Source organism: Pelobates fuscus, chromosome 8 (assembly GCF_036172605.1).
Source record: "Pelobates fuscus isolate aPelFus1 chromosome 8, aPelFus1.pri, whole genome shotgun sequence".
Lineage (NCBI taxonomy): Eukaryota > Metazoa > Chordata > Amphibia > Anura > Pelobatidae > Pelobates > Pelobates fuscus.
The window spans coordinates 63,689,695-63,833,873 of NC_086324.1; the positions used below are offsets into that span (position 1 = coordinate 63,689,695).

General features: G+C 39.9%; 1 protein-coding gene across 7 annotated transcripts; it reads right to left on the reverse strand.

Annotated features, from left to right (window-relative positions):
• Positions 1–30,003: 30,003 nt before the first annotated feature.
• Positions 30,004–91,402, reverse strand: IKZF2 (IKAROS family zinc finger 2). Of its 7 annotated transcripts, none has more exons than XM_063429957.1 (9): positions 91,162–91,402; positions 84,481–84,674; positions 84,342–84,390; positions 80,757–80,861; positions 48,035–48,298; positions 43,367–43,534; positions 37,199–37,333; positions 36,248–36,391; positions 30,004–34,528 (listed from the first exon to the last, which is right to left on the reverse strand). In XM_063429957.1, exons 2-9 carry the CDS (start codon positions 84,640–84,642, stop codon positions 33,804–33,806), a joined length of 1,752 nt encoding a protein of 583 aa, XP_063286027.1. In that variant the 5' UTR covers positions 84,643–84,674; positions 91,162–91,402; the 3' UTR covers positions 30,004–33,803. The 7 variants fall into 7 exon arrangements, with proteins under 7 accessions (XP_063286027.1, XP_063286029.1, XP_063286026.1 ...); XM_063429959.1 differs by lacking the exon at positions 91,162–91,402 and adding an exon at positions 88,167–88,503 and having other exon boundaries at positions 48,113–48,298; XM_063429956.1 differs by lacking the exon at positions 91,162–91,402 and adding an exon at positions 88,167–88,503.
• Between the last annotated feature and the right edge of the window lie 52,777 nt (positions 91,403–144,179).

Genomic DNA, 144,179 nt, shown 5'->3' on the forward strand with positions numbered 1-144,179 from the left:
GAGAATTGTAACATCTCTGATAAGAAGCCAGGCAGTTAGAAAGAAAAAAAATGTTTATCTCGAAGGGAAATTGTGTCTCTCATTTCCATCGTGATAAAATCAGACTGGACAGTCTCTGTGAAAACAGAAAGGATACTCACGCATGCCAAGCTTTAAATATAGCATATGGTCACAAGGTGGGATTTATTACAGGACAATAATCGGCGTAATGCACCATAATTGGTTTGGACCAAATGTGCCGTATCATATGCTGAATGGACCATGCACAAATCCCTGTTGGCATGATGGACTTCCAAACAGTAATTTAGGAAATGGAATCTCAATATGTATATAAATGTTTGTTCTGTTACAATTAATTCATTAACTGAAAGAGTAAATCCAAGATGAACTTAATATCATGTTTTAGACACCACATCCATAAAATGATTTCACATTGCCTTCTTCTTCCTTTACCTTTTCCCTTGAAAACTGTTCCTCCAAAGTTTCTCTTTTACATCATTTTCCCCGCTTCACTAATGCCTAATGCAAATATTGCCTGGTCTGACTTGTGAATGTAGCTAGAAGGCTCAGCCCCACATGTTAAGTATACAGATTAAATGATTCTTCTATCCTCTGGAAGACATCTAACATATAGCTTTACTTTATTCTCCTGGACTGATTGTGGACTAACAAGAGCCTTTTGACTCTCTCGCATAAGTTACATAACCCAACATACCCCACCTATTAACCTTCTCCCTTCTATTCATAGTTCACCCCTCATTCTCTGTTTTTTTTTTTTACCAGTTATACATTGCTTCTCTCTTCCTACTTTTTTGTCATTCTCCTTTTTTAGTCATCATGTGTTTTAGCTCCATCATAGTATGATGTTCAGTTGCTCCTACACCTCCATGGGCCAAAAACTAAAAAAAGACACTGACCAATTCCAGTCTAGTTTTATAATTTTTGTCTAATGTTGAGGTATTATTCTCATCTGGTGATTTATTGTAGGCAATATTTTGCCGGTTGCTTTCCTCTTTCTGTCCAGTGCAATCTGGATATAATTGCTGTCTATGTTTCCACAGATTGCAATGACAGTTCTCCCTGTAGTACTCTGTATGTGAATACCATGATATCCCATCCTACTTTCAACAGTCCATTTCCTGTTGGAGAAGAATGCTAAGGACCTGCCAAACTTTTTGTTTTCTTGAGAACTTATTTTGGCCAGCATTTTTGTCATGTGACTTTACATTTTATGCAAAAATACGCAGGCCTGTCTGATAAAACCTGTAGGGAACAGGAATGATTCATAGATCCTTCCAGTTTTGAGCAAGGGAGATTCTTTAACTGTACACACGTTAAGCGTGGGGGGCACCCTCCTTTCTCCCACATAGAGAACCCACTAGCCTGGAATATATGTATTACCATGAGGGTGTCTTTCACGTACTAGGAATGGTCTACGATATTAACCCACCAAAGCACTCCATGTGACAAGTATTAAGAGAGACAAGTATTAAGACGGGAGGGAATGGATCACCAGCAGGATATCCACAACCTGATGACCAGCATAACAATCCAAAGTCACTCCAGTGGGCCTAAAGCCTCCACTTCACCCGCACCACAACGCATTTGAGGCAACACCAACTTCATAGAAATCCCACAACCTTAACTCATAGCCACAAACCTCAACAAAGGGACAACAACAACCCCCCTCCGCCCCCCCCATCCACCCTACAAACACGCACCAGCACACCTAGCGGGGTGGATGTGAAAAGCGGCCTATTCCTGCACACGCTTTACACCACTTCTTTTTCTCATCTCTCTTACCAACCTCTTTAAACTCCTATAACACCTTAAGGACAAGACATGAGAGGACCTAGAATACGGGATCAACTTGAGTCTCCCGCCCACCCATAACTGGCCAGACAGATAAGCCCAGTTTCACTTCTACCCCCTCTATCCCTACCCAAGACTAACTGGTTGCTGGGCTCCCCTCCCCCCTACTCATAACCCACTGCGCCACCTTTACGGGGTATAAAATAAATCTCTCAAAATCCGAACTGATGCCACTAACTATAGACGACACACAACTGTGTCATCAGAGTCACTTTCCCACTTATAATCACACAGAAGATATTATAATCATCAGGTGGTCCATGGGTCAGCGGGTGGGCCCCCAAAGCATGCTGGCCCCGGTGCAGCCAGCGCTAATTCCGCCACTGCTATTCTTATTGTTTTGGTAAAAATTCATTAATACTATAATGTTCTTTATCTTAATTGATTGACCTAACGTTACTATGTTGGTACCTGTGCAAGTCATGAATCCTTTTTCTGATTGCCTAACTCGATATTGTAACTTGGAGAAGTGTGTATTGTGATATTCCTCGCAAATCTTAAATAAAGATTGTCAAAAAAAGAACAGATCTACTTATAATTCTGAGGGGGAACTGCCTCCGAGCTGCTGTGCTTTATCTGTATCTGCTGGGTTTCTCAGTTCTCGAAATTATGTCACCAGTACATTTTTGAACGTATATTTTAATACAGTGTGGTGACCAGGGCTCGAGTCCTGCAGGAACGCATGGGAACGGCGTTCCTGCACTTTTTCCAAAGCAGGAACGCCGTTCCCAGTCCTGCAGGACCTGCCCGCTGCCCTGCTAACTGAACACATGGACCATCACACGCGGCGTTCTTCTCCAGCTCTAACTCTCGCGAGACCCGCGGCTGTGAGAGCGTTGCCACGGGTTACCATGGCAACGCTCCGCACAGGCGAGTCTCGCGAGAGTTGAAGCTGAGAGAGCTGGAGAAGAACGCCGCGTGTGATGGCCCCTGTATGCAGCGGCTGCTACCCTCCACCGGACCACCAGGCGATCTCCCCCCTCCCTGACAAGGTAAGAAGCAGGGAGGGGGGAGAGTAAAGTAAAAAAAAAACATAAAAACAAAGGTTAAAAAGCAAATGCATCCCCTCCCCATCATCCAGCACACACACACACATAATCCAGCACACACACACATAATTCAGCACACACACACATAATCCAGCACACACACACACACACACATAATCCAGCACACACACACATAATCCAGCACACACACACATAATCCAGCACACACACACATAATCCAGTACACACACACACACACATAATCCAGCACACACACACATAATCCAGCACACACACACATAATCCAGCACACACACACACACACACACATAATCCAGCACACACACACATAATCCAGCACACACACACATAATCCAGCACACACACACATAATCCAGTACACACACACATAATCCAGCACACACACACATAATCCAGCACACACACACATAATCCAGTACACACACACATAATCCAGCACACACACACACATAATCCAGTACACACACACATAATCCAGCACACACACACACATAATCCAGCACACACACACAATCCAGCACACACACACACACAATCCAGCACACACACACACACACACACAATCCAGCACACACACACACAATCAAGCACACACACACACAATCCAGCACACACACACACACATAATCCAGCGCACACACACACACACATAATCCAGCACACACACACACACACATAATCCAGCACACACACACACACACAATCCAGCACACACACACACACACATAATCCAGCACACACACACACACATAATCCAGCACACACACACACATAATCCAGCACACACACACATAATCCAGCACACACACACATAATCCAGCACACACACACACACATAATCCAGCACACACACACACACATAATCCAGCACACACACACACACATAATCCAGCACACACACACACATAATCCAGCACACACACACATAATCCAGCACACACACGCATCATCCAGCACACACACGCATCATCCAGCACACACACACATCATCCAGCACACACACACACACATAATCCAGCACACACATAATCCAGCACACACACACACACAATCCAGCACACACATAATCCAGCACACACACACATAATCCAGCACACACATAATCCAGCACACACACACACACACACACACACACATAATCCAGCACACACACACACACACATAATCCAGCACACACACACACTGCACTTACTACAAACACACTACATTCATTATACACACTCTACACTCATTACAAACACACTAAATTCACTGTACACACTGCACTCACTACACACACTACATTCACTATACACACTCTGCATTCATTATACACACTCTGCATTCACCACACACACACTACATACACTGCATTCATTATACACACTCTGCACTCACTACAAACACACTACATTCACTATACACACTCTGCATTCATTATATAGACTCTGCATTCATTATACACACTCTGCACTCACTGCACACTACATTCACTATACACACTCTGCATTCGCTACAAACAAACTACATACACTGCATTCACTATACACACTCTGCATTCACTACACACTACATTCACTATACACACTCTGCATTCACTATACACACTCTGCATTCACTACAAACACACTACATACACTGCATTCATTATACGCACTCTGCACTCACTACAAACACACTGCATTCATTATACACACTCTGCACTCACTACAAACACACTACATTCACTATACACACTCTGCACTCACTACAAACACACTACATTCATTATACACACTCTGCACTCACTACAAACACACTACATTCACTATACACACTCTGCACTCACTACAAACACACTACATTCATTATACACACTCTGCACTCACTACAAACACACTACATTCATTATACACACTCTGCACTCACTACAAACACACTACATTCACTATACACACTTTGCACTCACTACAAACACACTACATTCACTATACACACTTTGCACTCACTACACACTACATTCATTATACACACTGCATTCACAACACACACTACATTCATTATACACACTCTGCACTCACTACAAACACACTAGATTTATTATTCACACTGCAATCACTAAAAAAACACTCTACACTCACTACAAACACACTACATTCATTATACACACTCTACACTTACTACAAACACACTACATTCATTATACACACTCTACACTTACTACAAACACACTACATTCATTATACACACTCTACACTTACTACAAACACACTACATTCATTATACACACACTGCACTCACAAAAAACACATTACATTCATTATACACACTCTGCACTCACTACAAACACACTAAATTTATTATACACACTGCACTCACTACAAACACACTACATTCATTATACACACTGCACTGAATACAAACACACTACATTCATTATCCATACTCTGCATTCACTACAAACACACTACATTCATTATACACACTGCACTGACTACAAACACACTACATTCATTATCCATACTCTGCATTCACTACAAACACACTACATTAATAATACACATCCTGCACTGCACTATATGCATAGGAGTGTAATTTTTTTTTTTTTAGGGGGGGGGGGGGGGAGGCGGAATCTTGGGTGAGTTCCCACACTTTTTTCCCCAGGACTTGACCCCTGGTGGTGACCTTTTGAACATGAGACATCTGATGTCCAAGGGATCTTTTAAAAATATGTTCATGTGTGTATGTAGAGATACCATTATCAACTATTGCACATCACGCAAGAAAATGTCTATGAAGGCTGACCAGCAAAATCATTTGGTTTATCTTCCTTTGCTTTTTTAACAGCTGTGCATTGTAATAGTTAGATGTAATTGAAAATCAATTAGTATAAGTGTGAAATTCCAGCATACATAATAAGCAGTTTTAGTTAATATTTTGTTTTAAGTAAAATCTCAAACTTAACAGAAATGCGGAGGATTTTGCAGCCTCGTAACATCTTCTGTAGACCTTGATTTATTATTAAATGTATGAATGTGTACTGTGTGTGAGAATCGTACAGTTTTATATTGTGTAGTTGCGTATATCAGGGGGGAAAAAAAGTTCAAATATGTGTATTTGGGCTAGACTGATTTTTTTATATACTACACTTGGAGACGTTTGTTAGAAAACAGATGGGAATCGTAATTTTGTCTGCAAAGCCAAATTTCCTCATGCATGCCAAACAGCTTTGATATAATGATTCAGAACATTGTTAAACATAGAACAGGGTTCTGTACTTAATACAGTAGTTAACAAATACAAACGTGTAGGCACCCAGATCACTTCAGCTCAATATAGTTGTAGCCCTAGAACTGAAAACATTGCAGTTTTGCAGGAACAGAGATGTTTTCATTGCAAGGTTAGCATGTCATGATGACAACCCCTAACAGCACTTGTGCCCCAATAGCCTAGTTAAACTCGCTATTTCAATCAGATGGTCTCATGGCTCAGTAGCACCAGTATTCGACTCTACAGTTGTCATTTTTGACCCACTATAAGCTCCTGGATGTCACAGGCTTTATGGCGAAAATACTGTACATTGCAGCTGATGCCATGGCTTGGGGTGTCTCCCTGGATCCTTCTTGTATTTGTGAACGGTAATTCTGCCTGCTGGGTAATGCCAATGCCGCCCTTTGCATGGAGTGATGGAGAGCAGTGCTCCTGAGGATTGATTCTAAGTAATTTAACCTGGTCACTAAGGAACTTAAACTCACGGCTAAGGGACTTCTGTTTGATGGAACACCTTCCCCTTCCAAAACATTCAATTAAGAGGCTGAGTTTCAAGCTGCAGAGGTAGAGCTTGCTTCCCAACAGGTGAGTTACATTATTTCAGATTGTTCTTGTTCTTCCACCACTGGCAGACTTGCCCTTTTCCTGCAAGAATGTATGTCTTTCACGTCCGTTGCTTTGGACCTACAGAAAGTCCAAGGCTACTTGATTAAATCCCGCTCAGATCCAGTGTAGGATGCCTCGCCACCTCCTATCGTGGTATCCACAGAACACAAGACTTGAAGATCCATGCACATTTTAGAGCAAAAGGCTTTTGTTGTTTAATTTACTTGGATGACCTAAGCACTTGTGCAATGCTGCCTCACACTTGCGATTGCAAACGTGGTAAATTATTTGTTTGTTTCTGGGATTTTTAGTCAATTGCGACAAGTCAGCTATGTCTCCCACTTGGGCCATTAATTTTCTAGGGTTTGCAATTGACGCAATAAATTATGTTCTTTGATTATCTCATTCCAAGATCAAGTCGATCAGGAAGGAGCTCAGGAGGACCATTCAATTGGTTCCCATTCCCTTTTGTCATTTGGCACGCCTTGTCAGTCTACTATCATCTTCCATTCAGATGATCTACTCCGGACCTTTACATTATCGAGCCATGCAACAATTGAAGGACAGTTTTCTCTGACAATGTTTCTCTTACGAATCGATCAGATGATTGTGCTCATTCATGGAGGTTGATGTGTGCCTGGAAGTTTGGGAATATGATCCTTCGTTCCTGTGATTTATTGGATGGATTGTTCATTTCCAGTTGTTCGCTGTTTCAGTTTATTGTATTGTCTATACTGTTTTCACACTAAAGAAAAGGGAAGGTGCTTTTGTGATTATGCCCTTATATTATCTCCTACGTGTTTTTGATGGATTGGTGCTTTTCTCTCTGATTTGTGTTGTATATATTTCATCATAGAACTACAAAAGCTAAAAGCAGAAGTTGGTCTATACAGAGGAAAATTGTAGATTGTACTAGCTTTAGTGTAACTATAATCTTAATTTTATTAATGACAGGAGGCGAATATTTTGCTTAAGTCTCTCTTTACTAGAACTCCACAGCAGCACATTAACATAGAGAGATAAACACCAAAGACAAAAACATAAGGTATCTATATAAGGCTCCTCCTAAGCCACCATTTCCTCTTTCACGCTGCGACAAAGTAACGTACACAACAATAACTAACTAAAGAAAGAAAAAATTTTAACATAACAATGAATGCCATCTGGAAAAACTTCGGATAATAGATGAACTTGATCTTCATCCCGCCAAACAGCTGATTCTATGAACTGAAGTCGAACCATTAAACTGAAACGAAACAAACAGAGTCGAAAAACACTGATTAGTGAACGAAATGTACTGAGAAAACATAAATCCCACGATCCAGTACTGATAGAATAAATACATGAAATCCATCACTAATGACCGTCAATACAATATAACATGCACTTCCCACAACATCACCCCAGACTACCAAACCTAGCCCAGATAATCAGACAAATCAACAGGAATACAATCAATGCAATCCATCCAAAACAAGGGGGGGGAAAAACCAAACTGGGTGGGAAATATTCGCCTCCTGTCATTAATAAAATTAAGATTATAGTTACACTAAAGCTAGTATAATCTACAATTTTATAGCATGACAGGAGGCTTCATATTTGCTGTTTTAACGCTCTGACAGCAAAGCAAAATAAACATAGTCCGACGGTCCAAAATAAACTGGCGCAAAAACTCCTCACGGGACCGGACCGCCACATACAAAAACGTCCCGAGGAGAAACGCCCATCAAGGAAAACTCGGAAACAGTAGCGCAGCTAACAGAATGCACTCCAAGAGTCGCATTCACCCCTGCCAGTGTCAATAACCATCTCATCCATCGAGATTGGACAGGACGAAGGATCGGACATCAGAAACACGTCTGAACGAAACCAGACACAACCAGGGGGCAAACGCAGAAGAAAACTGGCGAAGGGAAAAAACAAGAAACTCCGGCCGAAACCCGAAGAAAAATGCTAGAACCATACTTACCTCCCAGAGGGAAGAGAATTTAGGCGCCGGAGGATGTGCCAGCCTCATCCCACGTAGAAATCTGCAGACCATCGGGTCCTGACCGATGGGAAAAAACCTCCAAACGGAACAAATGACTAATCACAAGAACCAGACAGCACAACCGTCCCAAATCATCGAGGAGGGACAAGACACTCAGCAAGTTGGTCACGGGCCGGAAAAAGGGTTCAGCACCCTGTCCTAAACACCAACAACACTATGAATCCATGCTGAGAGGTAAACATCACCTCGTCCCGGGAGCTCAGGGATCCCAGAGAAGGTCCCTGGCCGATAGTGACGACGCCTCGACATACCAGGCACTCCCGAAAGAATCCAAGAGGAGTATTCGAGAGGACGGTAAGAGAAGAGGATCCCGACAGGAAAATCCAGAAGCTCTGTGAACCCAACCGATCTCGTCATAGCGGAGTCGACGACACTAAGGACACACGCCGACCACAACTAGAAGTAACACCCGGGGAATAAAGGCGAACGGAGGAAACACCTATGCTTCCTGAGAAAACAACCGCACCTGTCGAAACGCGACCACCAACGCGCACGTAGGATCCGGGAGCCAACCAAAGCATGTCCGAATCCGACGGTCGTCCCGGAGGCGAATAGACCCACCATGAACAAAACCTTAGCGACGCACGAGTGCGATGAAGATGGGTCGAAAGAGTTCCCAGTCGCTGGCATCCTTCCAAATTCAGGAGAACGAATCCGGCATCAGGTTCGACTCACACGGTAGATACTCTGCCTGTAATGCGATGTAGCGCTGGAAGCATAAGCCGTAAATCTCCTTCGTCACCTCCAGTGTGCGAGACCGAGCGCCTCCCAAGCGGTCGGTATATTGTACCGCTGAGACCTCGACTCTCCGGAGGAGGGCGCAACAGCCTGACAGGTGACCTGCCAGGCTCCGAACTGCCAACGAACCCGCAATCAATCCAGGCAGTTGACGTGGATCTCCGATTCCCTGTCCGACCACGGGCCACCCGCGGACCCGGATGTGTACGTGGCATCCCAACCCCAAGGCTTGCAGTCGGTTCCAGAACGAAATCCGGTGTCGGCCTGAATATTGCCTTGCCGTTCCATGCGGACGTGTGCGGAAGCCACCAGCTCAGACCGGCCTTCACACCCGGGAACAGGGAAACCATCCAGTCTGAAGAGGGCCACCTGCGTAGAACAGGGGTCTTCAGCCGTTGCATGGTCCCGTGGTGTAGTGGGCCCGGGTATATTGCCTGTATTGAAGCTGAGAGAAGGCCCACCACGCGAGCAAACATTTGACGGAGAATCCGGACTTGCCGTAATATCCTTCTCATCACCTCCTGGGTGGATGCCATCAGTGTCAAAGGCAGACGGAGAACGCAATCCGTCGCATTGTCCAGAAATAACAGGAAACGGACGTCCTCTGGCCAGAATCGGGCGACCACTGGCGTCAGCAGCTCGGAGAAGCACTAAGGGGCCGAGCTGAGGTCAAACGGGAGGTATGTGAAATGGCGAGGGACGCCCTTCCAGGCGAAGCAAAGCAAACCGCGACCACTCATGTCCACCAGGACGGAGAGGTGAGCATCCCTCAGGTCCAGTCACATGAACAAGACTCCCGGCCGGGGAAGGTCCCGAAGGAGATGAATGCCCTCCAACTTGAAGTGGGTGCAGACAACAAAGGTGTTCCAGTCCTAAAAACTGACCACCGGGCAGAGCTCCCCCGACGTCATCTTTACTAGAAACGAGCTGGGAAGGCCCTTTAAATCCGGGGCTCGTTGGATAGCGCCAGTGGTGAGCAGAGTCCGAACCTCCGAAGCTATCAAAGAACGTTGAACCCTCGCGATGAAGGAGACACTCGGAGGTCCAACCTGCGTCGGTGGGGAGGGGAAGTCCATGACCTAACCCCGTACCGTCTGACGGATCCATGCATTTGAAGACCCTTCCTGCCACCTGTCTCTGCCGGGAAACAATCTGTCTGTATGTACTAGGGGTGAACTGAAAGTGGCAGGAGATGTACTCACCCGTAGGAAATCTCGCTCGTCCTCTTGCACAGTCTCAACGACCTCCACCCGCTCTTTGAGTGTAGGGAGGTCTGGGCTGGTATGGTGGGAAAAAGAGGATGGGCCACGGGATCTGTGGGGTCCGAAGACCAGCCGGGATAACAGTGAGCGAAACACCTTCTTTATAGAGGACTGCGCTTTAACCAAGGAAGCAGATACACCGATGCGCTTCTGTAGCTCCCTAATGACAGGTGCCCTGAACAGCAGGTCTTACTGTCAGAGGGGCCCAATTCTTTAGATCCTAGCTCCGATAGTTTGGCGTCCATACGGAACAGAGCCGTTTACCTGCGTATGGTGCAGAACCGCGTTAGCATCGCCTAGAAGGCACCTGGGGTGTAGTGCTCAATCCCGCATGATGGTCGGGTCCAGGTTCGTACCAACCCTGTAGATCTCGTCCGCCAGGACCAACATCCTGCACAGGGGACCCAGCATATCCCGTTGTCTATCCTGCTCTGAGCGGAGGCTTTCCTGGGGTCCCGACCCAATGGATGCAAGTACGAGGCCACCAGGGGGTCAAAATCCGGGGCCGCTGCCACCTCGTCCGGCAGGATGGGCCTGGGGTAGCTCGCTCGCAACTCTTCGCGGGCCTCCCCTTAGGGGATCTGCGGATCCAGTAGTGCACTAATTGTGCCGAGTGGGCGGACAGTGACCATTCCGAGGGTCTGTGGCGTCAGATAGACCGAGGGATAAACAGAGGCTCTCCTGTAGCGTCCAAAAGGCATCGTCCCCCAGCATCGCCGTGGGGGCCTCCGTCGCTGGCGCGTCTTCATCCTCCCAGCGCCAACCGGGACCCTCCCCACGGTCCTCATCCAAACATCTCCCTCATCCGAGGGAGACTGGTCTGCCCGCCACTCCTCCAGCAGGCCAATATAGGGGGGGTAAGGAGGCCACTTCCCCTGCGCCCGAAAGACGGCGGCGCCTGGCCGGTGAGGTTCGATAACCTCGAACCATGTCGCTTCGCCGGAGTCCTGTCCTTCCGGGAGCGTGGTTCAGGGCCTTCACCCTTCCAATAGCGCATTTGCGCACTTGCCTGCTCTCGATCCTGAGAGTCTGACTCAGCCGAGTCGTCTGCCAAGCGGGGGGATCCTCTCGCACCCCTGTCCATTCGTGGATGAGGAAGGGCCCTAGGCAGAGCTTCCTCAACAGAGGCGGCCACAGCCGCATTAATCAGTGCCTGCAAAGTCTGCTCCCGTGCAGAGGCTTCCATAACGTCTGAGATGACGGCACGTGATACCTAACTGGATAGAGAACAGGTATCACTAGCAGGCAGTAGGGGCAGCACCCCTAGTATGGCAGAGGCAAGTATTAAATGCATGCAGGCTCAACAAAACTTGGTCCAGGGTATGGAGCCACCAGGTCAATAGCATGCGTAATATGGCACAGACAAAGCAGGCCAATCATGGGGCACTGACAAAGCAGGCCAATCATAAGGGCACAGACAAAGCAGGCTAGTATATGGGCACGGGTAGGACCGTCCCAGTGGTATATGAGGCAGGAACGTAGGTCCTTATGGTAGATATGCAGGTATTACTTGACATATTGTGCGTGCAGGGTAGAGGTGTAGTCAGGCCTCCAGACCAGTCTCGGTCAATGATAGTGCGGTGATGTTAAGCGGGTCCTACGCAGGAGGCATGCAGTAGAATGCCTAGAGCCACCTAGAGCCCTAGGGAACATGCAATAATGGCATCCACAGAAGAAGCCTGTAAAGCCATACAACACATGCACTGAGAACAAACTGTGGGCAGAGGTAGAGAAAACCCCCAAAACATGCCCAGAGAAACACAGCACATGTGTAGTAATGACCCCCTACACAGAGGGAACTAAGCAGCCAGACAAGCAGCCAGTACAATAAAAACGGACACTGCGCCTTTAAGAAATAAACGGTGTGCACGGCAGTAGACAGAAAAAGAGCCGTGCACCCTGCAAAGATTAAACCCTTTATTCAGTGAAAATATGGAAAAGAATAAACATAGCTGAAATGACTTGGCGGCTAACTCCCACTAATCTCGGACAGGCCGAGACATAGTGGTTTCAGGCCTGCGCCAGATAGGTGGGTCCTGTGTGACACCAAGAGGTCACCTCGTACAGAAACAGGATCCGAAACCCGACAGGACCAAATCTACACTGCCTTCTGTCCCCCACAGTCCGGCCACGTGGACGTGGGGGGAAAGGCAGTCAGGAGCGGAGGCTCCTACGGCAAGCAATCCAGCACCCTGCTCCGTCCCCACGCCGCTCGGGAAGCAGCCGGCAAGCAACCGGGGGCGCGGGCAGGGAGGCAATGAGAGGATTCCCGCTCGGCGGACGAAGCCGGCGGGCGGGAATCAATACAAGGGACACGTGGGACCGCTGGAGTCGTTCTCCGCGGTCCCGACGGTCGGCACGGGAAGCGGTCGGAAGACCGCTTCTCGGCGACCGCAACAGAGAAATAGACCAGCACAAAATAAAAGCAAAGTAATCAAAACAATAAAGACAAGGAGAAAGAAACAACGGAAAACGAAACCCCCTGCAAAGGGAAGGGACAAGGGGCAATATAATAGATTAGAAAAGCAAAGCCCAAATCCCAGGACAGCCACTGAAAAAAATGCAGCAATACCATAAACCCAAGACATGAGCATAAAACCATAAAATACACATAATAGACACACAGCCACCCATATAACACAGGAGGCAGTGGTACTCTGACCTGTACTGTTCTGCGGAGCAGCAAAGAAAGAGGAAATGGTGGCTTAGGAGGAGCCTTATATAGATACCTTATGTTTTTGTCTTTGGTGTTTATCTCTCTATGTTAATGTGCTGCTGTGGAGTTCTAGTAAAGAGAGACTTAAGCAAAATATGAAGCCTCCTGTCATGCTATAAAATTGTGCTATTAAAGAAATAAAGAGAACTTGATCAATATATCCAAAAACGTATGGTCTTCAGGGTAGCAGAGGTCATGCAAGAGGATGTACAGATTAATATCTCATTGGGCCATAAGCATAAGTCAAACACCACGCTTAAATTGTAAGATGGTGTTAGTAATATTAGTTTGCTTGGCATAAGGTATGAGCAAGTCTGAGCAAAGCATGAAGCAGCATTGTATGAACCTTCACTACCACAAGCTTCAGAGAGCCATAGGCTGCATATCTACTATTTGAGGTAGCTAACTCTTATTTAATCCACTGTTGAAAATAATCTAATTGCTACTTGACTTGGTTGAAGGGGGTTCAAAACCTAGGATGATATAAGTCGAAAAGATAAGTTAAACATTAAATACAACCAGTAAATGATGTAGTCCTTGTACACAATTAAATTCATTAAATAAATACATACGTGCAGTACTTAAAAAATGTGCCCCCCTATACATACAGTATCTCGCAAAAGTAAGTACACCCCTCACATTTTTGTAAATATGTTATTATATTTTTTCATGTTGCAACAGTGAAGAAATGACACTCTGCTACAATGTAAAGTAGTAAGTGTACAGCCTGTATAACAGTGTAAATTTGATGTGTACAGCATGTATAACATGTAGAGCAATGTGGAGTTGTTTTGAGGGGACAGCAAATCTACACTGTTATACATGCTGTACACTTACTACTTTACATTGTAGCAGAGTGTCATTTATTCAGTTTTGTCACATGAAAAGATATAATAAAATATTTACAAAAATGTGAGGGGTGTACTCACCTTTGTGAGATACTGTAAAAAAAAAAAACCTCAATAAACAAAATGAGTGCGCACCAATATGATAATTTCTAAAACAGACACACCATACAATATGTTTTTTTTTTATTTTTCCAATTCCACCTTACAGGAAAATACAGGAAAATACTCTAATAAAGAAAAATCTAAAAATAAAACATAGTGTAGTATATTGTGTAAAGGATTACCAATAGGGGCACTTGGGTCAGCACCCCACCAAGGTTTACGTGGGATTTTAAAAATGAGCAGCAGTATAGTTTTTGTGAACTGTTATAAAAGCGCCTGTGAGATGCGAACACATTTTCTTCTTACACAGCCAAATGTGTCCAGCGATTCCTTTTATTATATGTCTTGCAAAGTTCTATTCCATATAGCCATACAATATTTACTCACTGTTCCTGCAGTCAATTTGGAGGGTCCTCTTCTAATTGACTTTGCACACATTAAAAATTCATAGCACTCAAAGCAGAGTTGATATAAAGGAAATAGGAAAACTATCTTTTTTATTGTTACAAAATTAAAGGGATACTATAGTGTTAGGAACACAAACATGTATTCCACTATAGTGCCCTCTGGTCCTCTTTCCCTCGCACCCTCCCTGGCATGTAAATTGCTTCGATGTCCATTGGCGCTGGGTCGGTCTTCCACCTTCTCCGATGTCATCCAACTTCAATGCTTTCCTATGGGGATTTCACTGATGCAAGATATCCTCATGCAGAGCGTGAGGACATCCAGCATCATTTAGGGAACTCAGAGGCCACTAGAATTCTGTAAGTGCCTCTAGTGGCTGTCTGATTGACAGCCACTAGAGGCAGTCCTAGTCCTGCAAGTTAATTATTGCAGTTTCTCTACAACTGCAATGATTTACATTGCAGGACTAAGTGGAACACGGACAATGCACCAGACCATTTTTAATAAGATAAAGTAGTTTGGGTGACTATAGTGTCCCTTTAGTCTAAATAAGTTAGTTAGTAAAGTATAGTGCCACTATTACTAACCCAAGGGGGAGCATGGAGTTTAACACATGTCTGTCTCAGTAGAACACATTTCACATCTAAGTGTTGCTCTTTGAACAGCCTTTGAACTGGTAAACCAAGTTTGAATCATGGTAAGGCCATGTTATCAGTGTCCTTGGGCAAGACTCCTAACAATATAAATTTGCCTACTTTAAATTCTCATAGATTGTAAGCTTGTTTGAGCAGGGACTTCTTTGCCACTAAACATCACCTTTCTATAATTGTAAAGCGGTCTAGAATATGTTGGTTATATAAAAGCTAATAATAAATAAATAATACTAGTTTCTGAGGGGGTGAGCTAAACATATGGAGAAAGTAACCTCCTGAGGAAGTCGCACAGACGAAATGCGTTGGGCAACAGCTGGCACCCTGCAATTTGGTAGTAGCAGTCTTTTTTCCCATGTACTTTGGTTACAATTTTGTGCTGTGAAAGTACTTGACCGAGTGCTGTTTTATTTATACCAGTGATTGGGTTTTTGCCTTTTCACTTTGTTGGTTTTGCACTCTAGCATTTGCAGTTTTTAGATTCTTTATGTACCTTTGTACTATGTTATATTGAGCTGCTACACCTAAGGGTCCTATAGCCTATTGTGTTTTTTTTATATATATATATATATATATATATATTTTATCTATTGCACATATTGTGTGCTGAGACTGTTTTATATTTTCAATAAACTTTGTTATATTTATCCTACCTTTTTCCCCATTCATTGAATTACCCATATAGTGACTGTGGCGCCCTGTATTTTCTATTTTCGTTTACATGTTATAATTAGGGTTGGAGTGACCTTTTTACAGAGGCTTGCCTGCACTTGGGTCTCACTACCTTTCACCTACCTTTTTATTTCTTTTTTATGTGTGTGTGCATCTGTCAGTAAGTATGCATGTGTGTATTGTCATTGAGTGTGTTTGTGTCTGTCAGTTAGTGTATATGTGTGTATGCCTGTGAATGTGTATGTTTCAGTGAAAGTGTAAGTGTGTGTGTGTGTTAAATAGTGTGTGTGTGTGTTAAACAGTGTGTGTGCGTGTATGTCAGTGCATGCATCAGTGAAGGCGTGTGTCTGTCAGGAAGAGAAATTTGGAAAGGGGGGTGGGGGGTGCCTGAGGTTTGTCATGCCTTGGGCAGCACAAAACCAGAATACACCACTGGCTGTGACTGAGTACTGAGCTGATTCTGATAGTTTCAATATGTAACGATTTGTTGCTTCTGTTAACCATGTCAGCTACTTGCTGGCTCCATATTTCCACCAAAGATAAATTGTATTGCCAGCTGCAAAGGTAATAAGAAGTTTATTGGTATCTTGCTGCTTTAATCCTGTGCACACTGTGTGTTGAGAGCTGGGTCTGCACGAATAACTTATGATTTCACTAACTTTCTAGCAAATTCATTTCACTGATCAATCTATAGTGAAACTAGATTTAGAAGTCACTGCTATCAGTGTAGAGCAAACTCAGAGCAAAGTCACAGCACACAGTGCTCCCATGTAGGGCTGCCACCATTATGGGTGTACAGGGCCCGGACCGCCCAATAGGACTGGGCCCTATATTCCCCATGTGCATATACAGCGAGTATCACTGTATATAAACATGCATCCATGGATGCCCGGACCACTACTGGCTTGAATAGTGAAGTGAGGGCCAATTAGATTCCAGCTTCCACCGCCGGCAGGTTCTCGCACGAACACTGACACATCCCTATCCTAACAAAAAGGTAGACCTAGGTGGAAAAGAGGAAACTCCTCATCCCCACACTAAGTCGACCCAATAGGAGGCCCCTCCCTTCGGTAATGCTTCAAGATAAAACTTAACTTTTATTGTAATTAATCAAAAATAAAAAATGATGATGCAAACACAAACAAACAAATAATAAATGGTAAAAAAAGGAAGAAAAAAATATAATATAATGATGGGGAGAGCCACAAAAATAACTAGGGTGTGGACAATAATCAATAGTATAATATTTGTGGTCCTATCAAAAACACCCCCAGATAGAAGTCCAGCAAAAAAGCTCAATAGTTAGCTAGGGTGAGGTATAAGGAGGAGAGAAAAGGGGCTGAACTTAAGACCAATGAGCTGAACTTAAGACTCACAATGGAAATTGGTGGCTCTACACTTAATTTTCTAGATTGCACCTTCAATATCTCTAAAGAGTCAGGAATTGACACCACTCTGTTCAGAAAGGCCACCTCGACAAACACTATGCTGAGGTGGGAAAGTCACCACCCCATAACTTTGAAAAAAGGGATCCCGGTTGGTCAGTACCTACGCTTGAGGAGGAATTGCTCAACTATGGATGAATTTATCAATCAAGCTAAACTCCTCAGAGCTAGGTTCAAAGAGAGGGGATACCCCAATCGCTGCCTTTAAAAAAGCATACCAAAGGGCATTACTAAGTGACAGAGGAGACCTCTTAAAAGATAAAGAAGCACCCACAAAACAAGAACCCATTCGTTGTATTGCCACGTTTGACTCTGGATGGGACCAGACCAAACGAATACTAGGCAGATTCTGGCCTTTGATTTCCCAAGACCCCCAACTTAAGGGAGTGGTGACTCCTTTTGTCTCCCTCACTGCACGAAGAGGCAAAAATCCAAAGGAAGTGTTGGTTCCTCGTCATCTGTCCACAAAAAGGGGCAACACGAATTGGCTTTCTGTGCAGGGTACATACCAATGTGGTAGGTGTGTGGCCTGCCAATATATGTCGAAAGATTCAAAAGTTCTCCCAGACTTGATTGACCAGTCAACATGTCAGATTAAACAATTCTTTAATTGCAATACGAAGGGGATTATATACCTACTGATATGTGTGTGTGTGGCCTCAGATATGTGGGGAAAACCATCCGCCCCTTCAAGAGGCGCATTATGGAACACATACATTCGGTTAGGAATTTCAGAGATACCCCAGTCTCTAGACATGTTAGAAATGAACACCAAGGTGACACGCGAGGGATCAAGTTTGCGGGCATTGAGAAGGTGCAGTTGGGTCGCAGAGGTGGCGACCTAGACCGAACTCTTCTCAAGAGAGAATGCTATTGGATTTACACTTTCAATACACTGGCCCCTAACGGATTAAATGAAGGGTTTACATTTACGCCCTTCATTGAAAAATAAGAATGAGTTCCACAGTAGAAAAGAATTAACACCAGTAGTAATGCCAAATTACTTAAACTGTAAATATATAAATATATATAAATTTGTGTAAATAGTTTCGTTATTTGTGTATTAAAATTAGGTTTACAATGTCCCTCGGCCCACCACATAAGTGTACAAGTGGCAAAAATATCTATACTCAAGGAAATAATGGTAAGGAGTCAATGGCACTTCCATACATACACACATATACTCATATATGTATGTATAGATTTTTCATGTCCTGCCCCTTTAAATAATCAGATCTTGTAAATATTTCATAGATAAGGAAAGAATGGATCTTTTATACACCTACCATGTAAACACACATATATCCATATGTGTAAGTATATGGATTTCTGCCCCTTTAAATAAAGGGGATGTCCTGCCCCTTTAAATAATAAAGGACTCAGATCTTGTAAATAGTTCTTTCTTTCATGTACTAGTAACATGCATATACATTGTACATTTTAGGAGATAAGGCTCTTCCAATTACAGACTGATCACTAAGGTCATGGGAAAACTTTAGTCCCCTTTGTCAACTGGATTAATTTGATCAAGGACGGACATAAACTGACACCTTGATCAACATCGTCTAAGCGTATTAGACGATACTGCACCAGGGACGTCCTTAGGACTCCTGTCAATCATCTGGTGACACACACAAGGGGGCGGCACCTACTCAGACGGCATATTTTCGGCGCAAACAGTTTGGGCACGCCCACTGTTTGCCGACCCGGTATACTAGTATAAAAGAACCGCACGAGGGACTGGCTAACACTTTACCTCTGACGAAGGCGCATTAAGACGCTGAAACGCGCGTTAGGTTAGTTTAGTCAGGAGCAGCCACTTATTATAGATTCTAGCAAGTATTAGCTTTAGAAATTTGGGGGTTGAGAAGGCGAATTTTACAGAAAGGAGCCTTGGATGATTAAACTCTCTTCTTGGGATCTGGGGGTTTGAAAGGGGCATTTCTTGAGAGAGGGACTTTGAATGGGCTAACTCTATCACTGAGCTTGTACAAGTTTGCAAAATTCAGCTCTATTGACTCTTAGCAACAACATGATTTAGTTCGACATCCCATTATACAGGGATCTAAGAGCAACTAAGTATCAATGTGCACTTGATACTATTTGTTTCTACTTTTGTAACCAAGCACACCAGGATTCTGTACCGTGTTTCCCCGAAAATAGGACCTACCCCGAAAATAAGCCCTAGCCGAATTTTCGGGGTGGGCTGCAATATAAGCCCTACCCCGAAAATAAGACCTAGGCAGGGCCGGCCCTTTAAATGCCTCAGCCGCCTGAGCGCTCTATAGAGAGCGCTCAGACGGCTGCCGCACTGCCTCACCTCCCCTTCCCTGTAGCGTCGCCGAGCTCCTCTCCGGTCCGCGACCTGCCCGGACTGACAGGAAGTGCACACTGAGTGTGCACTTCCAGGTCAGTCCGGCCGGGTCGCAGAACGGAGAGGAGCTCGGCGACGCTACGGGGAGGTGAGGAGAAGATGGAAGGGGGGGGGGGAGTATTACAGGGAGGGAGGGAGGGGGGAGAGCATTACAGGGAGGGAGGGAGGGGGGAGAATATTACAGGGAGGGGGGAGAATATTACAGGGAGGGAGGGGGTGTGTATTACAAGGAGGGGGAGTATTACAGGGGGGGAGTATTACAAGGGGGGAGAGTATTACAGGGAGGGAGGGGGGATAATATTACAGGGAGGGAGGGGGGAGAATATTACAGGGAGGGAGGGGGGAGTATTACAGGGAGGGGGTGGGGAGTATTACAGGGAGGGAGGGGGGGAGAGCATTACAGGGAGGGAGGGGGGAGAGCATTACAGGGAGGGAGGGAGGGAGGGGGGAGAGCATTACAGGGAGGGAGGGGGGATAATATTACAGGGAGGGAGGGGGAGAATATTACAGGGAGGGAGGGGGGAGTATTACAGGGAGGGAGGGGGGAGTATTACAGGGAGGGGGGTGGGGAGTATTACAGGGAGGGAGGTGGGGAGTATTACAGGGAGGGAGAGGGGAGTATTACAGGGAGGGAGGGGGGAGTATTACAAGGAGGGGGCGTATTACAGGGAGGGAGGGAGGGGAGAATATTACAGGGAGGGGGAGGTGAGGGTCTCTGGGGGGGTTACACAGCGCGGACACCGGTTAACAGACTGGCTCTAAGCCCTACCCTGAAAATAAGCCCTAGTGTGTTTTTTGTGATTAAAATTAATATAAGACCCGGTCTTATTTTCGGAGAAACACGGTACCTATTCGAGTCCCAGCATTACTTAACTCTCTCCCTTCCCCCCCCCCCCCTTTCTCTCCTCCTTATACCTCACCCTAGCTAACTATTGAGCTTTTTTGCTGGACTTCTATCTGGGGGTGTTTTTGATAGGACCACAAATATTATACTATTGATTATTGTCCACACCCTAGTTATTTTTGTGGCTCTTCCCATCATTATATTATATATTTTTTTTCTTCCTTTTTTTTACCATTTATTATTTGTTTGTTTGTGTTTGCATCATCATTTTTTATTTTTGATTAAGTACTGTAGCGGAGAGCTGATTTCTCACAGCTATTCTCCACTTTAGATCCAAGGAAGGCTCAGGAACAAGTCATTAATAAATCCACAGCAGAGTTTCCAGCAGGTAAAAAGGTACAGCAATATCCCCACAGCACTCCCAATAACTGGACGACACACAGTTTCAGGAGTAGAACTGACAATCGTTTATTCCAAGGTTTCTTATAAAGCCTGCTCCCATGCAAGGGAGGGAACTACAGTAATTATGACAGTAGCCAATACAGTGCTTGTTACCTCCCACACATCTCCTCCCCTCAGAGTGAGTCATAATCCCCTTAACTTGTACAGTACTTTACCCCAAACTTGGATGTACCCCTAAACCATCACATATCTTTAATATTAGGGTACCGCTAGGTAGCCCTGATCTGGGTGAATATAATATCCAAAATTCACCCAGATCGGATCAGTGGTTCGGTAGTTACAGGAAGGTGAAGTTTGACCGACCGCACACGAGTTGGTATCCGAAAAGGGTTCCATGAGAATGGGCCCTGCGGTCGGTCTCCGTTCGGCAGTTAAAACAGACATTTATAATTGCCATCCATACTTTAATTCACCTAGATAGTGATTCCCTCATTCGGTACTTGGTTACTACCGAACGGGGATTCGTTAGGTCTCTCCGTTCGGTAGTTACGGAGCTCTGGAGGTCTCAGCGGTGTTTGGTTGTTTGAGTGTCCGATTTGAGTTCCAGACACTCGACGACCAAACACCGCTGAGATTTTCATGCGGAAGATGGCCGCCGCCACGTGTACGCATGCCGAATGGCGGCCACCCAGATACAATGTTAATGAGCCGGTTAACTTGCGGTTTGGAAAGAATGTGAACCTTAATTGCTGGCACACTTCTCTCCGGGGTGGTCCCTCCATTCGGTAGTTTCCATAAGCATATAGTACGGATGGAAACTACCGAATAACATACAATTCACATTTTAAATAGACGAATAGCAATTCAACACAGGCAAAATTATAACGAATATAGTCACACAGGCATTTTGCAGGACAGGCTTACTGCGTTCCGCTACAAGTACAATAAAAGTTAAGTTTTATCTTGAAGCATTACCGAAGGGAGGGGCCTCCTATTGGGTCGACTTAGTGTGGGGATGAGGAGTTTCCTCTTTTCCACCTAGGTCTACCTTTTTGTCAATATTGTTTTTTCTCACGAATGTAAGGGTTACCCCCTTGTAAGGATTCCCCTGACACACTTAGAGGCTGGTTGACTTTGTCACTGGCTTCTTTTCTTCTTTTTTCACATCCCTATCCTACCCCACATATTTACACAGAAACACACAATGCATCCACTATACACTCACATGCACTGCATCTTTGTGGGTGGACTTGAGTGTGGACTCCGTGGCTGAACTTGGGGGGTGGGCCCCAGAGGCCTAGGCCTTGATCTGTGTAAGGGGCCCCAAAATTTCAGATGGCAGCCCTGATGACCTGGTTAAAGGACCACTAAAGTTGCCCAGACTACTTAATCTCAATGAAGTGGTGTGGGTGCTGCAGTGATTTAGTTTTAACCTGCAGTCTAAAACATTTCAGTTTTTTTGGTTTTTTTTAGAAATTACAATGTTTACATAGAAGGGTTAAATCTACCTCGAGTGGACAGCCACTAGAGGCGATTCAGCTGCACTGAAGTAGAAGCTGCTAGGAAAGCACTGAATTCCATGCTTTCCTATGTAAAGTATTTGGATGCATGCACATCACTTTCCAATGCTGCCCTTTAAGAAGCACTGAATTAGCTTTTTGCTTTGGAGCAGGATGCCATTGGCCATTGCAAGGGGAAGAGCGTCTAGCAGTACCGAGGGAGCCTCAGCTAAAGTAAAGGTAAGTAAAAGCCTTTTTTTTTTTTTTTTAATACTGGAAATGGGAGGGGGGGGGAGGGGGGTGCAGAGATTTAAAATAAACCAGAAAGTAGGGCACAATACAGTTAGGAATACAGATTTGTATTTCTAACACTGTAGTGTTCCTTAAAAGCAGCAGATAACGAATAGACACCTTAGAGAGAGCTAGAGAGAGCTGGAGCATTATACAGTGACATTTTAATATGTGTGTATACCTGTATTGCAGCTCTGTGTTTCCATCATTGTGACCCTGTATGTTAGGATAGTAATGGTAGCTCCTTAAAATGTCCACCTCTGTTTATTCTCTCTCTGTATTGTCCTAAGCTCTGTGTGTTGCATGGTTATCTCTGTATTGTTCTGAGCTCTGTTTCGCTGTATAATACTTATCTCATTATTGTACTGGTTTATTTGTACTCTACGGGCATCTCTATATTATACCTAGCTCTGAGTATTGTATGGGGATCACCATTAAGGGTTGAGTACATGAGATTAAGTAAATTGTGGGGGAGGAGTCTGGCACCCCACCATCTTAAACCTCCACCAGCAGCCACGGGTCAAATAAGAAAAGAATAGATTACTATTACTACTACTACAAATGTTGCTGCTTTGACTCATGGCAGTGAACGTGTTAAATAAGGATGGTTAGGCATTTTGTGAAGCCATATTAGGATTCATTTGCATTAGGGATTTTGTATGCGTTAAAAAGTAAATGTTTCTGGCATTTCAGGCAAGTTTTCTTACAAGTAAATGCTTGTTACATGGAGATAAATAGTTAGGGAGTATTGGTATTATATTGAGGTTTATTCCCTAAACTGAGAACTGTGTTATGCCATTATAGATCTGGTTAACCATGGAGGTTTTTTAGTACAGCTATCTTACAGCCCTAAAATTAGCAATTTCAGTTTTCGAGAATTCTCAATTTAGTGAATATGTTTCAACAAATCTCGAAAAAAGATTTATTTAATTTCTCACTTTTATTCAGCTGTAAAAACAACTGTTTTCCTGGAGCTTCAGACCAGCTAGTAATTGTATTTGTGACAATTACATTTTGTTTAATTGCACTACAGAATACAGAAATTAATTATTTTTTTCGACTTTATACTGGAGTTAAATAATAAATCAGACAAGCACAAAGGCAATATTTGTTCCTGAGATTCCCTATAAAAGTTTATTCCAGTAGTTGTGCAATCAAGTTATTACAACTCTCGAAATCAACACAAAGATCCCACAGCTTTAACATATAAAAACAAACAAAAACATTGAATAAATCCTCCCTTCTTCCCCATGCGTACACAAAAACATTCATACAGAGGGCCAACAGAATCCAGAGATGTAGAAACCAAACCTATTGAGTGGCAATGGAATAAGCAAGGCATTCTAATATGCCTCCATAGTTCAACAGTTTAATAGGACATTAACACCTAAGTTGCCGGTGATGTAGCTCAAGATACTGTGCCCTGAAATGTTGTTGCTAGTCCCTTTGACACTGAAAAGGTTAACATCATGCATAAGCAAATAAACTCAACCTTCCTATTTTAGTCCCCAAACATTGAGAACAGGCAGCAAAAGTGACGCACACTGGTGTTTGTATTTTAAATTGGAACAAGATTTAGCAAGGGGTTAAAACATGGTGGTTTAAATATTATGAAATGCAGATGGCAAAAAATGTTGGTAGTTGTGGATCCACAACCTGAATGAGGGTTATTGCAGGTGAGTGTGCGAATAATAATAGTGGTCAAAGACACTCAGAATTTGAATTTGATCCAAAGACTAAGACACATTGGATGTAAATTCAACATTTTGTTCCAAATTTAAAAGACAAAGGTTTTCATCTGCGCAGGAACCGAGGAATTGGTTTTAGAATTAACATTGGTACCAAGCAAACATTTTTCCATTTTTTCCCCATCAACTGCTGGAATAGGACAATATATATTTACTTAAATGTATTTAAAGCAGTTTTATTTCCTCCCCACAAAAAAAAAAAGTTAACGTATAAGAATTTCTTTCTTCTACATTAAAAGCTTCCAGTCTCTTATATAAAGATATACATTTTTTTCAGAGCAAAACCATAAAATTTACAACCAGAATTATTAACCAAAGAAAACAACAAAAAAAGGCATTTATACATTTACAGTAAGATAATTACCAGATTTTCTAATTGATGCATTACAAAGATTATGTACCTTAACATATCTAATCCCTTAAATTGTCTATACAGCATTTTTGCTTATCCTGTCCTTTTCTTAGTTTTAAATATAAAACTACAATTCAGTACAAAAATATGTAAACAGACTGTACAATGCAATGAACAAGTGGGTGATGAAACAAAATCATATTATACACTTCACCGTTAATTATCGAGATCATGTGGATTATATGCATTTAATGTTAAACATTGTATTTAGTGAATGTGTAACCCAATGGGGCATACAGCCCTTTTCATAGCAAAAAGGGGGGGAAACAACGCGTACCTAAACAGTTTACTTTAGTGCCACAAATGCTTAGCATTCACTGTTTCGTGTAATGCAAACTTTGCAGCTGTGAAATGATTAAGAGATTATTAAGGGTGTATCAAACATGTAAAGTGCATCTGTCAACAATACATATGGATAGATTACATTTTATAAATATTTGACGTTTTATTGTATTATAAGACATCCATGTAGGGATATGACCTACAACAGCTCCACATTTCCTAGTTGCATTGTGGGTAGGCACAGGAGCATGTGCAGCCCACTAAACAGACATGAATGATAAAACTTTAGGTAGGTAACTAACTCACTTACTCTATTCATTTGCTCATTAATTAGTGATTTCTTTTATTTACATTTTTCACTAGCTCAAAATAATTTTTTGAATTCAAGTTTTTTTTGTTTTAGGTACACACACACACACACACTCTCTCTCTCTCTCTCTCTCTCTCTCTCTCTCTCTCTCTCTCTCTCTCTCTCTCTGACTTATCTGAATAGAACTTTATCACACAAAGATTGTGGGATGAATAGTTCCACTATAAAACATCTAGGTCTTCATGCACACCACAAGTTAGGGATAAAGGTCATTCCCTATTCCATTCCAACTGAGATATTGACACATCCTGGAGTGTTGGTGTGCCTTGAGGACTTGGTTGGGAGTCACTGGTCAAAGCACAAGAAACAATACATATTGTTAATATATTACATTACGTGTTAGTATATGTACTGTGTGTGCAGAAAGGACAATAAATATATACATAAATACACACACATACCTCCCATCATTTGAAATGAGAAAAGGAGCATCTATTATTTTAACAGGACGTGATTGAGGGTATTCATGTGGGAACTTGCCAATACATTTTAGGAGACATCATGACCTATTGATAGTAAGTTATGTGAAAGTTTAAAAGGAAATGGTTACTTCTCCGGAATTTACATCATTGAATAAAACATTGAAAATCACCTGTAACTTTTAACTTCTTTTTTTTTTTTTTAATGCGATACTTTGTATTTATTTTAAATTCATATTAAATTTAGCAAACAATGTCATAATCCAGTTCAGACAAGGCAAATGTTGCAAATGAAAGGGAGACACAGAAACGTTGTTTCATTTCTCCTCTTCACTGGACGCTTTCCCTATGCTGACTGCCAGATGCAAAGGACAGAGCTCATAACATTCATTATATTCATTATACAATAAATAATAGAGGGCTAATATGGAGTTGCTCAGTTGCAGGAAAATATAGGTGTGGGTTTCTATATTCAGTTTTATTTCTCATGTCTCACAAATATGTATTTGTAAAAAAAAAAAAAACATGAAAAATCCAGGAGAGTGACAGGTGCCTTTTAAAGTCACACACAAACAAAAAAAATAATTAATTATGCATACAAAACAAACAACATTGCCAGGGGGTTTATGTGATACACATGCCCCAATGGTTCTGAGCACATAGAAAGAGACAGTTCTGAAGGAATGGTAGAATAATATTGTGCGCGCGCACACACACACACACACACACACACACACACTATGTACAAATATATATATAGTGGTTCTAATTTATAAACAGATGAAAGATGTCTGGGTTTTGATACACCCCTAATAGACGAGAGGTTAGAGATGCTGCTACACAAATATGACAGATAACAGTTTTGTAAAAGTCCCAGCATTGATGACCTGGAGTTAGATTGTTGATCACAGTATAAAGAAAAAAAAACAAAGTCTGTCCTTTGATTCAATGTACAGATAATGACAAATGATTCCAGTGTTGTCAGACACCAGTAAGTGCATAGCAAAGGACAAAGTGGAGCATCCTCTTCAGACACCTTGAGGTGTCACATGAGGTAATTTTGGGATTTATTGATCCAAGTCCTTTTGAAGTGCGTTTCATCTTCTGAAGGTTTGCCCCCAATGTATCAGAGATCAGGTAACACAGTAGATGAGGAATGCAGTGCCTGGCAGTGAGGGTGGGTGGACATATTTCACACCCTTAACCTTTCAGAATGATAGCAGAAACGCGTACCTTTTATTAGTCTCTGGTTTAATGTCACAGATATAAAAATAATCTTTTAATCCTCCTATATGTACAATTCACAGGTCTCCCATCAAAGATGACACAAGAGATCTGGAAGTTTGAGTAAAAGTTTGATACACCTAATTACAATGAAGTTTCACTGAGAGTGGTTTGTAAAACACGAAATAACGATCATCTGATTCTTATGTCTATCACTCATCTACTAGAATACACCCAATATCCTATGAACGTGACTTCATCACAGACCATTCGGTGCTTCATGGCCTTCTAACCCTTGGTTAAATTATGGGGGGAAAACGTAAACAGGGATAATCTAAGGGGCATTCTCTGACTGCCATAAAAAGAAATCAGCTTTTTTTAGAACTTCTTAATGACTTAATTTCCTGGTGCTTAATCTCGACAGTAGACACACTCATTGACTACATTTCCCATCATGTTACGCCAGCAGAGTATACCTGACTATCTTTTGGTAATGAAGTTCAGAGACAGTGAACAATAGTGTGCACATCACAATCCTTTCACTTCTCTGCCAGTGAAAATGCTATTTAGTTAGACAGTGATCCATGCTTTAAGAGCAGGTATTTGAGGCTTTCCTAGATCGTCGCATGTTGATGGGTTGGTGTTAAATAAAAGCAGCATTATTAGTTACTAAAGTTGGCAGAGAAAACCACACTAGATGTATCCCTAACATGCACAAACTGACATTACAACATTGATAAACACATTTATATGTAATCTAATTCAGCAGCATAACACAGCAGTGAGTGTCTTTAAGCAAGACTTTGCTAAATATAGACATGATAAACAGAATATGGGTGTAATACATGTCAATACAGGGATGAGTGAGTCAGAGATTTCAGTTTGAGAATCTTAACACCTATTAATGAAGATTTTTCTGATAGACCAACCGGCACCGACAAGGATAGGTTTCTACCACAACCTGCACTGTTTGGTTGTTTCATTACAATTACTTGTATATTTTGTTTATCGCCTTGTACGGTGTGATCATATATGTTGGCGCTTTAGAAATAAAACTAAGAATCTGGCTAGTTGCTGGTGTCTATCAAGGTGTTAAGGTAGAGTGTGTTGAAATATAGGTCTTTTCAAATTCACGTTGTACAGGGAAAGTTTGATACATACAACCGCAGCTCTATTTTAATGCTCAAAATATTGGCCCATCAGACCTTTCTAGTAATAGGGATACTGTGCGTACAGATAACATATGCAACAATGCGTGTGAGCCAATGACTCTGTGCTGTCGGCATATGAATAAATTGGGCACCAGGTCCGACAGAGACCCAATGCATTGTTTGCAGTGACACATGCAGGAAATGATGATACTCATATTGCTGTCTATTTACGAAAGCAATAAAATCAGTATTGAACTGCATACAGAAATGTGGTTTTTCATGATCTCTATGGTAAATGTTCATCTCATTCTTATTTTAATGTTTACTGGAAGCAAGACTGGATAAATCTGCATTGCTCCCTCAACTACTGTGAAAATACATATTTAGCAATCTCTATAGCAGCAATAAAAGTTAGCACACGTTGGCATCAGAACAGACACTAGGCTAGAAACCCTCCATAGTGGAACACTAGGATGACTGCATTCTTTATCACCATAAAAACAACCAAACATATATAAAGATTAAGTCAAGTTATCAGTCTCCCCTTTATTCTTCACATTGGGATGGTTAATGGGGCCAAACAAATTCATGGTTCCGGGTTCCCTGTCAAACCCCAGGGTTTCAAGGCATTGCCCAAGAACCACCTTGTGGTTAATACTACTCTGCAAATGCATGTTCTCAATACACTAACTACAATTTTTGAGACAAAAACATTAATCTGGCTAAATACCAATCAATATCCTAAGCCCATTATGTACTGCATGGATATACGAATGCATTAAGTCAGTGTGCGTATTCATACCTCCCAGGTGACCCTATTAAGGGAGGGCAGTCTCTAATCTAGTACAAATCCTCCTGCCCCTCTTTACTTAGTTTCCCTTTTTGGCTCTGTGTAAATAAAACACTTGGTACTGCTTAAATTGCATTTTCTATCTTGCTATCACTAGATAGTGAACTGAACTCAACTAAAATATAAATCCACCACTGACTATAGCCAGACCTCCTAAATAAAAGCATCCCTCTTTAGCCATTTGTAAAATTGGGAGGTATACTAAGGTGAACTCGGAAACAGTCAATCAAACACTGCTGCTGTAGCTCATATGCCCACATGTATCAAATAAAAGGTCAGTTTTAGGGAGGGGGGAACTATATCATTTTCATTGATGATAAAAATCAGGTATATGGATCCTTTGCAAGGTTATTCAATAAACTGTGAATTTTTGGGGATTCCAAGTGCATGTCAAGAAACACACTCTTAAAGACTGGTAGGGTTATTTAATAAAATCAGAATTGTTAAGAATTCAAAGTGAATTTCAAAATGAAGGCAAAAGTAGCCGGACTGGAAAAATTCTCCAATTTATCACTTTGAATTCCCCACAAATCCTATTCTAGTAAATAACCATGAATGGCTATATAGAACATATTGTTATTATCTAATTTAGTACTTTATATAATGGCTTGCTTATGCAAGATCTCAAATCACATTCCTTTTATATCAGTTTGTCTATACTGTACTGTCTATTTTCACCGACTGTAGAGCACTGCAGAGTATCTGGTCGCTTTATAAATAGCAGTAATAATAATAATAATAATTTAGGTTATATTGAAGTAATTCAATATTATTTATATGACAAAGCAAAATCAAGACAAGATTTTTAGTTCTAGTTCCAAATCAATATCTATGTATATAAATAAATAAACCAATATAGCTGAATATATAAAACCTGTTTTATTTTGCTGCTTAATGTTTTGCATTTATCCAAAATCTATATCTATAACAGTTTTTTTTTTGTTTTGTTTTTTTTATGCTTTTGGAATATAGAGGAAGAATTTTGATGAGAAAAATGGATAAGGGTAAACATTTCACTGGAGCTAGAAATTTTATCTTTTCTAAATATAAAACTATTTAGGATTCATTTTGTACATAATTATATATATAATAAAATGATTCTTACACAAATAACTGTACAAGAAATATATTCATTGCAATTGAGATTTTAGATTAACGTGGAGAAAACTGGAATAATTTAGATTTACAGTTTTGTAACAGTAATAAGATCCAAGTACGAGCTTTGTATAATAGGTTCAGTGTTGGAAGTTAAAAAAAAAATTGAAATCGAAAGGTGCTTAGCAATAGGTGTGCTTTGCTCATTTAAAGGGTTATGCCTAGAGCCTGTGTGTGCAGCGTTTCGCTGTGAAAGGCTCCAGATGCTGAGTTTAACCCCTTATCTGCTGGCGGTGTAACTCCACCCCTGGCAGCATCATGGAGTGTCATCAGCCAGCCTGGAACCAGAGTTCCGGGCTGGCTAATGTCAAGTCTGTGCAAATGTATTCCCCCAGTGTTTCATACATTGACAACGGTCAGTTGATGCGCTCAGTCAATGAATGGTGACTGTATTGGCTTCCGAGTTCTGCAGAAGCCAGAGATAAGTCATCTGGTCATTTCAGAAGGCTCGAAACCCTGTGAAAGTTAGAGGGCAAACTGTTATTAAATGATTTACACCATAACTGGGGAATTGGGCCAGGATACTCCTGGTATCATAAGCACTACATTGTGCTTTAGTGGTTATAATGCTTGGAGTAACCACGTAACATGCAGTTCAGTAGCATTGCAAATTCATCTAACAATGGATACATTCACACATTTTTGGGGACAGTTACATTTTTGGACCCCAGGCCCATCGAAACAGGTTCAGGGGCTTTTCCATTTTTCTAGGATCAGAAAAGCCTTGTCCATTTTTCTCAAAACTGATTCTGTGTAATTTCTGCCAAATATATGCACTATATAGGGGCTGCAGTAGGGACAGAAGTGGGCATGTCAGTGTGGCAATCTGGGTCACGGACACACATCCAAGATGACCCTGCCCACTTGTCCTGACAAGGTATTGGCTATCTGGTCCTAGAGCTTGCAATGCCCTTATCAATTCCCATCAATACCAGGTTTAACGACTAAAACCAATTTACAGTTGAGTGCAATAAAGTTAAGCCACCTGCAGTCTTTTGATGTTCTACACTTGATTCCTGGTACAGTTTGTGTTACAGAGTTTGAAAGATGACATAAAATGAGTGGTGTTTTGAAGTCAACAAAGTCGTGAAAAATATTCGTTCAGGAAAAGTCTGCAAACCATAACCCAGGAAAACTTTTTAAAAAAATAAGTATGTCACCTGAGAGCAGGCAGATGTATGGTGAATTTGGAGCAACTTCCAACCAATTTATGCTAGAAAATTTAACATCTGTATACCAGGTGCAAAATGTTAGGAAATATGGTTTAAACAGTTATCCACATAATAGCAAGTTTAAGTGGCCTGAAAACTACCTTGCAAATGTACACTAAATGTAAATTGATTTAGAAATAGTTTTTATTCTAAATAAAATATTTGACTCAAGATATTGTAAACTGGCTCAAAAGTCACTTGCTGCATAGCAGGGTTCTAGTCGAGTAGGTCTGAAAGGAACTCCGTTCCCTTACTATATTTACACAGGGAACAGAGTTCCCAAACGTCTTACTGTTAAAGAGTAATACTGTCTTACAGTACGGGAACATTCATCTGGAGCACTAAGAATTTTAAAAGTGCAGTGGAAATAAAAGTAAACACTGCATATATACAATTTTGGTAGTGAAGGGTCTAATAGATGAGTATTCATATTTTTTATGATTCTACAAGTAACATTTTTACTTTTTCCTTAATATTTCTGCAGTATTGCACACATTCTTAAAAAACACAAAAGGGTATTTTTAGGCTATACATTGGATTTACATGTTCCTTTATGCACATCGCACTTAAAGGAAGGGGAAGCAAAATAGAGAAAAAGATGGACAGTGTTAGGTCACAATTTGCCAATGGTTTGCCTACGATGATCAGTTTGTAGTAAGTTGAATATACTCCATTTGTTACTTATGGTTATAGTGGCAGGTGAACATATATCCTATTGTCCTAGCACAGTACTGAAATCTTTTATCCTTTCATCTCAAAATCCTTTAAGTATATACTAGGATTTGACACTTTGTAAAGGTAACAGTTTGTCTATTCTATTTGTACATTTTTTTGCTGAATAGAGTAGTCTATGTACCTTCCCTTGGGAAAAGCAAATTGGCCAAAGTTTAATAATGTGTTTTTATTTCCACAGCGCTGTGGTCCACTCACCAGTTTTATATGTATGTTGACTTACTGTATGACACATGAAACCTAAGGCTTCATGTAAAGGTCTGAATAAGTACCAATTATACATTGGGATTTATTTGCTAATCCACGAGTTCATGTTCTATTACAGTGGTTTTTCCATATCAACAATTGGAGCCTATATTTCACAAGTTGTTTGCCAATGTAGTTAAACTTCATGTCTAGTGGATGGAGAGTCACTTGAGTTTTAAAAAGGTAACAACAAAAAAAATCCCCAAGAAAGCCGTAAACAGAAAAACAGAACTCCAGATTACATTAATGAAAATTCTCAGAAACAGGGCAGTTCACTGATTTCTCATCAGAAAATATTAACTTGCAGTCTATTGTGCAACTGTATACCAAACTTCTACACTAGCAACTATGCAACTAGCAAACAACACATAGACGTACAAGATCTGCCGAGCTTCCCGATTTAATCCAAAACAGATTATTAAGCACCTTTAAATCTCTTTGAAATTTAGTCACATGCATACGAATCACTAAAAAAAAAAAAAAAAAAAAAAAAAGATAAGCATAAACTATTTTTGCATGTTATAAATTAATAATCATTTTTGAGATACTGGATAACTATGTTTCCCATGATCCCTGTATCGTCCAAGCTAACATATATGTAAGCCCTAGAATCCCTACATATCTTATGGTCGATGATTGTAAATATATTATTCTTATTACAATAATTATTATTTTATAAACCACTCACAGTGCTTTAGTAATTTGCTAATAAATCCATGGAAAGTTAATATTTTGGCTAAGCAAGTACAGCCATTTAATTCTCTTTTTTCTCATCTTTCTTGGGAGGCTAAGACAGTTTGTCGGAGAAATTAAAGAAAAATAAAAATGTTACATAAATTTGAAATTTAAAAAATTCCACCTAAAGTAAATCCTTTCAGTGTGACTAAAGTCTGAGGAAAAGTGGGAGTATTAAGTGCAGTATTTCTTCATGTGCAGTCTACTTCAAAAGAACCTTTCACGTAATTGAGCTAGTGAAATGGATGCTCCCCGCGTACAATGTGCGAAGAGAATTCATAACGGTCCTGGCTCCTGTGACCACAGATGTTGCATTCCAATGGGTCACGGTAACCATGACAGCCCATGTGGATGGTGTACATGACATGGTCTAGAAAAAGCACCCGACAGTGCTCACATTTGAAGGCTCTAATCTGCTCCCCTTCGCTGTTAAAGACTCTATAGACATCCTTGGAGGAGCCTAGGTTAGATTTTGTGGCATCAAGTGCTTTGCCATCCTCTTTAGAATACACCGGACTCTGCTTTCTCTTGGAATTTAAGGCATGGTTCCCTTGGTAGGACTGCCGGTCCTCGTGGATACTCTCTGAGTCGGTGGTGTCCAGGCAGCTGTTGCTGGGAGATGCCTCTCTCTCTTGGGGATGACTCTTTGGTCTGATAAGGGAGATAGGGCCATCCATGTTATTGTCATTGCTGTCTGATGTTTCCCTGCTGGTGGGTCTCTCCACCCTGCCTGGATGGTAGACCTGAGAGTAAACTGAGCTGATAACCGGGGGGACATCTGACATAGCTGAAGTGGAGTGGTGTATCAGGGGTCGCAATGCATCTGCTCCTAGGTAGGTGAAGGCATTGTTGATAGCCTGGTCCATCACCTGAGATTGAATTAACTCTGCTTCTTTCTTATAAGCCATATTCATGTCAAAGTGGAGGTCAGGATATCCAAATCGCATGAGTTTTTCACCTAGAATTAATAACATGCATTAAAAACTGAATACCCAAAATATTGTCTTACCATATTGCATTGTTTTACTTTTAAACAACAAATTACTGAGACCAAATGATAACAGTACAATATACTCTCAATTATACTTTTCAGCCTATTCCTTTAGTTAATGCTAGCCTTAGTATCTAAGTCTATGTTTCTATCTTTTGATCTAAACAGTCATATTTTCTAACCTAGTCTTAGATTGCTCCATACATCTCCACCCTTAAATGTGTATTGTTCTAAAACATGACCATTCACTTCCTTATAAAAATTCATTCCTGTTGACTGTCACATATCCTGTCATTTTTCTGACATTAGAGAGATCGGGAAGTATTGAAGGGTTATTTTTACAGGACAGTTTCAGGGCAAGGTTAAAAAGTTGAGCAATCATCAGCAGCAGCATTTTAGTTTCCATAGAGATTGCTCCAGATTTAGTTTTTTACATAAACCCTTCGTCAACTGGGACAATTAAAATGAATGAAAAAAATAAATAAATAGAAACTCCATTTTGCAGAGTCCTAGCAGCCATTCTGGAGAATTGTTGATAAACAAGAGATGGTTAAGATCTATCTAAAGGGTTCTGAGATTCCTTCTGCATCAGGATATAAATCGGTTAAATAAACACTGGTAACACCCAACATATTTATACTGACTTATGCCAGTTTAACACTTTGGCCTTTTAAAGATTGTTTTCCAAGACAAAATGTCCCTCTTATTTAATGACATTATGACTGTTTAAAGCAGCACATTCTATAATGCTATATAATATAATGGAACATCAAGTTAAGAATTCGCTTAGTTACGTAAATTAACCCTGCATCGTCCCAATCCAGTGCTGAAAAAAATCTGAAAAAGACATTTGGGAATGTCTGTTGATTTTTTTTTTTTTTTTTGTGCTTTTAAGAACTACCTACGGCCAATGTTTTAAATCTGTGAAGCAGTTATTTATATTCATATAGCTTTCAAATCAATATTAAGGATGGCCAGGTAGCAGAACCTCTAGTTATTGTGGAACTATAGAGTCCATGATGCCTTGACAGCCTTTTGGACATCCCTGTTCCAGAGACCAAAGGCTACAGTGAGGCCTGCACTGTCATCTTTTTCCAACTTTACATAAAGACCCAATTTTCCTAGCATGAACCATTGCAGAATGGTGCACACAGTACATATAGATGTAATGTGTGAGAAATGCTGTTTACTTTTCTGGTCTGAATTTAGATGTCTCTCTCTGTGTGTTAATGATATAGTGGAAGGAGTGATGCATATGTAAATCATATCACCATTGCTGGCAGGGACTTTCCCTTCCTGTTAAGCTGCAGAGATATGTGAATTTAACCTTTTGGAACGTGCATAGAATGGATGTCACTTCCTCTCATAGGAAACAGTGGTTTCACCTGCAAAGAATATACTGTGTCTGTATAATTTCTAAAGGAAAAAGATGAACCAAAAAAATAAAATAAAAAAAATAACAAGACTGTGTTTTGCTATTACATTTTAAGAATTATTTTGGTGAAATGGCTTAACTAGTTTGTTTTTGGCATTATTCATAGTTCTTAGCTAGTCCCCAGAGTTAACCTGCTCAATCAAGACTCTGTGTCCCCAAATATAATCAGATTCCAGACCCGTTACTAACTGTTCTACCTAATCTGTGACTATCATAACGGCACACTGTAGGAAAAGAAAGCCAATGCTTACCCACAAACTTCTGTGGGGTAGAGCTCTTACGCTTCCCCATGGTGCTGGCAAGTCTCTCTATGACAGCCGGTCTCTCAAAGGGCATCAGATACATGTTGTTTTCCATCAGGGTCTCTGGATTCTTACTCTCGTCCATAGGAGATGCTACACAGAACCAAAAAGTCACATCAGAATAGCCTGCCTGCTTGCGACATCCTATAAAGACACTACTACCATCATGTGAAAAGACCCTGCAGGGGGGGTGCTCGTGTAAACCCCAAATAAAAGGTGGCGGACACGCCAATTCTCCAAAACCTGCAGGCTACTAGAACTCTGCGGTATACTGAGGAGTAGACTACTGTAGTCTGGAACCTAAATGATTCTTGTGTTTTTGAAAAGTAAACCAACAAACTCCAGAATGCATTGCTGCACAAGCTTTGGTACATTTCATTTGGAAATGATTCAACAGCGTTGCATAGAAATAAAAAGTCTCTCAATACAGTTTATCATTGTGTTTATATTTTTGCTCTCAGATATAATATTACTTCTTAAGTACAAACCGCAAAAACTTGCAACATTGTTTATCTACTCTGACAGTTAGCAGTTAGTGCATTAGTCTGGAAGGTTGCAACAATTAATTCATAGCACATCAATGCTTTATATGTATAAGTACTTTCCTATATATCCAACAAGATTAGTGGCCAATTGTATATATTTTAAAGTAATTATTCACAAGGCTGGGCCTGATTTAGATACATTGCAAAGGTTCCGTGGTCTTCTGCTATGTTTGTAGGGACATATGACACAGCAAATTTAATGCCATTCATAATAAAGTGATAGATGGTAAAATAATGTCAATAATGTTGATTTGGAAACAATAGACTGAATCAATTGAATATGCTAATGTATGCTACATCAATATGATTTTAAAAATGAGAGGCAGGTGTTCAATTCATGGTCAAGGGCACCCACCATGTTGTCCCATGCCTTGTCCGGCTTCCAAGCCTACATTCTGCAAGTAGTTGTGACATCTTTCTTTATGTTCCTCTAGGGAGCTCCTCTGCTTGTAGCTACGACCACAGAAGTTGCACTTGTGAGGTTTTCCCACTGTAGAAAAAAAAGGAAAAAACAAGTTTTAGCAAGTCAATTGAGGTTGGCTTTTGTTCTGGTGCTTTTGTTCTGGTGCTTGAAACGTGTTGCCATGCAATGTGCGTTCTTTGATTATCAGGACTAATTATTATCCTGAAAGTGAAAATAAAATGATTAATTTTTTTCTATTATAATCTGAAACATGTTGCTATTTAATGTGCTCCTAGCTAATCTGAAAGTGAAAATGTTCTCTTCAGACTGAAGAGTGCAAATTACAATACACTTGAAAATGCAGGTAAAGTTAATCAACCCGTCAACTGTACATTAGAACTACAAAACTTGATACAGTAGAAGAATACTGTCCCACCGTCACCAGTTTAGTAAATGTGAAAGCAAATTTCCAAGTTCTCTTCAGGCTACCTGGTTAGAAGGACATGTATTATATGTAATATATGATGCAAAGATAATGCTGATGTCATATATTTTTGAGAGCAAAAGGATGGTAGAAAAACCTCTATGTACAATGTATTCCTGTAGCAATTTAAAAGTGCTATTTATTTGCCAGGTTAGTCCAAGTTTTGTGATAATAAATAAAATATCTCCTGCCAGTCTACCCCTCCCTCTTAGCTTGTGTCAGCAGATTAAACAGTATCTTGCAAGGCTATCTCTCTATCTGTCTTAGTGGTGTCTGCATTTTCTAAGAGTCAGGTTTGCTTTTTAGACAGGTGGTCAATAATGCAAATATTAACTTTTTTGGAGGGTAGATAACATATAGGAATACAAACACTACTAAGAAAAGAAAGGGGGGAAATTATTAGAAACATATACCATCAAGAGAGGTCAAACGATAGATCAGCTGTTATAGAACTACAACACCCATTAAGCTTTGCCAGCCTTTTTGCCTCTCCTGTGCCTATATTAAATAAATATAAAAATAAAAGAAATATAATGGTTGCAAGTAACTTACACCATATGGTATTATTACTGTGTGCCTAGAGCAGGGATCAGCGACTCGGAGCCTGAGGGCTTTATAAGACCTACCCCCTGCAAATTTCAAACCTGCAAAAGCCCTCAATAAAATCATGACAAGTAAGCTATTCACTTACAGTGCACTTCATGCATAGCTCCCGTTTGCCCTTTAGCCTATAGTGATGCCGGCAGGCCCCATCATCGCTGCAAGGTGCATATGGGAGCTGTGCAGGAAGGACACAGTGATCCTAACTGTAACAACAACACACCAGGGAGAACATCAACTTCAGTCCTCCCACGCACAGGCTTGTTGACTTTCCTAAAAAAAAAGTGTTTTAAATAGTTGTGTGTGAATGTGTATGTACATGTGCATGAGAATGAGTGTGCTTAATAATAATAATAATAATAATAATAATAATAATACTTCCCTAATTTGATATATTTAAATATAGCAATAATGATAGCAAATTAGGGAGTAATCTACTAAACTGCTCAGAGATCAACATTAAGGAGAGGGCTTTTCTGAATTTTGATCTTTCGGCTGCATAGTAGATAGCTTCCTAATTAGCTATCCTCAAATATAGAAATCTCATGTAAGGATACCAAATTAGGGAGCCATTTGCTACTATTATTATCATCAAAATGATTTTAGCTAGTCACTGGCCATGTGGAAAAAATGGCCATGCTAACTCCTGGCCTCAAGGTTTAAAGCAAGGCAGCCCAACTGTGATCGCATTGCCTAAAAATGGTCCAATTGTTTCATACACTCTCAGCCTGCTACACCCCAAACAGCAGTTGACTTATTCCATTTAGAGAATGTGCTGTATCATAGATAATTGTGACCGTATGTTAGACACGGTCATATAGCACTTATGTTTCAAGTCTGTTCTTATCTCACAATACAGGTGCTGCATTTACTCTAGGTATCAGGTTAACCCTGTACAGAGCTACTTGAAAAGCTCTACTCTTAGATTTGAATAATGTAACTCTTGTTTCGCAGTGTTAGTAAAGAGAAGCAGTGCGGGATCCTGGCTGGCATACAGTTACAGGAGACCCGGCGGCTTGTAACAACCGAAAACAGCAGGTTACAAGTTATGGGGTGTAACACAGTCGGCGGCTGATTGCAGGGTGTGGAGTCTTCCCTCACACCAGGAATGCTGCTGAACAAACACTCCCTTACAGGCGGGATTTTTTTTTTCCTCTCCGTTGGGTTTTAATCCCTCAGGGATATTGCTCAAACATTTTTTTATCCTTTGCAGTGGGTGAAAGAGCTGCAGAATTGCCACATTTCAAAGACAGAGCATGGATGTTGTTATAAAATATTTAAAAACGTTCAGCCTAAACAATAACCTAGAATTTTCACTGTTAATATTAAAGGACGGCTGTCATATAGAAGTTACCACTAAAGAAGCACAATTATCCACTAATTTAAAAAAAGTTACACCTTGTTTATATTGTTTTTAAGCCATGTTAAATGTTGTCCCATTCATATTTACTGTAGGCAGTTAGGAGTACAGAAGCACTTATATTATTAGGGTAGTTATAAAGTTCATGTGCAAATAGTGTATAACCTCAAAGTGTTATTTTTTGGTTAATTCATTTTAATATCATTTCAAATCCTTCAGCTTATTGAAAAAGAACAGCAGACAAAACAGTCGTCTGCATATTATGACACCATTAATTGTGGTTATAAGTAATAAAAAAAATAATATATATATATATATATATATATATATATATATATATATATCCACACACACATACTTACTACCTCTGTGGCACTTGTTTAGAGTGACTCGTTGCCCTAGGTGCTCTGCGCATGCTCAGGCACGCATTGGCATTTGCACATAAGTTCTGTACTAGTGAATATGCCCTTGGGCATTCCTTTAAAAGTGCTGTACATAGGGACTAGCCCAAACATAAGGCACTACAAGGGTTAATCCAATTAACATGTATGCCTAAGCGAACTTGTAAATAAATAAATAATTGGGGGTAGGGGGGAAAACCCATGGAGACTTTTAATAAAATAAAAGCACAACCCATAGCTAACTTTTAGCTAGTTATAGGACTGTAATAAAGTCTCAGGACTAACGATTCTTCTTTAAGATATTTAACCTGTGGCTTAGATGTGACATTTACAGTGTGTTTCTATCATGCGCACATCTAACATTGCACAAGGTCTTTTTAACCACACGGTATATTGAGACTGAAAAAGACACACTTTTCTGGCTTAATATACACAGTTATAGTTTTTCATATGTTAAAAGAAATATATATATTCTCAGTTTGTAGGTTCTTCAGTATCCTTTTTTCAATAGTGAGCAAACTACCTTAAATAGGGATTTGAACATCCATGAGCATTTACCATTATCTTACATATGAATTTAGTTTGTATAGGTCAGTGTGGTATCATAAAAATATAATTTGTTTTCAACACAGGAATATTGATTGACTGAAATATTTGAGTAACTTCTTGGTATGTAGTCTGTAGTCTTGGTATGTAGACTGCTATGTAGTCTTTCTCAGCCTGTTGTGTTCCTTGGGATAACCAGACATTCTGAGTCTATATTTTTAAATAGATCATATATGTAACGCGGAAAACAGAATGAAATTGCCTTTTATTCCAAAGGAGTACTCAGCTCTCTGTGGGTCTGCATGGAAGTGGTCCTTAATTACATCAGCAAAATAATTTTAAAAAGGCAATTTTCTAGTCTAGAACATTCATAAAAAATTACTTTTCTAGTAAATTATGTACTTTAGTTTATACAATGTGTGTAATAATAATGTAAGAAATATCTCTTTACATTGTGGAGCTGAGACAAAAAATATCAGATGTTTCCTATTAACCATTTGTTATTATTCTTTAATGAACACAGATTGAATATGTAAACAGTGTTGCTATGCTCACATACATATCTTTTAAGATACGTGAATTACACAATGGTGTATGTTTTTGCTACTGAACTTCCTCAATCTATAACAAAGTTGACAATTGACTGTGTTACTTGGGAAAAACCAGTGGAAAACAACTCTCTCACTTCTGGTAAGTCACACCAAAGTTTCCTAGCCTGGAGTAAACCCTACAAGAAGGTGGAAAAGTAAAAGCTGGGAACGATGTTGGAAAAGATTTTCAGGTTTTCAGGTAGAGTATTTAGGAATAATAAATACTTAAAATATCTATAAAAGTATATAATTTATTCCAAAAAACAGGTTAGATAAAACACAAAAGCATAATTTAAAGTCCAACACAAAAGCATAATTTTATTATTCCTAAATACTCTACCTTAAAACCTGAAAATCTTTTCCATCATCTGGAGTGGGGTTTGGATCTCCCTTAAAGGATCCTATTGATATCCAGACCAGAGCCAGGTTACTTTATGTCTCTACTTTTGTGAGTGTGCTATCTACAGATATTGGATTTACTCTATATTTAAAAATGTATCTGCACTATTGTGTTTCCCTCTGTTTCTGTTTCAGCTTTGTCAGCTGTATTTTGAAGAGAGGGAAGTATTTTACAGCTCCACCTATTTTTTGTGTATATCATTATATGTATGTGTGTAGGTGAAGGGGATACCTCACTAGGTGTTTGAGCTGTTTACACTACTCTGGGACATACTTTCTCCTATTGTTTGTTTATAAAATACTCATATAGACTCAAATGTGCCACAAGCAAATCGGTCTTCCTGATAATCAGAACAACCGATCCACAATTTTAACAACTTGGACATTGTCCCTATGTGTAACTTCTCCAGGAGCTTATGTTAAAGGGACATGCATCGCTTTGAGACAACTGTCTCATTCTAAATCTTTTGCTTTGAATGAGACAGTTGCCTCACTCTGCAGGCTGAAAATAGCAGCGGAATAGGATTTTCTTCATATTTGCCTGTTTCTTCTTCCTTATGCTTTCCACACCCCTCCCATGGGGGCACTGAACTAACTACTTAGTGTCCCATCCCCAGGGATTCTGGAAAACTGCATTGGTAGTTGGTAGATTTACACATTGGTAGTTGGAAGACCTTGCAACATCCTGACGGGGAGATGTGAACAAGAATGATCAATATAATTCATGCAGATCAGTCCCTGGTGTCATGTTTCCCTCTCCTGCTGCTGCACAATGATGCCATGTTTCTGTTAGTAGTAGACTGGTCTGAAACTGAGATGAGTGGGGAAGGGAGGAGAAAGGTGTGGTTGGCTGCCCAACAATGCAATCTGACCAAGATTATAGTAAACTTATACATTTTTATTACATACTTTTCAAAAAATGTATTGCTTTATTTTGGTTTGTATATTTGTTTGAAATGTTTACTTTCTGGTTTAAAAAAAATAATTGTCATGTGATGTATGTCCCTTTAAAGAGCAACTTTCTCTTCCCATGATTTTTAATGTTAGGTTTACTTATCCCTAGCATTTAACAAATATGCCACCTCTGTCTCCCTTTAAAAAAAAAAAAAAAGAAGGCAAATGCTGGTAAACTAAGTGGTGAACCATCGCTAGTCATTCTTTGCCGAATAGCCTTTCTGCCTGAAGAAATCAACCTGGCAGATAAACTTAATGCAATCAAATACTTCCTAACGGACAAGTAAAGCAATTGCAGCTAATTGGATGTTTCTCATAGAGACTGACTGAAAAATGCAAACATAGCAGTTTTTTATTTTTTGTTTTTTACAAATGACAATGCTTATGTCTGTCAGACAGCAGGTAGAAACATAGAAACATAGAATGTGACGGCAGATAAGAACCATTCGGCCCATCTAGTCTGCCCAGTTTTCTAAATACTTTCATTAGTCCCTGGCCTTATCTTATAGTTAGGATAGCCTTATGCCTATCCCACGCCTTATGCCTATCCCAGGTACATCGTCTACGTACTTAAAGTGTTGCTTTAATACAAATAAAAAAAAAACATAAAACATAAAAAAGGTTAACAAAAGATATAGGTTACTATCAACATTTTGAATCATGTACATTCCAGAGAAGTAAAAACTCAAAAGACTCAATGCATGAAATGTGTCCAGGAAATGACTTTACAGCGGGGGAACTGAACAAAATAAATTACTCAGACATGGATCCATAAAAGTAACTTACCAGAGTGTGTCCTAAGGTGCCCCGTAAGTGCATCTCTTCTTCGACATGCATAGCTGCAAAATGGACATTTGAAAGGTTTCTCTCCCGAGTGCAGTTTTATGTGCCGTAGAAGGTTGCCCTTCTGTGTGAAAGATGCCCCACACTGATTACAGTGGAATGGACGCTCACCTAAACAGAGACAAAAATCACAGCTCTTACACATTAGACAAGCATGAGAGAGGTTTTAATGCATACGGTAAATGTAGCCATTGCATACAATGTGACTTTGCAATTCCACCTGCTGCTGGGACCCCTTAAGATCCATAAATAAAAGTAGTGATTAACGCATTCCAGAACAGAATGGCCACAGGTTAGCTCCCCCAACTACAACTATTCCCATGATGCGCTAAATCCAGTTACATGTTATGAAAATTTAAATATTGAGTCAATCTTCTATGGATAAATTCTAATGGGTCATTGACTTGTTTTTTAGTTGTTTTTTTAAAAACACTCTTGCATTACCAGATCATTGTGATTTATTGTTCACTACTCAGCCTTTTCAAATAATAAATTTGATTCCTAAACTATATACATTCTTAAATGTCATAGTCATATAATAAATGACTGGTGACATTTAAAACAGGTGGGATTGCAAAGTAGTTTCTTTCCTTTCCAGATGGGTTGTGTGCTTCAGGCCATGTCCAGGGGAAAAAAAGTAAGATAATTAAATGAATACAAACATATGACATACACTATTATCACCTTCACACCCCAAGAAGATTAAGAATATAATTAAACCTTTCACTGACAGCTTCCACAATAATAAAGTGTAAACTGGTTAAAAAGTGAAGGGGTTAATCATCGCAATGCCAGGGCTCAGCAGTCTATGAAGAGTCTCACTAAACAGAGGCCATTACAGATTCTCTTCCTCTTAAAGGCAGAGATCTCCTGCTAACCCTTTAAGTGTTAGAAGGTTGATTATAGCCTTGAAAGGGTTAACAGGTCAGAGGCTGTTGCCAAATGTTCAACATCCCATTCATGGAGGGCATTTTAGTTTTGAGAAAAAAAAAAAAGAATCGAAAGCTACATTGACTTTGATTGAGCGCAGCAACACCTGTCCATCTTGCAGTTGAAATAAATCTGAATTTAAAGGAATCTTACAGTTCAAAATTATAATTTTTTTCTTCTTTTCTACAAATTGCCACGATTCTCTGAAAGCAAGGCTTGGTATTAATGTAGCATACTAACTTTTTTCAGTGAAATAGCACCAATGACAATTTTTCCCTTTGGCTGTAATAACGTTAGCCAAAGTCAGCCAATCAGAAATGAGAAGATTTTTGTTCAAGCTTTGGTGCAGTCAGGGCTTGGGAGTCATTTGGAATGTTCCATAAGGATGCTGCTCACTGATTAGTGCTTTAAAAAAATAACCAAAAAACAACCTTGGGTTAAAAAATAAATAAAATTAAAATGTAATATTCCTTTAAGTTCAGCGAACAGGTGTCACGTTGTATAACAAAACAGTAGTCTTAAACCAGGGAACACAAAAAAGGAGTGGGTTACCTTTTATTGGAGAAGATTGGTTGGATTTACTGCATTTACCTTGCTTGTCTTGGTAACCCAGTGCAGTAAGGGATCCTTGTAAAATCTAAATATACACTGGCCCAATAAAAGGTATCACACAGCCTCTTCGATCTCCCAGATTCCATACTACCTTAAAGAAATTGTAAATATGTCTTAATCTGCCTCCTTTTTCAAGTAAAACACAGAAGGTTGTGTATGCTGTGGGATGTTCTGCAAACACTTTTTATTACTTCTTCTTTGTCCCACCATGAATGGGGTTGTTTTTTTTTGATTGATTGCCCCACAGAGGAGTGCCTGAAGGATCCGATTATAATATTACCTGAGCTATTGCAAATATATAGACAGAATACACAGAATCATATATATTCCACTATAGAATACAAGATATTGAAGAGACTTCTTACCTAGTGCCACATCACCACAATATTGTTTTGCAATATGCTCATTTTATATTTTATCTCGCCTTCTCTTCCTGCCTGATAGGAACTTTCAACAAATATGTGTATTAAATAACAAAAGCAGCTTTCTTCAAATTGTCAAACAAGCTAAACTTTGTGCTGACTGCAGCAGTCGATGTAAGAGCAATTTTATTAACACTTCTATCAAGACATCGTGAAATGCCAAGTGTTGGCTCTGCATGTGTGTCAAACCTGATAAGGCTAGTTCATTTAATAGTTAGTATATTTAAAGGGATATACACACCAGTTCTATTTGGTTAAATTTTATTTTTTATATATTTTGCAGGAGGTTTGGTATTGATATACATGGATTCCTCACATCTGACACTAATTAAAGGGACACTGTAGGCACCCAGACCACTTCAGCTCATTGAAGTGGTCTGGGTGCAGTGTCCCTATTGCACTTAGTGCTGCAACGGTAAACATTGCAGTTCCAGAGAAAATGCAATGTTTACATTGCAGCATTATGTCTGCCTCCAGTGACTGTCACCAGATGACAGTCGCTTCTTAGATCCAAACGGACCTTTGGTCTGGTAACTGATGCTGGACGTCCTCACGCTCTGCATGTGGACATCCAGCGTCAAATTTTTCCCCATAAGAAATAATTGATTTAATGCTTTCCTATGGGGAAGTCTAATGCGTTTGCGGCATTTGCAGCGCATGCGCATTAGCACCTGCTCGTTACGGGATGTCGGAGGATGCGGAACCACGACCCAATGGCGAGGGACATCCGCGCTGGGGTAAATTAAGTTAAAAAAAAGGAGGAGGGAGGAGGCAGAGGTAGTTATAGTGCCAGGAATACAGTTTTGTATTCTTGGCTCTTATAGTATCCCTTTAAATAAAAAAAAGTAACACGTGTTTACCATTAAAGCTCCGTCACATTTAGCTGGTCTAAACACACACGTCATTTCGTCTTAGTGAAGTATTATTGGGGCATTTATGCTGCTCTCTGTAGCCTTGCAAATGAATACAGTGCCATCTCTGAGAAGCACTGGATTGTTGCCGCGCATGTGCAGTATGCTCACAATGCTTTTCTGATTTGAAAGGATAAACATTATCTTGATTATTTCAGTGAAATTGCTTTGGGTGGCAGTTTAGAGTCTTATCTTTGGGCTGGAGTGAAAGTATGTTGAATCACATCCTCGTCATGATTGAGGAAGAGACAGGACTAAATCCATTAAGTTGGGCTTGGGCTTACATTTAATGGTTGGACAGAGTGCCGTATTATTTCATGACAGCTATATTTCCCACATGTTTAGGTAACATTTTAGGTAATTGTTGACTATTTTAGCCTAACATTTGAATTCCTGACAATTCACAATTTAGTGAACAACCCTGTAGGAACAAAACTGCATAATCTTCATACCTCACTGCATTATTATTCCCAATTGCCGTATAAACCAAATTCATTAGCAATCCACGCGGAAGCCTATGGTTTTTAACTTAACATATCGACCATTCGGCAATGTAACACTATGATTCATTAATATGGGGCTCTATGAATTAAAGAAAGTATTAAAGTGTTACCAGTGATGTAAATATGTGAACTGCGGTTACACAGCACTAAGGATAGGCACTTAGAAGCATTGTGACAAAGGTTGAAGGGAAGAATTTGGTCCATCTCAACCTCTTGCAGATTTCCTTTCTGTTGTTGCCAGCTTTAATTTCAAAGTTTGAGCATAGTAAAAACTCATCATGGTGATGTACACAGATACAGTAACACCTACTATATAATGTCACATGCAGCACCCTTTTTCCAAAAGCATATAATTATTTACTTTGCATGCACAACACAACCAAGCAACAATCTGTATTCGGAATCAAACATCTGACACCAAATAGTCTGTGCTGTAGGGAAAGATCTATCAGCAATATGTCCCTAGACACGAATACAGCATAACTGATGTTACGTCACAGAAAACTAACAACCAATGATACGATTCATTGGAAATAGGAAGGACTTGTTTAAATCCTATCAATGGTTGCTCTGTAAGAAAAGTATGGTTTCATTTACTCTCGTGGCATTTGTGTCCCCAGTTACTAGAGTCCTCATAAAGCGTGGCAGTTGTGTCTGGATTTGAACAACAATGGTGCCACGATTAGCACACCATTCAGCATTTTTTAGATGCTCTTAAAGGAAATAAAGCTAATTTCTGGTGTTTGATGATGGGTGTGTAGAAATTCACCTCTAGTAATTAGAAGACCCAGCAACGATTTTTGATATATGAATAGTTGCTTAGAATTGATATACATTTTAGCCTTTTTTTTTTCATGGTGTACTGTGCACAGACTGTTTCAAAGACAGTGTACACCCTTGTAGTTAATCATGGCGAACTCTTAAAAATTACTGGGTGACATGAAATAAACTAAATTGTATATAAAACAATCAGTTTTTATATCATCGTCTGCGCAGTAACTATCTGTCTTAATAAATGTTTCTGTATTTGATAAAGCTAACCTTTTCTTTAAAACTGAACCTGGTCCCCTCTCCCCAAACAACTTTTTTTTAAAATGTTTTAACAATTTTTGCTAAGTATACCAAAGGGTGCAACCTGCCTTTAAAGGTTATGAACAGGGTGTGCCAACAAGCAATAGTATCAGGTAATATTAACATCAGATGCTACAGGCAATTTGGCTTCTGACTGCTTACCCGTGTGACTCCTCTTGTGGACCATTAGCACATTGGGGCCAATGCAAACCATGCCACAGACGTCACATTCCAGTTTACCATTCGGAAGTCGGATGCCACCGTCAAAGGACAGATCCTGTTTGATGCATGAGTCAGAGATCCCATTGGTTTCAGCCATTGACTCATCCACGCTCTCCTCTTCCTGTAGTCTCATTGGAGTGTCTCGGCGAAGGGGCTTTCTATCTCCTTCCTCTTCACTCTGCATCTCGAGCTTCACGGAGTTTGCTGAAATATCAATGAATAAAACTACATCAGTCTACAGTCATTACATTGATATAATGCACACACACTATACATAAACACTCTCTCAGCTTTATGCTTTAAAATAAGTAAGTACAGAAAATCCAAGGGAACTGCAAAGCAAAATCCCTCTGGAAGAGAGTGACAGCTATTCCAGAAGTGAACGGCAAAGTCTCTCTCTCTGTGGAAGAGCACCCGGATTTTTACAACTGAAAAGCAAGGTCCCTGTGTATGAGGGTGCCAGCTACTCCAGAACTGAAAAGCAAAGTCATTCTCTGTAAGAAAGCCAGATACTTTGGAACTCAAAGGCAAAGTCTGGCTGTATGATAGAACCAGCAATTGCAGAACTGAACGATAAAGTCGTTTTGTATGAGAGTACCAGCATCTCCAGAACTGAATGGCACAGTCCCTCAGAATTAACGTGCTTCTTCGAACCTTCCTTGAGCCTAGGAACAATGACGGCAGAAAAAGGTCTGTGGGCATGATATTTAAGAATAGTAATACACCTCCCTGACTGCCTTTCGTACTAGGTAATTACCATATAGCTTTTGGGAGAAAGGAGCATTTATCTCAATAGAAGGTTTTTAAGAAGGCAAAATATGATAGACAGTGAGACAGATTTGCCTAAATGGGATTCTGTGTACTGAGGCTAGTGAATTATAAATACAGCAAAAATACACTATTAGTGATATTAACTAAAGTGTGAAAAGTCAGAAAGATTTTAGGCCTAAATGGCCAACGGACAATACAGTTCTGTAGAGCTAACAGAAGAGGAAGAACACCATCCTGAGTGTCTAAGTGAAAGCCAGGGTTGTGTTTCTGCCCCAATTAGAAAAGTGCAAATTTCGACTTAAACTGCAACTTATCTAAAGAAAAAAAAAACACTTCAGTAAGCTGACATGCTTTGTCAGGAGTGTACTTGTAATACGCACAGAACATCTTGCAACTATTGATAACATTTTTACAAGATGAACATTATCAGGGTATTTACTAACTGTGAATTGATGGGAATTAATAGCAAATTCAAAGTGATTTTCAAGTTTCAGGACAAAAGGAAAAAAAATCTTAAAGTCAGCTTTAGTCTTCGGTTTGTTTCTCTTCGCCTAAGTTTGATATTCATTCTGAATTCACACTGAATCCCTGACACTTCATACTTTAGTGAATAAGCTTGTGCATATATTCAAAGCAAACATCCCGACAGTTTAAAGAGAAAGTGATAAATGGGTTAAACAGCGATATAAAGAAGTGCTCTGTATCGAAGGAACAAAAGAGAAAGTATCAATAAAAGGTCTAAGATTTGCAGGTGGAATGGGAGAGAATATAGGTTAACTGGGTGAGCTTGCAGTTTCTACCTTTTAACTGCTCTCCCAACGGTTTCATCTTGCTGTTCACTGGCTCTGATCCAACAGGAGAAAACAGCTGCCAGGTGTTCACTATGAGCAGTTTGCCCGTCTCCCCATTTGTGGCACCTCTGTGGAAGCCCACAAGTAAAGCTGTAGGGTCCCTTCAAGACCAGGAGTGAAAAAAAGCATCTGACCTCACACAGCCCCAAGCTCCTGATGAGCACATCTCCATCCTTCCACTTATAGATCCTGCCGTCAACGCTTGTTGTGTGCCAGTATCCTCTCCCCTTGGGATGGAACGGCGAACAGCAGAATTCCATAGAGGATACATGGTGCAAGAGGGATCTCCTCTGTTCTACACAGAAATCACCTGCATTTTGAAATCACTCCACACAACAGCTGTGGGTGTCACATTTTCAGGCAAGAGGGATTTCAGGAATATATGTGATTGCTGAAAGCTTTTGGTAAAGTTAGCAACTTGATAAACAGCGTTGATACATTTTATCGGCTAAAGTACCATATCATCAGTAAATAGATAACATTTTTGCAATCTTACAAGATCTTGCAAGACATATAGGTTAGCAGTTTACAAGTTCTTATAATCAATGTACTAACATGTCTTCATACCTGCCAAGTACCCCTATATAAGAGGAACAGTCCCTATTTTGGGCCCAAATCCCTCTTTTTCTCTTTTCTACCCTAATGCCTATTGTTGTGTTTGCATGTATAAAAGAGCTTCACAACAATAATACTCAAAGTACTGTGTTTTTAAACTACAATAAATGTGTTTATAAATCAGTATGCATAAATAAGATAAATTATAATGAGTAAGTCACCTAAAATCTCTCATACCGGACTGCAAATTCCTGTCCTAATGTGTTTTACACCCCACCTCCTATAGAATGTAAGCTCGATTGAGCAGGGTCCTCTTCTACCTATTGTTCCCGTAAGTTCTTTGTAATTGTCCTATTTCAGTTAAATCCCCCTCTCATAATATTGTAAAGCGCTACGGAATCTGTTGGCGCTATATAAATGGCAATAATAAATAAATAAATACCAACCTTGCCCCGGGCCACAACTCCACTCACACCCCTAAAGTGAAAGTGTCCCTGTTTGTCTATTTGAAATGTTGGGCAGTATGTTCTTGATCCCAGATCATTTTGGCTAAACACTTATTGGTCTCTTCTTATTGGTAGGCAGGTCAGAGGTTAAAAATGCTTGCACAGTGCAGCAGCAGCACGCATATTCAGAAACCAAACTGATTTTTTTTTTCAGTTGCCAGAGAGAAGGTACATGTATAGATTTCTATATAAAATATTCAAACAGTTTAGAAGGCAGAAGGAAACTCCTTAACTGCAATGATTACTTGGCACTGGTCAAGAACTGAGAAAGTTCTTCAGAAAAGCAGCTTGCACAATTTCAGATAGTTGTAAACGTTAAAACTATATTGTAATAGTTCAAAAACTGTGCATCTCTAACCACAAGCAGTTAAGGATTTCGGGGATTAAATAATTATGCTTGGAAATATCCCTAAATCCTGGTTCATTAGAGGCACCCAAGGGCTAGTTTGAGAATCACTGTTAAGTAAGAAGGAAAGAAGAAAAAGAACAAACAAGACTTAACCCTTGAGTGCCTAAGTTTGTAAACCAATATTTAGGAGTAAGCATTTTCATTATTATTTATTATTTTTTTTAGGAGAAAGGGAAGAGGTGTAGCCATAGACCCATATATAGTACATAATAATTACAGATTGCTCAACGTCTTGAATGGCCAAAAAAGGGGGGCACGTCTGTTTTAGGGTGAAGGTCTGGGGTGCAGATATTTTTAGACATTTTAGCTGAGTTAATGACCTATTGTTAAACATGTATATAAAGCGTAATTTAAAAACCATCAACAAAATATGTATTATGAGTATTGTAATGCTCTGTTACAGACATCATACACAACAAATGACTTAAGCTCCAACAGGAGACATTAGAATATAAAAAGGGGGCATCATGACATGGCGGATGAGGGCATGCAATCTTGGCACACGTATGGCTGGTAAACAGGGAACTCTACAAAGCAGTCCATGTGCTGCCCATGCACCGGGCACTGCTGAAGTGCTATTTGCAATTCACAGAAAGGCATTTGAACAGCAAAAGAGGCCCTTACCCAGCCTCAAGTATGTCACAAAGCCATGTGATGTTTGGCAATTTTTGTCTAGTATCCCCAGAAGCAAAACATTACAGGAAACAAAACAGGGGACAAGGAAATACTGAGAGTGGACAACAACTCAAATAGCTGGCCCTTTCGGTGGGTCCTGCTAGGTTGTCAAGCTGGTTGATGGGCTGGTTAAGCCCATCTTGTGCCATTACTGAGATAACCAAATACTGATCACACCCAAAAGGGTGGTCAAGATCCAAAATGCAGGCTGTCTCTCTCTGCATGTCAGATACAGCAACCCCAGACAATCGTTTGAGCCTCTGATACGGATACCCCTGTTACATTAAAGAGCAAACAAACTAGAACAGAGCACAAGAGAATACGGAGAAGGAACAAACTCTAATAGTTGTTTCTTTGGTGGGACCCCGTTTAGTTCTCAAGCTGGTAATTTTTAGTTTCCCAATTTCTTGGCATCAGGCGCTGATAATGAATGTGACAATCAATACATTATGAAAGCTTTCATTATCTTTATCTTCTGCCTTTTAAGCAATGTTCTCAGCAACTGTCTCTTCCTGCGTCTACATGGCTTATGATATACATTGTTTGTGCAAGGGAAAGAGCTTAATTTCCCATACATAGGGTAGAGAATGTTTTGAAATTAGAAGGGCTGTGCAGAACTCTTACCAATACATAGATCTAATTGGGTGAGAGCGGTGCCGGCGCGTCCATAAGGCGACACAAGCCCGGGGGGCGCTACGATGGAGTCACCGGCAGGAGGTGGCCGCATACGTATAAGAACATCATTGCAAGAATCCCTCTAGGGTAGATCTATTTATTTATTTTTCTCCACCATTTAACTAGGATATATTACCAGTGTGGGTGTAATAGTTTTTATACACACACATTTTATTACTTTGCGCTGATCACTGTATCTTGTGTTTTGGTGTTTTTATATCTTGTGGAATTGTCGTGATTGGCTCCACAAGTGATTACTAGCTGCATGTTTTGAGCGCCACTATATATTGCACTTTTTTCTATATTTGTACTGCCGCCTTAGGGTACACCGGCCCGGGGGGCGCTACGATGGAGTCACCGGCAGGAGGTGGCCGCATACGTATAAGAACATCATTGCAAGAATCCCTCTAGGGTAGATCTATTTATTTATTTTTCTCCACCATTTAACTAGGATATATTACCAGTGTGGGTGTAATAGTTTTTATACACACACATTTTATTACTTTGCGCTGATCACTGTATCTTGTGTTTTGGTGTTTTTATATCTTGTGGAATTGTCGTGATTGGCTCCACAAGTGATTACTAGCTGCATGTTTTGAGCGCCACTATATATTGCACTTTTTTCTATATTTGTACTAAAAATAGATTTGTCCACCAATGAGCCAGTAGATATGCTGGTCCCTTTAAAACAATCCTAGATAATAGAAAAACAATTGCTCAGCCACGCACATTACATAGCTTTAATAGATCACAGGTAAGAAAAATAGAGTGTCTACAAAGTTCATTTGGACAACAAATCAGGTATTGGCCAATAAGTGCAGGGGGCCTGTCATTTTAAATGTAATATTAAACATTACCTACAATGTGTATTTTTTTTTATTATTTTTTTTAAATTTACTTTAAAAAAATGCTTTTTTATAGTTATACTTAAAAGAAAATTAAGGGCTATAAGTTGGGTTTTTTTTTTACCGCAAGGCTCTATAAGGCTCAGCCTGGCTTTCCATTTCTTAAGCCCTTCTATTTAAGGCAGTCACGATTCATTGATGGCTGACATCATAGGTATTTTCTTGGGAAATGGTCAACAGAAGCCATTGTATGGGATAATTCCAGTGCTGCTAACTGGCTCACTGAATCGTTAATAAATAAAGTCAATTATTTTCATCCTTTGCCCATGTCTCATATGAATTTCAAATTTAAAAAAAAACGAACAAAAACTCAGATGACAGGTACACTAAACCTAATCTAAGTACCTGTGCAAGTAAAAAAAAAAAAAAATACCCGGCCAGTTAGTGAAGTATGAAATCTTTGAAGAAAGCACGATCTAACATAAAACAGGTGACGTGACATCTGCATTGTACAGCAAACCGTGGAGGACTGATGGCTATCCGTATAATCAACTTGACACTGGAGATGTGTGATAACTATGTTTCCCATGATGCGCAGTACGCTATTTTGGTCTAATTCTGCAAGCTAGCTCCTAACCCAATACACTTCGCTAGTTAGTCAAAATCCCCATGAGACTACTACTAGAATGTTAAGGTATTACTGTGTAGGTGAAGATTCTTGGTTAGTAATATGGTCCATATTTGGATGGCATTGATAGGCTGGGCCTGTAAGCGGGCATGCTCAGCCTATCACTGCCATTAAATATGGCCAACATTTATAAAGCAGAAAAGGAATAGTTTTACTCAGAAGCGGGGATGGCTCCTGCCAGATAGCATTAAAAATTCAGCAAGTAACTGCAGTGGTTATGGTGCTGAGACTGCTACTTAAAAGGTTCCTAAAGATGCTGCACTTGCAGGAGAAATGTATGCAGTCCATGAAGTTGGATCTTATCACATAAATCCTTGTCCAACTGCTAAGCTACTGTGTACAGAGACACAATGTATCATACAATAAGTGTCCCTTAAAAGACCAAATAAGTTTAGAATGTCCCTTATTGACCAATAAAGTTATGCTATTAGAATTATTTAGTTATTCTAAGTCACATGTTGCAATAAAGATTCTTCATACCTTAAAGTGTTAAAGGGACATTCCAAGCACCATAATGCCAGCCTGCTACCAGGAGGGCCATGGCACCTTGCCGTGCCATCTTATCATGGGATGGCTCCACGGCAACCCAGCACCATAACCACTACAGCAGGCACAGGTGATAAACCTAACTCACAGCTTCTGGTATTTTATTTCAATTGTGTTGTAGGTGGGATTAAAAATTAAAACACTTAAAATTCCAATAGTCCTAGAAAGCTAAAGGTTTGATGTATTTCAGGAGACAGACAGACTTTTGTGACAGGTGATGTTCCAGGGCTGTAATTATATTATAGGATTTACCTTACCCCCCTGGCCTGAAGGGATTACATATTGAGAATTAGCACCAACGAATCACAAAAAAAGTAGATATACGACATGTCTCAGAAATAAAATAATGAATGGATAATGGCAATTATTTATAGACTGTGATATCTAAGTTAGCTGCATAGCAACATAACCAGGAATTGGCAGCACACTATTCTTTAAGTTAAAATTTCAGCAAGTAACTGCAGTGGTTATGGTGCTGAGACTGCTACTTAAAAGGTTCCTAAAGATGCTGGAGAAATGTATGTGGTCCATGAAGTTGGATCTTATCACATAAATTATATAATTGAACACAGTCAGTAGGGTTTAACAATGCAAAAAAAAAAAAATACATAAAAATAAAATAAGTGATTTATTCACTAAACAGTGACACTGAGGCTGCAAACTTTAGGAGAATATTTTCTTCCATTGACTTGGATTTTTAACTTGCTTGTCAGAATGTATAAGAGCATATTAATCCCTTTACAAAGGTCAAAATATACACCATATTATATCAAGACAGTTTAGGCAAGCCATTTGCATTCATGATTAAGACAAATTTACTGAATTTGGCAGGATTAAAAATGAGTCCTAGAAACAGGTAAACATAAGAAAGCAAACACTGACAGATTTGTTCATTAAAGTGTAAATGTAATATTTTAGGAGAATGTGAAACATTCCCTAGGCCAACTCTGTGTTTAGTTTGTCTTATCTGGCCTAACATGGTTATTAAAATACATTTGGAGTTGCACGTAACTAGCACTGTACTCAGTAAGGTTCTGCAGTTTACTGGTACTAGAGGACTGAATAACTACAAATGCATTGAATAGACATAACAAGGTCCATAGGACTTCCAGGTAACCAGATAAGTGCCAAGTGGCTATTACTAATTCCTATTACCCCATTCCCCACCCACCCCCCCAAAAAAAGCAAAAGTCAAAATGACCCCACTTCCCAATAAAGAACTTATATGAAGTTTGAATACGGTAGTTTTAGTGAGGGTTCCCAACACATCCCCATAGAAATGGCAAGAAAGTACCAGAAGCCTCATTAGTAATTCAGAGGGGAGAAGAAATATCACAACATAAGAGGAGCAACAGGATATCAAAAAGCTTTGTGCGTCCTATCATAGAGACTGTGATACAGATCATGAATACATTGAGACTATGAATCATTTCCTACACCTCTAAAAACAGCCATGGGGCTAGAATGTAATTCTCTTCGTGTCCAGTGACCCGAGCTAGAATTGAACCGCTGTATGTTACTATCTCAAATGTAAAAATTCTCCTCTTTAGTACAACGGTTAAAATGAATTTATTTTTCTTGGTAGTAACTTTTCAAAAAGCTGGCATTATTTGTTTTTATGTATTTATTTATTTTCAATGAAATGTGACTTAAGGAGCTGCCTGATAATGCAAAGAAAACCAAAAATGCAAGATTTAGCGGACTGGGTAAACAGTATAATCTACACAGGATGTAGAATGAATTTATTAAGAATGATAGCAATCTTCCTCGCATCCTAGATGATCTAAATTTGAAATACAGCACTCAGAATTGTGTTGCCAGTAATAATCTTTCAAAGATCATTTGTTTCCAGTGTAAACTTTGAGTATACAAAGAGGTATGGACCGATTGGGACAATATCTTAAATACAGTGCTTCTGTAATATCACAGGATGCTTTTTTTTAGCATACACTCAACCACTTAAAGTGGCACTGTCATGGCCACATCCGTTTTTTATACGCACTCTCCTTACTACCCTACTCTTCATTGTACCCATCATCAGCCTATTATGCCTCTAGTCCCCCATTTCCCCTTTTTGTAAATTCTTTGTTCCTGGTTCGGATCTTTTTCCTCAGCCGGAACGTCTTCTTCTGCCCACACTCCCTCCACGCAGTGAAGTTTGTGTACAGACAGAGCAGGATAGAGGAAATGCTTGGAGAAAGGTAAGGCGCGACAGTGTTGCCTTAAAGTATGTCCTCTTTTTTTCATTTTACAAAAAGTGCAGCTTTCAATAGAAATTGGCACTTTAATAAATTAGCCATGTTCCCTCCATGGCTGTCAATCAGTCCTTTTACCTCCTGACAGTTTAGCTCAGTGGATCTAAAATCAAGAGGCAGGAAAATGCTCAGAGAACCGGCCTTGCAAAGGCTTCTCATTTAGACAAAAGATCTGCAGGTTTTGCAAGATGTTTTTAGATGTACCCCCAATGAGAATATTGCATAATTAAATGCATGTTTTTCACTGAGTGTATATTTACTAAATAGTAATATATATATTTATTTGATTTTTAAAAAAAATAAATTATTTGGCAGTAGTGCATCCTTTTAAAGACTCAATGAAAAGCAACGTCAAATACATTTGGAAATATGGATGAATTTTTTTCCAAGAGAGTGCAAAATACAATGAGTGAATCTATATTATAATTTATTGCACTCTATGTACATAGCCAATGTAAGATGTATTACTAGGTAGAATAACAATAATAATAATAATAATGTTGTTAAATTCCAGACTGCAAGTAAACAGGGAATACATTTACAATCTAATATAACGAGAGAGCAAGTCTGCCAAGTGGCCTGGAGTTCAAGGGAAAGTCCAAAGCTTTGAACCTTTGCCCTTTTCGTTGTCTCTCACAGTTTTAAAAGGGAATTTGAATGTCATAGCAAGATAATTTAAACAATTTCATAGCTTACTGTGGTCTTCTAACCTTATGTTTAAAAAGTTAACTTGTTTATTATGTTACTTAATAAATGATAGTTGGACAAAATTATTTGGCCATCTATTCAAAACATCTAATTGCAAAATCTTGAACCTAAACTTGGATTTAGTGGGACAGTTGCCTCCAGTTTTTAGGAAAGACGATCTGCTAGATCTGGGAACATTGCAACGCAAACAAGTAGAGCTAATCAGTATTGAGGTTCATTCTAAAAAGTGGTTGATAAGGGTTGAGGATATGGCTCTTTACAAATCCACTAACATTCTTCAACATTAGTCTCTACACACGATTTCTGTAGGGAAGATAGTTTAGTTGAGAGGCATCAACACAGTGGCAAAGGAAACTACCTTCCTCTAACTGCTGCCAAAGATGTTAGATCAAATCCAAGTCTAGGATCGGTTTATACCGAACTTGCAGCCCACAAAGCTGCATTCAGTAGAATTCAGTATTTGCTGTGCATCCCTGAGTCTGGAGGCCACCTGCAATATTTGTCCCTTTTTGCCTCTCTCCCAATAAAAGCAGTATGTTGCAAGGAGCAGTGATAGGCTGCTGGGAGGCCCTTTACTGCATCAACAGAAATAAAACCAATCATAGATATTTTCAGGTTATTTACTATACTGAGAATCACAAAATGTATGGCCAAAATAACCAAATGGAACACTGAATTCACTTATATAGATCTGTTGAATCGACTGCTAGTGACATAAAAAAAATACAAAGAAGCCTGGGAAATAGTAAGGGAGATGGAATGAGAGGACAAGGAATGAAAGGAGGTGGAATGATAAGAGGCTTGATGAAAAATATATAAGAATGCCAGCATTTATATTGTTGTTACATTTGATTATGTACTATACTGCACTTTTATATCCTTCCCGTGCTTTCCTGCAAGAGAAATACTATGATCAGATCCACTTTAATAGAGCAGTTTGGCCTGTTTCTCAGCACGGTTTGCAAATCACTGTACTAATAAGTCAAAGACGATAGAGAGACATTGAGAGGGGAGATCTTTGCATGATGCTGTCCCTTTAAGAATATCTTTTAAACTGGTTAATCCACACCGTATCAGCACTTTGCTGAAATAACTAGATACCTGTTACTCTCCATTTGTTTACTGTAATCAGTTTTACTTCTCGAATTTCCAGCACCTAGCTCTGCTCAAATATTATATAAGTAAAAGAATGTGATTCTCCCTCAGACAGACACACAAACACCCCCCACCCACACACACAAACACACACACACAAACACACATAATGCTTACAAGGAAATAATTATAGGAAATAATTATATGAAGTTGATTGTAAGACAACTAACATTGGATCCCCCAGCACGGCACACCCATCCTTGCTCTGGCAGCACCAAGAGTAGCTCACAGCCATGAAACCGGTTCTTTGTCGGTTTCCTTAGAAAGTAGTTAATGAATTCACCCCCTGGCTGACCCATCTCTAACTTGCTCAATACCGGATTCACCAGCAGTGAGGAATTTTACATTCAATATTTTAGCGGCACAGCATATTACACTGTCTACTGAATTGGGCTTTTGGAAAACTATAAATCTGAGGAGTTTAAAAAAAATAAAAATAATTCAACTCTGCTCTGGTACTTCAATTACAAATATCTGAAGATGATTTGGGATAATAAATGTCTTTTGCGTGATTTGTTGTAAGGGCCCACCCTCATTGCTGTCTATGGTACACCTTAAAACACAGACATTCCCATGTCGATGTTGTAAATCATATTTGCTAGGTAATCCTTAAAGAAGATAGGCCACCTGCAATAAGTAATAACATTAAATATTTATTAAAAGCTGGCTTTTAGATATTCCCAAGATCTATACATATGCATATACCTTGGGGAAGTCCATCTTTGGCACTGTTATTCCTAAAAAACAGGTTTTTGCAAATTCTCACAGAATTCCCAGCATAACATGCAAATCAGACAAGCATCGTGTTTTAGGCTTTATGCTATGATTCTGTACACCCTTAACAATGGAGCAAAATGAACTTTTAAACCAAACCATGTGATATAAAAGAAGTGGCAAAAAAACACAAACTATACAATTTCAACATTCTGTAACTTGCTACCATGGTGCTGTTCTAATCTAGCAGTGTAAGTCTTTCAGCTCCCATACAGCTAAATACAAAATAGGTTTTTGGTGACAGCAAAACACAATACAAGCGTTGATGTTGGACATTATCTACAAACCTCAAGCTATTGAAGCAGCCATTCCAAGAAATGATGTTCCAGGTTTTTTACAGGACAATCCCAATTTCAGGGTCCTGTTCTGCCTTCCAGTGTTTGTTGTTTGGTGTCCTGCTTTTGTGGACACCATGGAACTGTCCCACAAAACAAGTAGCACAAGCTCATCATTAAACGCACTTACGGACTCTGCAGAGGGTTTTGAAGCAGTGCTCCTGGCCTCAGTGGTCTGGTCTGTGCGATTTGCAGGAAGCCTGGCATGTTTTCACACTAGGATGACCTGTACGTTCTCCTGGCAGACCCAACCTCATTCTGCACAGGTATGCCCCTTTTGCAGCATAAGAGTGGCCACAAGGCCCAGGTGTTAGATAGGGGCCCCAAAGGTATTCCTGTCTAACACTATGATCCCTAAGCACCAAGCCAGGGTCACCTTATAGTTACCTCCACTGATCCTAAATAGACCTCCCCTAAATCAATCTATGTGAGGATGTCCAGCAAGAATACCATATCATGGAAAGAAATTATACAAATCTCAAGGACTATATACAATATGGCGTTAACAACAACCATGGGCATGAGTCACAGGAAAGCAAGTAGTAATTGGGTTTGATGTATTGTTAAAATCGAACACAATATTTATTTAGTAGATGGTTCGTTCTCTCTTAAATATATATTCCAGACTGGGCTCAAACTATTACTGTTCTTTTTTTATATATAACATTATATAGATATGCTATTGGTAATAGCTGCACATTTGCAGGCTTTACAGCATCTGCAGTGAGCTTACAACAAGTGACTCTGCTAATCAAACTGCTAAATTAACTATCTTTAGCACTGCAGAGATTTCCCATAAACCGTTCTTTATGGACTTAGTAAGTGTTTCTGTGAGTCAGAGTTGCCAGACCACAACTACCAGAAATTATATACAGTAATATTATTTGAACAAAATTGGAAAGACTGTAGATTAGGAGGTAAGAGCAGAAGCAATAGCATTTTCATTTTTAATAACTATTTTAAAAAAAAGTTAATAATAAAACAAACAACATGTGACTGCCTGGAGTGCCTCCTTAAAGATCTCTTTAATGTGAGTCTGTAACCTAGAGGGCTAATTGGACACAAAGACCAGAGACATTCGAGCAGTTTATGCATTATTTTTAGACAATGCTTTCAAAAAATGCATATAGAAAAAAAAACCAATTACAAGCTGCTTCATCTGTATCAGACACTCTGCTCCAATCTACCTCGAATTTCGTTCACCTCACCTTGGCAGAGGCTTAGCTATCTCAACAATTCCTCACACTAAATCTAATGCAAAGAGCACTATATACCTCTCAGCATTCCTGATTCTTTACGAAACTCATGGAGCCAATCACTGAACACACCTAGGGATGTAAGACGCCATTGCTGGACACTGTTCTCTAGGGATAATGGACATAAATTTGGTCCATGCATCCATTAAATAAAAATGCCAGGCCTTTCTGTTCCTTTACGATGGCTGCTCTTCCTTGTATACTAAGTTAATGTTCTGCAGTATGTACGTATAATTCTACAAACTTATCAGGGCTATAGGTACATTGTACTGTAAATGCAGTGATTTGGAAAATCATGTATCATAAATAATGGATGGAAAAGAAAAACAGAACTCAGAAAATGGAACTGGGAATCTCCCAGCTGGTAGTGTTTGAGAAAATGTGTTTTTTGCCTCTCCTCCCTTTGACTAGGTTTTCTATAAAATGATATATTCTCTTTTAGAACACAATATTCTAGTTTTCTATTCCTATTACTTGACGTGGCAGGTGGGCTTACACTTAATGGCCATTGGAGTGAAACAAAAAACCTCCACTAGTCTAAATATGCATAGCGATTTGGGTTAGTGCGCAGGTAACACTTTTCTTTGGGTGTTATTGTATATATTGGGGCTGATGTGTACTATGGTCGTTGGTGCCGCCCAAGAGTAGTGGGAGTCTGAGTGCAAGACTTATTTTTGTGTATTTGTATTTGCTTTTGTATCACACAGCCATGTTACAATGCAGCCGTCCAGCCCATGTGTTCCCTATTAAGGGTTAATAAGTATGTAGGGGTTTAGAAAAATACTCCTTGTCTCATTACAGATTTTGTTTATCTGAAAGAAGCAAGGTGAATGTTAGTGCGGGACCTACCTAAGAGGTTTGTCTTGACTGGCTTGCACCTAATGGCCATTGGAGAGAAACAAAAAACCTCAATTTGTCTAAATATGCAAAGCGATTTGGGGTAGTGCACAGGTAACTATTTTCTTTAGTTTTCTATGTAATACAGACAATATGTGTAAAACAAAAATGAATTCAAGGGCATAGGTCTGTGGAGCAGTAAACATGGAAATTAATGGGATGTTCCTGCCGACTGCTGCGTTTCTAGAACATATAAACGGTTATAGTTGTTTTTGGATAATCTTTAAACTTTTTTTTATTTTTTATAACCGTAGATTGGTTAATGAAGAAGAAAAAAAAAAAATATATATATATATATTTCTCACAAGCCTTTGCCCTTCAAAAGTTAAATGTATTCCCGCTTGGAGTTTTAGATTTGGCACTCAGAGTGTTAATGATAATTTTGCCAGTGACACGACTGACACTGTAGCTAGTAGAAGAGCGTGTGGGTTTGGATGCTCAGCTGCAGCACAGTAAACAATTGCATACACACGCTGCTTTCTGCCCTTGTCCTTTGGGCTCTGCCGCCCCAGGGACATATGTAACTCCAAGGAACAGGAGAGAAGGCAGTGAGGACGGTCACTGGGTCACCTCAAAATGCGCTTTACAGCAATCTTATGTAAGCAAAGCTTGGGTTTGGCAAGCATAGACAAAACGATGTCAGATATATGAATGTGGATTAGAAGAAACAGCATAATGCACAAACTTATAAAGATAGAAACTTAGACAAACATGTAGAGACAAACACATGTTCTCATATTTCAAAATATATAAGGAAATTAATGCACCGGTATATGCACCAGCAAAGGCTGTATAGAGAGAAAAAATTAAAACATTTACATAACACATACGTAGGAAAATATATGAAATAATCTACTAAAAGGTAACTCATGTAATACTGGCAACCATGCTGTGAAATTTAGGCCCAAGTAGTTAAACTACTTGGGCCTAAATTCGGCATACGTCCGAACATGGCAAGTCAGGGCTGCATAGAAAATTCTTCCAGCCAATACCAGCTGAATTTGAGATGCCAGTGGGTGACTTTAACTCTAGCACAAAATAGGAAAGGGGCACTAAAAGCACCATAACTGTACAAATCTATGTAGTGCTTATGGTGTCTGTATTCTGTTTATGCCATCCCATGGTTAAGGGTGGAACTTGAATAAAAAAGACATTGATAATGCAAAAGAGAAACTTCTAAATTGGCGATATGAATATTGAGAGGCCAGGCCATGGGTGCCTAGGAGACCCTTGGATTCTGCCAAACCATTCAAAACTGTATATCGACACAAATGGGAGATAGCACCATAAATACTACAACAGACTGTACTAGTTACGGCACTTAGAGTACCCCTTTAATATGCAGCATGGACCTAAACCGGTTTGTACTACTCTCTACAGGAGAAGATAGTACAAGTAGAATTTTTAAAGCCCACTATTTTTTTCTTTATAGGTAGTGAATTTTCACTTCCAAAAATACAGAAACTGTGTCAGTAAACTTTTTGAGGAGTTCCTGGAAAAAACAGATTTGCTTTAGTTGTTGTGTTACAAAAACAGTACTCTTAGTATTTTGTATCCTAGATAAACAAAATGTAAAGAACTAAAACAATAGCACGCTGTCAGAATGCACTGAACAAACCTTAAAACTATTTTATTGATATTTTTATTAAAGCCATATTATGCAGATTAGTCATTTCCAGCAATGCAGAATCAGCACTCGTAGCATACAAAATGTGACATAATATCACTATTGCAGGATATACCTAAAAACTATGGAAATCTATAATGGAGACCTTTAAATAAATAATTTAATGTTACGATTATTACATTAACCTTTTACCCACATACTCATCTCTCACGATGGCCTAGATTTAATATTGTTGGATAAGCTTTCCAAATTATGTAATATTTTGAATACAGTTTTAACATTATTTTTTCAACTTGTTAACCCAATTGCGCCATTAGGACGTGCCATAAAGTCCTGAACAGCATGGGCTTTAACGACATGTCCTAATGTCTGTGCCCCTGCAGCGCCGCAGAATCATTCTCAACTCACCAGATCCAATCGCTGGGACTGCCTGGCAATCTAAGCTGTACTCCTGCAGCCAATCCGAGTCATGTGATCATGGTGATACCGCGGTGACTTGGATCGGCTTCTCACCGAAGACCGAAGAGTGCATCTTTTTTCTACATAATTATATATACATATATATATACACACACACCTCTCTCTCTCTCTCAGTATTTTGAGATTTTATATGTATATCAAATATAAATATTTGATGTGAAATTAAATCCCTATTTCTCTTAACCAATATGATACATAATAAGTGTGGATGCCTTTAATATTAAAGAGGTAAACTGAACAGACATATAGCTCAAATTCTAGATTTTGTTTTGGTCCGAACTTGTGAGAATGTTAAAATTCAAAGTGAATTATACATATAAGGCCAAAATAGTCAAACTGGAAACATTCTCTATTTCAGCTCTATGTATAGTACAGCTACTGGGGCTTAAATCTGAAATTCACTTTATTTCAGTTGGAATTCTAACTTTAGTAAATAGTCCTGTCAGCCTTCAGTGAATACTCTTTCATCACTAAATTAAGTATTACAAAGAATTGACAAGGATACCTTGAGATGGCCTAAAAGTTTACTTTGAGAGTTTACAATTTCTTAGCTGTCGACCTCTCACTTTGGCTTTTATTTAAAGCCAAACACTAAAAAGACTATATCTCAATATAGGGCTTTTGGTTCAAAGATTCTATTCCTTTTTCAGACAATGTCAGGCGATACTGATTCTCTGAACTAGTGGCACTTACTTATTAAGACCTTTGAAAATGATAAGGCATTCATGCACAACATAATGATGCTAAATGCTAAAGGTCTTCACTGTCATAAAAAAAAGAAAACAAAATAAAAATCACTGTTTAGTAGACATGCCCAATAAAAACATGCATGTATTTAATTGTGCTTTTTTATTTTCTAAAAAATATCTAAAACCAACTTGCAACAACTTCAGGTTTGTTGTCTGCTGCCTCAGCAAGCCCACCCATTCGAGCCCCGCCCAGACTTTCTGTGGCTGTCTAACCACAGACTTCCCAATGCAGCTCAATGAGGGTCTGGGCAATTTTCTGCCTCTTGAGTTTAGCTTCACTGCGCTAAGCAACCAGGAAATAACAGGACCGGTTGTCTGATTGACAGTCAGAGGGATGTAACAAGGTAAATTTATAAAAGTTCCAATTTCTATTAAAATCTGCAGTTTGTAAAATGAAAAAAGGAGGACACGTTAGCAAGCTGAAATGTTTTAGGGGTTCAGCGTGTCCCTTTAAGTTTCTAATAGAGAATCATTGGATTTCATTCTTCTCTATGAGAAGCATGGCAATTGTTGTGCATGCACCATAGATCTTTATGCTTCTTTACAAAAAGCCTGGGATTAGATAGAGATGGCCAGTAAGGGTGATTTCATCGAGGATGGAGGGGCAGATATCTGAAAATTGTTCTGACGCTGGATTACAAGTAACTTAAATATACGTTTTTGATGATGCATTCATCTCATATCAATACCTGTTATGCACACGTTATCAGTTTAAAAATATTTTTTTTGTTTTTTGCATTAATATCACTACTTAGTGAACACTACTACATTTAAAGTTATATTTTCCAAAATCAGTAAATAAGATTAGATCCTAAATATGCTTGTCTAGCACCTAGTCTGTCAGTACGTTGCAAGATGGTCCACAATTCATAGTCCAGACCTCCCTCCTAAGACCCGTGGATCTCACTGTACTTTGTACTGTGACTTTTCATAGGTTTGGCTCTGATAAGAAAAAGGCATTTCGTAATACAAAACACCCAGGTACAATCCAATCCACCCGGATATGACCTTGGAATTGTTTGAGAGAATATGTGGAAAGACCAGAAACCTGTTCTGTTGGAATAAAATACAGGTGGGAGGGAATTTCTGTGAAAAAGAAAAAAAAACTTTTATATGACAGGTTTTGGCCAGGGGCCAGAATAACCTGGAGGAGCTGGGAAGGTGCGGAGGGGACTGGCGAAAGGTTTGTTAAGGAATGGGGTGGATGGGATGGGTAGTGTGATCTCAACTGAAACACAAACACAAGTTCTGGGAGTTAACTCATTGATCTCCTGCGGCTGCAAACACAAAAGCAATATGATCAGGCAGTCAGCATGTTGGTAAAGTTAACCCCATCAGGTGAATCACAAGTCTGATCAATACTTATGATGCTAAGGGGTTAATAGCTCCAGTAAAATGAAACATTATAAAGCTGGATTGAGCGTGCTTGCACAATCCACTCTTGGATATATGATTCCAATAAATCACTCACTGTGATTCTTATATGACAGAGAAAATGTGGATGCTTATCCCAAACCCTTCTAAACATGTAATCGTATTGCTTATCCCACAATATACAGAGCTAGGCTCTTTAAATCAATGGAAATTTAAAGGCTGACTTGGAAACATTTTAATGCTGGTAGATATAAGATTCTTATGTATGCTTTACATCAAGGTGGTCTACCTAGACGTTTTGCGCAGGTTTATTGAAGCCACTCCATTCTGCTATAACATCTACAGTGTTCATTTGGTTTTAGAATTATATAAAGCTACAAAGATTTATACACACCCTTTCTCTCACACCGTTATGGGTCCGGCGAGTTGCCTTCCCACCGCTCCCTCTTTTCACATCACCCTCTAAGGTTGGCCCTCTTTATTACAGGCATTTCGGGGACCTTGAGAAAGACCCTTAGGGGTCGAAACGTTGGGACAACTTTGAAATAACTGAATAAACTTCATGTTTGGAGGAAGTGCACCTCTCCATCTTTTATTTATATATATATATATATATATATATATATATATATATATATACATACACACACACACACACGATAAACAAAGGTATACACCAATCATTCAAACAAATGATAGATAGATAGATTCATACTTAGGGACATATATATATATATAGTGTTGTATTTTATTCCTTTGCATTCCATAGAATATTAAAAATAATCTGACAAAAAGAGGTCATGTCCAGTCCTGCACTGGTTTAAAGGAACACTCCTCTGCAGTCTGCACAAATAAAACATTTTTTTTTTTATACAAAATTCTCATTTAGTAGATATACCCCCAATAAAATCAAGCTTTTTTTTTCATTGAGGGTATAACAGCCTGCAAAAGCTGCAACTCTCTTGTCTGCAGCCTTTACAAGACTCTCCCCTTCTTCCCCATATCAGACTTTCTGTGGTTGCCTAATTGCACTGGCTAATTGCCTGCCTCTTGAGTTCAGCTCCACTGAGCTAAACTACCAGTAAGTAATAAGATCCTTTCTTGGACTCACAGTCAAGGAGGGTGCATCAAGGCTAATGGCTATTGAAATCTGTACCTTTTGAAAATGAGAAAAAAAACACTCAAAGTTAAAGTGCTTTAGGTGTTCTTTTAAAGGTACAAGGCTGATGTAGGCCTGTTGGGAGGTTATGTAGCGCTTTTCTCTTTGAATTTAGCACAAGGAATAGCCAAGAAAGTTGACTGCCTGGTTAAAATGGACATCACTAAAGGCTGCGCACTGTATAAGTAAGTTTATGAAGCTATATTTACCAAAATGATTACTTAAGAAAGACAGATGTTAAGATTATCAAGGCATTTTTGAATGAATGCATACCTAACTTTGGGAGGCATGAGATCGGGATGGGTGGGCAAGCCCGGAGAGGAGCATCACCAGTGATGTAATCGTGCCACTGCCAATGCCCATTATGGGCAGGTCCACCCATACAAGGAGTGAGCTTGTCTACTGAAAGGGACCTACCTGGACAAACCCAACCTACATGTCCCTGCAGAAAGCACTGCTGAAGCACGAGCGAGTCTAATAATGCACTTGTGATGTCCTGTCTGTGGACAGTTCCCTAGTGTCCCTGCATGTGGGACACCAGGAAGCAAAATCAAGACAGCAGGACAAGCCCCACAAATCGAGTTGGGGGACTGTGAATGTTCTAGAGTTTTATATTTTGACCTATAATAACCTGTCCACAGTTTATCCAGCTTCAGCTAGACAATGACTGTTCAAAGAGGGTACATACAATATCTACTGAAGTATATTTCACTTTATACAACGTTGCTAAATGTGAGGAATAGTACAGAGTATATGATAGGCGCAAGTTTAAACCTAAAGCAATGACGGCTAATCTTGGCACCCCAAGATTAACCATCGTGGCTGGGTGCTTGGTGCTTTACACTACAGACAGGACATCACGTCCACAGACAGGACATCACAAGTGAATTATTAGACTCGCTCGTGCTTCAGCAGTGCTTTCTGCAAGGACATGTAGGTTGGGTTTGTCCAGGTAGGCCCCTTTCAGTAGACAAGCTCACTCCTTGTATGGGTGGACCTGCCCATAATGGGCATTGGCAGTGGCACGATTACATCACTGGTGCTTGGTGCTTTACGAATACAAATCATGGAATGTATCTTCAACTTATATATCATGAGTACTTTTGAGGAGATAGCGAAAGTATGGTTCCCAAAGAGTGTGTCAAACTTTCAGAGGTTCGGTTTCACCCTTTGGCCACTTCACTATTCCACACCCCCTTAAACCCCACCCAAAGTAAATTATAAAACCTGGAAACTATCCATAAGGTCGTGGAGAGATGAAGCCAGATATATGATATGGACGTTGTTTCAATGTGCTCAGGGCAAAATGGAGCAGGTTGAGCTAGACCTGATTTCATTAAACCCTTGAGTGCTGGGGAGCTGAACAAAGCCATATTCATCTAGGTCAAAAAGCAGTTAACTAATTTCTTTCTGGACACAAAGTCAAGTCAAAGTTCACTAGTCTTCCTACTGGGAATAAAGTACAATTAGAGATTATTTTGTTCTAATCCTCTTGAAGTGAAATCAGTTTTTTTCCCCTGAATTTTAAGGCTATCCTACCTTGGACACAATTAGATAAAACAAGTTAAGTGGACCACTTATTGCAGGAGTATCCAAAAGGCAGACCCCGAGCTGTTGTAGTTCGACAGCACTTAGTGGTCTAATGAATTATTGATAGATTTCTGTTTAAAAATAAGTAACCTGGGGGCGGGGCCTGACCGTGGAGCCGAGAGGACGTTAGCCTCAACAGCTCCGGCCAAAGGCGGCAGGAAAAACGACACTACGCAACGAAAACGGCAACCAAATGGCAAATAAAGGCTACCAGGCGAAGGGGGACACCGGGACTCACTCAACGATGCCCTCCAAGCGACTATTGCTCCGGCATACACCCGATACCCTGGTAAGGCTTACCAGCAAGGCGGGCGCGGGAGAGACGGACGCACTCCTGCCGCTGGGAACAACTGGAATTTTGCCACGGAACCCTTGTTCCCCCCCCTCTGGTCCGGCGGGGGTTATCCTGGACCAACCCCACATGATCCCCCTGACAAGAGGAAGCCAGACAACCTGAACAAGCATTATGGAGGCCCCGGGTGGGGACTACAAAATGGCAGACGGCACACACAATGCAGTCCTAAACAATTTCTGGAGGGACACAGAGCTCCGACTAAACAACATATTCTGCTCCTTTTGGGGGAAGCTAGAGAGGCTTATGTGGCCCCCGGAATCAAAGAACCTGGCTGATGGCACACCACAAGGCCCGTCACGGGAGACCCAAAAGAGAGACACGATACACTCAGATCCCCACCCCAGGCTTAGCAAGCACCGGAGAAGGGCCACCCGGGTGACAGATGCCCAGAACCACGCCAACGGCAGAGGCCACCAGACAAAGGCGAGGAAAGTCAACGAGACCCCCACGATGCAGTGCCAAACACCACCTCGCTTGCCAGCAGCGTCTCAGCACAAGCAGGGCAAAGGCCACCACAACTGACCAAGAAAGAGGCGGCCAATGAGGCCCAAATTGGCGTCAGCGGCAAACCGACTTCACCGCTACAGCTGCAGCCGACGACCACACCAAAAGGTGGGACCCACAACCGGGACTATACTTTACTTGACAAGAGGGCCACCTCATCGTGCAGAGATACCATGCTCCCACATCCTCAGACCGCAGGCATCGAAGCGTGCACCAGCACAAGAGGCCCACAAGACTCTGCAAGGCATCGGCTGACGGACTCGATAAAGGGGCAGCCACATGAACTCTAGGACTGCTGCCTCCATCACAGATGCAAATTACACAAGCTCTTACAGGTCCACCACACATATACCCACAGACCCACAGCGGAGTGTAGGCTCTACCCATCAAAGCCCCAACAATTAGATACATACACCAGCTACACCAGGGAGCGGTAACCTAATTATACCAAATTGTGTCAGTATAGCATACACAGACAATCCAATGTTTAAACGCTCATTTCTATGCTACAGACCACTAAAAATTTATATATTAACTGATATATCACTATGCCTCTTACATTGCTTTAATCAATATGTTGGCCATTACGCTAGTCTCATTAACTCATTGTTCATAATAGTGCAGTGGCATCTTGAGAGAGGAGTCTGCCGCCACTTAAAAAATGCTCCAGCCGGTTTACTTACTGCCGTTAAAAAGTTTGATTGCATGGCAGGCGCTATAGGCGTGGGGCTACCTAAGCCTGCTTAGTTATAATCGTTAAACGCATAACCTGGACAGAGTGTATTACAAATGCTAAAGACAACGCTTGCATCTTATATGTTATGTTTTCCCACTGTCTAACCCTCATACCATCAAAACCAAAAATTTGTGCTGTCTATTCATTATCATCTTAGGGGGACCTATGGCGACGCAACGATAGACCAAGCAGAATCGATGTAACGAGTAAAATCCACCCCATACAAACCTGTACACTTAGTTACAGGTCACGCAACACTACAGGCAACACGTACCATTACTGTTCAGTTACTATTTTTGCAACTTGTTTTTTTTTTTCAATACCAAGCTACAAACTTAACTGTAGATAACGTAGCCATATAGCTAACTAGTCTAACATGTTTATTGCAAACTAGCGAGGTCTCATAACCAGTCTTTATTCAGGGGCTGAACAAAAATGTTACTGTTTAAACTGCTAAACTTCGCGATGGAAATCTTGGTACTACTTATTGTCTTATATAAATGGAACGTAAACCTATACTGTCAATTTCCTTACCAAAAAGTGTGCAAGACCTACTGTTTACCCTTATGTATTAACTGTGTATACTACGCTAGTTACCATCGTACGCACTACAAAAATAAAGAATTTAACAAAATAAAAAAATAAGTAACCTTAAAATCCAGGTAGCAGACAATAAAATCCAGAAATGCAGGTTTTAAAATTGAGATGTCAGAGTGGCAGTTTTATATTACAATAACCGTGTTGACAAAATGAAACAAAGGGGTCTATTCACTAAACAGTGAACAGTGGTAGTTGGAAAACTGGCGTGCAACATTTTTACCACAATAGCAGAAATGAAAAAGAAATCTAAAAAATCTCAAACTGTCCTGAAATGTATGGCGACCCACTCCCCCATTTTACAACAGAAAATGTTAGAAGACTAGCTTTAAAGAGAAGGCATTTTAACGTTAACTTATAACGTTAACTTAAGTATAAATTTGCATGGAAAATCAATTTAGTGAATAGCTTTTTCTTTAGAGATAAAGGTACATACTAACAGACAGCCAAAAGTTGCTTTTACTGTGAAAAAATATCAGTTTTGAATTTATTTGGACTTGCAGTAAATATACAGCCCTACAGCAGAGTGTGGCATCCAATGCTAAATTAGAATGTTCCACGATGGACCTACAGGGGTATTTACTAACGTAAGAATTCACAGTGAATTTCATATTTAAGGCCAAATTAGCTGAAATAATAAAAGTTAATCTATGTTTCCATCTACGTTATTTTGGCCTTAAATTTAAAATTTGCTTTGAATTCTCACTTCGGTGAACAAACCTATGAGTTTGGTCCCTGACTACACATGGCCTAACGTGATCTACCTTCTGACAGCCCTACCCTCCTACAAAAAAAAGAAGCATCAACATAGCAATGTCAATTGGCTGAAATTGCAGTGGTAAGTAAGGGTGACTCATACTCAACTCTGATGTACACCTCACCCAGGGTAATACTTCAATGGCATGTACTGGGTATGAAACATACATTCACCAAATCACCAACATAAACATGGCAATTCCCCTTTAAAAAATATAAAGAGGATAACAACATTTTTGGTTTTATGTGATTTATCGTTACTGACCTCCTCAAGCTGGTCTTGATGACATATAAGTTTTTGTCTGATTTATGTATTCCTGCCTGTTCTATTCATGTGAAGTGTAACAATATTTTCAAATTATTGCCCATGTATTCACTATATAAAATATGAGTGCTCCTATTTACAGTGGCTAAAAAGGTCCGACTTCACACATTTTATTGCATATTCTTATTTTCTAGCATACCTTCCAAATTACAATATATGACACGGAAGGAGGACCTGTATATGAATAAACTAAATGGAAGACTATTTTCAAGGATTTCTCTCACAGTTTAAGGCATTATAGACTAGGTTACAATGCTACCTGACACCTGTCTGTTAACAAACGATGGACAAAGCCTCTGATGATTAATGCTGAAAGGGCGTGGGGACAGGTCTGCTGTGTGCATGGTTTATGGTGTGCCCAGTCCTTTTGGTCCCAGATGTGACATCTTTGTAATAATGCCCTTGGCCAGCCTATCCATTTTCTGGCCTTTGGCCTTTATCATTCCAGCTGCTAAAAATCTCACAACTATAACAGAAACAGATTAATATTTCCCTATATACTTACAATGCAAAGATACCAATGGAATACACACCACAGTTCGACGACAACAAATGTTCCACTTAAATAACTCGGTACTGTTGCTCTGGATAGAATTGCACGCCCACTTTATTATATTCCTGACAATTTCTACATACCCTGGGATTCTTGGCTTATCTCTCCATTTTTGTACAATACGGCTGACATATGACATACTTTTTCTTCTATCTAATGCCTCCTACTTTAGTGGGCTAATCTAAATTTAGTTCCATGGTTGAAAATGAAAAGTTCATTTTATTTTTTGTTTTTTCTCTTCCCACTTGTATTTGTTATTATTATACAAATATCCTTTTGAAAAATGGACTGTTACATATTTTGTGTATTATAAGAAATAATGATTTCGAAAAATATATGGCTGGAGTTCACAAGCTGACTATTACAGTGCCCCATAATTATGTTTAGGAAACCTTTTTGTTAATTTATTTTTGGCAGAGATATTTATTAAAGTCAGAATTGTTGGTAATTCAATTGATTTAACATTTTATTTCACATCTTAGACCAAATTAGCCGAATTGGAAATCATCTGCAATTCAGATATGCTTACAGCTCAGTTAAATTACTTTTAATCACTTTTAATTCTCTTTGAATACCAGACAATTCTCACTTTAGTAAACAAGCCTGTTGATATTTCTGAAACTCTGTTTTATCACAGTAAGCACAATCGCAACTCCCCCTTTCAAAAAGGCTTTTGAAAGTAAAACTTCAACATCACAATTTCTCACCTTCCACATGTCGATAATTTCCAGTCTACTACAAGCGGGCAATACTCTATGGAACCCAGACGTAATAAAGCTTTACAACATATTGACTCACAATAGCAGTTTCTGTAACTGTAAGGAGGAGGCAAAACTACTACTACACTTTAGAGACTGCATCCTGACACATCACAATTTTGCCTCAACGGTCTAACAACACAGAGTGGTAAAAAAAAAATGTAAACCCTTTTGGTGGCACCAGTCACATCTGAAATCTATCCTTTGGGCAAAATACTATCTTGGAAAAAAAAAATAGATAATACTAATCTAACAAACTTGACATGAGAAATATCCAAACATTATTACAACTTGTGTCACTTTAAATGACTACACTAGCCTTCTGCTTTGGAATTTAAGTGCCATGTTAACCTCTTGAGTGGAGACTGGACTCAGATGTTTAACCTTGCTGAACCTGAATTAATCTCCCAGGTGAATCTGAGCAGGTAACAAGTTTCACATGCTCTTTGGGGAAAGGTGTGAAGGCATGATAACACATTAAATGTCCAATCCAAATGTCCAATCCAAAACATTAGGGACACAAAGTGCATGTGTTACACACTTTGTCAATAATATGCACTGAATACAGTGCTTCTCTGTGTGAACTATTAGTGGTGTCTGTTTAAGTTTCCTGTGGATGATAGAACGTGAAGACCTTTGATTTTTTAATGTCTTAAGAAAGTGCTTCTAAAACCCTTCTCTCTGACAGCCACTATAGGCATGTTCTCTTGCAAATGTCGCTGTTTATCACAAAATGATATGTATTACATTGTCAGAAAAAAGGGACAATGCCTATGTACCAAATCCATTACTTTAAGATGAAGTGGTTTTGGTGCTTAGAGTGTCCCTATAATGGCTTCTTCTACTAAGATGGGTGACAGTTAATGAATTTCCTCTGTAAATCCTTTACGTAAACAGTCAAACACAGCAATGTGTTTCTGGATTACTTGACAGAAAGAGGTGAAAGCCAAGCACTATATAGTGTTTTAGATCATGTCTAAACTTATAGATGAATGAGAGTCATGGGAGTTAAAGTTTCATGATGACCCAGAATGTACTTTTTATATCGAACAAAATAGTTGTGATACTTTGTACCTTATTTCAGTTTAAGAATTAAAAATAACTGCATGGAACACTACAGAGTGTGTAATTTGATTTAATTTTGATTTATGTGTTTAGATTTAATAATAATTATTCTTAAAATACGAACATACAGAATAATACAAAGGTCATCTCTGCACTTTCCTAAATAGTTATATTAATATATAGCAGCTTCCTTCCAGGATTAGAACACCCATTAAAGGACCACTATAGGCACCTAGACCACTTCAGTTAAATTAAGTGGTCTGCGTGCCAGGTCCCCCTAGTTTTAACCTTGCAGGTGAAAACATAGCAGTTTCAGAAAAACTGCTATGTTTACACTGCAGGGTTAATCCAGCCTCTAATGGCTGTTTGCCTGACAGCCACTAGAGGCCGCTTCCATGATCTACACTGAGTAAATCGCACTTATTTGACGCTGGACGTCCTCACTGAGTCCAGCATCAAAAAAAAACTTCCATGGCAAAGCATTGAGTAAAGCTTTCCTATGGGCAGGTTTGAATGCGCGTGCCCGCCTCTGGCCACGCATGCGCATTCGGCTCCACTCGGGAGCTGACGTCGATGGAGGAGGAGAGGTCACAGGTCACCAGTGCAGAGGGAGCCCAGCGCTGGATTAAGGTAAGAAAATAAATGGTTAATTAACCATTTATTCGCTGCGGAACGGGGCCCAAGCGTTAGGAAGACATATTTGTATTTTTAACGCTATAGTGTTTCTTTAATCTCAGACAGACAGGGGACACGCATGTCCTGCTTCTGCCTTAAGAGCTGAACCTCTTGTGTTCAAGCTCTACTATCATCTCCTATAATTTTGTTTTTTGTCCCATCCTCTCTCCCATCATAATAATCTCACAATCAATAATCTCACATGTTTATCACATCTATCATGTGTTGCAATTCCATTTTACTTTCCACTTTTAATTTCTTTATAACACTTTAATTGTAAAAAATACACTACATATTAAAAAACGTTTGCTACACACATACAGAATGACTTCATTTTGAAATATATAATGCACATAACATACTTTATAATGGAGCAGAGAGTGGACAATATAGTATGGAGTGAGAAATTGCAGCCTGCTAAAAGCAATGATGATTGATCTTGGAATTCCAGATGGTCTTTACAACTACATTTCGCACAATGCTCAGCCATGCTAGAAGCTGGCTTAGCATCATGAGAATTGCAGTTCATAAAGATCTGGGGTTGCCAGAGTTAATCATCACTGTTTTAAACCATTGCTGGCATCCATTTAGATGGAAAGCTTTATGCGGTTTCTACATTAATGGGATGTACTAACAACCAGTAAACTCTACTGAAAAGGGCAACATTTAGAATGCAGGTAAAGTTAAAACTTTGCCTTAGTTAGTGTTTGAAATAACTCCTCTCATGCAATATTTGTCTTTGGCTTATGGCCGCACATATAAAAATATGCAGCATGACCACATCTTTACTGTTCTCCCATTTAATCACTTCCAAGCTTGTTTTTCAACTTACTTTTGTGACTGTTTGACATTGAGACAATCCTGCTAGGTGGGTCCTTTCTACATAGCTTGGTTCGATCCCGTCTAATCTGCTATTGTGTATGGATTTGTCTGTGAATGGCGTCTACAGGGAAGCGAAAGGGACCTGGATACCATAAACAGACACTAAGAGCAAACTAGCCGAGAGCAGGGAAGATGCTATCTCTCTATTGTATAATTAGAAAAGTGAACTTTAAAACAGAAGGCTCCAGTAGTGCAAAGGACAACATGACCCCCAGCAAAACGGTTTAAGAGCCAGTATCCCAGGTGACAATATAAGACAAGTATTAATTATGGTAGGTGACAGTAAGCATAGTTTTAGCTGATTAGGAAGAACTGCAGAGCTAGTGCTAAATCGTATAATCGGTATCTGATCATATCAGCAACATTCCACTTTTTCATTATACATTAGAGACCAACTAAATTTAGGATAGAATTTCAGCAAGAAATATTAACGTATTGAAATATATAATTTTGGTACGAAAACATCAAATTTTGCCTAATTTTAATTCTATTTAAATATTTATGTTTTGAGAGACGAAAAATATACATTTTCTTCATTTTAGTGTTTACACCAAGATTTTTTATTCTTATTCACAAAATATTAAGTTCAATGAATGGAGTTTCATTTTTATATATTAGGCCAAATTCTACATGGGAAAAGTAGATGAACTGGGAAATGTTTCGCAGTAGACTATGTAGGCCTAAACTTTGCCGTTCTGTTGTCATTTTATTGCAAGTCTTTTGGTTATGGCTCTATAAGCACATTGAAAAGCAAAACTCTAGATAATGCCTGGCTATAAATGGCTCAGAAGATAATATTTCAAATTAAGTAAAAAAAGAAAACAAAAAAAATGGTAGGATTGCTTTACTACCACAGCAAACTGTGCATTTTATTGAAAGTCTACAGGAATAGACGTGGAAAGAAAAAGAAAAAAAAAAAATATATGACCAAATTAAAATTAAATACTACATTCCTATTGGCTATGTTACTCTTTCAACCAATCACAATATATTTGGAAATAAATCATGGTCAGTGACCAGAAAATCCAGTAAGGAGAATAAACTGTCTGCTGTAAAGTGAAAACGTACTGGGACAATGTAAGACAATGTGATTATATTCACATATGCTTTGGAGCTTTTCATATCATAAATAATAACAACAACAACAACATTTGGTTAGCACAATTTATAGGAAAACAAAAATGCTGGAACACAACAAAAATAGAACATTTAGCATTCTAGAACCCCATCAACTAGTTTTCTGATAAATCAGCAATCTATTTTTCATCAGTATTGACAATTACCTGATCTGATTACAGGTAAAACGATGTCATGTGTTTCTTTCTAATTTTATCATTTTCATTGAAAAAGAACCCTGTGATTTTCAATAATAGTGCATTCATATCTATAGTACAAGTGAACTTTCAGAACCTATCTACCTCCTATAGTGATGCAGAATACTCCTGTAAAAGATCACCTTTATTGCTAGGAATAGTAATACATAATAAGCATCCAGAAAAAGTTTGTCAATATGCTGGAGATCTCCACTCACAATTTAAACTTTAATCCAGGGTTCTATCATATTTGATACATCATGGATACTGATGTGAGCACCAGTCAAAAGTTTATTCTGAGGTTTGTAAATGAAGAAATCATCTCATAAAACTGTCTGTTTGAGGATAAAGGATTAACATGACTAATGTGCAGAGCTAACAGCATGCCAGCAGCATACAGCATCTCCCTGTGTTGGAATTGCCCAAGTCTGTTATCTAATGCTAAGATCCCAAGAGAACTTAACACCGCTTTTTCAACAAAGAGGAGGAGGTGTTCAGTTCTCCTGGGAGTGATGTATAATTGGCCATGTTTGTTTAAGCAGAGTACCCATTGCTGTATTCGGTTAATCTATGTGTGTCTCTAACATTTATTCTGCAAACGCAGCTCTCCCACAACACTACTACATAGAATAACTATTGATATTGTTGTAAAAAGTAATCACTACCTGCCTGAACAATATGCAGTGAACATTGTTCCTGGCACAAAGTCTGCCTGTTTAAATAAAAGAGGGGTTATTTACTAAACAGTGAACAATAATACTTATCATCTTAAACAGAAATATCAGTCCTTATCTAGACCAAGTGCTACTAGTATGCTTGGAAGTCAGATCCCAAGGCATGCTAGAACTGCAACTCCAATGATGTTTTGGCAGTTTCAAGGCATGTTTGTTAGCTTTAAGGCTGGCAAAGAATCATGGGATTACCACGGTTTTTCAACAGCTGGGGAATCTAACTTTTGGACTTCCCGGCTCTAAGCCAGTTGCCTAAGAATAATGAGTGCAATACCATTAGATCACTTATGAGTGTTTTTAAGATTGTGGATCATTTTTTTTTCCTGCTTGTCCTGGAACATTTATCTCAATGTCAAAACTCTGTGGGGCTTTATTAGAATTCGAAAAAAAACTTGAACAATGTAAAAAACTGTAAAATAAAATCTTTCCAGACTAGTCATCAATAGAACTGCTATGCTGCTGTAAAAATAATTATCCAGTGCTCTTTCAATCTATGTATTTAAGTCACACGAAAATAATTGCTTGGCCAAACTCTAATGGAGCAATGAATATTTAAATCATACTTAACACAGAATACGAAATCATTATTATTTCATATATTCTTATGATGTATTCTTTTTGACTCTGGCTGATATGACAAGAAGTAAACCCTAGCATTAAAAATTACAAAATATGGCAGGTGTAAGTAAATCAGTATGGTTTTATAATGACATTGGATGCCAAAGTACGGTAAATTTAAAAGAAATGTTAGAAAAACAACAACAACATTTCACCAGAGAATGCGGGTTATGTATACAAATTGATACACTTTCTGATGCATATCATTATTATTTGTATTTGTACATGTATAGTTTATATAAAGATGGGGCACAAATCACATTGTATCCTCACATTCTACATATAACAGACTAAGGCTGGCAGGAAACAATACGGCAACAGTGATCTAAAATAGCACACTTCCACCTTTTATACACGATCTGCAATAAAATTCCTAAAACAAACAGCCAGTACAGCTGTATGAGGCCTGGTCTACACACACATATATATATGTATATATATATATATATATATATATATATATACACATACACGCGCGGACCCTGCATGTAGTAGTATAATGAAGAGGGGGCCCAGGAGACACCAAGCTCCCTGACAGTGTGCACTTGCGAACCGCAGCTGTCAGAGCATTGCCGCAGGATGATATGACTCCTGGGCCCCTCTTCACTCTAAAAGCTGCTGTGCCACTGGACCACCAGGGGAACTAGTGCCCCCTATCTCTCCTTAGCCACAGGTAAGAGGCAAGGAGACGGAGAATAAACTATTTCATGCATTTTAAATAACTGCCCCCCCCCCCCCACCACATCTATCTAACACCACTACACAAACACACAGTACATCCCTTACACAAACACAATCTGCATTCAATACACAATCACACACTGCATCCACTACACAAACACACACTCTGCATTCATTACACAAACACATGCATTGCATCCACTACAGAGATCAAGTCTTTATAGGAAGTATGGCCTTACCTAATCTTAATGAACTACATCTCTCATAACTTTCAATTTGCCTGTTGCTAGCCAAGGCATGACTTATTGGAAACATTTGGCATAGATTATACCAGTGGTGGACAGCATAGGGTTCATCATTATCTGCTGTGGAATAGAATTTATAAAATGCCTAAGTCCTGAACCATTGCAGGTATTCTACATGGAGACTGTTGGTATTTTGTATGCCCCTAAATGTCCCAGAACTGTTAATTTAATATAAACTAGTCACATGACATGTGTTAGAAGATGAACAAGTTGTGTTGACAGTGTGATTCTGCAGATGACACCCCAGCTGAAACTTCATACCAAGAGAAAAATCCACTACAATAAACCACATAGACTGCTCTAGCTCCAGTCTAACACAAATCTCACCCCACAATTTCTATAAATGTTAAACATTTTCAGGGTCATTGTAACAAAGTGCTCTGAAAACAGTTTATGACACTGTTGAAAACAAACATTTCTGACGATCATTTAAATTCATAAACAACTGTCAGTAATATTATAATTATATGCTGATACTCTCAAATTGACAACTTGTTGGAGGATAATTTGAATGCATGCATAACAATGTTTACGGTGTTTAATCAACACGATCTATATAAATAAACAAACACACAAAACAAAATACACACCGTCGCTGCAGATAAACACAAGGCTCAATTAGTTAAATTGGCATTTTAGGAGAATGTAGCTTAAACGTGAGACCTATTTTATATTCAAGACACTATACAAAAAAAAATACAATTTACTCCATGTGTCCACAATAATTGACTCCGCTAAAAAGAGGGAGAGTGGACATAGTGAAAAAGCAAAGTTTAAAAATGGTGTAAAGTAGAACAAAGTGAAAAAGTCTTGTCACTGAATAATTCCTGACCTGCCTGAATCTGGGCAGATAGTCAGTGACTGGGCATATGAGAGAAATAAGAGATGCTGTAACAATGTAAATGGAAAAGGAATAAAGGCGACTTACTGCTTGCCATGTGCGTAGGGGACGAATGCTGCCCATTAGGGGTGTAGGAGGTCAGGTCTATGGCCATGTTGGAGTGTTCCCTCTCGGGCACAATCTCATTATCACCTGTATTTTTTATTTTTTTTTAAAGAAAAAAAAAAAGACAAAAAAAAGAAAAAAAAGATTAGTTTTCTTCTGCCTGTGGGCAAGAGCCTAGCGAACGGCTGGAATGCAGAACTGAAGAGGCCAGATTTGTGCCTCCCGGAGCTTTGAAAGTCAACGCATAAGGAAAAGCCACGGGGACGTTCGAAAATGTTTTAAAATATTGCTCATTTAACCCCACGCCTGCTGGAGTGTCCTGAAGACTCATGTTAGATAAAGCATTCAACGCCAAGTTAATATGTGCTGCGACAACATAATGATGTTTATGACATTTATTTCATGCTTTCCTAATCAAATACATACGTGCCAGCTGACCTGGATTTTCAGAGACAGTCCCTAGTTAGCTTTTTCTAATGATTACTCTTAGAATTTCAATCAAACCATTTTAATATTATACTGAATGCCAGCTATTATAGAATTGATATATATATATATATATATATATATATATATATATATATATATAGTATATTCCTTGAAAACCGCATTCATTCTGTTCTTCCATAATTGCATGCACCATCTGTTTATGAGATATATATTTGTTTGTTTGTTTTTAGATGTCTGCTTCCTGAATTATATGTAGCACTTTTTCTCTTCTATATTAGAAGAGCGTCTTCTATATTAATCCAAAAATGTAAAACTGTTGATAGGAATAATTAGTGCCAATGTCAGCCTTTAAAGTGATAAATTGGTTCAGTTAAAGATTGTGGAATCAATTCATTACACAGTGAGTTTACAACCGATTGTAGAGCAAAATCTCTCCAGTCTGGCTGAGTAGTGCAAATACTAGGCCAATATAGCCTAGATGAAAATATTTTTAATTCATTGTCAATTTATCTGAACTCACTATGTAGTAAATACATCCCTAAGTCAGTCCATCTGTATTTAGGGAATACAATCTTTATGGATATGATCAAATCTTTAGTAAGGTGCGTGAAAAGATTTCAGTAAATGTTTCCCCAGAAAAGTGACACATCAAAGAGCTGGCGTGGCAGCCCGCAACCCTCCCCAAAAAAAGGAATATCATATCTGCAATAAGATCCCTCTCCTTTTTAGAAAATGTTTTCTCCCAGAGTCTTAACATGTTCCTTCCTGTGGATGCAATTCCCAGCTAGAAGGGCATTCCTCTCCTTAGGAGTTTTATGACTCCTCTCTGGTAAGAGTTATTATCTAAAGGAGACTTTTAAAGACAAAAAAAACACACATCTTTTTCAAGGATCCAAAGAGAAAAAAAAAGATAAAGACAAACATTTTTGCTAAACATATATTTGCTAAAATGATATAATTTTCCTTAGGTAATATTGGAAATGCATCTGTTAATATAATGTTTTAATCATCTAACAAATAGTTGCATATAGCAAGTTACTATATTATTATTATGCAAAACAGCAAAAAAAAAAAAAAAATATGCCAAAGAGGGCAACTTCTTACCTCTTAATGCTAGTTGCCCTCAAGGAAGGTAACTAGTAAATACCGAAATTAATTTTAACAATGACCTGTACTTCGATAAATGGAAACGCAGTATTGGGGTAACTCATTTGGCAGACATCTAAGGTTATGGGAAGATGGACTAATTCACTAAATGGTGCTATTCTTTCTTTTTTTTTTGTTAATAACATTTGTTTGTTAGTAAAGTTCACTTAATATTAAGTAGCGTTACACACTAAATTGACAGAGTGTAGCAATATTTAGGGCAAAATAGCTATTGGGATGTCAGCTTTACTTTGGCCTAAAATATCTAATTCTATAGTCAATTCCTGGATTAATAAGTAACCCTGTAGACGTCATTTATGAAAGCCTTCTTGATGTACTTCTGTATATCCACAATTCTGTGTCTGTATAAGCATATACAGACTCATAGATAATGCAATCATAACATGGCATTTATTTTTTCAACAGCAAAATATATCAATAGTTTGGTCACCTATGTTGGCACTAGAGATTCTGATAAAAGGACTTAAACACTAACCTAATAGATCAACAAAATAAGAACCTCATGGTATACCTAGAGTGTCCATTTAAATATTAAACAACCCACAAAAGCAATAGCGATAGACCACTAATGAGGCATCCAGTGAATGCATTAATATTAGGGTGTGCAGTGATCGGGATAATGGATTGAGTTTGACATAATGTATGGTTAACCGTGCTGAATAAGCATAAAATATAAAATTCTTGGTTCATTAAACAATGGACTCTTTTAAGAAAGATATTCTACACATGTATATGTGTTGTTGGGATGGTTGCCTAAGTTAGAAATTAGCCTTATTCATGAAATGGCTTGAACAACCAGGAAACGCTAAGCTCAGTTAGTCAAACAATAGGCAGAAAAACAAGATTATAGCATTCAAAGTCATATATGTATGTTGTCAAATGCAAAGTAGAGCAACTGAGAATCCCCACAGGTGAATTCTGAGATGTGAATCACCAGCAAAATATTCACCAGTGTTAAGTATAAAGAGGCGGGAGACGGACAAAACAGGACAGTAGGAAGCAAATGATGGCAGAGAACAGGTCAGAACACAACATATGGGTAGATGCCTAAACTGGACTTACAGCTCAAAAATGTATACATTTCTTTTAAATTGCCAAAATCCCTTAAACTCTTATAATGCTGATATGACCTCTAACACACACACACACACGCAATATGGAGATGTCATTTTTTTTTTTAATTATGAGAAATCATAATCAATTTATAAAATGCAAAAGTAGAAAAATTATTCAGGATATATATACCGGTATATAGAAAACGCACAGGCAATGAGGCCAGTGCATTATGTTTATCTGTACATGAGTTAAACATACTCAACAAATGCAGTGATAAACTACACTATTACCGTTTGTACAGTTTAAAATATATAGAGCAGGCAACATGCACACCACTTATGTTTTCCATACAGTGGCCAAAAATACATTATTTTGTTTACATTTATCACTGAGCATAGTTTGGCAATACAAAATGGAAATCTACCTTTTCTCGGTTATATAACGTTTTATTACTTTTTTGGCGACTTATCAACACATGCCCAAAGCAAAACAACAAATAAGACAGAAAGTTAAGAAAACATGAACTGTGATCATAAAAGCTTACACTCTGCACTAGCTTAAAGTAGCATTCCTAGAAAGGAATGGTGGCATAGATATTGTTAAGATTGCAGTGAAGATCTGTGAGTTGCATCAAAATGCCTTGCAAAATTGCACACAAAAAATGTAAAATAAATATTGCCCTTGCAATTTACCTAACTACCAGGTACATATGACATTGTAATGTTAGATCATTTAAACTATTTAGCTTTTTTCGCAAGCTAGCGCCAAACCTCTGTCGTGCAATAATAATAATAATAATAATAATAATAATAATAATTTAAAGAGGGGGGGGGAGGGGCAGGATGGGAGGCACAGGTAAAAACATATTAAACAAAGAAATAAATGAACACTTACTAGTTACATATCCATCAGGCCTCTCCGTTTCCATAGTCAAATTGCAGTGCTGAAATACAAAAATAGGACATCTTCAAAAATTGACATCAATCCCCATGAGGTAAAAAAAAAATGTGTAAATCAGTATCACACTATTTACATTTTTTTGTTGGTTGGTCTGTTCTGTACATATTTCTGGGCCGCCTGCAGAGATCCATCCTTTTATTTGTATATGGTGAAGGGCTCCAGGGGTGTCTGTCTGAATAAAGCTTTTTGAAAACTGACGCTCCCTCTCATAAGTACTGCTCTCGCTCATCTCCATCAAATGAATACCGTATGATATTAAGGCAGAAACTGAAATTAAAGAGTACTGGGTATTAAAACTGTACTTTATTTCAATATAAATATATAAAAAAAAAAATTAGAAAGTTGCAATAAGGTTTTTATCATTCTGAAAGTAAATTTGACTTCAAAAAACTTTTCTTGGGGAAAAGAAACATACCAGAGATGTAGAGGGTGTTTAAATTGACTGTTCGGAAAGTTACATCTCTTTTGGCGAATCCCAGAAAATAAAATTAAGACGGTTTTAAGCACTTACAATATATAAAGTAAAACACTAAAAGCTTACATTATAAGAATCACAGCAAAAAGGGATAAAGGCCATGTTTAAACCAAACTATAAATAACATTTACTGTAAATATCTAAAGTAAAGTAGCAAACATACACATACATAACATATATACCTAATCCCACCAACAGCCGACTGCTTGTCATAAGCTTGTCTTCCTGTTTTAATGTGACTTAACCCCTCTAAAAAAAAAAAAATTGCCACACCACACACACTATACTATAGGCTGCACTATATTCAAAAGGGTTATGACATCATCTCCTTAACTTTAGGTTTACAGATAAAATTCAGAGGCAGATCAACTCTCTTGACAAAACCTCAAGGCTCGAGTGTCCTAAAAAAAGAATCAATTTAAAATTATATTTTTTTTCCATCCGCTTATCAGAGCTAACTGTTTTTCTGTTGTTGTTTTTTTTTTTTTTTTTTTTTTTTTTGTGAGATGATATCTTACGTCAGGTAATTCAGACCCAATTTAAAATAAAGTCTGAATGAAAAATGAGACAGGAATATTGAAAATAGATTAGAATAATTTTTTGTTTATGGAATTGAATATTTGCTTTTTTCCCCCTGGTTTTGAAAGACAAAAAATACTAAATTCAAATGCGGATTGGTTGCACTACAGCTCTGCAGCAGTTGTTGCTCTAGTCAAGCAGCATGTGTTTTGTCCTGGCTGAGAGTGATGGACTTTACTGCGTGGACGCAGGCTGGGCAAGTAATATGACACTTGTCACAAAGAATGAACAATATTGTATTAATCAAAAGTTCCAAAGGTTTCCTATTTCTTCTATTTGGAAAACTGACCCACAGAGATCATACAATTAGGGCTATTTAGACAAAGCATTTTGGGGCAAAGTTATAGATGTGGAATAACTAGCATGAACATTCCATTGGTTTCTATGGTGATTGCTCCACTTTTATAACTCTGCTTCAAAATTGATCTTAATACAATACCTAATCCTCCCATTGTGTAAAGCACTTGACAAATTATAAAGCAGATTAAATAATGTGTGGAATATGGGGTGCTACATTAATTTTCGAGTATTGCTTTTATGCTTAAATTGTTACATGGCCTGCCTGTGATTGCTTCCCAGGCGATCTGTAAACTATTGGGCATTAGATTACACAGGTGGACAGAGCATAGTGAGTGATCAGGTTATCAATACAGTATCACATTTGATGTCAAGGTACTTTGACATGATTGCAAACAACAACTTAAACATTTTCCTCAAGAGAGGTAAAGCTAAGGTAAAACAATCAATTTTATAGAAAATATTACATAGAGGTGTGCCTCTTCATCCTATTGAGCTATGCGCCTGTGCACCTGTATGTTATGGTATGTAGATAAAATATTTAATACATTTTTCTCAAAACTTATATTTTTATGTATGTGTCACCTTCCATGTATACAGAACTAAGCAAGTTAATGACACTACCAACATGGCATTTACTTTTTGAGGTTTATATATTTGTTTTTTAAGTCTGAGATGTTATTTATGTTCACTTAAAAGCATTTTGTGTGAATTGACAACAAAATTTCGGGCCAAAATTAGACACTTTGGTATAAATCTCCAAATTATCCAAAAGGGATATTTGTTTTCAAACTCATGTAACTTAGCCTGACATTTTCCATTTCAGCTGTAAGCTCACCGCATCTATTTAGTGAATAAACCCACTATTGCCAAACTTATAGGGGATAGCTTTTTTGGATAAAGATTTATATGAACTATCTCAGGAATTCAGGTACTAGCAGTAAAAGCTCTAGGATCAGTAGCTATCTTTACCCTTTAGCAGACATATCTCAGAGAAGTCACACTATATAGCTAACAATGTATCTGTAAACATACACACATATATAAAAGATTCAAGTAAAATTATAACATTCTCTTAAAGGGAGCCGTATTATGTGTATAAGGCCCTACATAGTCATCAACTCTTAACTACAGAGAACTTTGTGTAAATACAGTAGTGCTGTAATTAAGAGATATGGGATTGCCCATGTCAAATAAACCAGCTGAATTAAATGGCATGCTCCCATCAAGAAGTAAAAGTGCACATATTATAAAAACAATGTTAAAAAAATATATACATCACAAAGTACAAAGCAGATAAATGTTCTCCTTTTTTGCCACCTCTTCCTCGTTTGCTTTTAGCTTCCAAACTGTTCCTGCACTGCCAATTAAATTATTCACAACCAGCCATTTCTGTATTGATCCACCAAGTATATTTAGCTCTTGCTCCTGGAATTTCTACATTACTTACTGGAAAGTAGGCTGCTTCAAGTCTTCTCTCCAAATCACTTCCCAAAAAAGTATTAAAAAAAAAAAAAAAAAGTATATAGTTCAAACTGCTGAATATATTAAATACGAATGTTATTTCTCCTCTGTTCTCGTTTTTCTTTTTCAGACAGATCAAATTGCCTTCACAGGCAGCAGTTAACACGTCAGTTTCAATATGCACCAGATCAGCTATATACCAATCAGTATAGAAACGTTAAGTCTTAGGCATATTCGTACGTTCAACAAGTTTTTTCTTTTTTTTTTTTCCTCTTTACAGTTTGTCTTATCATAAAATGTCTCAAAACGATGCCTACGAAACTTGGCTGATAAAATCAGGGACCAAGAATACCAATTAAAGACGTGTAACTGATAAAGAAAGGGGTAAGACAAGGCAGGAGTGACAAACTGGTGTGAGTAATCCAACTGTCCCCAAAGATCAAAAATAGATATACCATATAGCAGAGAAGTCTCTACTAATTTCTCAGTACTGCATATCCAAAATCCAAAAACCCATACCATGGACAGTTAGAGTTTGTAACAGGTGCCAACAGGTCACAGAATGCATTATCAGTAAATTAACCCATGATCATCATTAAACAAAACAATGATAGTAAAACAATAAGTGAACAAAACATCAAATGTATGTTAAACCACTATGCATACATAAAGATATATATGAGGATGGATAGATAGATAGATAAATAGATAGATAGATAGATAGATAGATAGATAGATAGATAACCTACGGGGATCAAAACATTTAAGACATTATGAAAAGTATCATGTATGTTGCGTGTTACTGTAGACAATTATTGTATGATGTATCAGTGCTCAGTATGTATATGTTTCTAATCACCATTTGTGTGTGTGTGTGTGTGTGTGTGTGTGTGTCTGTATGTGTAAATATTAGAGAGAAATGCACAGGTTGTAGATGCCACTACCTCAGGTGAGCAGGTGTCCCATTGATATCTGCTGGCTGGAGAGGTGTGAACGAGGTCAGGGTAATCCAGGGACGAGCAGAGGGTAAATTGAAAGGGTAATCCTGGGATGAATGGAGGGAAGGTGGAAAGAGTTATCTTGGGACTGGAAGGTAATTGGTCAGGGTAACCCTGGGATGAGTAGAGTGTAAATGGAAAGGGGAAGGTAAATGAGGAGGGTAATCGTGGGATGAGTGGAGGGTAAATGGAAAGGGTAATCCTGGAATAGGTAAATACGAAGGCCAATCCTGGTATGAGCAATCTTGGATAGGTTTGCCAACAGTGGCTCAGGGAGACCCGGGCTGTGTGTAACAGGGAACAGAGACAGGGGAAGACTGCTGGGGAAAGTTTGGAATGTCACGTACTTTCAGGAAAGAGAGAGGGAGAGGGAGGTCATCGCTCCTGCAATGAGATTAACAAGAAAGAAAACTGGATCCACCGGTTATTTCTGAAGCAGCTGAGAAAGAAACCAGGAGAAGAAGAAAAGGGGAGGAGGAAGGGGGTGACATAAAAAACAAGCAGGTAGACAGCCAGGAGCTGTAGAATTAGGGGTCAAATAGTGCCTGTCTGGTAATTGTCTGGTAACTGAAGTCAAAGACCCTATGGCAGCACTGGACAGAACTGGACTGACAGACCAAGCTAGGCATCTCATTGTGTATAGGTGGGACCTGGAACTCTCAATTGCTAGGGAAGTGTTAGGTATCTAGCTACTCCACTGAATGACTGGTCAGTGATATTGTCTAGCAATACACAGCAAAGAAACATCAAGTACAGGGGCTTTTGCAGCCCTGCTCAGAGGGTGGTAGTACACTATTAACTCTTTGAATCCTGGGACAAAGATTCTCACATCCATTAATGCAGGGCAAGTAACATTCACTAGTCTGGTCATGACAACCATTTCAGTAAGGAGAACAATTGACACTATTCAGCTATAAAAATAAATTGTGAAATTAAACACCATAGGCTTGTTATAGTGTGGCAAACTATTAACTATAAATTAAGACACTACACCAGATTTGGCTGAAAGTTATTTCCACTAAACAGTGAATTGTTGTGAGTTAATAACTATCTTTAAAGACTCAGGTCAAAACAAATCTCAATTTCCAACACAGCCACCATAAAAATGTGTTTCCAATGTTGCTATCTTATCCTTAATGTTGCATATGGGTAGTCAAACACCAAAAATCACTGTTTAGTGAATAGACCACTCACTCACAGTTTATTAAATGGGCCCGAGTATTGTTCTGTAATGTGTGCCTTAACCTAATCCTCTTTGGCACTTAAACAGTTAACCTGTTCCTTAAGGTGTATGTATACATGAATATTATATCTGCTAGAAATAAACTATATCCCCTGCCAAGGACCCTTTATTGGAATAATTGTATATTTCATGCTAGGCCATATTTACTGCCACATGATCACCCATAATACAATAATGACTAAATCATCACAGTTATCATGTCTCAACCTGTTTCTAATGCCACATTTATCAGCATGGGGCATAATGTGTCCCCCCAAATCACACCAGTTTCCAGGAAATCTATTTACTAAACAGTGAATTATAGTGAGCTGAGAAGTGACTTACAAAGTTTAGGCTTGACTAGCCAAGTTGGGGGGCAGGGGGATCCACTTCAACAAAGGGGAGATTTTATCTAAGCCTGCTGTTTGGCCTACATGGGTTCTTAGCTCAGCACAAACTGTTTTTTAATTAATAGTCATAACGAGTCACAATATGTCTCCTATAACACAATATAAACACAAGTAACACTGTATGTCACAAATATCGTACCATTCACAGCATTTCCCTGATATCATGCCACATGACACGCAATGTGTTCAAGATTCACCTCGATCACTATCACAAATTTCCCCCGATTGCAAACACTATGTACACAATATGTCAGGATTTGTCACACTATATCCCTAACTATGACAGTCACAATAGTGCCAATATAACACACCAATCAAATGTCACAATGTCCCAAATGTTACAGTACATCCGAATGTTATGCCATTCAGACACGGTGACGATTTAATTCTGCGATATCCAGTATCCCAATATATTCACACTATTCAGACTGTCGCGATAGTGTTGTCTCTTTCGGCCATTGAATCCCTGTCCTTCCCAGACACAGATGGCATGGACCTGTCAGGGAAGCTAGTAGTCCCCTTCCCAGACACGGGTAGCATTGACCTACCAAGGAAGCTGATAGCCCCCTCCCACAGGTGGCATTGACCTGTCAGGGAAGCTGGCATGGACCTGCCAGGGAAGCTAGGAGCCCACTCCCAGACACAGGTGGCATGGACCTGCTAGGGAAGCTAGAAAGCCCCCTCCCAGACACAGGTGGCATGGACCTGCCAGGGAAGCTAGTGGCCCCCTCCCAGACACAGGTGGCATGGACCTGCCAGGGAAGCTGTCAGCCCCCTCCCAGACACAAGTGGCATTGACCTGCCAGGGAAGCTATTGGCCCCCTCCCAGACATAGGTGGCATGGACCTGCCAGGGAAGCTGTCAGCCCCCTCCCCAGACACAGGTGGCATCGACCTGCCAGGGAAGCTGCCAGCCCCCTCCCAGACACAGGTGGCATCGACCTGCCAGGGAAGCTGCCAGCCCCTCCCAGACACAGGTGGCATGGACCTGCCAGGGAAGCTAGTGCCCCCCTCCCAGACACAGGTGGCATGGACCTGCCAGGGAAGCTGTCAGCCCCCTCCCAGACACAAGTGGCATTGACCTGCCAGGGAAGCTAGTGGCCCCCTCCCAGACACAGGTGGCAAGGACCTGCCAGGGAAGCTAGTGGCCCCCTCCCAGACACAGGTGGCATGGACCTGCCAGCCCCTTTTCCCAACACCTCCCATCATCCTGACAGCAACAAGTCCCCGGCTGGCACTGTGAGTGGATACCAAATAACTAGTCCCCCCTCCCCATAACCCGCACAGTGCTGCAGGGCTGCCTTCTTTACCTCAGCGCTGCCACTCTTCTTCCATCCCTCGGTATGGCTGTCCCTGCCTCCGGCTGCCTTGTGCACTGCAGTTAGCTATGGAAACGAAAGCAGTTGTGCTGTAGCTAAGGGTAATCCAGCTTTTACTTCCTCCATGTTCAGCAGAGCCAGGCAGGGGTTAGCCCGGGACAGCTGGTCAAACCCAGAGAAACGGATCAAGCAGCAGCAGCCAGCGCGCCAGCCAGCCTTCCCCAGACGCACGGCCAATACATAAAGGCTGGCAGCAGCTCCAGGCGCTCGGCAATCGATTACAGGACAGTGCACTTGATCCGCTGCTTTCAATGTCTCCAGTGATCTCAGCAGCCAGGGGTGGATCCAGGACACTCAGTATCCCCAGGATCCTCAGCTCCCACTCACATCACCAGCACTGCCCTGCTGTGCCCCTCTGCCCTGCCCTGCTGTGCCCCTCTGCTCTGCCCTGGGTGTCTATTCACTGCTCACTGAATTAAATTAGGAATTGCCAGAATTCAGGCTCAAATAAGGAAGCTGTCACTGCAGCTGTGCTGGAGATTTTGTTTTTGTTTGTTTGTTTGTTTGTTTTTATTTGTCCCCAAGATCAGCAGTTTTTTCCCTATATTTTGCAAGTGTGACTCATTAATAGCAATATAAAAATTAAGTTGTCTATCTGGCCCTTGGGTTTTTAGAGGTGTGGGTTTTCCCAATGAAAAGGCAAACAAGACACCTGTATGGTTGTTTCAAGTATAATTTTCACCTATAATAATAATAAGAATAATACAATTTTAAAACAAAACCTACAGGGGTTTTACATTAATCCAGGGAAAGGGAAAATGTAGCTTCCACAGATGTTATGGGACTACAACTCCCATGATGCTTTGTCAGCATTAAAAAAATGTTGTTCTACCACAGGTTGGGTTCCACCTTTAAGACCGCTATTAAAAATGATTTTTAGAGTCAGCCAGCGGTCAATAAGAATAGTGTGCAACAACACTCCGGACAATGAAAGGTTAACTGCAAAAAGATTGCAACAGATCAACCAGCATGCTAAAAAAAACAAAACAATGCCAAGATGCTTTATATTTCTTACCCGTTCTGTGTTAAATGTATATATGTGTATATTTTAATATTATTTTGTATTTTTAATTTTATATTGTACCCTATTGTAACAATGCTGTTTGTGGGTCCTGGACATACTTGAAAATGAGAGATATCTCAATGTATCCTGCTTGGTAAAATATTTTATTAAATAAATAATACATAAATAAATAGTGCCAGGTTACTCACAACAATAGATATTGTGAGGTATTGATAGTTTTCCAATACCTTTATTGCGAACTTACATAAGAAACTTCAGAAATCGAAATGCAGAGCGGTAAGTAATAATCACCAAATATTATCGTGATAATAAACTGGTGAATTATAATCACTAGGTGAATGTAAGCACAGACATTTAAAGCATCCTCACTCTGAAAAAAAATAAACAAAACCATGTAAAATATAAATATACGCAACTGTAAAAAGAGAAAAAATCTGTACCAAGGAGGTCACCAGCATGTGCCATTTTGATATGCATTATTTTAGTTACCATTGACTCAGTTCCAGGGGCCGTCTGGTATGTACAATCATTATTTTTTTTTTTATTTTACTTCCGAGTGCCACTTGGTCTCCTGGCACACATTTAAAATATGTGGCAGAAGGCCACTAGCAGTTGTACTTGCAGGTATATAATGGTCTGAGCCAAAAGGTCACTGGCACTTATATTTAAAAAAAAAAAAAAAGATATTTGCCTGAGTTGTACTGCCACACAGAAGTTACAGGTACTTATCCATTATTTACTTATAATACCTGTGACAAACACTGTAGGTTTTGGCACGCAATAATTCTAAATATATTGCATTATTATCGTCACTAACAGTTACCTGTCCAAAGTTACAAGGAATTGGAGGATTCTACTTGTTGGGTATCGGAGTAATAAATTGACCCATTCATGTGTTACCAGGGGGGTAATAAATGGAGCTACTGAAGAGAGATATTGACTTGCCCTCAGTGCAATTCTCAATATTAGCCAGTAACAACAGCTGTACCTACAATGCTAGCCAGGTCTACATGTGTCCTGCCATCTTGCCTGCTGTCGGTTAAATAGACTCGCCATTTTATGCAGAAGCAATAAATAATTTTTTTTTTAAAAGCCTGTCATTTAAATTGACACGCTCCTGTCTCTGATGTGTACCTGTAGGCAGATGCCTAGTGGGCCTATTCAGAAATCCATCCCTATGTAGTGAATTAAAAAAAAAAAAATTGCAAAATTTAGAAAAAATTAACTGACTTGAATAGAATTTCCACACCTTTTGACATACATTTTACAATTCTATTTTTTTTTTATTCACTGCAATTCAGTTTCACTAAATATTCTACAGAATAAAAAACAAATAAATAAAAAAAAAAACAGGTTCGATAGCTTATATGTAAAGATGAAAAATTCAGTTTTTTTTTTTATTGGTAACATATCCACTCATTGTCTAAACCAGGAAACACGCAATTGACAAGGGGATTGAGATTGCAAAATTTAGGCTAAAGTAAGATGGAAAGATAGCTGAGTTGGATATTTTTTACAGTTAGTCAATTTATCTATTCCTATCTATCTACCATCTATTCCTTGTCTATGATTCACAATTCCTGCTCACATGAATAAGCCTCTTGTGTCACAGTGCCTAAACCCCCCCCAAAAAATAAAAAAAAATTAACAGAGGTTGACAACATACACATTACACCGCTAGTGGGCCTGGAAACATTATAAAGTGTTATTCACTTAAAGGGTTATTCCAAGCTCCATGACCACTTCAGTATAATGACCACTTCAGGGTCTGCTTGTGCAGTGTTTCCTTATGTAACGCTGAACATGCAGTTTAACTCCGCCTCTGCAGGTATAACTCCAAAACGCTCCTTTTTCAAGCCAGTTTTGTGAATGGGAAGTCATTGATTGACTGAGAATGTCAGCTGACTGCTATCAGCTAATCAGCAGGACCCTTGTCCAGCGGCACTCTGCACTTCCTGAAGCTGAAGTTTCAGAAGCCGAATGCCACCTGCGGGGGGGGGGGGAGCTGAGATCAGTACTGGAGAAAACCGTTCGAAAAATGGTTTGACACTTGACACCTTGACTTATGATGCCTTGCACCATAACAACTTTATTTAGATTAAGTTGTTATCGTGCCTTAACTGTCCCTTTAAAGCTGGAAAAGAGGTTTTAGCTTTATTTTATTTCATTTTTAATTGGTGGGGTGGACCTGCACAGCGAGGGTTTACACTAACCAAAACAGTGTTAATTATCTAGAGATGACCAGGGAATGCTAGGATAATACTGTATAGCGGATTTGTAAAAAGTCCTTCTACTCAACTATTTTGGCTTCACGTTTGGAATTATCTGGTCATTTTCTGGCCTTAAAGCAGAACTGTATCCATCTGGGGACTTTGTCTAATTTGCAAAGACACCCGACAGTGGCATTGCTGCTGGAGGTCCATTTGCTAGGGGGGGCAGGCAAAGGTAGGTTCTTCTTACCTGAATCTTTCCTTCGCTTGCGCCGTCATCCTCTTTAGGCTGGTCTTCTTCTCCTCCTGGCCCGTCAGTTGCCTGGAGCAGATGTTACTGCTGTACTCTTGTGCATGTGCGAGAGTACAGCATTGCAGTATATGAAGGATCCCGCTGGACTGTTGGATCCTCCATAGATAGATCTAATTGACACTGCTTGACGGAGGTTGCTCTGCTAAGTGTCAAGCAGTGTCAGGTGTAGGAGAAGTACTTCTTACTTTGTCTCAGTATATCTTTTGACTGAGTTTGAGTTTCAGTGAAACTGAAAATGAGTATTTAAAGGGACACTATAGTAACTAGAGCAACTACAGCTTATTGTATTTGTTCTGGTGAGTACATTCCCTTCAGGCTTTTTGCAGTGTTTACATTACAGCCTAGGGATACATCCACTGGCCACTCCTCAGATGGCTGCTAGAGGTGCTTCCTGGGGCAGTGCTGCATAGTGAGCAGCACTGCCATTCAGTGTCTCCACCCTCTGCATGCAAACACTAAACTTTCTTCATAGAGATGCATTGATTCAATGCATCTCTATGAGGAGATGCTTATTGGCCAGGGCTGTGTTTGACATGTGCTGGCTCTGCCCCTGATCTACCTCCTTGACTGTCTCAGCCAATCCTATGGGGAAGCATTGTGATTGGTTCAGACCACCACTTCTGATGAAGTCAGCAGACAGCAGGCACGTTACTGGCACACTGGGGCAGAGCCAGCAGGTGCAGACTTGAATACAAGTAAGGTTTTACTATATTTAGGGAGGCAAGAGAGGGCCAGGGGGCTAGATGGTGGTTTTAACACTGTAGGGTCAGGAATACATGTTTGTGTTCCTGACCCTATAGTTTTCCTTTCATACAGATTTTATTATTATGAAATACTTATTTTGCAGGGTGGGGGGAGGACAGTGTCGCTTTAAATGTGAAATTTGCTTTGAATTCTCCCTTTAGTGCAGGGGTGGGGAACCTTCGGCGCTCCAGATGTTTTGGACTACATCTCCCATAATGCTTTTACCGCAATAATGCTAGCAAAGCATCAAGAGAGATGTAGTCCACAACATCTGGCGGGCCGAAGGCTCCCCAGCCCTGCTTTAGTGAATAACCCTCTCACAGTTTGCAATCATGTTTCATCTTACTTATGAAATAACCAATTTCAAGTGCTTTTATTTGTTGACAAATTCAGTAGCTTTACTTTTTTTAAGGCCTGTTTTTAATGCTGCATTCCTGTTAATATGTTGGTTTCCAAAACTCTTATTCCTTTCATGTACCATCCATGTAAGGACTCACTAGAACTGCAAGAACTAATATTCTACTCCAGAACACTTGGCAAATAGAAAGGGAAAGAACAAGCTCATATCTGATATTTATCATGTTAACAACTGCTGATGGCATTTCCAACGATGTTGAAGTAATCGCAATCACACGGTTCCGATGCTTTTTGACTCCTCTTCTCCATTATCAGATCTGTAAAAAAAAAGGGCCCTATACCTTGCGTTAAGAACTCAAGTTTTGGTGATCAGAATCCAGCATAAGAGGAGTTTTGACTCTTTAAAAGGACAATTGAATTCCTAGCGAACCCTAACAGGACTTAAAAATGAATTTAAATCACTTTTTTCCAACAGTTAACCAATACCTAAAATGTTTATAAAGTTTTAGCACATAAGAAGAATGAATTCTATAAACACCTTGTTTGACTTGATGAAATGCACAAACAATATTAAAGGGTTACTCCAAGCAACATGGCCACTTCAGTGACTTGAAGTGGTCATGGTGCCCGGAGTCTGTAAGTGTAGCGTTTTGCTTTGAAAAGCTGCACACATGGAGTTCAACACCTCTGCTACATCTGGGCTAGCTCATGTAAATTATGTACACATTCCTAGGCACAGAATTGCATTCATTGGCAGAAGCCGGATGTCAATCAGCACTCCAGGATACCATGCGCACAGCAGAAACCCAGGTAAGAGGGAAAACCGTTGCAAAATGGTTTGTCTCATTACCTGGAAACTGGGCCATAGCGAAATAGCGAAATAGCGAAATCTATAATATAACAATAACACGTGCATTAGACCTGCAATGTCAATTAAAACACCTTAAAGGACATGTGTCACCTCAAAAATATTGTTAATATAATAATCGTTTCATCAAATATTGAAAGAAAATTGATTTAAAAAAAAAATGAAATATATGCAAAAAATGAGAAAAAAAACCATCCCTACTTTTAGTGTATGATAGGATCCTTCTGCTATAGACAAGTACCTTTGTTCAGACAGTGTTTGAAAACTGAGGGTCTTTGTGGTCTTCCCTGCTCCACTCTCCAAACAGAAGCAAACACACAAAGTGTAGCTCTACATAATCTTCAATCTGTGACATAATCAAAAACTTTTCAAGGACACCAGTTATTCATCACAAGCCCCACGATACTGGCCTATCAATCTCCACATTAATATTTTTGTATGCTAGTGAATTCTGCATTCCATCCTTCTGCTTGAAATTGCTGCCCAGCAGTATGTGAACTTGTGTAAGATCTCCGCCGTTAATCATTTAATTGAACACAGCAGGTCCCTCGGCATCTTACCCATTATTAAGTACTTCATTTTGCATGGGTAAATCATTAAAGGGACATTATAGGCACCCAGACCACTTCAGCTCATTGAAGTGGTCTGGGTGCAGTGTCCCTTAACCATGCAACACTAATTATTGCAGTTTTTTTATAAACTGAAATAATTTACTTTGTGGGGTTACTCAACCTCTAGTGGTTGTCTAGCATCCAGTGTTCACCCTGTGGGGAAATTCTCATGCGAGCGCAGCCATTGCAGAGTCGTACCTGAGCGAGCGCCGAAAGATATCGGCGCTGGAGTAAGCTAAGTCACTACCTTCTACACTACAGGCGGAGGGGAGGTGGGCATTATGTTTTCCTGGCACTATAGCTTCCCTTTAAGTTCACATACTGCCACACAACACTGTCAATCCGTGCCCAACTCTCTGCACCCCTGCCCAAAAATAGTGCAATTGTAAAGTTTCCTTTTCTTTAACTGTGTTTTCGCCTTCACTGTCACACAGCACATGTTGGCAAAATATTTGTTACTGAACATGTTACCATAGGAATAGCTATTTTCCATAGAGGCTCCAGGTGACACAATGGGAGTGATCTAATACTAGTGCTGAGAGAAATACGGGGCAAAGTTCTAGAAGTGCAGAATCACCATAGAAACCAATGGCTTTTTCCTGCCGATTCCATTTTTTTTTAGAGAAAGTTACTCCCCCACTTTTAAAACTTTACACCACTTTTCTGTTTGCAACATTGTTGTAAATGTCCTCCAATGTCACTTGATACTATTGCATATTACTGTGGCAGCATACACCTGCATAAAAGTAACACATCTAACGGAACAACCCGAGTGAATGGTTGACCATTTATATTTATTTTCAGGTACTTCACTTGGGGATTATTAAAGAAAACAATTTATATGTCAATTCTGAGTGTTGTAAAATTGTCATAGCAACAAAAACAAATCCATTTTAAAATTAAATAACGATTCTATTTTTTTTTATTTTAAAAAGGATACACAGTGAATATTACTACCCGTTTTAGTGTTTTCTTTAAATAAGACATTCAAAAGAATTCGAAAATAAAAAAATATCTAACTCTAAATGTCACTTTTTTATGTTTTTCTTTTTTTATATGCTTTGATCTGCCTTTTCTAAGCTTTGATTCCCCAAAGCTAAGTTACTTTATAATATCCAACAGACAAGTTGTATCAGACAGCAATGATCTCCCAATGAAATAATTAAAAAAGCAGTGTGCACATGAGTGATGTCATATGTAGAAAAATGTCATACACAATGTTGGTTAATAATGCATTTATTGAGAATTGAGAAAGGCTAAATAAACGCTATAGAGTCAGGAACACAAACATGCATTCCTGACCCTATAGTGTTAAAACCACCACCTCGCCCCCAGGGCCCTCCTTTGCCCCCCTACATATAGTAAAATATTATCTTTATCCCAGTCTGCTGCTGGTGGGTTGGCCCTTGATCTGCCTGCTTGACTGACATCATCGGAAGTGGAGATCTGAGCTAATCACAATGCTTTACCATAAGAAACCATTGGATTGGCTGAGACTGTCAAGGAGGCAGACAAGTCAAAAGTCACACACAGCCCTGAATTAATGCAGCTCTATGAGGAAAGTTCAGTGTCTCCATGCAGGTCAGTGTCTACATGCAGAGGGTGGAGTACCTCTAGCAGCCATCTGAGGAGTGGCCAGTGGAGGTTTCCCTAGGCTGTAAATTCCTGTAATGTAAACACTGCATTTTCTCTGACAAAACAGTATTTACTGCAAAAAGGGAATGATGGCCAAAAAGGGAATGATGGCCAAAAAGCCTGAAGGAAAATACAATAAGCTGTAGTTGTTCTGGTGACTATAGTGTCCCTTTAAGTTATAAGGTGAGATGTCAGGCATGTTTAGGGTCTATGGTGTTAAGGTGTTCTCGTAGTCTTGGCATGGCAATGATTAGTAGGAGTTACTGGGTAAAAGCCTAACCCCATACTTCCTCACATTGGGAGACATGACAGGGGACACTAAAGAGGGGGAAGTGCAATGACAGAGACACAACCTTGGAAAGTCTGCTTATGTGCAGAGTGCTGTTGAAACCCTCAGATAATGTTTCCACATATATATATATATATATATATATATATATATATATCAGGTATGTGCACCACATTGAATGGGTATTTGGTGAAGACAAAGCCTCCACAGCCACACATAGCCTCCACACCCATACATAGCCTCACACATAGAGCCTTCAAAATGCATACTAACTCGCACACACACGTTTCCAAGCATACACAGCCAGAGGCATAACTAAAAAGCTACAGGGCCCCTGAGCAAAAATTGCCCTGGGGCCCCCCAACCCATCCATGTGTCTCATTCCCTTCCCCGTGTCTCTCATTCGCTCCCCCCAGCCCCTCCATGTGTGTTATCCCCCCCAAGTGTCTCATTTCCTACTCCCAGCCCATCCATGTGTATCACGCCCTCCCCCCAAGACACTCTGTGTGTCTCATTCCCCCAAGACCCTTAATGTGTCTCATTCCCCCCAAAGTCCCTCCGTGTGTCTCATTCCCCCCAAGCCTCTTAATGTGTCTTATCCCCCCAACCACCTCCATATGTCTTTCTGTCCCTCCACTCTTGCCCCGCCATGTGTCTCATTTCCCCCCATGTGTCTCATTCCCTCCCCCAAGTGTGTCTTTTGCTCCCCCCAGGCCCTCCATGTGTCTCATTTCACCCACAAGCCACTCCATGTGTCTTTCTCCCCCTCCACTCTTGCCCCTCCATGTCTCTCTCTCCCTCCATTTCTCTAGCCCCTCCTGCAGCCCCTCCATTTCTCTCCCCCCTCTCCCTTTCCCTGCAACCACTCCATTCTCTCCACCCTCACCTCCCGCTCCTCAATTTCTCTCTTCCCTACCCTTTCCCTGCAGCATCTCCATTTCTCCTCCCCTTGCAGCCCCTCCATTTTTCTCCCACTTCTCCTGCAGACCCATTATTTCTCTACCCCCCTTCCCTTGAAGAGCCTCCATTTACCGCCCTTTCCCTGTAGACCCTTTATTTCTCTATCCCCTTCCCCTGCAGACTCCCCATTTACCACCCTTCACCTGCAAACCCTCCATTTACCCCTTATTCCCCTGCAGACCCTTTATTTATCTACTCCCTTCTTCAGCAGACCCTCCATTTACCCCCCCCCCCCACTTCCCCTGCACACCCTTTATTTCTATACCCCCCTACCTGCTTGCTGCGGCCGCAGTCACAGTACCTATCTGAATCTGACAGAAAGTGCTCTCTCAGTGAGCATTTCCTTTCAGACTGCTCGGCCACGCTACACACAGAGGCAGGAGGGAAGCAGCACAGCACATTGCTCCCCTCCTGCTGGTTAGCCTGTGACCGCGGGTCCTGGCTGGTGCTGCTGTGCACTGGCCCTAAATCTATGCTGGCGGCCAAAGGTCGCATGGAGGTGTCCACCCCTGGAGTGACGGGCCCTGTCGCAGCTGCGACCCCTGCGACATGGTAGTTACGCCACTGTACACATAGCATCCTCCCCACACACATAACAAACTCACACAAGCTTTCCACACACATAACATATAAAGGCACACATCCTCTTTACAGACATAACACATACAGAAAACACATACAGAAAACACACAATCAACACATAACCCCAAACACCACCTCCCCTTACAGAAAGGATAAACACAGCAACCTACATACACTTATAAACACAGTCACTCCTTACAACAGGCAAGCCTCCTCATACTTGGAGCAAACACACAACAGCCTCCCCAAACACACAACACTATAAGCAGCATTCTCCATCCACACACAAATAGCAGGAAAGAGGTAGGTAGTCATCTAATTATTTTTGTTCTCAAGCCCTGGGTGTATTTTGGACCCTATGAATCCCCCTGACGCCTGATCAATCAAGAGAAGAGCCAACTGCATCTAACCCAAGATATAATCTTTCTCAGCGTTAACACAGTGAAGGCCACATTGACCTATTCTGATGAAAGGTTAGATTGACGTAATCTGATGAAAGGTTCCAGAATCTGTTGGAACGGTTAAGATCATTCTTAACACTTGGCGCAGCATCCGGACACTAGCATCCATGATAAGCCTTGTCTGATGGGCACAATGGCACCAGTGAAACCTACTTGTTCAAGGCATTTAAGTCCCATGAGGAAATACTCCTGCCATTAAACATCTGGGAGCTAAAGCAGCCTTTTAGGCATATCTACAGGAAATGTGGGTTTGTGTTAACCTTAGTATCCTCGAAAATAATAATATTTTGCCAAAAAGCTCCTATAATTTTTTTTAAGACGTCTATGGGATTTTATTAGAATTATTAGAATTTCATATCCTTATTGTCCTTCATGTGAAGAACCGTTTCCATTGTTGTAGGTGAAACCCCTTTTACCTGGGTCCTATTGGATGTCCTCCTGTTATTTGTACAGTCATGTTAATATACAGATTGTTTAACTGCATATTTTTGTGTAATCTCATAAATTCACTTTTGAGGTAATTTTTATAGTTTAAACAAAAGATCCCAAAGTAGCATGTGGCATTTTCCATCCAAAATAGTGACCATTAGCATATTTGTTTGCGGGACAATATTCAGCTATAGTTCATAATAAAGACCTGTTCTGAGACAGGTTCAGAGACAGGAAACAAAATTAATAAGAGTAAACCTGTCAAGACAGGTTCAATATAAGAGAGGTAAACATAGTGATAACATCTCCTTAAGCAATGAATACATATTTTAATATAAAGATATGTTATATTATATATTGTATTAGAAGACATGTATTCAACCCTTACACACACACTGCATACACACACTAACACACACACTCTGCATTCACTAAACTAACACACACACTGCATACACACATTAACACACACACACTGCATTCACTACAAAACACACTCTGCATTCACTACATTGACACACACACTCTGCATTCACTACACTAACAAACACACTGCATTCACTACACTAACACACACTCTGCATTCACTACACTAACACACACACACACACACTGCATACACACACTAACACACATTCACTACACTAACACACACCCACTGCATTCAGTACAAAACACACTCTGCATTCACTACATTGACACACACACTCTGCATTCACTACACTAACACACACACACACTGCATACACACATTACACTAACACACACACACTGCATTCACTACACTAACACACACTCTGCATTCACTACACTAACACACACACATACACACACACTGCATAAACACACTAACACTAACACACATTCACTACACTAACGCACACTCTGCATTCACTACACTGAAACACACTCTGCATTCACTACACTGACACACATTCTGCATTCATCACACTAACACACACACACTCTGCATTCACTACACTAGCACACACACTGCATTCACTACACTAACACACACACACTGCATACACTACACTAACACACACACTCTGCATTCACTACACTAACACACACTCTGCATTCACTACACTAACACACACACACACTCTGCATACACTACACTAACACACACACACTCTGTATTCACTACACTAACACACACTCTGCATTCACTACACTAACACACACACACTTTGCATCTACTACACTAACACACACTCTGCATTCACTACACTGACACACACTCTGCATTCACTACACTGACACACACTCTGCATTCATTACACTGACACACTCTGCATCCACTCTGCATTAACTATACACACAGCAACCACTACACAAACATCCTGTATTCACAGTACACACTACATCCACCACACATTCAAACACTCTGCATTCACTATACAGAGACACTGCATCTAATACACACACTACATCTACTACAGACACTGCATCCACTAAACACATTGCATCTGGTACACACAAACACCACATCCACTACACAAACACACACTACATCCACTACTCAAACACACTGTGTTCACTATACACAATGCATCCGCTTCACAAACACACACTCTGCATTCACTGCACAAACAGTATCTAATACACACAAACACTACATCCATTACACACATTCTTATTCACTTCCACTATACACACCACATTTGCAGCGGACTAGGCAGGAGTCCTGTGGGCGGACTCGTGGGCTGGCGGGGGGAGGGGGCGGGGGGGGCCCAGACCTTGTGCTTTGTCAGGGGCCCCAACATTTCTGGTGGCAGCCCTGCCTTACATCTTTCCAAGCTGCTCCACCATTACGCCAGAATTGTGAGTGCTACACTACAAAAACGACTAAAACTAGACTAAAAACAAGTCAGATGTCTAAAATATCACTAAAACTAAAATGGCTTTTTAGTCAAAAGACTATGACTAAAACTAAATTGAAATTTGCTGCAAAAATTAACACTACACTGAGGGGCTGTGGAAGGAGCAAAAGAGAAAGACCATGGCTTGGGAGAGAGTCGTCTAGGGGAGTTGGGAAGATACAAAGAGACACAGAGGGGCTGGGGAAGGGGCACAATAGACAGAGGCTTTAACTAAACCCATTAGATTTTAGTCTTGTCAACTAAAATCTAGTGGAGATTTAGTCGACTAAAACTAGACCAAAACTAAAACAATTTAGAAAACTAAAATACAACTAAAACTAAAATGGCTTTTTGGTCAAATGACTATGACTAAAACTAAATAGAAATTTACCACCAAAATTAACACTTCTACACTAATGTAACACACAGTCACTGTTCACTCCTACATCTCATACCACCTTCTGCAAATTTGGTGTTGCATGTGGGCACTTATCCTGCCAATATGCTGGCATTATTGCAATTCTCTGGGTTTTTCACTCCTTTTCTATATTGAATTAGCTGAGCCTGAAATGTCCTTGCCACAGGAATAATCACAGCAACTTTGGTGCATGTGCTGTGCTTGCTGTGAGGAAGAGCAGGAGAACCGCTTGGAGTGTCAATCAACTCTCATCATACATTAGTCTCTGTATGAAGGCCATTGATTGACAATTGAGGGAGCTTCTTACTATTTAGAATCACTTAAAATTCTCTAAATTAGCAAGAAATTCTGCTAGTACAGTGTATATATACATGATATTCTATTTGATGTAAAAAATAAGCTGTTCCCTGCACCATGGCAAATACACAGGTTTTATGCATAGTGTTGTTTGTTCTTAAACTCGGAAAAAAGTCAAAGTCGCAAATTATCAGTGTTTCTCTATTATTTGACCTTTGTATGAACTGTTCTTTGTACTAGTAATAGATAAAGATAATCTGATTAAAGAAATTATACAAACAAATTATACTTTTTATGTCTTTATAAAATTTATTAATCTAACGTTTACTGTCACTGAGTACATCATTTACTAAACTTTCTATTATTTAACCCCCATCCCCCCTGAGTAAAGAAAAAATAAGTTAGAGTTCTCATTAATTGCAGTAATTATATATCTCTCAGACATGATTCTAGCATGGGATGCAGGGTGTCAGGGTAGTTGGACAACCCATATCATAGTACTTTGAGGAGAGAGAATCAGTAATGCCACATGTTAAGTTATTCTTACTCATAGCCCACCACTCTTGCTACTGGTTAATAGATTTTCTGGGTTCAGGTGCACCCCACTATGTCATTTTAAACCCTCACCACAATAACATTGGGTGAAGATACAGGGCAGACCATGGAGAGAGCATATGACAGAGGGCTGCAGTTCCTCTGTGGTACTCATACACCACTGCACATGGGTGTGAAATTAGGGGGACCAACAGTGGCATTGCTAGGGGAGCATGACTGTGACGGACCGCCTGGCACCCCGACTGGGTGCCTCCGTCAATTGATGCTCCTAGTGCTCACCAAGGACTCCAAGCACTCCACTAGACACCATCAGCACCGTAGACCCCACAAACCGCCACAGCTTGGTTGGGGTCTTGCCGTCCTACACCCACCCTGGACCCAAGACCAGGATCCAGCTTCCAGTGGGTGAACCTCTCCTACTCCAGAGAGTATAGCAGGAACAGCTCTTATAAGAGCTAGTGATTAGAACCCAGGGGAGTCTAATGAGTATAGCAATCCCCAGAGTGAATTTAGCTGTCCCCTCCACACATGAAACAAGGCTCTATGTTGAGGGTTAAGAGGAATTGATTTTAATGGTGCCACACTTGGCCTTATATGACAATCCCAGTCATGGTGTAAAAATATGATTACTAAAACACTTGGTACTGGCTTGGTACAGAGCTGTTTTTTTTTTTAAATACACCTTAGGTGTGAAGCCTCTGGTTTTTTTGGCACCTAGCAATGTCCTTGGGGAACCAGAGCACCAGCCCTGTTAATGGAAGTCCACGGAATTCACAAATTAGGTCAAACATAATTATTTCCCATCAAACAGTTTAATGGTCACCCACCTTAACTTTAGAATCCTAATTCTAATAGACACATTTGATCATTTTATTTTTTTGGCAGATGTTGAATTGCATCAAAGTTTAGTCCAACATTCCTTTTATTCTTCACATTTTAATTAAGCTAGTAAATAAAAACTAGGGTTTTCTTTTTGGGTCAGGTTATAAGAATTTCTCTGGTTTGTGTTGTTCATGTCTATATTTAAAGCTTACTGATTTGCATCCTTTGTTTGAGGAGGATAAAACAGTTTTGGGATCCATACTTAATCTGAAAATGTAAAATACCTTGAAGATGTCAGGACAGTGAGATCCAACATGCAGATATATGCTGAGATAACGTATGCAGGTCCTTAGGATGGCTGGACTTCATGTAGGTAAACAGAGAATAGTCAGGGACAAGCCAGATACAAGAAAACCAGAAATCAGAAATAATGAGTAGCAAGAGCCGATTCAAGGAGTACAGAAAGGAGAGTAGTCAATAATAGCAGAAATCAGAACCAGAATAATCAATACAAATAATAACACAATATTGGAAGCTATTAACATTAACAGGGCATAGAACCAAGCCCTAAGTAGCTATCTAAAATGTAGCCATGCCCCCAAAACTTCCAGGATCTCTGATTTCTACATTACGTGACCTCATTGCATCATGACGGAGCCATAGCAGCGAGCATTCAGACCTCTGGGGAGAGTGGAAGAACCCTGAGAGAGGTCACAGGTAGGTATTAGATGTTCAGGAGGGCATGCCCCAGGAGCCTGGATACAAGGTACCCAGACAGAAGCAGACCCACATCAGAGTAGTTTATGAAAAAACATAAATGACGTACTTGCGCAAGTAAATTGAAGCCACATAGCTTCTGCTAAGCTTTGTGAATCGCATATTTTACAGGATAACTTTGCTCAGTAAAATAAAAATGAAAATAACATGGATGCAGGAATACAGAACATTCCCTTTTAAACTTCCAGTAGTAGAGTAAATAAAATATTATTCTACTCAAGCCAGAAGGAGTGATTTATTTAGCCATCTACTGATCGACCTGGGTTTGGTCTGATTTACTGGACAAGGAAAATGTTTCCTTGTTCTGTATACCGCACAAGGCTTACAGTTCTATACACAGCCTACAGGAATGTATGAGACACATCTCATGCAGTACAGTTTCACAACCTGAAAGAGCGATCTATCATAAATCATACCTATTAGTAGGCTATAGCTTGAATATTCACATTGAAATCTTGAGTGCTTATTGTTACGAGACACACCTTCTGCCAGCACAATATCTATATACCCTGATACTATATCCTTACAAATAGTATTGATTAATCACTACCCAGTGGTGTTGATGTGTTTCCATTCAGTCCTCAGACACACTGCAACAGGTATTTTATAAGAGAGCTGTGTGCAGGGTTCTATTAGGAAGATGTGTGGGCAGTAATCTGGTAAAGGGCTCGTCCAAGTTGGGAGGGCACTTTTGCACTTTAATGCTGTTAACAGAAATATCTCCTATAACCAGACAACACTGAACATTGACTACTCAGTGGCCCATTAACAGACTACATTGATGGTTTATTTACACTTACACGCAACAGTTCTGGGAGGATATAATGTTAAATCTCACTCCCGATGATCTTGGGCAGCCAAGATCGAGTACGAGAAGAAAAAGTAACTTTTGTGTGCAATATGTCTTATTTAAAAAGGGAAACTAAAGAGGGGCGGGGCCTGGTCGCAGAGCTGAGCGGACGCAAGACAGAGCTGTTCCTGCTCCATGCGGCATATTTCCTTGCTTAATAGCCACAAAACGACTCTAAAACCTACTAAATGGACCTCCAACAAGGAGCTGATGACGGGGGCTACGCGTTGGCACCAAACATAAGGCATCAACCACAGAAAACCCAGCAACGCAGTCCGAGGCCTACTGGCGAGGCCTACTGTCGCCCTCGACAGTTTACAGAGAAAGATCGGGCCCTCGTTCCCCCCCCTATGGACCGGTGGGGGTTATCCCAGTCCCAGCAACCCACTGCCTGCAACCAAGCGACGGAAGGGTAACCCAACAACGACCAAACAACAGTGCAACCGCGGACAAGATGGCGGACTCCACGTGGGCCTCCACTACACGGGACCCAGTGGAGTCGCTTGAAGTCCGACTTGACAAGCTGTTTACAGACTTCTGGAAGAGGCTCGAGAGCAGACCGCGAGCCGCAAACACGCTACCTAACCCACCTCACCCTCCCCACTGCTCACCAAGCTTGACCAGCCGGAAGGCCCTTAACATACCCCACGGGCGGCGGAGGAGACGGGTGAGGCCCAAGGCACATCGACCACTCAAGCGGAGGAATAAGAACAGCCTACATGATCCCAAACTCAAGCTTAAGGGAACCAAACTTTGGGAACCATTCCCCAAAAGGAATCGGCCGGGTCACAACAGGATCACATGATCGAGGTAATGTGGAGCAGGCACCGGTACAGATCGCTGACAGGAAGAGCGTTTCGCCGCCGCATAGCAGCATGACTCCCACACACAAGACCTGCTTCCTTGCAACTCTCCCCATCAACAACCTCGCCTGCCATCACTCCCAGCGCACCTGCCCACTGTACCCAGCCTCCAGGGACGGCGTCGGCTGAACGAGACAGACTATGTCGGGGACTAATCTCGAACCTGACCACACACAGGAGAAGAGTCCACACAGATGACGAACAGTTTGATACCATTATAGGCCTCTGTTACCTTGCCCCTCTCTTTAGTTTTAGAGATGTTCACAAAACCAGTTAACTTAACTGGAACCTCAGCGACCAGTACCCAATAGTACTTAAATCTGCTAGCTAGGCTGGACAATCGGTATGAAGGAACAGTCTGTTTAGGCTACCCTGTTATACACCCCAGTGAGATAACATCTCAGCCCTTAGCTAGAATAGACACCACACCAGCAAAAGCATGTCATCCCCCTTATTATACTCAGCCAGCCAAACAGCCTGAATGTTCCATACCTTTCCTTCGCAATGTGACTCTAATGTTAAGTTTGTCACTCTCTGTTTATCACAGTGTAATGCAGGTTTTGGAGAATAAGCTTATCGGTTAGCTACTTTCCTAGCATTATACATTTAAAACTATGTGCAGATGTTACTAATGCCATGTTTGTTTCCAGCTGTACTGCTATACTATTCTTGCACTAGCTATCGTGGCAGCGCAAGCAATTCTGTTGTAATGTATATATGTATATTTTGATATATATATATATATATATATATATTTTTTTTTTTCTTCTTCCGGTGTTAGGAGTCTATTTTAAGTAGTTCTCTTAAATACGCCCTAAATAGAATGCTTCTTACTATTTTCTTCCACTTTTTTCTCTAATTTGTTTCGATAATACATTTCACAGCAGGTCCAGCTATTTTTCTCCATTGTCGTATAATAGGAGGCAGATAAATCAGTGACTCAGGTCCTTTGTAGGGACAGTCCCATTAAAATCATAACATCTTACTTGTCAGTTCCGGGAACAGATTCTTTGTTACCTGTAGTGTGACAATAGGTACCATAAAAACACTTTTGTTTTTATGACGTACGAATAAAACACACTTGCAATTTTTAATGATCAAAAACACTTGGAAAATGTTAAGAAAGTATAAATAAAGAGATATTTTATGTTCTGTGCGCATTATCACATACACAAGTTATATTTTGTATATTATATATATATATATATATATACACACACACACTTTTTTCCCATATGATTATAATTTATTATTTAGTTTCATTCAAAACACTACTTGTCTGAAGAAAAAATTCATTTATATAGTGAACAAACATGTAGCTTCACAAAATCTCACTGACACTCTAACATACAAAATCACTGACACATACAAGCTCACCCACACACAAAAGATGACTGATACACGCAAGTCACTGCTGACACACACAAGTTCACTGAGACACAAAAGCTCATTGACACACAACCTCAGTAACAGACACACAAACTCACTGAAATAAAACCTTAGTAACATATACATACACACATACACACTCTTATTGACACCCAATGCTAGTCATTCGAATCAGTACTGGTGGTGGGGACTACTCGGTGTGCGGTATATGGTTGCTCCCTGCACCTGATTGCCGTTTCTTGGCTTTAACCAAAAGGCTGGCTGGTTGCTGGAGACACTCAGTTACTAGTGGTGCCCTCCTTTTGTGTGTAAAGTTGGCCCACAATGTCTTTGGTGAAATTGAGAGGTGGTACCAGGGGTACCTGAAGACACCACTGAGTACTGTACACCAGGGGAGGTGCTGAGGAAGTAGGAAAGTTAATGGACTGTTTCGGAAGAAACTGTCAATGAATCAGTTGATTAGATAATTAGTTTATTTATTTTTCTTTGTAGGCATGGAAGGGCTGTCAGCTGATCTAAGCATTAGGTACAATTTGCTGGGGGCTGGAACCTCCTGTGGGGTCCTGAAAAATCTGGGCCTTATTTTAGCATAGTTTTGTTGTTTGCCTAGAGTCTCCTAAAAATATAAAATTGGAGGTGTTATTTTTCTCTCAATATTACAATCGATGTAATAGTGAGAGAGAGCTAACACCTTCAACTGAAGATTTTCCAGTGGCCGTGATCCTCTCAGTTATGTAATTACAAATTAGTTAAAGGAACACTATAGTCTCCTAAATTACTTTAGCTAAATAAAGCAGTTTTAGTGTATAGATCATTCCCTTGCAATTTCAGTGCTCAATTCACTGTCATTTAGGAGTTAAATCACTTTGTTTCTGTTTATGCAGCCCTAGCCACACCTCCCCTGGCTATGATTGACAGAGCCTGCATGAAAAAAAAACTGGTTTCACTTTCAAACAGATGTAATTTACCTTAAATAATTGTATCTCAATCTCTAAATTGAACTTTAATCACATGCAGGAGGCTCTTGCAGGGTCTAGCAAGCTATTAACATAGCAGGGGATAAGAAAATCTTAATTAAACAGAACTTGCAATAAAGAAAGCCTAAATAGGGCTCTCTTTACAGGAAGTGTTTATGGAAGGCTGTGCAAGTCACATGCAGGGAGGTGTGACTAGGGTTCATAAACAAAGGGATTTAACTCCTAAATGGTAAAGAATTTGAGCAGTGAGGCTGCAGGGGCATGTTCTATACACCAAAACTGCTTCATTAATCTAAAGTTGTTCAGGTTTACTATAGTGTCCCTTTAATTGTAATATGATGTAACATACAAGAGACAGAGTTGTGAACAGTGGAGAACAATGAAGTGAATATAGGGTGGAAGGGGAAATAAATTGCACACTTTGACTGAAGCCCCAGTTTGTTTGTTTGTTGTTGTTTTTTTTTTGTTTGTTTTTTTTTTTGCCTCCTAACAATGGCCCAGGGCAAATACAAACAAATGGCTCTATTAGCAAATAACTCGACCCTCTATTCAACTCCTTCCAGTCCCCTTTAATACGTTATAATACCACTACCACCAGTTCAAGCATAAATAAGTTAGCCAATATCCCATTGCAATTCTGTCTCTGCACAATTCCTGTCTACTGCCTCTCTCCTTCAGTACTATGTCAATAGACAATCCGGTACACCTACTGTTGTATTTATTTAGCAGAAAAATGATGGTAAGAATCTGCAGCCCAAAAGTCCTGTATACTAATATATTAACCACGGACCTAGATACCATACATGCGGGCATTTTGTCTTATTATAATTACTATCAACTTGAGATAGAGAGTGAGTGAGCAGTAGTAAGCAAAAGCGTCAATGTCCTTGTTTTATAGACGGTCCTATTAGTTTCGAAAGAGTGGACCAGTTACTGGTTTTCTGCTAAGATATAGACCAGGCTTCCCCAAACTCTGGCCCTCTAGATGTTGCTGAACTACAACTCCCATGATTCTATGAATGAAAGAGATAGGCTGAGAATCATGGGAGTTGTAGTTCAGCAACATCTGGAGGGCCGGAGTTTGGGGAAGCCTGATATAGACTATGTGGACTCCAAACCTGTATCCATTAGGTTTACTGTGGAAATAAAGGTTTAATCTCTCTTTAATCTCAATTACCAACTAGTGGTTTTTTTTCCCCTTAAATTTCATTGTGTGTGTTCTAGTTAGCTTGATGATGAACAAATCACAGAAAAAAATAAATCATCAGCAGGATTTTAATAGGTTACATTGAATCTCCGAATTCTGTTAAGATAATAAAGGGAAAAAAAACTTATGACGATCTAAATACGTGTAACTACAGAAAATAATTGACACTTAATTATTGGTTGTATTCGAAAAATAGTGTATGTTAACTCTTGAAAAAATGAAACAATCAGTTAGCTAATGATGTGTGGTTATTTTGTCTCAAGGTGTAGAATATGTATTCCGAAAAAAAAAAAAAAATGACAGCTTAATAATGTACTTTGTTATTTTTAAACCATTTTAAAAAAAGTTAGAAAAGATGCATATTTAGGAATTGGTGCTATGGGGTTTGACTGTTATATGTGAAAGTAACAGACAAAGCAGATAGATGGAAGATAAGTTGATAATTTGACTATTCTTGTGACATTTTGTATAAAACCACTTCCTGTTGGTTGGGGGGGAGAGGGGGGATACCGGGGGCTATGCGGGCAGCTTGCTCAGGAGTAACACAAAGACAAGACTAAAACTAGGGCATTTTCAACAACTGCAAAAACCAAAAATAATAATAATCAAATATTTCCTTTAGTTTTCGAGAACCTTTTTCTGTTGTAAAATAAAAAAAAATACAGAAAAAAAAGTTTATGCATCACCAGCATTAGCTTCAAACACCAAGTCTAAAAATATGTCTATTATCTTGTTAAAGTGCAGTGATAGCTAATCTTGACACTGCAGATATGCATTTGCAACATACTCCCATAACACACAGCCAGCCTTCAGCAGTTCACAATCATCAGCTGTGTCAAAGCAAGCCATCACTTATATAACATAATTCCAGAATCATCATGGAACATAGTTTTGGGCTACAAAAATCATGTGTGCCGAGCTGTAACCGGCCCTCGTAACCCGTGTATAAATGACACTGCATGTGCTGCAAAACTTGGCAGTAGCATCCCTACTTCTCATTGACCTATTATTGCTTAATATCAGTATTAATATTCAATTAAATATGCAAAGGAAAAATTATATATTTGTTTTTATTTATTATGAAAGCCATTTACAACAAAACCATCTACACTTTAAAACGGCCTGTTGTAATTTAATTGTCAGAGTTACGTTTTGAATAAATAAACTGTTTTGTCACAGCAACCAGGCATACTCAGACACTCTCACAGACAATAATGGCTATATTCCAGCACTTCAACAACACTACCGAGGACACACAGTCTTATTTACTCTGACACACACATTTACAGATACACTCTTTTACAATTCACAGGCACACAGCTAGGTCTGGACTAGAACAAAAAGTAGGCCTGGATATTTACACCACATTACATCTCACTTTATGTACCTGACCACAAACTGTCCCTCACTGTCGGAAATACACTTGTCACCCTCTGTAGCATGGCAGTGTGTGAATGTGGCTGTGTATTGGTATAGAGTGGAAGTATATGTCAAAATGGGGATATATTTGTTTAGCCTGGAAGTGCTTGTTAACGGGGGTGCATTTGTGTAGCATGTAGTATGTGTGCATTAAGTACAAGTGTGTTTTAAAGGCAGTGGTAAATCCCTTGTGTTTCTGTTTATGCAGTTTTAGTCACACGTCCCCTGGCTGTGACTCACACAGTCTGCCTGAGTTTTTAAAAATGGTTTCTATCAGTTGTGACAGCACTGTGTGTTTACTTTAGAAGTTATTATCTCATGTTAATTGAACTTTAATCGCATGTACGGAAGGCTGCTGCGGGTTCTAGCAGGTAATAACCCGACAAGGAGACATATTGTAAATCAAGCAAAGAAATAATGTAAGTATAAGACCTATAATTAGACCTCTTTTTAAGAAGTGTAGGGAGGCTATATAAGTCACAGCTAGGGGAGGTGTGGCCAAGGCTGTATAAGCACAGTTATTTAACTCCTAAATGTTAGAGAATTGAGGAGTGAGACTGCAGGCACATGATCTATACACTAAAACCACATCATTATACAAAAAGGTGCTATGGGCTCCTTGAACACAGGCCCGAGATCTTTTGTGTTTCTACACCCCTGCACTGATCTAACCATGGGATATGCCATGAAATTATTAATTTGCAGCCTGGCTACTTTTATGGCAGATTGGCTTGAAGTATTTTGGGCTTTTAGGCAATGGGGGAACCTAATGCACATGCCCAACATTTGCCAATGGGCGCATTAGGCCTTTCCCATAGGAAAGCATTGGATCAATGCCATCCCTCCATTACGTTTGAAACCATTTTCAAATGGTTTACAAGCATTAAATGAGAATCTCTAAGTGACCACAGCCAGGCCCCTTTTACCGCTTGGGCTGATATGGATGCATTAGCTGGAGCTGCAGTGGGCAGCAGCAATTGCCTGAGAGCGTCAGCTGACAGCTCTCAGCCTATCACAGCTACCCATTGCTGGTGTGAATTGGTATAGCTAAGGTGGAGTGTAATCATTACAAAATGGTTTATTACTGAACAAAGGGGACTCCGGGCACCATAACCACTTTAACCCCTTAAGGACACATGACATGTGTGATATGTCATGATTCCCTTTTATTCCAGAAGCTTGGTCCTTAAGGGGTTAATGAGATGAAGCATCATCTCTTAATATGCAAACCATTTAGTTTTTTGTTTAATAGTGGATGTTGTGTTTTTCTGGTAGTGCCATATTATCAGTTTATTATTTTAAGTCAGAGCTTTGATTAAGCTATTTTGAGGCATTCAGGGTTTTGTGCAGCTTTAGTAAGAGTTGAAGTCTTTGTGGCAGCATATAAGTAAGTATTGAAGAAAGTTGTAGTGAAAAACATGTAAAAAAAAAAAAAAAATTCCCGCTGGTTGGTGTTAATTTTGTATTTTTTAATCAAAGCATGAGTTGTGACCCACAAAAAAACACAAGATCAAAAACCATCATTTAAGGAGGAATGAGGGGTACAATCATTTTTAGTGGTGTGTCTGTTAGCAAGTGTTAATGTATGTGTGTTAGTTTATGTATGATAGAGTGAATCTGTGTATGACTGTCAGTGTGAATCTTTGTATGAGTGTCAGTGTGTGTCTGTGTATAAGTGTCAACCTCAGGGCGGCTTCTTGGAGAATTGATTGTGTGCCACACATCATCATTCAGATATAGGGCAACATTTTACAACATTGCTCTATTTTTACATCCTGTGTGGCAAGTAATGAATTGCTATTTTCCAAGAAACCTCGCAGGTGTTAATGTTTTATATGAAATCATTTAAGGGAGGAATAGGGATCTTGTTGCACCCTGCACTGGCAGAACTTTACCCATTCTTTTGTGCTGTCCCCAGGTAATTCCTATTATCTGAGATTGTGTGTGGTTGTGTAATAGTGTGAATAAAAGTCTGTTGTGCTTCTACTTATGAACGTCAATGTGGCTTTGAGTATGAGTGCCATTGTGAGTCTGTGTAAGAACGACAGTGTGTGTCTGTGTATGAACGTTAATGTGTCTATGTACGTGTTCGCTTGTGTCTGTGAAGCACCTAAGCATCTTTTTACTTTATGGTGTTAAACTGCTTTTAAACACTATAACCCTGTAGTTGTGTCCCTGGGCAACTGTCTGTACTGCCTCCTCTCTCCTCCTTGCGGCCACCATCCTAATAAAACAAAAAAGGTGATGGAAAGTATTGAAACCAGTGGAGAAGTTTGGGGGTTATCCTCTCCTACAGACCAGAGAGAGGCAGCAGGATGTCTGATGGGTTGTCCTGTCTGGTCCCTTTCTGAAAAACATTATCGCTTCTGATTGATAAATGTCAGACCGCAGTCTAGACTACTCCTCTATTTAGTCAGAGGAGTAGAGCTGGGTGTAAGGATGGTGAGTTAAATCTAGGATCCTTTAAATTTAAATCTTGTTCAGAAACTATCAACCCCTCATGAAGAATATCTGCCCAAGTTAATATTTTTTGCTTGCTGAATACTGTAGTCCATCAGATAACATCAGTGGACATCATTTTAACTCTTTGGGTTCCAAAGGTGAATCCACACATTGCAACACACTCTATTGGGTTATACCCCTGTTGCAACACCAACAGATGCTTAAAATAAGAATGGCATATTGATATTATTATTATTATATAATGATGATACTCTATGAATTCAAAAGATGATTGGTTTGAAAAAATGCATGTTGTTTTTAAAGTGAATAACTCATTATGGATCTCTCATAATTTCCTTATAACGAGAAATTGCCATAGAACTTGCATTTCCATCCAGTGACATTTAAAAAAGGCAAACAGAAATCTGGGTCATGTCTTGCTTACAAGTCTCCACCTGGAACTTTGAAAACTGCTGTGTTGGAAAATTCAGAGTGTTCGATCTTATATAGACACAATTGAAATCTATAGTGTGAGATTTTAAAGGGGGGTTCATGCCATGAAAAATATGTTTAAAAAAAAAAGGGGGGGTATGTAACATAAAATAGTGATGGAAGTTTGACCTAAACAGATCTAAAATGTTTGTTCTTACATTTCAAAGTATTTTGTCCAGTCACCTAACTCCAATGCTAACTATTTAAAGCAGAGCAGAGCAGGATTAACCATAGGGAGTCATTAGGCAACTTCCTGTGGCCAAAGAGTTAGACAGGGGCAGATACATTGAATTTCCTTGGCTTCATTCACCATTCCTATGTGAAGAAGGAAGGGGTACTCCAAACCTGTAACTTGCTTAGAACCTTGTAGGATATTAATCCTTCTCTGATTTAAGGGTTAATTAGTGTGTAGGTTTTATAAAACAGAATAAAAAAACACGTCTGTATCTGAGCTGAACACATGCCAGGGTAAAGTATACAATAATTTTAAATGTAAGTTGGCATGGGGCTCACCTGATGAGTTACCCTTGTAAGCAGCAGGTAAGTTCGCACTTTATGGGCATAAAGTAATACTAAAAGCCCCATTATTTAATATTGTAATCAGATTATTCACTAAAGTGAGAAGTCAAAGTAAATTCAAAGTGAATTTCAACTATAAGGCCAAAGCAGCCAAACTGTACACATAGCTGACTGTACACATAGCTGACTGTACACATAGCTGACTGTACACATAGCTGACTAAGAGAATGTTTTCAGTTCGACTATTTTTAAACTTGACTTTGCAATTACCTTTTAATCCACTTTGAAATCTCACTATAGTGAATAACCCTGTGATAGTACTGTTACATCTGAGATAAGGTACAAGGCTACTACTCAAGCAGGTAGGTACATCTCGTTTATACTATTAGACTATTACTCACAGTGTAGATGGATAAAGTAATAACGCTACACACGATCATTGTAATGATGCTCCATGTGGACACCATGCTCTCACAGCACAAGTCTGCTACATAACTTCAAATATATTTTATATTGAGAATAAATTCATTTTTCACCTGTGCCTGACTACCTGGTTCCTGATTTACCTGACTGAGGACTATCAACACCTCCTGGGGGACCTGGCCTGTGATCCGTGTACATCTCAATGATTTACTCTGCCTATACAGTTTAGAGCAAACTTATAAATGCTCATCAAATTGTGAGTTTGACCAAGCTTCGTTAATGTACTATATGTGCTAAACGTATTACCCTATTTTTGGTCTTTTATCCTTACAGAACTTAGGAAGGTCCTACAATTTTGTGGAACTATACCCTAACTGCGCAATCACCTATTCTTGCTTTCTCATTTGTATATGTAAGTGTATTGAGTGACTATACACTAAGGTGTTTTTTTTGCTGCATGCTATTATATTAGCACATTTTACAACTAGCGCCATCCCTTTTCCTTCCTTTGATTTCCTACATAACTCCATACTTCATACACTGAAACATTCACCTGTAGTTTCTTACGTTTGTATGATAGTTAATGGCCTTTAGAAGGCTGTTCCCCTACAGCCTCTTGGTACTAGTTAATTCTACCGTCAGGATTACCAGTTGATGTACTTGTTATTTGTTTCTTGTGCTTGTTTGCGTTTCCACAGGCCTGTCGTCTTCAGTCTTGATCATTGCCTTTTTCCTGACTTTGGTCTTTTTGGTGCTTGTGCTTTGGTCTTTTTGCTGCACTTTTTTGATTGTTATCCTGTAATCCCTTAAAAAAAACAAAACTAAAATAACTACGTAATCTACTCCAAAACGTAGTCAGACCTCTTAGATTCAAGTACATCAATAAAGACTCTACTGTAAAGAAAAAAAAAAAAAAACTTTGAGATTCCAGAACTACAGGTCAAAGATAAAAAAAGGAAGCACAAAGAGGCAGTGCAATAAAACAGTAAACATAGCGTGAACAAATACATTTCTTTAAAAACTCTGCAACACTCTGCAACTATAACAAATATATGATATATAAATATAGATTTTGATTATTTCCCCTCAATCTGCTACTTTTTCTTATATAAGAAACATTTAATTGTACCTTTTATTAGGTTTTATTTTTAAAAGGTTTAGCTAAAAAGGTAACTTTAAATATATGTAAAAAAAAAAGAAAAGTGTCAGCTCCCCCCAATTCAAATCTTCCTAGTATTCTTCGGAAATCTGCATCGCTGGAGCATTCGAAAAGAGCTCTGTAGCCAAGTAGGGCAATGGTTCGTTCACAAACCTGTCACATTAGCTACAAAGAGATACTATTTTTCTTCAAGCAACTCTGACTGCCTTACTGTGCAGGTCTGGCCTTAAATTACAGGTTTGCAAACTTTTCATTATCATACCATTACTGGCAAACTAGCACAAACAGGCCGTTTATATCCTGACTCTGTTTGTGCAGTCTAACAAACACCTAACACATTTCAACATGTACATATCATGAGCAAAATGTCAGTGTTCTTAAGGAAATAAAATTTAATTTTAATTAATGGTCAATTAAAAATGTGGTGATTGGTGAAATATGTTATGCATCCAAATGTGTCTACACTCATTACACTTTAGCCACTAAAGTTTTTGCAGTTTTCATGCCAACATTGTCAACTGTGCTGTGTTTAGGTCTCCTACACGGACTCTTTAGAAACTGGAAAAATTGTATTAGAATGAGATATACTTTATTTAAATTATCTATGACGACAGTATGAAAATGACTTAGATTTTAGGAAAAAGTTTCCGAAGTGTGTTGGCGAATTGACAAAAGAATAATCTTGTGTGTATCCTGTAATAGAACAAAACCAAAAAAGCCTGAAATTCATGTACAGTTTTGAAAATACCGATGTATAATTTCAGTCTAGAGTAGGTGTTTATGGCCTGGTACAATTTCCTGCCCAATACTACTTACTGGTCTTAACGGACTAGATGAGCAGGTATTCAAAAGATAGGAATACACACGGACAGATAAATCACAGTTCTTTCCTGAAGAGACATTAAAGAGGAGCTGTCATTTAAAAAAAAAAATATTATTGAATATAAACAGAAGAAATAAATCCTAAATACAATTAGCCCCTTTGTGTATAATTTTGCGTTTTATATATATATATATAATTTAAACAAAAAAATATATAATATTACCTGGTGCTCAGCAACACAATAGATATCATCCAGCATGTGCTGTAGTTGCTGTCTAGGGAAGCTGGGTTCTCCTGTTTATTGCCTGTCAATCAATCCTAGTAAACTACTGCTATACCATTGGTGTAGCAGTCTATGCAGAGAATAGATTAAGAGGGACATTTTTTTAATTACATTTTTTTGAATCTATCCATTTGGTAGCAAATCAGCTAAATTAAACGTGAAATAAATAAAAGTTTATGAATTGTGCACCAGTACACTTTAAAACCACTTTTTAGTGTATCTCCTGGATTACCCATGCTCCATTGGGAAGACCATCTGTATATCCTCCTGTGAAAGAAGTATCACTTATCTGATTGAAGACTATGCACAATTTGAATAGCTGAAACTGTGTCAGAGTGTGCATTTGGGATGCACAGTATGTGAGCATGTAATAAGGTATGTGAATGTTCACTGGCATTTTAATACTTGTAAGGTTTAAAGATAGGTGCCCCCGTGGAGCAATGGAGAGACAGAATATTCAGGAAAAAGAGTAATTTACTTAATATAAATGCATTGTAATGATCCAAACACTTGCTATAAAGAATGTAAGCTCGTTGTTAAATAAAAAAATTAAGTTTCCTTTAAGGAACAATTGTTTAGGAAATAATAGATAACAGAGGCCGGAAACTGCCATATTGTGTAATAAAATTCTACTCAAGAAAGAAGAATAAAGAAGAAGAAATTCATAACATCGATCTAACCGCAAAAGATTTTGCACATGCTATACAAAACAGGCAAACTGCTAATTTTCTCATTTATTGTATATAAATATGCAAAAGCATTTATCAGGGCTGTGAAATTATCTCATAAAGCAGCCATTGAACATTACACATAAAAAATAGTACTTTTCTTTTGCGCAAGTCATTTTGTACCTGTTCAAAACGGAGAATTGCAAGGTAACCTAAAATTTCCAGGGTTAATACCACTGTGTTGGGTAAAAATAATTTACCCAGGATGCACAAGAAAATAAAATACATACCGGTACATAAAATGTAATCTTTCCTAGTAAAATAAATGAATACATTTATTGCTGATTTTATTTTTTCAAATTGTTTTTTCACATGTTTACTATGTTATTTAAACAGCAGTCAGATACACGTTGAAATGTAGCTTGTATTACCGGATATTGTTTGGGGACTTGTTTTTTTTTTTTTTTAGGACTGTTTGACTGTTTAATCCAAGCTTCCCCAAACTCTGGCTGGAGTTTGGGGAAGCCTGGTTTAATCTTACATCTACATCCTGGAAATCTGTTATCTAAACTGTCTCCTGATCACTTGCGGAAGTGCTTGGATGTCTCAAAAGGAATATGTACACTTGTTTTAAAGAGGAAGAAGAAGTGCTTCTGAAGGGGAAGTTTACCAAACACCGTATGGGAAATTAGGGTAAGACATGTCCATTTAAAGGGACAGGAAACCACACCGTTCTAATCACGCATTTTGTTAAGCCAGAAGGAAAATCATCAATCTCTTAACATTTCCCTTCAACGTTGTGTTATGCTCTGACTAATTAGAGTATTGCCGGGTTATAGGTATTTTATAGAGTAAGAGTTAGCAATTGCTTTCACAGCTTTGCTACAGCAGAAAGACAATGTTTAGTATTTAAAATAGTCTGAAAGGTGATTATGGCAACTGAAGTACATCATCAGTTGGGGTTGGGACTGGATCACATGGCCATAGTCTACTCAAGAGTTTGTGAAAAAGTTATGTTTGAAATTCAAACTTTTACAACTCACTAGCAGAAAATGTTTTGTGACTCAGGTGCATATATATAGTTGTATAGATGCATTATTGTTTACTATATATATATATTTTTTTTTTATTTTTTTTTTTATCAGCAGGATAACATTTACTTCCCTCAATTGAATGTTGCACAGATATGTAGCAAACAAATTACCACACAATGAGGACATGTTTGTGGTGCCCCTAGAACATATTCTATATCTGATCTGGATTCTTGCTATCATACATTTGGTGTTAGCAGCTCTTTTTAAACTCAGAGAGGGACTTTGGGCAATAAATTCATCCGAAATTGTATATATCTATCAACAGACAAAGACAAATGACAAATTAAAATGTGTTACTTTGTAGTCTAGCTAATTTTAAGAGAAAATTAATTATAAGCTTTGGGGACAAACAGTCTAGAATTTATTCTCAATTCCCTATCAACTGACTGGGAAAGGTACATGCCTTATTAAAGCATTTTTAGTCAATGGGAGGCCAGTGATTGGCAGAGGGAAAGAAAAGGAAAGGAGAGGGCTAATGCATTGAGGCCAAGGACAAAGGAGGAGGCAGAGGAACCAAGGATGACCGGACACCATTGAGCTGAAGTTGTTGTGATGTTCATTTTTTGATAAATTGTGGTTGAAATTGAAATTGTAATTTTAATATTTTTATGAATTTTATTTAGACTTTCTAAAATTATAAGTGCAAACTTTAACATCTTATAACTGTGAAATCTTTGACATATAAGGGTACACAATCCATGACCTGTACATTATGGACTATTACAGTCCCTACCGTACCGGATAACTTGCTCCTACAAAATAATAGAAAAAAAATTAGATGATAAAATAACAAAAAATATGATAAGTTGTAAAAGAGGTTTCAGAAACAAAATGGTCTAAGCACATAAGAAATAAAACTACTTTCCGACAATATTATATTTCTTCGGTATTTCATTGTGTGAAATATTAACATTTAGAAACAAAACATTTTTAAGTAAAAGCATTCTTTAAGTCACATTCTTTGGAATATTTAAACCTGCAGAAGTGGAAGAGCCTAGGGCGGAACTACAATGCAGTTATTCTGGATTTTTAATGGCGGTAGTGTGCATGGATAAGCAGAAAGTGTCTGACCTTCCAAAACTGCTAAAGCGACCTGGTGACAGTGCTCAATGTTTAATAAAGAGGGGGCAATAGTATGTCTGTTCTAGTAAAACATGACTCCTATAGAGATCTCTTGTTGGAGACCAGTGTCTGCTATATGGTAGCCAATTAAAGTCTGAAGATAAAACAATACTATTTAACTGTGATCCTGCTGCTTATTGTTTGTCCCATGCGTAGAAGCACTAAATAAAATAGGGAACATTTATCTTGAAAGTGGACAGAGCCATTTATAATCAATAACTATCTAATATGCAGATAGGTGTGAGCCAGTATTGATACACCAGGAAGGTTAATGTAGGTTTGGTTACTCTGTGTCTGGCTCTTTTGTTGTGACTCATGTGTCTGTTTACAATGCTGATTGTGATTCTCATGTGCTATTGAACGTGGCAAGACCTAAATGCAATCTGATTTGTTCAGGAGTATGTTTATTTTTATGCTTTCCAATCTAATATTCCCAAGCACACATATTAGGTGGGATCCAAAGATTCAAAAAATATAAAATACAATATGAAATTTACACTTTTATAAGTTAAACTGGTTACACCCACTTAGTTGTCAAGCAGACAACATGTCATGTTACTTCCTGGTTTGTTAGCTCAGTGCAGCTGACCTCAAGAGGCTTGAAACTGCCCAGAGCACCTGACTTAAGAAGACTTCTTATTGATCTGTATTGGCAAGTTTGTGATTGGACAGCCACATAAAGCTTGGGCGGGGTTTGATGGGGAGGGCTTGCAAAGGCAGCAGATAGGAGAACTCCAACTGAAAAAATACATTATTAAATGTATTTTATTTATTTTGTGTTTGGGCAGTGGAGTGTTTCTTTTAAAGAATCTTCAAACCACAGCATCAGCTCCCCTTAGCGCAGTTTACGGCACTTATTGGTTAATATGTTTTTAAGCTTCTTTCACTTCTGTTGATACGGTTATCCAGAGGTCTGAACTGTCTTATAGGAAGTACGAAAAAGACCTAAGTAATAAATGTCCAGAAATTAGGTAATACTGAAAATCACTTACCCTCATTTAAATTGCTCAGACATTGCTTAGTGGGATTGGAAGTAGTGCCTGTAATGTAAACTTGGTCACGGTATAGATTATAGCTACCAAACTCATGAACACACTCACTTTTTAGAGTGATTTTGATTTAAAATGTATTCAAAATCATTACTTTCTGAATTTATAAAAGTAGAATCTCATGATAATAGTTCATTAAGCTGTGCACAACCATTCCTATGTAACTCCACATGTGGTGCATGCAGAAAATAACCCAATTTGTACTTAGTTTGTTCAGTTATTGCAGTAATCCTGTGCAATGCCTTAGTGTCCTGGCTGGGAGGTGGTACTCAGCCCATTCCTCTCAGTTCTGCATATTTTCATTCTCTATACCCACAACCAGGGGTCAAGTGTCCCCTCCCCAAATGATACACTTGCATGCGTATCTATTGTAAAGTGTCAGTTTACAAAGACAAGTATATTGAGATATCTTCTCCGGGGTACATCCAAGTTACCTGTGCTCATTTATTAATGCCGTCAGAGTAGATGGTCCTCTTCGTAGAGTCAGATTGATTTTGGGTTAAAACTCAGCTAAGCCTCACAAATTCAACCCAGTTTAGATGGAGCAATTTGTCGTTTGGCTTACTGCCAGAAAGCACTGTTTAGTAGATTGCTCCCAGACTGCCATGCTTTCACTGTTTAAGAATTGGGTCTCCACCTGATTTTATTTATCATTTGTGTATAAATATATGTTCCCTTTTTTCTTTTTGTTTGAAGTATTCTATTTTTATCACGCATATATTTATTAAAAGTTAAGTTTTAACTACTACAAGTCCCAAAGGAGGGCTTATATCACTTTTTGTTTTCCATAAGGGCACTTTAATATTACTTGTCAGTATCTCCTCAGCCCCTTTAGAGGTGCCCGCTCCCACAGGGACACTATACTTGATTTACCATGTCTCCTATATACTGTGATTCAAGTTTAGACACATTTACTGACAGACATACATACTTACTGACAGATGGACACACACTGACAGACTTACTGACAGATACATAAACACTGACAGACAGACACAAACACTTACTGACAGACAAACACACACTTACTGACAGACAGACAAACACATTGACAGTCACACTGACAGACACACACACAAGATACCCTTATTGACACACACACACTTACTTTCAGACACATACACACTTACATAGTCTTGCACACACTCACATATTCATTGTATTGCTAGTTTCTCCTACCATTAGGAGTCCTCTTCTTGGGGTTCAGTGTCTTTGAATCTCTTCCTTCTCCTCTCTCCTCCCTGTTTAGTGATGCAGGTCCGGAATTATGTCATATTCCGGCATCACCATAAAGGGCCCACGAGGGAGCAGGAAGATCATCTGCTCAGACAGCGCTCCCTCGCCACCGTCTGACTCTGTCCTCACCCCAACCTGGTCCGGTATGTGCTGCTGAGTAGGCACCTGCCTCTGGGACAATCAGGTACCTACTCTGCATTGCTAAATAACCTGCTGGGCTACTTATGACAGGCCATCAGCCTGCTCTGCACGGTGCCCCCCACCTCCTGGCGCAGTGCACCCCGTGCAGGATCGTCCCTGGCAGGTCCTGCAGGACTACTACTACTACTAAGGGGAACGGCGTTCCTTCTGTGGAAAAAGTGCAGGAACGCTGCTCCCACGCGTCCCTGCCCACAACTATTTCTGATCACTGTCCAATTTTTCAACCTTCTTGGGATCACAGATTCCACAGTTTGCTAAGTCATAATTTTGCTTCCACATTACTTTGCTGTATTGCTTATTTCTTTTTTTATTTTGGCAGTGCATAGTTTGACAGGTAAGCTTGTATAAACATTTCATAGGATGACATATGACAATACATAATTGTTGCAGAAATATGAAATTTCTGGAGTGAGTTGCAATTTTTTTTTAAAACAAGATGTGCATTAGAGATCATATGCATATACCAAGATAAGGTAGACAGATATATAGAATTTGCTCTGCAACAAAAGTAAGATAACTGGTTAAACTGCAGACTTTGCCTATACTTAACTGAAATACCATGAGTTATGTTAATAAGTAGAAGGTCTAAATCTGCATAGATAGAATAAGAGCTAACACCGATAGCATAGTAAGCATGGCTGCACACTGTAGGACTAACCGTTAGCATTTAAACACCCCTATGGGCAGGGCGGGACTGGGACAAAAATTCAGCCCGGGCAATTAAAGGCAGAGCAGCCCACTTGGATGGGTGGAGACATAAAGGGGGCGTGTAATGTCACCACCATAGACACGCACCTCTCCCCCACCAAATGACTATTTGTGTGTAAAGGTGTCTGTTTGTGGCGTACTACATGTGGCTAGGGGCTGTAGTGTGTGTTTGTGTTTCTGGGTTGTAAAGTATGTGTGTGTGTGTGTGTGTGTGTGTGTGTGTGGGGCCTGTGGAGTGTGTAGGCCTAGGAGATGTAATGTGTACATGCAGGGCCGGACTGGGAGAAAAATTCGGCCCGGGCATTTTTTGAGCACAGCGGCCCACTAAGAAGGGGGCGGGGCAGAGAGGTTGTGTTTCGTCATCACCAATGACAAACACTCCCCGTCTCAATGTGAGCGTTGGGTCAATGCTCTTCCAGGGCAGAGCTCTGCTAAAGAGCTCTAGCATGAGAAAAAATGCCCTGTATTTGTTCTGCACAGTGCAAGCAAGTTTAATAGCATGCTTGCACTGTGTTTCCTTGCAACTTGTCTCTGGTGTCTCTATAAATGGATACCAGGAGACAAAAGGGCCAGGAAAGAGTATTGTGCGTGTGTTTGGAGCCTGCTTGTGGTATTGCGTGTGTGTAGAGTGAGCTGATTGTGGTGTGGTATTGTGTAATAAGGTCGGTTTTAGTTGTGTTGTGTTGTGTTTGTGGTGTAATGTAATGCATATGTGGCTAGGGGCTGTAGAGAATGTGTGTATAGGGGATGTAGTAAGTGTGTGCATACAGGCTATAGTGTGAGTGTGTGTGTATGTATATAGGTGATGTAGTGTTTGTAGGGGTTGTAGAGAGTGTGTGTTTAGGGGTGTAGCATGTGTTTGTTTACAATTAATCTAGTGTATGTATAAGGGATCCAGAGTGTGTATGTTAGGAATGTAGTGTGTGTGTGTGTGTGTGTGTGTGTGTTTGAAGGACCCAGAATGTGTAGGAGATTTAGTGAGTGTGTGTATATAATGGAATCAGAGTGTATATAGGGATCTAGTGTGTGTATATGATCCAGAGTTGGGTAAGGGATCTAGTGTGTGTCTGGAATGTAATGTGTTTAGGGGTGCAGTATGTGTGTGAGGGGTGCTGTAGTGTGCGTGTATACATATATAAATATAAATATGTTTGGAAGTATTGTGTGTGTGTGTGTGTTTGGTGCAGTGTGTTGGGGTTCTGTGTGTATGTGTGAGGGGTGCAGTGGGTGTCTGTGAGGAGTGTAGTGTGTATGTCAAGGGTGCAATATGTGTGTGTGATGGATGCTGTGTTTGAGGGGTGCTGTGTTTGAGGGGTGCTGTGTGTGATGTGTGTAAGGGTGCTGTGTATGTGTGTGAGGATGCTGTGTATGTGTGTGAGGGTGCTGTGTGTGATGTGTTTAAGGGTGCTGGGTGTGTGATTTGTGTGTGAGGCTGCTGTGTTTAAGGGTGCATTGTGTGTGATTTGTGTGTGAGGGTGCTGTATGTGAGGGTGCTGTGTGTGATTTGTGTGTGAGGGTGCTGAGTGTGATGTGTGTGAGGGTGCTGAGTGTGATGTGTGTGCGAGTGCTGTGTGTGCGAGTGCTGTGTGTGCGAGTGCTGGCTGTGTGTGCTGTGTGTGAGAGTGCTGTGTGTGCGAGAATGCTGTGTGTGAGAGTGCTGTGTGTGAGAGTGCTGTGGGTGAGAGTGCTGTGGGTGATGTGTGTGAGAGTGCTGTGTGTGCTGTGAGTGCTGTGTGTGAGAGTGCTGTGTGTGATGTGTGTGAGAGTGATGTGTGTGAGAGTGCTGTGTGAGAGTGCTGTGTGTGATGTGTGTGAGAGTGCTGTGGGTGAGAGTGCTGTGTGTGCAGTGTGTGAGAGTGCTGTGGGTGAGAGTGTTGTGGGTGAGAGTGCTGTGGGTGAGAGTGTTGTGGGTGATGTGTGTGAGAGTGCTGTGTGTGCTGTGAGTGCTGTGGGTGAAAGTGCTGTGTGTGATGTGTGTGATGTGTGTGAGAGTGCTGTGTGTGAGAGTGCTGTGGGTGAGAGTGCTGTGTGTGCTGTGTGTGAGAGTGCTGTGTGTGAGAGTGCTGTGGGTGAGAGTGCTGTGTGTGCGGTGTGTGAGAGTGCTGTGTGAGAGTGCTGTGTGTGAGAGTGCTGTGTGAGAGTGCTGTGGGTGAGAGTGCTGTGTGTGCCGTGTGTGAGAGTGCTGTGTGAGAGTGCTGTGTGTGAGAGTGCTGTGTGTGAGAGTGCTGTGGGTGAGAGTGCTGTGGGTGAGAGTGCTGTGTGCACGGTGTGTGAGAGTGCTGTGTGTGAGAGTACTGTGTGTGAAAGTGCTGTGTGAGAGTGCTGTGTGTGAGAGTGCTGTGGGTGAGAGTGCTGTGGGTGAGAGTGCTGTGTGTGCGGTGTGTGAGAGTGCTGTGGGTGAGAGTGCTGTGTGTGCGGTGTGTGAGTGCTGTGGGTGAATGTTAAAATGGATTGTGTGTTGGGGGGCTAAAAAAAAAACCCGAATTAACAGGCATTATGTCCCCCCCTCCCTTCTTACCTTTAGCCTGGGAGGGGGGGACCGGCATGCTGGTGAGTGGGAAGGGGGTTAAATCACTCGCACACCATCCCTGGTGGTCCAGTGGTTGAGTGAACTCTAGCCTGCGAGGCTAGAGTTCACTCTCGCGAGATCCGGTCGTTGCCATGGCAACGCTCCGGATCTCGCGAGAGGAACCCGGCGGAGCTGCAAGATAGAGCTCCGCCGGGTCCTCTCCCTCCCCAGCCGCAGGTCTATTTAAATGGGCTGGTGAGGGAGATCTCTGATCTCCTCACCGGCCCGCCATGGCACACAGCGGGGCCGGCGCTCAGATAGTGCCGGCCCTGCATAGACCGGCAGGGGAGATCATGGGACCTCCCCTGCCGGCCTCGGCCCATGGCCACCGCGGCCCACCGGGCATTTGCCCGGTGTGCCCGATGGCCAGTCCGGGCCTGTGTACATGTAAGGGCTGTACTGTGTGTTTGTGAGTGTACCTAGTCATCGCCAAGAAGCAGGTGTGCTGCAGTACAATGTTCTGCGTGACTGGGGAGTTGGAGCGAAGACCATCTCCTCTTTCTGACATATAAGCACCGAGCGAGCTGGGGGTTTCCACTTTTGGCAATCTGTCTTTTGAGGGCATATGAAAAGTTCTGCTGCAACCCAGGACAGCCCTTTATTGGCCTATTCGGTTGCACATGCAGATGGTGAGTTGGAGTCGTGCCAGTTACAGTTGCTATGTTAGCAGGTGCCTGCTCCATGCTGGCGTCCTCGCAACGTTTCCGTCGGTCAAAGTGTAGCAGTACTTACCCTCTCCAGGGGCCGGCCGGGGTCCTCTCTTCTCGCCGCGCGCGGTCCTGCTCCTGCACGAGCCGCGCGCGGCTCATCCAACGACGAGATCAGTCGGGCGGGCAGTGACCACGAGAAGCGGTCACGTGTCCCGCCTGACACTAAGAGCGCGCCGCGCGTCTCGGGCGCGCTCTTAAAGGGAAAGTGGGAGACAAAATTAGAATCAGTCTCCCATTGGCCCCTGTCATGCCACGTTCCCCATACACTCACGTTTTGGGGGCGTGGATATGACAGGGGCCAATCAAAGTGAACATTAGGGTATTTATACTCACCTGTTTCCTTTGCACCTTGCCCTATCGTGGTTTCTGTCCAGTTCCCTTTAGTGCTTGTATCGTTCAGTTGGTTTTTTGGTGCTTGACCTTGGCTTTGTTCCTGACTCCGCTCTCTCTTTATCCTTGCTTGTTTATCCGCTGGTTTGTCTTCTGTGTACCAGTCCTCGGCTTGTTCTACTTTACGCTGTCTCTCCGTTCCCTTGACCTCGGCTTGTTCTGGACTCTGTCTTTTCTTGTACTCGTCTAGTCCGGCCATTCTAAGGTCCGGCAAGACGAATCCTGGTTTCTTGTCTCTTGACTATCTGGACTATTCCTGCGTGTTGGGGTATATTACTGTGACACAAAGAAGGTATTGCAAATGGTGTTGAAGGCTGCAAGAAATCCCAATTGAAACATCACATGCCTCGTGGAGTCGTGCTCCATAGCCATCTTGGATGGTAAAGCTGGATTCCTAAGTTTTACCAGGGTGTGCACAGGTCAGTTCCAGACATAGGCGTCCACAGGGGGGGGGGGGACCTGGGATAGGAAGCTATAGCTTATCCCTGCTTCTCTCTCCTGACTGCAGCCAGCAACTCCCAGCCTGCAGAGACAGCCTTCAGATCAAGTAAGTGAGGGATGTGGGGGGTGGGTGGCAGTCTACAGATCAGGTAAGTGAGGGATGGGGTGGAGTCTACAGATCAGGTAAGTGAGGGATGGGGGGACAGCTTACACAAAGGAAAGTGGAAGGAGCAGAAAGGTTCTGCAAGGGACAGGAGGGGTCAGCAAGAAGCAGGAAGGGGCAGCAAGAAGCAGGAAGGGGCAGCGAGGAGCAGTAAGGGTCTGCAAGGGGCAGGAGGGGTCAGTAAAGAGTAGGAAGGGGCAGCAAGAAGCATTAAGGGGTAGGAAGGGTCTGCAAGAGCAGGAGGAGTCATCAAGGAGTAGGAAGAGTCTGCAAGGAGCAAGATGGATCAGCAAGGAGTAGGAAGAGGCAGCAAGGTGTAGGAAAGGTTTGCAAGGAGCAGGAGGGTAAAGTAGAAGGAGCAGAAATGAGCATGAAGGGGCAGCAAGGAGCAGGAAGGGTCAGCAAGGAGCAGGAAGGGTCAGCGAGGAGCATTAAGGGTCTGCAAGGGGCAGGAGGGGTCAGTAAAGAGTAGGAAGGGGCAGCAAGAAGCATTAAGAGGTAGGAAGGGTCTGCAAGAGCAGGAGGAGTCATCAAGGAGTAGGAAGAGTCTGCAAGGAGCAAGATGGGTCAGCAAGGAGTAGGAAGAGGCAGCAAGGAGTAGGAAGGGTCTGCAAGGAGCAGGAAGGGGCTGCAAGGAGAAAGAATGGGCAGCAAGGAGCAGGAAGGGGCAGAAAGAATCAGAAGGAGCACAAAGGTAAAGTAGGAGAAGGAACAGAAAGGGTCTACAAGGAACAGAAAGGGTCTACATGGAACAGAAAGGGTCAGCAAAGAGCTGGAATGGGCTGCAAGAAGCAGGAAGGGGTAGCAAGAAGCAGAAAGGGTCTGCAATGAGCAGAAAAGGGCAAGAAGGCGCAATAGGAGCACAACAGTAAAGGAGCAGAAAGAATCAGAAGGAGCACAAAGGTAAAGTAGGAGAAGGAGCAGAAAGGACAGCAAGGAGCAGGAAGGGACAGAAGGAGTCAAAAAGGCAAAAGAGCAGAAAGAATCAGGAGCACAAAGGTAAAGTAGGAGAAGGAGTAGAAAGGAAAAGGAACAGAAATGAGCAGGAAGAGACATCAAGGAGCAATGAGGGTCATCAATGATCTGGAAGCGGCAGAAAGAGCAGAAAGGAACAAAAATGAGCAGGAAGGGTCTGCAAAGATAAAGAAGGGTCTGCAAGGAGCAAAAAGAGTCAGCAAGGAGCAGAAAGGGACAGGAAGGGACAGAAGGAGCACAAATGTAAAAGAGCAGAAATAATCAGAAGAAGCACAAAGGTAAAGTAGGAGAAGGAGCAGACAGTGTCTGCAATAGCAGAAAGGGGCAGCAGGAGCAGGAAGGGACAGAAGGAGCACAATGGTAAAGGAGCAGAAAGAACCAGAAGGACAACAAAGGTACAGTAGCAGAAAGAATCAGAAGGAGCAGAAAGGAGATGGAACAAAGGTACAAAGGTAAAGGAGGAGAAGGAGCAGAAAGGAGAAGGAACAGAAATGAGCAGGAAGGAACATCAAGGAGCAGAAAGGAGTAAGGAACAGAAATGAGCAGCAAGGGGCATCAAGGAGCAGGAAGGGCCTGCAAAGAGAAGGAAGGATCTGCAAGGAGCAGAAAGGGATCAGAAAGAGAAAGGAGCAGAGGGGCGCAAAATAAGCAGAAAGTAGCAGAAAAGTAAAGGAGCAGAAGGAGCCAAGGAGGAGAGAAGACAGTGTCAGAAGAAAAAGAAGACTGTGTCAAATGAAGGAGAAGAAAATGAGATTGGAGCAGGAAGGACAAGTGAAGGGATCCCTCCAAGATTGGAGCAGGAAGGACAAGTGAAGGGATCCCTCCACTTCATTCTTGCCTCCACATCATAAGGCGTTGGTACCCCTTAAAGGGGTGAAACTGCTCTGAAATGGTTTAACCCCAAAGGCTTCCTCCAGCTCCAGATATCCAGGTCACTCAGTGGTATTCTGCTTCTGAAAAGGAGTGTCAGGAAGTGCAGATTGACGTCAGGCATGGGTGCCGCTGGAGTGGTAAAAGACATCTAAAAAGGACTAAATTGCAAAAGAAATAAAAACAACAGGAGCTCCTGCAGTGTGTCACCGCTTTCCATGCTGGTCAGGACCCGCCCCTGGTGCATCGTATCTTGGAAATAACACCTTGTGTTACTCTTGTGGTGATAGACCTATTTAAAGTGCCACTTCATTTATTGCTTTCAGTTTGCCTTTCCTTGTACTCTTTAAACCGCTCCTCCTAGCCATTTGCTTTTATTTATAATTAATATCTTTTGGATTTCAATATTTTGGCACCTCCATTTTGATGTCTGCAGTGTGCCCTTCTGTGGGATTATTTCGACTGATGCATTGTTGATAAGTTACCTTTGCAACAGAAAAGGAACTTTGCTTAAAGTGTCTCTGTTCATTTAAAAGCAGGTTTTGCTTTTAAATTAATCATTATTTAGCATTCTATTTTTTTATTTTTTATTTTTATTCACCTTAGTGTTTTAGTTACACATGATAGAAAGTAGGAACTTTTGTTTTTCAAATAGGGGGCTTGATCTTTGGAAAATGTTGGCAATGGGCGAAGCTTAAAGGGACACTATAGGCCCAGACCACTTCAGCTCATTAAAGTGGTCTGGGTGCAGTGTCCCTTTTTCACTATAAATTGCAATGTTTACATTGCAGGACTAAGTCTGCCTCCAGTGACTTTCTACCAGACTGGAGGCTTCCTACATCCAAATGGATCTTTGGTCCGCTAACTGACACTGGTTGTCCTCACGCTCTGCAGAGGGAGGTAGAGGTAACTAAAGTGCCAGGAATACTTTGTATTCCTGGCACTTATAGTATCCCTGAAAGCAAACTTCCATTTTGGTTCCTAAGCTGAGAACAAAATGGCTGTGTTCAGGTATTAAAATCCAGCACAAAGAAAAGATATATATATAAACAAAAGGTAAGTGACAAAGAGGGGAGCATAATTATTAAGATACTAGGGGCATATAGAAAGAAAAAAAAACCTGAAAAAAAACATGACTCTAAGCTCCGCTAATTGTCAAAGATTGTCAAATATCACACTCTACACAAGAAAAACAAGTTCCTAGTTTATCTTATGTATAGAAAAAACACCACGGTGAATTAAAAAACTAAATAAATTGATATGATATGATATAGAGTGAAAAAAAGGATTAATTTAAAAAGTGACAGTGCCAATAAAAGGATTAATTAAAAAAAGTGACAGTGCCAATTTTAGGCAATATGTTAAATGGATACCTAATTATCACTGTACTTAACAAATTGTGGTTTTCAAGTATATCAAAAGGGCCAGTTCCCTTAACAGGTGTTTGTTTTAAAAAGACAAGTAAATTATATATTTAATCAAGTTAATACGGGTGTAATCAACAAAGAGATTTAGTGATGCATTAACGTGTATGGGTGTGTTTGATTGTGGCCCGAGGCATCACAAGGAAATGTCAATGTGAACAAGGCTTCGTACAATGCTCACGCTGGTTCACCTACTGTCTCTATATCACAACAGGAAAATCATGTACATGCTGAATGCAAGCAATCGTGCCATTGTTTGTAAAGAAAACAGATGTAATGAAGGTGTAAAGAAGTTGGCTCATATAGTTATGATGCTGTATGCTAGTGAAATGTAATTGTTATTAAAGATTGAATAATGTACAGGTCTGAGACCGGGGCATTTATACATTGTAAATTACACTTCTCGTGACTTTTAGTATTATGTTTATTTAACCTAATATAAAATGTAGAATTCCACACCAGCATTTACCTCTTTTTTTTTTTTTTGTAATTGGGCAATGGCTCTCTGCCAATTATCTTAGTGAATGTTGCCTTTTTTTACATTGAAGATAGGTAGTGGATGTAACGGATCGACGGGCACCCCGACGGGGTACCTCCATTGAAGGATGCTCCTAGCACTTCCTGAGGACTCCAAGCACTGCAGCAGACACCACAAACACCGAACCGGAGAAACATATAAATTCTCTCAAGCATATGAATGCTGTATACAGCCGAATAGGACAAACCATGCGAATAGGTTTACACTCCTAGCAGTCAAACTGGAACAGCATACAATAAATCCTCCCCTAATAATGAGACGACACTTCACTTTGAGGGTTAAGCAGGAACTGCAGATTTATTCACACAACCTCCTTTTAAGACATTCTCCCATGCAAGGGAGGGATCCACAACAATTAGTACCACAGGCAATAATGTACCAGTTACCTCCCACACATCTCCTCCTCTTAGTGTGACACATAATCCCATTGTTCCAGACACAAATTCCCTGGGTTTCTGGATGTACCCCTAAACATAGGGTTACCCCTTTAAATGTTACATCCCCTGGTAGCCCTGATCTGGGTGAGACACATATCCAAAAATCACCCAGATCGGATCAGGGGTTCGGGAATTATGGAGGGTTAAAGTTTTGACCGACCGCATGGCAAAAGTATCCGAAAATAGTTCCATGTATTTTGGCCCTGCAGTCGGTCACAGAAAAGGGAATGAAAACACGCGAATTGCCTGGGTTATGGAGCCTGGGGAAGATTCGAATTAATCCCCTTGTTCGTGGGGTTCTTTCTACCGAACGGCGGGCCGTTCGGTAGTTTCTATACGAATTGCTGGAAGTCTGGAGGTCTCAGCGGTGTTTGCTAGTCGAGTGTCTGATTTTAGTTCCAGACACTCGACGGCAAAACACAGCTGTTCGGGAGTTTAAGATGGCCGCCGCCACGTGTTTGTTTCCCGAATGGCGGCCACCCAGAGGACGAAGAACACATTACATAAATGGCTAATTACCCGTTTGCAACATTGTTTTTGTAATTGGAGGCACACTTATTCCTGGGTGGTCTGGTTGTTCGGTAGTTTTACTCAATATAATGAATAGAGTGATTCTACCGAACAATCAGTGAATGCTGCATGCACATATACAATTTACCGAACACATAATAACATACATAATATTTAAGACAGCCTGAATGCAATCTGCTACACAGTCTTAAAGGGGCATTGTTCCTAAAAGTCATAATATGTCCACGGATGGTCCTTAAAGGGCCAGTAGCAGCAATATAAAATACCACATGCCCAAATATTGCATTCAAAAGTACAAATTTACCAGGGGCCATAGTCAGCAGGTAGGAGGCGGGCAGCCAGGCCTCTCCAATGCCCAGTGGCAAGGCGGGTTCCGCCACAGTGGATATAAAGAAGCAGAAGCAATGTTTTTAACTGTTGACCTACTCATTAGCATTGTGTGCCCTGGCTATGCCTTGGACTAAATGAGATAGTGATTTTATTTGGTAAAATCTTTAATATACATTTTAAATAAAACTGAGTGTCATACAATATAAATGTTAACAGACATTTTAGGTGATTTTTAATACTCTATTTCATGGTGTGATTTCCAGACAAGTTACAGTTCTACTTCAAGAATTTTAGATTGGCAGACAAGTACCTCTCCCAGGTCCACTTCCTCACTGCCACAGAGGACTCGGGAACTCTTCAGACAAGTCGACGAAGCTTAGGTTCTCTTAGGAACTCTTTCACCAGACCAGGCTGAATCACTCCTCTTTCAGGCAGGTATTGTCCCCTCAGTATTTGCTTCTTCAGCTCCTTTCCCAGACGGGCACCTGCACTGTGACCTTTACAAAAACACTTGTGGATTTCAGACCTATCTCTATATTATACATACAATAGGTGGAGCACACATCTGTAGTTTCTAGAAAAAAAGACAAAGCATCATAGTATAGTCTGTTACAAATAAAATAAAGTAAACAGCAGCAGAGCAATATTACTCACAAGCCTAGAGCCAATATGACATATGGCTCTTATGTGCAGCACAGTGGGACTCTTAATAGGATGTCCCGATCCTTCTTGGTATTCCTCCTTCAGAGTTTGGAAGGCAGCAGTGGAAAGATGGCACTGTTCCAGTTTGTTGATTCAAAAAGGAGATTTTATTATAAATAGAAATAATTTTCCCAATTAAAAATGTGAAATAAAAGATTAAACAATAAAATCTATAATAGACAGTATTGTCCAAGTAAAAGTTCAGACTGTAGACTGCATCTTCTCCAAAACGCGTTTCGCCCTTTGGCAAGGGCTTCCTCAGTTGGTATCAGTCGGTGTTTATAGGTACAAGCCTTTTGGCGCCTTTATATGCTGAAAAATGTTTCTTCTTCCGGGTTTTCTCTGTGTGGAACGCATTCTGCGTTCCACCGCCGGTTCCGTGTATGTCACTTCCGGTTCCTAGTCTCGTGGTGCGCCAATGACCTTCCCCCGTCTGTCTATGCGCATCATATCCGGTTCGAAGTCCTGGCACACACTTGTGACATCACTGGAACGCATAGTATCAAGTCTATGCGTTCCACTGCGGATAAGTCCGTTTTTGTATAGTCCAAAGATACTAAATACATGTTTATCTACATTGTGCAATTTAAAAGGACTACATCACCTCACAATGGTGCATATATTCTAAAATGTGGATGATACATATCATGTACAAAAGAAGATAATAATCTTAAGAAGAATTCTAAAAAAAGGAAGAACAACATAATTAATAAATGTTGAAAACAATCAAATGATCGGTGTACACCCACACCCATGGTCTTAATTCAGACTTTGAGATCTGTCATTTTATTTAACTTTTAAGCTAGGGTCTTAATTCCTCTTTTTATCTATTTCTTATTATTCACTTATCTTGCATTTGGATGATTTTAGTTTTCACCCATTATTTTAGCACCATAAGCGTTGGCACTTTAAATACAGACACTATATGTGGGTGTACACTGATCATTTGATTGTTTTCAACATTTATTAATTATGTTGTTCTTCCTTTTTTAGAATTCTTCTTAAGATTATTATCTTCTTTTGTACATGATATGTATCATCCACATTTTAGAATATATGCACCATTGTGAGGTGATGTAGTCCTTTTAAATTGCACAATGTAGATAAACATGTATTTAGTATCTTTGGACTATACAAAAACTGACTTTTCCGCAGTGGAACGCATAGACTTGATACTATGCGTTCCAGTGATGTAACAAGTGTGTGCCAGGACTTAGAACCGGATATGATGTGCATAGACAGACGGGGGAAGGTCATTGGCGCACCACGAGACTAGGAACCGGAAGTGACATACACGGAACCGGCGGTGGAACGCAGAATGCGTTCCACACAGAGAAAACCCGGAAGAAGAAACATTTTTCAGCATATAAAGGCGCCAAAAGACTTGTACCTATAAACACCGACTGATACCAACTGAGGAAGCCCTTGCTATAGGGCGAAACGCGTTTTGGAGAAGATTCAGTCTACAGTCTGAACTTTTACTTGGACAATACTGTCTATTATAGATTTTATTGTTTAATCTTTTATTTCACATTTTTAATTGGGAAAATTCTTTCCATTTATAATAAAATCTCCTTTTTGAATGAACAAACTGGAACAGTGCCATCTTTCCACTGCTGCCTTCCAAACTCTGAAGGAGGAATACCAAGAAGGATCGGGACATCCTATTAAGAGTCCCACTGTGCTGCACATAAGAGTAATATTGCTCTGCTGCTGTTTACTTTATTTTTTTTGTAACAGACTATACTATGATGCTTTGTCTTTTTTTCTAGAAACTACAGATGTGTGCTCCACCTATTGTATGTATTATTTGTATTTCTTATAAGTGGTAGAAGGGGTTTCCACTTAGGTGGTCTGTAGCTGTTGAGCTACCACACACTTTTTTCTTACTGTATATCTATAACTTTTCACTTCCTATCTCTATATTACTTGTCTGGGATTCAGGGACCGAGCAGCCAGCCCACAGGTATGAATAACAAATCAGGAATCATAGTTCCAGATGGAACTAACACACTATACATTATTTTTGAACAAGGACTAGCCTTTTCCGACTTGTCCTTAAGCATGTGGTGGAAACCATCAAAATATAAACAAACATACATAACTTGAAAAATAAACAACATATTATTTAATTAAATATATAATATAATTACAACTTTCCAAACAAAGAAAAAACAGAGATATGTAGATGCAACTTGTCAGTTTTTACAATATCCTAATTTGCATATTGTAATTTAGCAAACAATTCATTTTTCAGTTTCACCAACAGATGGCAATGGAGAGTCATCGCATGCCTGAAAAAAAAAATCCCTTTTAAAACAAGCATATCCCAACCTTGCAAATTCAAACCAGGGGGAATAGCAGTCCGAATGGCCATAGATACCTGATTCCCCAAAACAGAACCCATTCCAGGCCAGGACTCATTGTCAGTAGGAAGGAGGGTTACCTACAATCCTCTCCAAGTTACACAGCCCATGCAAAGAGCACTGTTCACTACACTCTGCAGGGTCCTAGTGCCCTTTGTGTAGCACAAGCGTTTCGCTTTTTAGGGACAGTTCTCTTGGCAATTCCCATCTTAGTGAACAGGCCTCACAATTTATTACATTTCGTAGTGAGAGTTCTGATTATAGGGTTGTGTCAAGATGAAATTGGGACAATAGAGAGGCCTGTTTACTAACCTAGGCATTGACAAGAAAATTACAATTGTCAGGCCAAAGTAGTTGAGCTGGAAGTATAGCTAAGTGGAGAATTTAATTATGGCTTAACATTTTATTTTCTGTGCAGACACTTCCAGTCAATATCTCACCATTATCCAGTGTATTCCTGTAGCTGACTAGATATTCTATACTCACCTTGTATAATAATGCATAGAGCTGCCTGCTGTCATACATTGAATAATTGTATCCAGGCATCAAGATAATTGTCACACAGCAGGTTCATAAAAGAAGGCACTTTACTGTAGCCTTGCTTTTAGTTGAAACCTGCCCAGTTTGCATTGTTTAGTACGATACAGGTTAGAGTTCACACTGTTGGAATATTTAAAAGCTTTTGTGTACTTATATTCCCTTTCACACTAAGGGGTTAGTTCAATAAACAGTGCTTTGCATAAAAACTGAAAGTGATATTTTTAAAACTGATGTAAGCATTGGCAATTTGAGAAAATACATTATTATTCCAATTCAGATATATTAGCCTAAATATGGCTAATATTATAGGTTTTCAGTTTACTCCAAAACATTGTATAAATTGATCATCAAGGCACCATAACCACTAGAGCTCCTAAATAGCTGAGAATCCACATACACATATTGATTCTTTCTTTAATGACAATTTATTAAAGCCACATTTTTGAAACCATGACCACTAGAGTGCACTGTAGCAGTTATGGTGCCAGGAGTGTCTGAGTGCCATATTCTAGTAATCTGTCAAAGTTTACCTTGGGCCAGGGAGAAGTTGTACCCTTTTGGTCCGATGGAGATGCACCTGGTTTGTACCCCTAGCAGGGAAAGTATCGAAGCATTGGATTAATAAACTACGGCAAAGCTCTGTAAAAAGGGTAGAGAACTTGGTCAGTTCAGTGACCTGCTTACTCTGCCAAAAGACTATTTTAACATATTACAGTGAGCAATAAATAGACAATTTTGAAGTAATCTGAGTGATATGGTAAGTTCGGTATACATAATGCTTAATGCAAAATAAAGGTATTTAAGTTGTAGGGGAATACTGGTTGAAGTATGGACAGGCAGCACAACAATCTGACCTGGACTCTCTTTTTTGGGAAAATAGAAGTATACTTCAGGAGAAGGTGGGAGCAGTGCCTTGGATGTTTATAATTATGGTCATATGGAACGATAAGAATGGGCCAAAAACAAAGTCTTATAATGTAGTAATTTCACTTTCATTAGCTGCAAATGAGCTCCACTTCATGCCTGAGCGGTACAATCCTCACTGGTGGATCTAAAGTGTATCTCATGGTCAAAATACAGCATCCGGTAAGATATGAAAGAGAAGATGAAAAAGGCAATATGGTGTAGTATTTTCACCAGAAGATCACTAAATATGCACTCACACTTATGAAGCCGAAGATAGCTCCTATTGGACAATGCAGAATAGAAAAAAGAAAAATATACAGTGCATGCCATAGGGAAAAAAGATACTGATAAATAATGTATTACTTACACTATAGGTGCCCACAGGAAAGCATACATTTGTGGAGAGTCTCTGGAAGCAGTTTAAGCAGTAAGTATTGCAGTTAGCATGTTCGTCTCCCATGTTAAAATTTGTATAGAACCCACCAATACTGGGGTACTGTGATATGGTGGTGGGCTTAACACAATATGGCCATATGGTGTAAATGAGTTCCATATTTGTTCCATATTGTGTATATCGATTTTAACCAACACACACTTTCACTGACAGACAAACACGTTTTCACTGACACACACACTCACAGACACACACACACACATTTATTGTTTGACACATATTTACAGACACACACACAGGGACAGCCACATCCACTGACAGACACACAATCACTGACATAAACACAATCATTGGTTTGACACACAAGCTCTCACGAATTCTGACACACTCACACACATACACATTCTCTCACACATATTATTATTATTTTTAAAATTAAGTCCACCCTTTGGGAGAGCTGGGGTGATTCTTCTCCCTGGAGTCCAATGGGGATCTTCTGTTTGGAGTCCAGAGGGGGTCATTTTCCTGGGGTCTAGTAGGGATGCTTTGATCTTCCTGCACTGCTCCCTTTTGCCCTGTTTCGTGATTCGGGGACCAGAGTTACATTATATCCTGGCATCACCACAGGGCATGCAAAGGAGCAGTGCAAGAAGAAAATGAAGTATACTGCTCTCTCGCTGCCTACTTCCTCCAATCTCTACTCGGGCACAGTATTTAGGCAGAGAAGGCACCTGCCATCCAAGTAAGCAGGTGCCTACTCTGTCTTACTACAATGTCGGCCACCACCTGGGGGGTCCTTAGGCCCCCCTTGACAGGCAGAACAGAGAGCAGCCAGTCAAACTCGGGACCTCAGCAACCCCTGTGCTTCAGCTACTGCCCACCATGAATGTTGGAAAGCAGAGGGCCCAGTCACACTTGCGACCTCGGCAACTCTAATAGTTTCGCCACTGAGTTGGTCCAACACAATGGCAATGATTACTCTGAGGACAGAGACCATTGAAAATAAGTTTGTGTATTCACATTTTTACAAAACCTGCTCTGAAAAAGTGTATATTATTGTTTAAAATGTTATAAAAGCTATGCTTGCAGGCCACCTAGGTCCATTTGCTTGCCTTGGCATGGAATTTTGTGGTCTGTATCATGTACATTTTAGATTAAATACACAGTTTTTCACAGCAAGCTGTTTTTTGTGTGCAATTTTACAAAAAACTAATCCCAAATCACTGTGGGTTTTTTCTCTTACTGAGTTCTCCTGGGAAGCATATCTATTTTCCAATGCCGTAATATAAATATCCTCTGTTAGATTTTACTTTAGCTTGTTTTATTGTTTGATTTGATTCATTTTTGAGTGGATCCAGTTATTTTCTGAATTGACTCAGTTATGCCTTTGTTGGGGATCACAAATGTTAAGAGGTAATGAGCAAAAACACAGTTCTATTAAAATCTGCTGAGCCTGTTAGCTTGGAGTTTTAAAGGGGAATTCTTTGGAAATTCTATGATTGAATAAAACATTGAAACAAACCATAACTTGTGTAAACTTTTTTTGGGTGATGCTCTGTTTCTTTAAATGTAAAGATTTATCAAGTGACACCCCAATTAAATTCAGTCTCAGAACAGCCAGCACCCACATTACACACATTTCTGAATAAGAAACCGAAAGAGCGGGAGATTTTTATCAAAGTGTTCTGAAAATGTGACAGCTTAATTCTGTCATTATTTAGATCATATTTATTATAGTATTCTATAAGTGATATTGAAAGTGATGCCTTTATTGCTAAATTCCACCAGTTTTTGCAGAGATTTACTTTCAGTAGACTGACACATTTAGAGTAGTAGAGGTTTCTTGGCCTTTTGCAATGCTCTCTCTGTGCTGACCTACAAGTAGAAAATCTGTTTTTTTGTTTATATATTTATGACTATTGGGAAAGGGCGGTCCTTATAACATTGTCTGAAAGCTGGACTGAAGATGGAGGTTCACAGTTGCAAGATAGAGCTATACAGAAGTGCAGATTTAAGGCATGTTGTTAAAGATAGAGGATGTCATGGATATGTATATCAACCCCAACAGACAGAGTCTAACCTTAGCAAATAGACATGTTACCTGCCCTTATAGGTGGCCTGACTTCATATATAACCAAATGACAAAATAGTCAAGACGAGACAATATCAAGAGACAAAGCCAGGTCAAAGATACCAAAATAATGAATAGTTAAATGGAGAGCCGTGTTAATAGTACATTTGATCAAAATAGTAAAAATGGACTGTTGCGTCTAGGAAATACCATATAAGGGTACTGTTCGCTTGGAAAATTTCATAGCTATAGGTTGTGGCATTTTTGCCGTAGATACACCGCCAAAACAGAAGGGGGGTTGAAAATAATGCAAATCTGCCAGAGTTAAGTCATGATGCTGGTGTGCATGTGGCGCATCATTAAAAGGGGCGAGGTAACTGTGGCCAAAGGAGCAAGCAGGGACTAGAAAAATAGTGGTCTGCTGGGTCAGGGCACCACGTGACCTGCGGACCAACGAGGCAAAGGAGGACGTCCTTCCAGAGGATCATTAAATATAATATTGAAAATCCTGTAAGCAACATTTTCAATTAAGACTTGTAGGACACCTAGAGGCAAAATAGGATTTGGCAAAATGTGTTTGCTAATGTCCTGCTCAAATTCTAATGTATCCTCCTTAAGTCAATTTTTATGAGAAAACCGCACCACATCTTCAGCACAGTTATCTGTTACTGTGTTGGACTAAACTTTGGCCCATTTTATATCTATGGTTGCATGCAAGTTAGCCACAATTCATCAATTCATACGCTAGTTAACAGAAAGTTCTTATGTTGTTTTTACCTATTTAGCCTGACACATGTCATCAGTCATGCTTGTCTCTTGGCATCTGGATACTAATTTATATATTTTACTGGACCAAACTTCCACTTTAATCATTAATCATAACTCTCCTGCTTTAGCCGAGTAGATTAAACTAACCATAAATGGAGTCATATATCTTTTTAACATTGATGATGGAAAACATTTTTATCCTCCTTCTGTCTGGCTGACTTGGGTACACCTAAAAGAATCAGATAACACGCACTCAATATATGTAATAGAATCAAGAGCTAAATGCAGGTGGTCCATCAAGTCCATCAGTAGCTAACAGCTAGGAATAAACAACCATGATTGGGATCATACAGAAATGCATGTTTTTTCCTTAAAAAAAAAAAAGCCATTGTTTACATCTATATAATCTTCCTTGTGTGATGAATATGGTTTTCTAAACCAGAACATTAATATTTTTGCAACATTTGTGAGTAAAATAAATCACGCTAAAAAAGAATCAGGATTTTATCCAACTCGACCTTGAGAGCAAGGGAATCCAGAGGTAATTTATGTTTCAGGATAAGCACAAGTAAGCCAGATATGTCAAACTGTTTAATTCCATCCTTATCCTCTTGACTTTATGGGAAAAAATTACCATTGATCTGTCAGTATTGCAAAAATTCAAGGTTATTAAATAAAGGTCAAAAAATTTACAATATATTATTATTATTATTATTATTATTATTATTATTATAATCAGCATTATCATTATTTATATAGCACCAACATTTTTAGCAGCACCTTACAATACCGTGATATAAACGGGGGAATTTAAAAATAGAAAATATAATAATACAAAATGTTACAGAACCAATAGGTTATGTATCTATACAAGAGCATAAAATATATATATTTTTTTTAAAGCTGGACTACCACGTCTGAGCTTTTTGTAAAAATAGGATGGTAATAAAAATTAGATGTATATTATAATAATGTAAACTATAGGCAAATGAAGACAGAATACATGTGTAAAAGAAAGATACAATTAGCTATCCCTATTAAAGAAGTTTTAGTGTATAATTTAATGCTCAATGCCATTAGGAGTTAAAGGACCACTCTAGGCACCCAGACCACTTCAGCTTAATGAGGTGGTCTGGGTGCCAGGTCCTTCTAGGGTTAACCCATTTTTTCATAAACATAGCAGTTTCAGAGAAACTGCTATGTTTGTGAATGGGTTAAGCCTTCCCCCTATGTCCTCTAGTGGCTGTCTCATTGACAGCCGCTAGAGGCGCTTGCGTGCTTCTCACTGTGATTTTCACAGTGAGAGCACGCCAGCGTCCATAGGAAAGCATTGAGAATGCTTTCCTATGTGACCGGCTGAATGCGCGCGCGGCTCTTGCCGCGCGTGCGCATTCAGCCGACGGGGAGGAGAAGAGGCGGATCGGAGGAGGAGAGCAGGAGGAGATCTCTCCGCCCAGCGCTGGAAAAAGGTAAGTTTTTACCCCTTTCCCCTTTCCAGAGCCGGGCGGGAGTGGGTCCCTGAGGGTGGGGGCACCCTCAGGGCACTCTAGTGCCAGGAAAACGAGTATGTTTTCCTGGCACTAGAGTGGTCCTTTAAATCACTTTTGTTTTATGCAGGCTTAGCCACACCTCACCTGGCTGTGACTGACACAGCCTGCATGATAAGAAAAAAATGCTTTCATT

What these genes read in the sequence shown, in the direction of transcription:
- IKZF2 (XM_063429957.1), bottom strand. Translation starts at nt 84,642, where the DNA reads ATGGAGATGAGCGAGAGCAGTACTTATGAGAGGGAGCGTCAGTTTTCA. An exon ending in GCACCTTAGGACACACTCTG is followed by an intron (nt 37,334 to 43,366) that starts GTAAGTTACTTT and finishes TTTTTTCTACAG; the next exon opens with TGGGAAAACCTCACAAGTGC. An exon ending in TACCCCACAGAAGTTTGTGG is followed by an intron (nt 34,529 to 36,247) that starts GTAAGCATTGGC and finishes TATTAATTCTAG; the next exon opens with GTGAAAAACTCATGCGATTT.